Source organism: Elephas maximus, chromosome 4, assembly GCF_024166365.1.
Source record: "Elephas maximus indicus isolate mEleMax1 chromosome 4, mEleMax1 primary haplotype, whole genome shotgun sequence".
Lineage (NCBI taxonomy): Eukaryota > Metazoa > Chordata > Mammalia > Proboscidea > Elephantidae > Elephas > Elephas maximus.
The window spans coordinates 131,632,844-131,742,112 of NC_064822.1; the positions used below are offsets into that span (position 1 = coordinate 131,632,844).

Below are 109,269 nucleotides of genomic sequence, written 5' to 3' on the forward strand. Positions count from 1 at the left end.
TTCAGACTGAAAATTTGTCATCTCAGGTTAAGCTGCTTCAACTATTAAACTCTCCTTTCAGGTAATGTAATCACAATTGTGGTTATGCCAACAGAAAAGGAAGAAAATAATGTAATTCTTAGGTAAAGAAAGAAGGAAATCTGTCTCCAAATTTGAAAGGTATTAAATGTACAAAGTGTCTTCCTGATTTGGAAGTTTTCCAAACCCTGCATTTTCTGAATTTATTCAGGAAAACACTTGGTGTGTGTTTTCCTGTAATTAAGCTTGATTTCCCGACTCCTTGGAAATGTTACCTATCACAAAAGGGAATGTAGTACTCAAAGTAAAAGAACTGCAGTTGAAAGGTACTCAGTACCGATTAGGTAATAGTTTAAGTCCAGGAAAGAGAAGTCTAGAATCCTATGATTTGGTGTTTCCATATTCACTGGAAACAGCTAGAAATCTTTTTCTGTTGGTTATGCCAACAGAAAAGGGAGAAAATAATGTAATTCCTAGGTAAAGAAAGAAGGAAAACGATCTCAAAATTTGAAAGATACAAAAGTACAAAGTATCTTCCTCATTTGGAAGCTTTCCAAATCCTGCATCTTCTTAACTTATTCAGAAAAACACTTGTGTGTGTTTTCAAACCAAGAAAAAGAGATTTATATTTTGCAAACAAGTAAACGTTCTGATTTTATTCTTCAAAATGTAGCTCGAAATAGTTTTCAAGTTCGATTTTAGATGAAAGTGTGTGATTTGAAAAAAATGATCATCTTGAGCTTTAAAAAGGAAAAAATAGAGGCTTAAGTTGTGCACGGGCGGAGTGAGGGTGGAGAAAGCAAAGGGAAGAAAAGATCAGAGCGTGGTTCTAGAAACAGTTCCTGTCCAAAAGTGGGTCTGCACACCGCTGTCGCCTTGCACAGGGCTTCTTGAAAGCTCATCTGCAGACAGAACAGAAATGATTCTGTTCTCGGGCTCCCTGCAACGAGAGGTCAGACCTGATACAAAAAGCGGTGCCTCCTCCTAAGGCTGCAAGCCTCCATCGACACCTGTTTCCTTAGATCCCTACTTAGGCCCTAGCCTTAGGGCAAATGAAGTAGGGGTCCACCCGACTACTGGAGACCTAAGTGGCCGCGAGATCCACCCAAGACTCAGGCAGCAAGTTTCCTTCGTCTTGCAGGCTTCCCTCACCACGCGCGTTGCCTCTACATCAAACTCGGCCTGACAGCCTATTTCACAGCAACCCTGGAGCCCTGGGGGCCGGGCCAGGACTAGAAGGAGCGTGCCTGGCCCGAGGTGGTTGGGAGGGCAGGGACCCGGCGGCAGGACAGTTACCACGCTCTCTGCTGCTGGGGCGGGGAGGGGTCACGCCTCCTGCCTACCTCGCTCCCACTCGCAGCGTTGGAACCTGCCGTAGGAGCCCACGTTGGGCGCGCCCTAGCGCACGCCCCTCGCCCCAGGGCTTGCACCCCAGTGCTATGTGCTCCCTCACGGCCACCGGTGCCCGCTGCCCGGGAAGCGCCTGCAGTTTGCCCGTGGCTCGCTCCCTTGCTCGCTGAAAAATCCCCGTTTGGAGTTCAAGATCACCGCTGCTCCACTTGCACTCCTCCTTCCGCCTCCCAACCCCCCACCCGTTTTATTTGTTTGTTTTGTTTTGTTTTTTTTTTTAACTTTCACTCTGAGTAAGCTGTATTGAGCCTAAGCTTTCATCACGGACCTCTTCCAGGAGGATTTAACCAGGATCCTGAGCGCAGGACGTCGCAGCCTCGGGTGCTTGCCCGCCGCTCGCCGACGAGAGACGCCCCCGGGCGGGGCCGGCCAGGCGAGCCGGGGTCGTCGCCGGGTGGGGGCGGGCGGAGCCTAGCAGCGCCTGCTCTCGGGGCGGCCGGCCCGCCAGCCGGTGAAGGAGCGCTGGGCAGGTGATGGAGACAAGGAGGCACCCGGCGAAAGGAGGCGGGGTAGGGAAGGCGGGGAGAGCGCGGGGGCGGAGGCTGGCAGGGGGCGCTGGAGGCTGGAGCAGCCCGTGCGCGCCTCGCGCCCGGGGGTGCCGGAGGCTCTGAAGCGGCGGCTGCACCGCGAGCCTCCGGGGCCCGGGCGGCGGCTGGGGGCGAGGTGGGGGGCCGGCAGCCGCCGCCGGGGGTGTCGCCGGCCTCGGCCCCTTTGTTCTCGCGCGCTCCCCCTCGCCGCCCACTCCCCTGCTGCCGCGCGGCGGCGGCGGCTGCTCCTCCCGCCCGAGGCAGTCGGGCTCGGCGCCGGGGGCGGGAGGGGGCGGGGGGGAGCGCGCCAGCCGCCGGGAGTGGGGGGCGATGGCGAAGCTTCGGGTGGCTTACGAGTACACGGAAGCCGAGGACAAGAGCATCCGGCTCGGTTTGTTTCTCATCATCTCCGGCGTCGTGTCGCTCTTCATCTTTGGCTTCTGCTGGCTCAGTCCCGCTCTGCAGGATTTGCAAGCTACGGCGGCCAACTGCACGGTGCTGTCGGTGCAGCAAATCGGCGAGGTGTTCGAGTGCACCTTCACCTGTGGCGCCGACTGCAGGGGCACCTCGCAGTACCCCTGCGTCCAGGTGTACGTAAATAACTCCGAGTCCAACTCCAGGGCGCTGCTGCACAGCGACGAGCACCAGCTCCTGACCAACCCCAAGGTAAGAACGCCCGGCGCACGGTGGGGCTTCCCGCGGAGGATGCGAGCCGATTTTCCCTCACTTCTGCTGAAGTCTTAAGGTTGGAGGGCAACATCAGTGTTAGACCCCGCGCGGGGTGTGCTTGGGGTGTGCTTGCGTTGCTGGCAGGTGACAAGGAGGAAGTACACCGAGAAACCCCAGGGCTCCGTTCTGCAGGTCGGGTTTGTGTGCGGCGACCCGGTGGTGCCCAGAGGCTTTTTTTACACGCCTGTCTTGTCCTGCCAGGTTTTAGATTCTGAGGCCACGGCCCAGCCCAGGTCCGGCGCCTTCAGGACAGGGTTTGGTGAAATGTGTGGAGCCGAAAGTTAACTTTTCTTCGGATTAAGCCTGTGGGTAGCCAGGACGCGCTTACTCCGGCGGTCAGGGTCCGAATTTGAACTGGCTGGGTCAAGAACTCGGATGGAAAGACCTTTCTTAGGAGCGGAGGGGCCTTTTTAGCTCCTTAAAAGGCGCTAGGAAATTCCTTACCCTTTAGCTCTAGACCCACGGTTTAACTTCGGGCCCAGAGATGAGCTTTGGGAAGTCGACGGATAGCCTGGAAACCAAATGCGATGTTCTGTGTAGGTTGGTTTTTTTTTTTGAGGACAGAGGGCTCCTGGTTTTCATGAAATAGATTCGCAGAAAGTGTAAAGGGAGACTAGTGACTTCCTGCCTGCCCAGGGACAGTCCGGAGCGGTTTGGAGAACTAGACCTTACTAAAATTAGAAAACCTCTGTGAAATTTACGAAATATTCCTTTCCTGAAAACTTTTTCTCACAAGCAAAAACAAACAAACAAACAAACCTGGTTAGGACTCACGGGATGGAGGGCAGACAGAAGGAGACTCGGAAAACTGTTCCCAGCAAAGAAAAACACTTAGAAAAAGCAGTGTCCATAGTCTGTGAACTGAGCTTTTTAGTGCGCCTCGTTCCGCGAGGAATTGCTTTTTTTCTTCTCTTGGTCTTTCTTATTATCTTTGTTGCTTAACTGTCAAAGTAAAGGTCTGTATTTTCTTTAAACTTACTAACGTTTTCCCTCACTCCTAGTGAGGGTTGTGCTTGAAGATCAAGCTGGAAAACAGTCCAAAAGGGCATGAATCTTGTGTACACAGGAGAACTTTGTATTAAATGTAACAGGCTACACTTATGCCAGTTTAAAAGAAAAAAATTCTGTATATATTTCTTTAAGTTTTAAAAACCAGCTTCCAATGGCTGTGCAGAAAATTGATGGTTTTGTCACCTAAACAGTACATTTTTGAATTTGGGAAAATACAAAATCAGGAATTCTTTTAAGTATTATTTCTGTCTCCCAAAAAGATGTCCCTATGGACAAGTGAATATTTCAGTTACCTTTAAAAAATGAAGGTAATACATAAGCAGTAAGTATAGGAATAAAAATTAAGAGCTACAGAATTTAGATCTTGGAAAAAAACTTAGTGAGGATAGAGTACAATATTTTAAGCTCCTGAGGAAGCAATAATGCCTTACAGACAAATGTTGGAAATTAATTTGCTTGATGCTCAGGAATTTTAAAAGAAATCTCAGTATTTTAGAATTTTTTTTTCAGGAGTAAATTAATATCAAAGAAAAGTACCCACACTAATAATGATTTAGAAATCATATTGTAGTTCATCATATAGGAGGCATAGTTGTAGTTGGTGGGACATTGCTAATTATTTTAAGTTAGTGATTCAGACAGTAATAAATTATATGCACATACACCAGTGGATTTCTAATACAAAATCTAATAATGTAATGTCTAATCGTTGATGAATTAGAATTTAGTACAAAAAGGCAGCTTTACAGTTTCCAGGTGGTGTTGAAGGACCTGGCAGAAAAAGTAAATTGGAATAATTAGGACATAGATTTTTAAATAGCTTAGGAGCAGTCCCAATCCTTTATATAATACTAAAATTTTCTCTCTCTCTCTTTTTAAATAATCTGTTTGTGTTTTGTTTTGTTTTTCCAGTGCCAGTTCAGATCCTGGCAACAGTTGTTTTGAAGAATTACCTGAACAAAATACCATTTTATCAAGTAAAAGTCCTCAGGAGAAAGATTTATTTATGCTACAGAAAATGTTGAACAACATACCAGCCAGTTTATTTGAAGTTTCCTCAACTAAACTATTGTGTATTTCTTTATCCAGATTATGATTATGTTGTAGCACTAACGGAACATAAGTTTGTTCTTTAGCAGTCACCTTTCTACTTCTGGTCAATAAAAGCTCAATTTAGAAATTCTCGTAGGCAATTACTAGTGGAAAAATTTGACATAAGCAACGTATTGTGCCAGAGTTAAGTGCATAAGCTGAATGTTTCAATAGTGTCATTGCAATTAGACAATACCCAGTGCCCATTCCTGTTGCATCTTGCCTGCCTAAATCAGTTCTTTGACTTACTGTATCTCTTCATTAAAGGCCTGCGTTCCTCACCCATTCCCTTCGTAGAATGTCTAGATTCTCTGCAGTGTCATGGATCCTAACCACCTTCAACTTCTCTTCTTCATCTCCCACAACAAGAAACCATTTAAGAGATTACTTCTTAGAGAAATAGAACAAGGACTCTCCCTCTACCTTGAGTTTGCTGCATTAATTACAGGAAAAGATAGCGAAGGGGAAAGAATGTTACAAAACATATAACTTCTTAAGCCATAAATTACTAACAAACATATTGTGAATAAATTTGACCTTTGACTAATAATTTCTTTAAAATATATTTAAGTCCTAATTAATTAATTTATTTATGTTTTGAATCATATCTGTCTTAATTATTTAGTGCTGCTGTAACACAAGTACCGCAATCAGATGGCTTTAATGAAGAAAAGTTTAGGAGGCTAGTAAGTCCGAATTTAGGGGGCCAGCTCCAGGGAAGGCTTTCTCTCTCCATTGGCTCTGGGGGAAGGTCCTAGTCATCAGTCTTCCCCTGATCTAGGAGCTTCTTAATGCGGGGACCCCGGATCCAAAGGACACGCTCTGCTCCTGGCACTTCTTTCTTGGTGATATGAGTTCCCTCTCCTCTCTGCTGGCTTCTCTCTTTCGTATCTCAAAGGAAATTGGCTCAAGATACAACCTAATCCTGTAGATTGTGTCCTGTCCTATTAACATAACTGCCTGTAAACTTGCCTCATTAACATCATAGAGATTAGGATTTACAACACATAGGTAATTACATCGGATCACAAAATGGAGGACGGCCACACAACTGGAAGTCATGGCCTAGCCAAGTTGACACACATTATTGGGGGACACAATTCAATCCATAACAGTGCCTTTATTGTCTAAAACAATTACTGTATCCAGTTATGCAATATAGTATCCAAGGCAACTCATTATCCACAGGGAAATGATCGGCTCTGTGGACGAACCTTAGCAAAACTTCAGTTTCAGGTCAGCTTCTTCTTGCTCTTATTCCCATCACTGCATTATTTCTTTGTGAGTCACAGTTTCGTATGCTAGGAGCACTGGTTCTCAGCTCTGAATTGCACACTAGAATCACCTAGGAGCCCTGGTGGTACTGTGGTTGAGACCTCGGCTGCTAAGTAAAAGACTGGCAGTTCAAATCCACCAGCCACTCCTTTGAAATACTATAGGACAGTTCTGCTCTGTCCTGTAGGTTTGCTATGAGTCAGAATCAGCAAGATGACAACGGGCTATGGGGGTAACTTAAAAAAATTTAAAAAATTCGGCCTCTCTCCATCCCTCAGAGATTCTGATTTAGTCTTGGGTGAGGCCTGGGAATTGGTGTATTTTTTATAAGTTTGTTATTTTTTTGTTTATTCCGTTGTGTAGAGAATATACACAACAAAGCATATACCAATTCCATCAGTTTCTACATGTACAATTCAATGACATTGATTACATTTTTTGAGTCATTCTCACCCCCCTTTTCTGACTTGTTCCTGCCCAATTAATGTAAACTCACTGCCCCCTAAGGTTCCTATTCTTTCAAGTTGCTGTTGTCAGTTTGATTCCATATAGTTGTTAAAAGAGCATAATGCTCAAGGCAGACATTTTTTTACTAGTTTAGTTAAACTATTGTTTGGTCTTAAGAAGACTTCAGGGGATATCTTTAGTTAAAGTTTTAAAGATTATCTCAGGGCAATTGTTTTGGGGGTTCATTCAACTTTCATGGCTCCAAAAAGTCTGGAGTCCATGGAAAATTTGAAATTCTGTTCTGTATATTCCCCCTTTTGATCAAGATTCTCCTGTAGATCAAAATTCTTCTGTAGAATCTTTGATCAAAATGTTCAGTAATGGTAGCCAGGCACCATCCCGTTCTTCTGGTCTCATGACAAAAGTTGCAGTTGTTCACGGAGGCAATTAGCCACACATTCCATATCTTCCTCCTATTCCTGACTTCCCTTCTTTCTCTCTTGCTTCAGGTGAATAGAGACCAACTGTTGTGCCCTGGGTGGCTGCTTGCAAGCTTTTACAGGCACTACTCAGTGAACTAGGAGGTAGAACAAAGCACTAAACATACTATTAGGCCACTTAACTGGGGTGTTCCATGAAACCATGAGGTATTTTTTAAAAGTTTTGCAAGTGGTTTTCATGTGTAGACAGAGTCAGAGCCACTGGCTTGGTAAAGGTATTCGTTGATTGTGTAAGAAAAGCAAAATTAGAATCAGAATTCATTATGATTAATATTGTGTTTTTCAGTTAAAAAAGTGTTATCAATGCTACTGAATATAGGGATTTGGTATAAAAGGAGGGACTCAAGGAAATTCTGAAGGAGAAGAAGCTAATCATTTAAAATTAGTTTGGGAATGATGATTTAAAATTGGTTGGCTTAAATTAAATGAATTTACACTATTTCAGGCATTTACTTTTGCATCGATATATACATTGGATGGCAAGGAAAAGATGAATTTTAAATACTTCCCTCTTGTATGTGGGACAAGGGAGAGTGGGTGATTTAAAACTATGTACATATGTTTTTAGGAGCCGTGGTGGCACAGTGGTTAAGCGTTCGGCTGCTAACCAAAAAGTTGGCAGTTCGGACCCACCAGCCACTCCTTGGAAGCCCTGTGGGTCAATTCTACCTTTTTGTATAGGGTAGCTATGAGTTGGAATTGACTTGATGGCAGTGAGTTTGGTTTTGGTTTTGTGGTTATATATTTTTAATAATATTTTATTGTGTTGAAGGTGAAAGTTTGCACAGCAAATTAGGTTCCCATTTAACAATTTCTACACAAATTATTTAGTGATTTTTTTACATTTTTCACAGTGTGTCATCATTTTCATTCATTCTGTTTTGGTCGTACTACTTCTAGTACTTTAGTTTCCCTGCTCCCTTACCTTCTCATCTTTGCTTGAGAGTAATTTTTGACCACTTGGTCTCACATAGATGATTAACCTGTTGCCATCGAGTTGATTCCAACTCATAGCGACCCTACAGGACAGAGTAGAACTGCCCCATAGAGTTTCCAAGGAGTACCTGGTGGGTTTGAACTGCCGGTCTTTTGGTTAGCAGACGTAGCTCTTAACCACTATGCTACCAGGGTTTCCGTAGATGATTAGGAGACTATAAAATTATTTTTGTTTTGAAATATTTTTCTTCTTGTTGTATTAAAAACCTAGAAACAAAGGAAAAAATCTGTTTCTAAGAAGCCAGTACTATAAAAGTGAGGGAAATGCATCAAGGAGGAGGAAAACTTGAAACTTTAAGAGGCTTTAGCTATATACTGGTTATACCGTACTATAGGGCATCATGGCTTAAGTCACTTTCTTGGTGGTATTCTTCACACCTACACTGTTTATAAAAACCCGATCCCCCAATCCCTGTACACTTATCACTACACCTACCAACATACTCTCTATATAGATGGTGCTGACTTTTGGGGGTTGTTCGATGGATGAAACTCCATCCTTAAATGTTCAGTTTGTTATACTTTGCTCTTTTCAGTTGCTTCATATGCATATGAAAGTTGAAAAATGGCAAGCAAGGCAGAAGAAGAATTGACGCATTCACACTGTGGTATTGGTGAAGAATATTGAATATACCATGGACTGCCAAAAGAACAACAAACCAGTCTTAGAAGAAATACAACCAGAAGGCTCCTTAGAAGCAAGAGTGGCAAAAACTTCAGCTCACTTACTTTGGACACATCATTAGGAAAGACCAATCACTAGAAAAGGACATTATGCTTGGCGAAGTAGCAGGCCAACAAAACCAAGGAAATCCTCACTGAGGTGGACTGACACAGTAGCTACTGCAATGGAGTCTAATATACCAACAATCATGAAGATGATGCAGGACCAGGCAACATTTAGTTTTGTTACACATGAAGTTGCCATGAGTAGGAGCCAACTTCATGGCGACTGACAATAACAGGGAGGTCAGAACTAAGAAAGAAAAAGACCAAGCTGAGTTATGACAACTTCTCAACAATTTTTATTTCTCCATGAAAAAGTGGCTACCTTGGTCGTTTTTCCCCTTACATAATTTTATGTACCTGAAATAATTCAGCAAATATATCTTCAGAATCCCTTCTGACCAAAGAACCGGACAAGAAACAGCAGGAAATATAAAGAGGAGTTCATTCATTCGTTTAACAAATATTCATGTTCTGAGACTAGAATAGAGATCAAAACAGTTACTGCCCTCATAGAACTTAAAAGGTAAAGGTATAGACATTGACCGAAGGAATAATGGGATATTCTTTTAGGTAGGTTGGTTAGGGAAGGCACGTCTGATGAAGCGACATTTACTCAGAGACCCAAAGAACTTGAGGAAATGAACAGGGGCTTAATGGGCATAAGGGATGCATCATATGGCTATCTGGAGAATGTGTTCAACAGGCAGAGAGAGTAGCAAAGCCCCTGAGGCAAGTGGGTGCCAGGCATATGTGAGGAAATAGCAAGGATAACAAGGAGGTTGGACTACAGTAAGCAGGACAGAGAACAGCAGGGAATGAGGTTAGAGCCCTATAGAATATGATAAGGACTTTGAGTTTTATTCTAAGCACGATGGTATGCAATTGGACATTTTAAACAGCGGTGAGACCCAGTCAGGCTGTACTTAAAAAATATAACCAAACACTCTGGCTTCTGAGTTGAAAATAGAATTTGTGTATGTGTGTGTACCTGCACACAATGAGGAGTGCAGAAGGCAAAATTGGAAGTGGGGATTCCAATAGAACAGGCAAGAGATGATGGTGATTCAGACCAGTGATGAACTGGATGTGAGAAATGAGGGAAAAAGGAGTGAAGGATGATTCCAAGAATGGTGACTAGCACAGCTGGGTGAATGGAGGTGCCTTTACCAGATGAGGAAAACTAAAGGAGAAATAGGTTTGGAGGAGTACGGATGAAAAGCAAGAGTTTAGTTTTGGATATGCCTAGCAGGCATGCAAGTGGGATGAGTCCAGGAGTCTCTGATTTCAAGGAGATTATAATTTAGCAGAGGAGTTAAGAACACAAATGACTCTCAGAAAAGGCCACATGTCAGATTCTGCAGAGAGGTATAAACAATGTTATAGGCACCTAGAGGGGAAAGGCTAGGAAAAAGCTTCATGGAAGAAACGTTTACCATGAAACTTTAAGAATAAATTTTCATCTTGGTGGTGAAGAAAGGTGGAGAGGAATGAAGAGAACATCAAGGAAGAGGAAATGCCAGGAGTAAAGTTATGGAGTTGAGCAAGTATGGAATATCAGCAGCTAATTGGTACACTGGTATGGCTGGAGCACAGGGCATTTAGAAAGAAGTCTTGGGAGTAAAGCAAGAGAGTGAGTTGGGTCAGTGATATAGAGGTCCTTGATAGCCGGGATAGGTTTGGGGGCATTGGGAAACTGTGGTAGGCAGAATAATGACCTCCAAAGATGTCCACGGAAACCCTGGTGGCGTAGTGGTTAAGTGCTATGGCTGCTAACCAAAGGGTCAGCAGTTCAAATCCACCAGATGCTTCTTGGAAACTCTATGGGGCAGTTCTACTCTGTCCTATAGGGTCGCTATGAGCCGGCATTGACTCGACAGCACTGGGTTTAGTTTGGTTTTGGAAAGGTGTCCACTTCCTAATCCCAGAACCTGTGGATATGTTATTTTACATGGCCAAGGGAAATTAAGGTTGTAGGTGGATTTAAGGGCTCAGCTACTAACTGAAAGGTCGTCAGTTCGAACTCGCCAGCTGCTCTGCGGGAGAAAAATGTGGCAGCCTGCTTCCATAAAGATTTATAACCTTGGAAATCCTATGGGGAAGTTTTATGCTTTCCTGTAGGATCACTATGAGTTGGAATTGACTTGACGGAAACAGTTTGGTTTTATTTTTTTTTTTAATCAACTGACCCTAAAATAGGGAAGTTATTCTGGATTATCTGAATGGGTCCAGTATAATCACAAGTGTTTTTAAATGTGGAGGCAGAAGAGGGAGGCAGAAGAGGAGGTCAGAGTGATGTGACCTGAGAAAGACTGGACCAGCCATTCCTAGCTTTCATATGGAAGGGGGCCAACAACCTCTAAAAGCTGGAAAAGGCAAGAAAAGGGATCTTCCCCCAGAGTTTCCAGAAAGGAATGCAGCCCTGCTGACACTGTGATTTTAGCCCAGCAAGACCTATTGTGGACTTTGATCTTCAGAACTGTAAGATAATAAATTTGTGTTGTTTTAAACTGCTGAAATTTTGTTACTGCAGCAGTAGAAAACTTATACAGAAGCCAAGGAAGGTTTTTGAATAGGTTACTAATATGATTAGATATTTAAAGATCCAGTTAGATCTTTGTTAATAGTGTTCCTATCTATACAGTTCTTTGGAAACAATCTTATCTCCAGGCTGCTAGGAACTACATGTCTGAGATTACTTATGATGATCTATCAATGGAGGTAAGCTCCATTGATGAAGATCTCAATTATTCATAAGAGCCCCCCAAATTATATCAAGAAAACTAATCAGGAACTAATTTTTGTTTTATGATCTGATGTCTCCTAATATCATTCTCAGGATTACAGTGTAACATAAATGAAGCTTTCTCTCAGTCCTTTAAGAAGCAGTGGTGGTAGAATTCTCCCCTTCCGTGCAGGAGACCCAGGTTTGATTCCTGGCCAGTGTGCTTCATACACAGCCACCACCCATCTGCCAGTAGAAGCTTATGGGGTTGTTATGATGCTGAACAGGTTTCAGTGGAGCTTCCACACTAAGACAGACTAGGAAGAAAGTCCTGGTGACCAACTTCTGAATATCAGCTAATGAAAACCCTACAGATCACAATGGTCCAATGCATAGGGCCTGGCAGCGTTCAGTTCCACTGTGTATGGGGCTGACTTAATGGAGCTAACAACAACAGTCCTTTAATAAAAAGAAATTCATACATAATCATGAAGTATAAACACCATGTAGGTGTCAAAATAGATTTGTTATATTACAGTATACTTTGGTTAGAGTTTTGGATAAATAATACATTTATTTTATCTCAGATTTCCATCAAAGAGTTGTAGAGCTTTTTATTGGTTGTCGACACATTTTGTTTGTTTAAAATGTTTTGGCATTTGTAGTAGGTTGAATTGTATTCCCCCTAAAATATGTTCAAGTCCTAATCCTTAGAAGGTGTGAATGTGACCTCGTTTGGAAATAGAATCTTTGTAAATGTAATTAATTAAAGATGAGGTCATACTGGATTAGGGTGAGCCATAAATCCAATGATTGGTGTCCTTATAAGAAGAGGGAAATTTGAACACAGGACAGCTGACACACACACAAAAAGAAGATGATCATGTGCAGATGGAGGCAGAGGCATTGGAATGATGCAAGCCGAGGAACACCAAGTATTGCCAGCAACCACCAGAAGCTTGGAAGAGGCAAGGAAGGATTCTCTCCTAGAGCCTTCAGATGGAGCATAGCCCTGCTAACACCTCGATTTCAGGCTTTCTAGTCTCTAGAACTGTGAGAGAATAAATTTCTGTTGTCTGTAGATCTAAAGAACTGAAAACACAATAAAACAGTTTAGTAAAGAACTAAGTTCTCAGGCTGATGTCGCTGCTCCATTGACTATCTTGGGAACCACTGATTTGGAGGAAGAAATGGATTAGGTGTAAGAAGATGAGCAAAGAGATACTGAAATTAAAGTAAAGAGATATTGTAATAATAAATGTAAAAGATGATAATTGCCTTGACTAGGGCAGTGGCAATAAAAATCCAAAAAAATTATCAGTACCAGAGAATGGTGGTAACATTGACAGAAACAAAGAAAAATCCATATTAAAAGCGGAAGAAGAAACATTTTCAAATTCTACATCATACTTTATAATAATTATAACTGTAGACTGCTTAAATGAAGAGTAACACAATAGGCAAGTAATCAGATATGTTTTGGGCTGATAGGCTCATGTGTATTTAAACAAACCAGGCCAGTTGCCATCGTGTCCATTCAGACTTATAGCGACCCTATATGTTTACTTAAGAGAAATGAAAGCTGGCTTCCTGAACATGAAAAGTTGAGAACTCGGGCTGTCCAAGTTTAGTGTATAAATTGATCATATACTAGATCACATCCTAATATCAATAAATAAAGAATATCAGGCAGACAACATTTTTTACAACAATGCAATTAGTGTGCCGTCAATTAAAAAAATGATAAGCAATTTGCCTTCTCATACATTTGCATTTAAGAACACACTTCTAAGTGATTCATAAAGTCATAAAAACAGAAATCATAATAGTATTTGGAATGGATCTAATTAATACCGAGCTACAGTTAAAGCTGTACTTAGAGGAGAAGTTATAGCTTTAAATGTTTATTTTAGTAAAGAAGACTGAATGTTAATTAACTTCATTTGAAATTAAGTTATAAAGTGAAAACAAAATTTATCTAAAAAAAAATAGAAGGAATGAAACAAAGACCAGAGCAGAAATCAATAAATTGTGATTGAAAACATGAGAAAGTTTTGTTAAAACTTGAAAAGACTGATAAAATAGAAAAACCTCTGGAAAGACTGATCAAGAATAAAGAGAAAACACAAATAACATGAGGATTCAAAAACAGGGTCTAATTATAGACATGGAAGGGATTTTTTTTAAGTAAGAAAATACTACGAACAACTTTATGCCAATGAATTTGAAAAAGTAGATAAAGTGAACAATTTTCTCGAAAAATATAACTTATCAAAACTGAATAAAGAAAAGGAAAAGAACTTTGGTGAAGGGCAAGACAGTTCACAATACTGGGGAAGTTAACACAGCTTGACCAGGGCAACGTCATGGAATCCTCATAGACACATCCAAACTCCCTAAGGACTAAAGGACCACAACTACCACAGCCTCCACCAGACTGAGTCTAGCACAACTAGATGATGTGCAGCTACCACCACCAACTGCTCTGACAGAGATCACAATAGAGGGTCCCTAACAAAGCTGGATAAAAATGTAGAACAAAATTCTAACTAAAAAAAAAAAAAAAATCAAACTTACTGATCTGACAGAGACTGGAGAAACCCTGAGAGTATGGCCCACGGAAACCCCTTGAACTCAGTACTGAAGTCGCTCCTGAGGTTCACTCTTTAGCCAAAGATTAGACAGGCCCATAAAAACAATAATACCTGTAGCTCAACCAGGTATGTGAGACTAAATGGTCACACCAGCCCATGGGCAAGGACAAGAAGGCAGGCCAAACCAAAACCAAAAAAAGAAGGCAGGAAGGGACAGGAAAGCTGGATGAATGGAAATGGCAAACCCAAGGTCAAGAAGGGAAGAATGTTGACATGTTGCCGGGTTGGCAGCCAATGTCATGAAACAATATATGCATTAATTGTTTAATGAGAAAGTAATTTGCTCTGTAAACCTTCATGTAACGCATGATAAAAAAATAAAAAAGGGAAAAAGAAAGCTGGAATATGTTTATAATTGTAAAATGAATTAATTTAGTAGATTAAAACTGGTCACAAAAATATGATAGATACCCTAGACATTTTTACACATGATTTACATAAAAACTTCAAGTAATAAAAAATCTCTATACAGACTGTCATTGAAAATAGGAAACTAGAACTGCCTGATTCATTTTATGAGGCTAATATAACCAAACAATGGCAACCTGACAGTATGAGAAAAAATAAGTTATAGGTTTGTGGTGGGCAGAATAATGACTCCCAAAGATGTCCTCATCCTAAATTCAGGAATCTGTGAATATGTTATGTTGCGTGACAAAGGGGAATTAAGGTGGCAGACGGATTTAAAGTAGTGAATCAATTGACATGAAAACAGTGAGATTATCCTGGATTATCTGGGTGAGCCCAGTGTAATCACAAAGGTCTTAAAAGGTGCAAGAGGGCGGCAGAAGAGTAAGTCAAAAAAGGAGATGTAACAATGGAAGTAGAAGTCAGAATAATTCGAGGTGAGAAGGACTCAACCTGCCTTTGCTGGCTTTGAAGATTGAAGGGGACCACGAGCCAAGGAATGTAGGCAACCTCTAAACCAAAACCAAACCCATTGCCATAAAGTCAGTTCTGATTTATAGTGATCATATAGGACAGAGTACAACTGCCTCATAAGGTTTCCAAGGCTGTAATCTTTTATTTATTTAATTATTTTAAAAAAATTGTACTTTAGATGAAGGTTTACAGAACAAAGTAGTTTCTTATTAAACAGTACAGAAACCCTGTCTGCTTCTATTCAATGTTAGACTGGAGATCTTATCCAACACAATAAGACAAAGAATAGAAATAAAATTTATAATGATTGGAAAGGAAGAAGCATCTGAAATTGTTCTTAGATGATCCGATTGTCTACAGAGATAATCTAAGACAGTCTAAACAAACTAGTTTATTTTGATTTACTGTATACGCGATCAATGTAAAAATCAATAATATATTCCTTTACATAACATTTGAAAATGTTATTTTTAAAAAGATAAAAGTTGAAAATTGTGCTTTGCTAAGTGGACTGGGTACTTTGGACAAATCCTCTCATTGAGAACAAATAGGAAAAATGAACAAAATACTTTTTAAATTATGTTTGAAGATATCAGAATGTCAAAAAGGATGTGAAAAATTATAGGGCTAAGCTTCAGGAAAAGAAGGAAATCCAGAGGTGTGAGCCTGACATTTTGGATTTTTCTCGTTAGAGGAAAGAGTTGGCTGAGAAGCTGAGCAGAGCTTTTAGGAGACTCTTGGAGCTGTTGTTGTTGTTAGGTGCCATGGAGTAGGTTCTGACTTATAGCGACCTTATGTACAACAGAGCTAAATGTTGGCCTGTCCTGTGTCATCCCCACAATTGTTGCTATGTTCGAGCCCATCATCGCAGCCTCTGTGTCAGTCCATCTCGTTAAGGGTCTTCCTCTTTTTTGCTGACCCTCTACCAAGTATGATGTCCTTTTCCAGGGACTGGTCCCTTCCAATAACATGTCCAAAGTAAGTGAGACAAAGTCTCGCCATCCTCGCTTCTAAGGGGTACTTCTTCCAAGACAGATTTGTTCACTCTTCTGGCAGTCCATGGTATATTCAATATTCTTCACCACCACCATAATTTAAGGGCATCAGTTCTTATTCGATCTTCCTTATTCACCGTTCAGCTTTCGCATGCATATGAGGCTGTTGAAAATACCATGGCTTGGGTCAGGGACACTTTAACCCTCAAGGTGATGTCTTTGCTTTTTAACACTTTAAAGAGGTCTTTTGCAGCAGATTTGCCCAATTCTTTGATTTCTTGACTGTGGCTTCCATGGACATTGATTGTGGATCCAAGTAAAATGAAATCCTTGAGAACTTCAGTATTTTCTCTGTTCATCATGATGTTTCTTGTTCGTCCAGTTGTGAAGAATTTTGTTTTCTTTATGTTGAGGTATAATCCATACTGAAGGCTGTAGCCTTTGATCTGTGAGTAAGTGCTTCAAGTCCTCTTCCCTTTCAGCAGGCAAGGTTGTGTCATCTGCATATTGCAGGTTGTTAATGAGTTTTCTTCCAAACCTGATGCTACATTCTTTTTCATATAGTCTAGCTTCTCAGAGTAGAGCAGTGACCCCTTGTTCTGTTCGAATGACTACCTCTTGATCTATGTACAGGTTCCGCATAAGCAAAATAAAGCGTTCTGGAATTCCCATTCTTTGCAATGTTATCCATAATTTAATATGATTGTGGAGCTAGGAAGACAAAAATTGGACTTCACAGTCTATCAGGCCTAAGATCGGGACTCTGAGTGGCTGTGCTATGGGAATGAGGGAGAAGTGGAATAGATCATTTCTTGCAAGGAGTAAAGCTCTGGTTGGAAGTTTTCAACCCCTCATTGGATGGAGTAATAAGATTCTAGCTGCCTGCCTAACTCAAACTTAAATCTTCTCTGAGGAGGATAACATTAAACCTGCCCCCCATCCCCCCCCAAAAAACCCAAACCCATTGCTGTTGAGTCAGCTTAGACTTATGGCAACCCCATGTGTCACAGAGTAGAACTGTTTCTTAGAATTTTCCAGGATGTAATATTTATGGAAGCAAATTACCAGGTCTTTCTTCTGTGGTGTTGCCAGGTAGATTCAAACCACCAACCTTTAGGTTAGTAAAAAAAAAAAAAAAAAACCCGTTTGCAAATCACTTGCACCACCCAGGGAAATTTATATGAAGATTTTTATTGCAGCACTATTTGTATTAGTGAAAAAATGCAAACAGTCTTAACCAAATGAATTAGGATATTGGTTGAAGTACTTTAACAGAACCTGATAAGAGTGACTTAAACAAAGCAGATACTAATTTTTTTTTTCTTTTTTTCTTGTGTAAATGTCTGTGCTTGTAGGTGGCCCATGGGGCTATGTCACTCTGATCTGAAAGGTGACTCAGTTTTGTACTATTTTATTGCTCTATGGCACTGGGTTACTGTCCCTTAACCTGTTTTTCCTAACTTGCACTATGTCTGCCTTCAAGGCAGTAGGAATTCTATACCAGTGCTAATTGACTCAACAGCACCCAAACAACAACAGCAATTATCCAAGAGTATTCTCTAGGATACTATTCTCTAGATAATGTAACCAAACCCACTGCCGTCCAGTGGATTCCAACTCATAGTGACCCTATAGGACAGAGTAGAACTGTCCCATAGAGTTTCCAAGGAGTGCCTGGCAGATTTCAACTGCCGACCTGTTGATTAGTAGCCGTAGCATTTAACCACTATTATCTAGGGTTTCCCTGGATACTTCCAAAATATAACAACCTAATAGAGACTTGGAGCGCTGGTGGCGCAGTGGTTAAGAGCTTGGCTTGTTAACCAAAAAGTTGGCAGTTCGAATCCACCAGCCACTCCGTGAAACCCTGTGGAGCAGTTCTATTCTGTCTTATAGGGTCGCTATGAGTCAGAATCGACTTGATGGCAACAGGTTAGTTTTTTTTTTAGTAGAGACCTAAAACATATGTTATATCCCAATTACCATAGAGGAAATTGAGGAAGTTCTCCAAGAACTACAGCTCTCAGTGTTGCCAGGTCAATTCTAGAAAAACATAACTTCTATCCTATTTTAAACTATTTTTAGGTTGTTTTCAGCACAGTGGTTAAGCACTTCACTGCTAGCCGAAAGGTTAGCAGTTCAGACCCACCTGCTGCTCCTCAGGAGGAAGATGTGGCAGTCTGCTTCCGTAAAGATTACAACCTTGGAAACCCTTTGGTTTGGGGTTTTGGTTTGGTTTCTAAATAATAGGCTTTTACGGCTGTCTCTGATGTATACATTTTAGATACTGTCACTTGACTGCCTATATTGGAAGGTAAGGCTGTAGCTTTCTTATACCACCCATTCCACCTTATTTTTCTTCCCCTCATCCTCTGAATATGGTTATGTCCTAATTTTTTGGCTAAACTAATATTGAATGCTTAACTTATTTTGACTTTGTAAAACACTATTCATTCCTATATTTATTATACTATGTGTATAGACCACAGCCTCCAGTATGGATAACATCTAAACATAAAACAAAAATCCTCACAACTGGACTAATAAGCAGCATCATAATAAACGGACAAAAGATTGAGGTTGTCAATCATTTCATTTTGCTTGGATCCACAATCAGTGCCTACAGAAGCAGCAGTGAAGAAATTAAACAGTGTATTTGATTGGGCAAATCTGCTGCAAAAGACCTCTTTCAGGAGTTAAAAAAGCAAAGATGACATTTTGAGGACTAAGGTGTGCCTGACCCAAGCCACGGTATCTTCAGTAGACTTGTGTGCATGAGAAAGCTGAATAATGAATAAAGGAGACTGAAAAAGAATTGATGCCTTTGGATTATGATGTTGGTGAAGAATATTAAATATAGTATGGACTGCCAGAAGATTGAACAAATTTGTTTTGGAAGAAATACAGCAAGAATGCTCCCTATGTTATAAGCAAGGATGGCGAGACTTCATCTCACATACTTTGGACATGCCATCAGGAGTGACCAGTCCCTAGAGAAGAACATCATGCTTGGTAAAAGAGATCCAATGAGATGGATTGACACAGTGGCTGCAACAGTTGGCTTAAACATAGCAAAGATTGTGAGGATGACACGGGACTGGACAGTGTTCCGTTTTGTTGTACACAGGGTCCCTATGAGTCAGAGGCACCTAACACCAACAACGTAGTTAGTGTACTCTGATTACATTTTCTTTCTTGTGAACTTTTTTATTTTCTGTGAGCTAGGAATCATTCCCTCTCATGAGTTCCTTATTTACCTAAGTACCTTTCTTTTACTCTTCCAAAATTCTCCAAGAGAATTGTAAAACCCCTTTTATACTATTTTTCCATATTGTTATTCACAAGAGGTAACCATTTAGGTTACTTTTTTTCTTTTTTTGAATTTCTTGGCATACCATACCATTTCTGGATCCCTTCAGTCTACTGCCTCACAGTGAACTGGGTATAGCCAAATTTAATAAATGCATTCTCCCACAAGTAGGAAGCACCAGATTTTTATTACCCTCTGTCTCTCAATCCAGAAACCCTGGTGCCATAAGTGGTACGGCTGCTAACCAAAGTGTCGACAGTTCGAATCTACCAGGCGCTCCTTGGAAACTCTATGGGGCAGTTCTACTCTGTCCTATAGGGTTGCTATGAGTCGGAATCGACTCGACAGCACTGGGTTTTTGGTCTCTCAATCCATCAGTCTTGAATCTAAGGGGACTTCTTATGGACAGGATTTATTAGCCCCTTCATACAGAAATGATAATTCTAATATTTCATTAAATATATATACATTGATAAACATTGAATACGTGCACCCCGTAGCACAGAATGCTGTACACAAGTAACGCCAGTGATGAGGACTATCTGGACGTGTGCATGAGATTTTAAGAAAGTTTTATTTCATTTCAGTGTTTTAGGTGGTCATGAGAGGTTTGACTGTCTCCTTAAGGATTTTAAATTATAATCATAATCCATTGAACAATTTTTTAAAATGTTTTTTTGGTTTTTATCATGCTTGTTATAAGTAATAACTATCGAGCTTCTTCCAGATTAAAATTTCTTGTTTTGGTCTGACATCTTTTTAGATTTGACCTCTATTTTTGACAAAGCAAGCATGTTTTTATTTTCTAACTTGAAAGTGGGATGAACTCTTTTCTTTTTTCTTTTATCAGTTTTAATAAAATCACCAACTTTAGCAATGTGCCTGAATCTAGAAGTTAAATGAATGTTGTTAAATTATAAAAATGCAGATGTAGTATCAATACATGATAGTAAATTCTAACTAAAGTAGCTGTTCATTGGTGGATGGGTGGGGAATATTCTGGGGAGGTAGTGAACGACTTTCCACTGAAGCACTTAAGTGGAGAGGAGCAATTTTTCATTGAGTAGTAGGTCAGATCATTTGGGCATTTTCCAACACCATCTCCAAGGCCCGCTATCCTCCATTAGATGACTCAGTGTTTCTAGAACATCCATACACAGTCTTTGCACAATCCATTTACTCTTCTTGGAATGTCACCCTCCCAACTCATCAGAGAATGACAAGCAAATTCCTGTTCTTCCATAAAGACACAAATCAGAAGTCATCTCTTTTGTGAAGTCTTCCCTCACACTTCCAAGGCCCCCAAATTCACTTCCTCTCTTGTGATCACAAGGTACTTGTGAATATGCCACTATTACTAAACTGCATGCCCCTGGGGAAGGGGGAAGGAGAGAGAAGAGGAGTAATATCTAAGCTTTGTGTCCCATCCAGTACACAGCAGTCAGGAGTCCTTTGTTGCATAAATGGTCCAACTCTAAAAATCTGTCATTCCAAGGTAGGAGAGGTGTTAAAATGCAGACTCCTAGTCTTAACTGAATCAGACTCTCAGCAGAGTGGCTGTGTTTGATGAGCTTTCCAGGTGATTCCGACACAGGAGGTTTGTGGCACATACTTTGGCAAACACTGTTCTAGGCGGTCTACCAGTCTCTTCCTGCCTAGCACTGCTCTTTCCAAGAGCTTGTTTTTGCTTCTCCTGTTTTTACTTAACCTTGCTCTCACATTCACTAAGCCATTTACTTGACCTCAAATTCCTTGTAATTATTTTCATTTAGATTTCAGATATGGATATACATTCTGGAACCACCTGGCCCAGAATTATTTGTTTAGCTGACTCATAATTTCATGTGTGTTTGTTCCGTTAACCTACATTCCCAAGGAAGTTGTGTGTGTGTGTGCGTGTGTGCGTGTGTGTGCGCACACGCCCGTGCACTTAATGAAGTTTTAAGGCATGTGAAGCATTGTGAAGCTTATAAATGGCTTAGTTATACTTTTTATTCCACAATGCTTTTCTGTTTTTATGTTTATATTGTCAAAGTGCCATTAAAGTTACAAACCGTATAGCAACCACCAAGTTTCCTATAGAAACCACCAGGATTTCAGAAAATAGGGGATTATGGTATAACATAAAATTAAACCTGTGTTCCAGTAGATGATATTTTAAAAAATTATTTTGTATCCAAAATGCTTTGGAAATTATTTGATTAGATAAACCCATCCTAGTATTATGTCTTTCAGTACTATCCTCCCTAATCAAGTGAAGCCAAGAAAGAAACTGGAGGGAAAAAAGTTTTTCCTATTTTTTTTTCCTTAGATAATGCCTAACATAGAACCCAGTCCCCAGTGTTTAGTTCAATATGCTACGAGTTTTGTACAAAGATATTTTAAATGACTCAGTAAAGGAAGAAAATGAATTCTGCCTACTCTGCCTACATGATTGAAATGCAGTCTTCAAGACATTATCATAAAGAGCCCACTCAAGAACGGTTCTGTTAAGATACAAACCCATTGTGATAGGCTGGAAAAGAGTGCTGTTATAAATCTTGATAAACCCTAAAATAAGATCAAGGAAGAATAAGTATAATAAGTACGTAATCAGACATTCCACGTCAAGTGATGATAGTTAATAAATTCACCAGAGGCCTTTACGTTAATATACTCAGAATAGCCCCCTCAGTTCAGTCAGCTTTGTTCATGAATGCAAAACTCATTTTTTTCTTCTTCTAAGCGGTTTTTTTTTTTTTTTTTTTAGCGGTAGGCATTTAATGAGTATATTTTAGCACATGTCCCTTTTTCTCCTGACTTTTTAAAGAAAGTGATTTCATCCAAGTTCGGGAAATACAGACTCTAGTGAAGGCTATTTGGGCAGTAATGATATTAGGAGTTGGGAAATGCGTCTTTGCAAATGAAAAATAAAAAGGTCAGAACTAGCCAAAGAACACTCATCATCTTCCATGACCAAAGGCAGTGTGCTCATCAGTTCACCTGAGTGCCATTCCATCCATGGCACCAGAAACCAGCTCTGGAGCCAAATAGAGACAGTAGGGCAAGCAAAGACGAACAACACATTTCTGTGGAAATGTGCCACGAAAATGAAGGACTCCAATAGACTGCCTGGGCCCGTCAGTCCTCAGGAGGTCTACCCCAATTCCATTCCAGCAGAAACAGTACACTGGTTCTGCAAAAGAGGGATGCAGAGGGCAGGGCGTCTCCCTTACCCTCTAATCAGGAAGCTCCAAAGAGAGAAAAGTAGAAAGTCCTGAAGAGAGAGACATGGCAGGCAGTGTGGAATAGTGGTTAAGAACACTGTGATTTCAATCCTAGCATTACTGTTTGTCAGCATGACCTTGGGAAGGTTTTCTTAAGTCTCTGCTCCTCGGTTGCCTCATCTGTTGAACGAGATGATCATATTTGCTTCTTTGGATTAAATGAGATAAAACAGTGGTTGGCACATATTCCACATAGTCAATTAATGTTAGCCATGATGATGATGATGATAGGGTATAGATTATTATTTGTGACTCCCAAAGGAGAGATATTCATGGTGGAGCTATTAAGAAACATGGAAAACCATCACACTTGAACACATTTTAAAGGAAAGAAGTATTTTTGACTGAATTTCCTAGTTTTTTTTCTAGATGCTGGCGTTGAATTTTCATTCCTAACTTATTTTAAAATTTTAATCAACTACCCAAACCCACTGCCATCAAGTCCATTCCGACTGATAGCTACTCTATAGGACAGAGTAAAACTGCCCCCATAAGGTTTTCAAGGCTGTGAATCTTTACAGAAGCAGACTGCTACATTTTTCTCCCACAGAGCGTCTAGGGGTTTTGACCACCCACCTTTCGGTTAACAGCCAAGTGCTTTAACCACTGCACAACCAAGGTTTCTTTAATCATCTATACTGATCCACTAAGTATATTTAAGGAGGCCTCTGGGGAGGATCTGAGTTAGCTCCATGGAAATTTTAAAGACAAATTAATTGGAGAATCAAGATTTAAGAAAATGAGCAGTAATGATTTTTAAGAACATAAAGTTGAACCTTTAAAAAAATTTCCTTCAAAGGCTATATTAACTTTAAAAAGTTGCTAGAGTATTATAAGCTCATTATTTGATCTGTGATACTCTTTGGAAAGAATGCAGAATATGAAAAGAATACTTGGATTTTGATCTCGAGTTATTTTCCCCAAAATAAAATAGTACTTTTTTTCCAAAATCCATCCACACTAGCTCAAAGTTTTCTAAAGGCAAAAAAATAATCTCTAATTCCACAGGAAGCCTCAATGTATCTAATACAGAACTTTACACAAGTATACCCGTTGTAAAAAGGGTTTCACATCTCACTGCTTCTGCCTCCAAATCAAAATTTCTCCTTCCTAGAAAGAGCAGCAAAAATTGATCATAATACAGAAAAAAATGTCTTAATAGAAGGAAAGGAAATGACTAACTAGTTAGGTTAAGCAATAGGAAAGCCATGGCAAACCGAAGTCCCTTTTTGAACATTTTCCTAATGCAGAATATAGACCCCAAGGAAGGACTTAACCACACTCGTTTTTGCTTGCTGGAATGGTGCTCAGTTAGGGTTCCCAGCCATCTCCCCAGTGGACAAGATCTCTCCTGGGAAAATACTGCAACAGGATTTGTAGTCTTGCCTTCTGCTGGGTCCTTTCTTTGATAGAATGATAGAACTGTAGAACTCTAAATTATTTTAGAGATTTTACACATAAGATTAGTAGATTACATTAGTCCGGAAAAGGGTAGATCAGTCCAGAAAAGGGAAGTAATTTAGGTAAGCCGTCTTCCAAAAAAACACAAAAAAACAGTTGCTGTGTGGTCAATTCCAACTCACAGTGAACCCATGTGTTGCAGAGTAGAACCATGCTCCATAGGGTTTTCAGTGACTGCATTTTCAGAATTACATCACCAGGACGTTCTTCTGAGGTGCCTCTGGGTAGACTTAAACCTCCAACCTTTTGGTTAGCAGCTGCGCGTTAACTGGTTATACCACCCAGGGACTAACTAAGCCCAAACACCTAACGAATACTATAGGAATAGAGCTGTAATGGTCTCCACTTGCTTCTAAGCTCCACTGCTGCTTTGGAAGAATTTGTGATTTCACTGTTACTTCCTAGCATTATATTACCATTATTAATAGAAGTGGAACTATATGTGCAGAGGATAAAGTATTCCATGGTTCGGTCATTGAAGTAGTATTTAATCACAGGTTGTGAATTTGTTTTACATAACAGAAAATAACCAAATTTACTAAAACTTAGAAGTATGTTTATATTGTTTATACTCTTTAAGTCTTAAGCTGCTCCACAAATAGCATCATCATTTTGAATAAAAATGTGTCTGAGTGTGTTATTATTCACTAATTCAACCAGCCAACCTACCATCCCACCAATATTTTTGAAACTTCACCATTACCAGGCATAGTATAAGTGTGAAGATAAAGAAAGAAAAAAATGATTAAATAAATAACAGTCCTTGTTCTCAAGGAATTTGCCAGGCAGTGGGGTGGGGGGAGGGGACGCTGACATGAAACCACCAAGTATGATCCTGTATAATACATGCTATGATAGCACAGGGTGCGGTCCCTGGGGCAGCACCAATTAGGGGCATTTAACTGAGTAAGAAAGAGAAGGCGCCCCGGAGCAGGTAGCATTAGAAGTGAATCTTAAAAGAAGGGCATTAAGGAAAAGAGGCATCAAAAGAGGAGAGATGTGCTAGACAGGCAAGCACAAAAGCACAGGGCAGATTTAGGGAGCTAGTGCTTCTGTAGGGCTTCGTACCAGGATTCACTGAGGGCAATGGCAGACAGGGACCAGCCAGATCATAAACAGCTTTGTACATAGGACTAAGAAGTTTGGGTTTTACCCGTAAAGTAAGGGAAAGGTGCTGAAAGAATATGTTTTAAAAGTTTATGTGCTTTGAAACTATGTGACTCAAACTATAGTATAATAGTTCTGGGTTGTTTGTTTTTTTTTTTTTTTTTCCCTGTTCCTTAATATTGGATACCTCGGTCAAACATTTGATTGAGAGTAGACAGTGAGAAAATCACCAGTTGTAGACTGACAAAAACCTCATTCTTCATCTGTAAAGTGGAGATCTTTCATACTTAAGGTTAAGCATTTATTGCAGTGTCTGAAATATTGTAGATAGTCAGTAAATACAAGTTGGCATCATCACCGTGATGATCATCATTGTAAAAGATTGAATTGGAGAAATGGATTCAAATGCTAAGAGTTAATTTTAACATCTAGAGTTAAGGTCAGTTTTCTGATTCTCCTTAAAGTAATTTTGAGTCCCTTCAGAGAGAACTATTTTTTCAGAGAACTATTTTTTCATGGCTAGGAAAAGGCATTGGTTAGCCAAACACATCAATTGTGTACTTCTGCTAGTTTGGTTGTCCAAGATAACAGAAAAAAAAAATTGGGATTTCAGTGGTTGATAGCAGTATCCTGAGAAGAGCTAGATGATTGATTAGTTGATTAAAGGTGGAAGAGAAAAATATCAAGGTCTGTAGATAAAAACTAGGGATAAAAATTAACTTTTTTTTTTTGCCACTCTGTTGACTGGCAGGCCTTCAGAAAGAGAGCTAAATGCTTTTAACTTGATGTTAAACTATTTATAAAAGCCCTTTATACTCTAAGGACTGTAGGTGATTTTTTGATGTGTTTTTGTAGTTAGAATATTTTCTGTAGTTTTGCCCATATGAAAATTTGAAATCTAGTTTAGCAGTTTCAGTTTGATTGTATTAAAAATTAGGTAGGTCAAAATCAGACTTGCTGTCTGCATGATGCCACCTCTTTTAAAAAAAAAAAAGTAGACTGTATTTCAATATTCTATAGAATAATAGGTTTACTTTCTGTGTTCAATTTTGTTAGTGCTCCTATATCCCTCCCTGTGAGAGAGAAAATCAGAAGAACTTGGAAAGTGTCATGACTTGGCAACAGTACTGGAAGGAAGAGATTGGTTCCCAGCCATTTACTTGCTATTTTAATCAATATCAAAGGTAAGTCCGTATTTACATGTTCGTATTAAAATTGTTTGCAGCCTCTGTAATTTATTACACTAATAAGTCATAGATTGTACCCACTTGACAAAATATACAACATGGAGTTAGTCTTAACCCTTTCTTGTGTGTAGTTAGCAATGCCCTCCTTGCTCTAGAGGATGGGGAAGCATATAAAGAATCTGCAGGAAAAAAAAAAAAAAGAGATAATTTGTAACATAGAGCTGACCCTCTGACTACACCAAGAAATGACAGTGCCTTTAGGTAGGCACGTTGTATACTAATAGTGTCCCCTGAGCATTATAGATTTATACATAAGGTAAACAATGTGCAGATTTGTCAGCATTTGGGCTGCATCAAGTCTTATCTATTTTGATGAAGTATCAATGAAATGATATACCAGTAAAGCTTCTTTTGACTTAGAGAGCACTAAAGTTATCAGGAGTCCCCGGGTGACAGCAATGGTTAAGCTTTCAGCTTCTCAGGAAGGTTGGCCATTTAAACCCTCCCGGAGGTACATTGGAAGAAAGGCCTGGCTATCTGTTTCCTAAAAGTCATAGCCATGAAAATGCTTTGAAGGACAATTGTACTCTGAAACACAAGGCATTGTCATGAATTGGAATCAGTTCAACAGCAACTGGTGAAGTGATACCATATAACAACGGTTCCTTGGACTAGAGCACTTCAGTAGCCATCCAGATTAGTCATAGTAATTTATTCATCCAACGTTTATTAAGTATTCACAGCTCCCTGCTCAACATTGCATGATGTACATTTCACTTGTATTTTCTACACATGCCTCAAACCTTCACTTCCTCCCACATTTCCTGTCTTAGTGAATGGTACTATTGTCTACTCATTTATCTAATCTAGAAACCTTTGAGTAATTCTTAGTTCGTTTTTCTCCTTTACATTTGATAGCCTGAATTAACCATCATGTTGGTTTTTTCTCTAAATGACTCTCGAATCCATTAGTTTCTCTGCCTTCTTGCTGCCACTGTCTTAGCTTAGATTCACGTTATTTCTCAGCTATGTTAGTGCAATAGTCTTCTGACAAGTTTTTCCATCTTTTCCCTGCTTCTACTCCAAGCTATTCTCCAAGGTGCAGCCAAAGTGATCTTTCTAAAGCATGAATCTAATCAGGTCACTCCTGATAGCTTTCAGAATAAACTCCAAATACTTGTGTATCAGTCTCCCTAAATCTAGCATCTTACTATAACAATGATTTATATTATTTCTTATGATTGTATGGTTAGCTAGGAGATTCTTCTCATGGTCTCTCCTGGGCTCATGTGCAGTCAGACAATGGCTGGAATAGCTGTATGGTCCAAGATGGCCTCCTTCACATGTCTGACAGTTGGTGATGGCTGTTGGCTGGGGTGTCTCAATTCTCTCATCCTCTAGTAGGCTGGATCACCTGCCTTTACAACATGGCAGCCTTAGGGCAGCATTTCAAGAGAGCCAGGCCTCCGCTCTGGAACCATGTAACATTACTTCTGACATACTCTTTCGGTCAAATTAAATCACAAAACCAGTCAGATTCAATGAGTGTTGAAATAGACTCCACCTCTTGATGAGAAAAGCTGCAAAGGATTTGTGGCCATATTTGGTCTACCGCAGCATACCAGGTTTCTCAAGATCTCACCTTAGACTGCTACCTCTCCAGCCTCATCTTTCTTCCTCATACTCCTTGCAGTAGCCATACTGAACTGTGCGCAGTTTTCAGAGTATCCTATACTTCTATATCCATGCCTTTTTATTTGTTCCTCCTGCTTTGTGAATGCCTTTCTGAAGACTCTCCTCAGATGTCACCTCCTCTGGGATGCTTTCCTTGATCCCCAAATTAGATTTAATTGTATACGAGTTAGTATACCATCTGCTGCAGATAAACAGAAAACTCTGGCTTGAAGTAGCATAAACAGGAAATATATTATTCCACGCATCAAGAAAAATGCACAGGTTAACCTGACATCAGGGTTGTTTGATGCAGTGGCATAACAGTGTCATCAAGAACCCAGGTCCTCTCCACATCTCACCTCTACTTCAGGGTAGCTTCCCTCATAGTTACAAGATGGTTGCTGCAGTTCCAGATGTCACATCCAGATACAGCAGTGTCCACAGGCAGAAAGAGCCTGTCTCTCCTGGTATATCTTTCTTGGGATAAGGAAACTTCTTTCCAAACTCTCACAGCAGACCTTCTCTTGAGTATCCTTGTCCAGAATGAGTTCCTTTGCCTACTCCTAAACCAGTCACGGGGAAGAACAATGAGAATCTACCCCTAAGTTCAGAATAAGGCAGTGTCTTCAAAGTCACATGAAGGAGGGGTGTTTACCTCAATAGATTTGAGAAGAAAGAAGAAAGAGGGACAGGATATTGTGGAACGACCAAAAGCGCCAGGTACAAGGTGTGTCTACCATGTCTCATAGCCTTGTGTGTACAGCTCTATTCCAGAGGTTTTCAACCTTCACTTTACATAAGTATGCCAGAGGAGCTTTTAAAAAATGTACCCCGGGCCAATCAAATTATGTCTGGTGGTTGAACCGAAGCATTAGCATTTAAAAAAAATCTGCCCCAGAGATTCTAATGTACAACCCGGTTCGAGAACCACTGCTCTAACTTCTCACCTATCATCCTGTACTGTAGTTCTTTATATGTCCATCTACCCAACTACACTGGACATTTCTGAAGGACAGGGCTATACCTCTGTCTTTGTATACCTAGCACAGTGCTTGCTTCTCAGCTAATATGTTTGGTAAACAAATGAATAAATGAATGCAAGACGCCAAATTAATCAGGAGGGTTCTTTGCTTCCAAAGCATAAGAATGTATTGGTGGAAGCAGACACATATGCAAATATAAACATGACTGTCTTAGTTATCTAGTGCTGCTGTAACAGAAATAGCACAAGTGGATGGCTTTAACAAAGAGAAGTTTATTCTCTCACAGTCCGGTAGGCTAGAAGTTTGAATTTAGGGCACCAGCTCCAGGGGAAGGCTTTCTCTCTCTGTCGGCTCTGGAGGAAGGTCACTGTCATCAGTCTTCCCTTGGTCTGGGAGCATCTCAGCGCAGGAACCTCAAGTCCAGAGGATGTGCTTTGCTCCTGGTGCTGCTTTCTTGGTGGTATGAGTTTCCCCCTCTCAGCTAGCTTCCCTTTCCTTTTATCTCTTGAGAGATAAAAGGTGGTACAGCCAACATCCCAGGGAAATGCCCTTTACATTGGATCAGGGATGTGACCTGGTTAGGGTGTTACAATCTCACCCTAATCCTTTTTAATGTAAAATTACAATCACAAAATGAAGGACAACCATAGAATACTGGGAATCATGGCCTAACCAAGTTAATACACACATATTTGGGGAGACATAAGTCAATCCATGACAATGACTTCATCGGCTAGAAATAAAAAGGGGAAGAACTTGAAGATGGAGTGGCTGCAGTGAAAAAATGGAGGCTTGACAATGTAAGGTATATTAGGTATATGGGTTATATAGTAAGGAATGATGACTTTGTAAGCTGGAAAGGTAGCTTAGTGTTAGATTTCTAAAGGGTCATAAATGCCATGCTAAGGAGACGGTCTTTGTCATATGGGTAATGAAAATTCATGAACAGTTTTTTTTTAACTGAAGACTGACATGAGTGGACCTTCGTTTTAGAAAGTAGCTGGTGTGAGTTTTGAATATGTATTGGAGGGGAAAGATGGGCTAATGGCAGAGAGTTCTATCTCAATGATAGGGGAAGGAAAGAGAGCCCTGAATGAAAAAAAAATTTTTTTTGAATGGCTACCATGTGCCAGCCATTGTGAATAACATTTTGTGTAAATCACCAAATATCTTAAAATAGTTCTATGTACTATCCTCCTTTAACAGATGCAGAAACTGAGTCCTAAAGAAGTTAAATAACATGCCCAAGGCACACAGCTTGTAAGTTACAAAACTTGAATCCAGTTAATCTGATTCCCAAAGCTCCTTTTATTAACGATCTGCTGGTCCTGATCTCAGGAAGTCCTCATGGCATAGTGGTTAAGAGCCACAGCTCCTAACTGAAAGGTTGGCAGTTCAAATCCACCAGGCGCTCCTTGGAAACTCTAAGGGGCAGTTCTACTCAGTTCTGTAGGGTCGCTATGAGTCGGAATTGACCCAATGGCAATGGTGTTTTTTTTTTTTTTTTTTTTGGTTCTGATCAGGGATTTTGAACTAGAGTAGTGACAGTAAAAGTAGCTAACGGGGCTATATCAGAAAGACATTTAAAGTTAGAATCCACAGAAGTTAGCAAAAGAAAGGTTGTCAAATTTGACTGGGTATAGTAATAGTGTGGCTTTGCCTCTGTTGAGTTTGAGGTACTCATAAGATGTCCAGAAGATTGTTGATCAAGTTGGAAACATAGAACTTTTAGTTCAGGAGCAAGAGGCGAGGGCCACTGTCCTACAGATTGGGAATCATTGGCACACAGGCTACATTTGAAGCAAAGGGAAAGAATATTTAGTGGGAGCATGGAGAGTGAGAGGAGAAATGTGGGTGGAATCTCGGGATTATGTACATTTTAGTTATAGGCAGAAGACTGAGGAAAAGTGGACAGCTGGTGAGAGGAAAGGCAAAAGAGAACAGCATCTCAGAAGGGAGAGTGTTTTGAAGAGAAGAGGGGTAATGGAGCAGAACTACTGAGAAGTCTTTGGTTTTGGCAATTAGACGTCTGTTAGTGATCTCAGTTAAAACAGTTTAGGGATTGTGTTCTATACAGTCTTAGGGTATAGAGTTAGAAGTCATCTTTTATTAGGCTAATATAATTATCTTTTATTAGCCCATCTTCCGCCTCCAATACATATTCAACGCTCACACCAGTTATTTTCCTAAACAAAGACCTACTCATGTCAGTCTTCAAAAAAAAAAACTTTTCATGAATTTTCATTACCCACATGGCAAAGACCATCTCCTTAGCCTGACATTAATGACCCTTTAGAAATCGAACACTAAGTTACCTTTCCATCTTACAAAGTCACTATTCCTTACTATGTAACCCATACAGTTAATGAGAATATGAAGGCATTAAGTGCAGACTACTCTTTCAAGAAATTTGCCATAATTGGAAAAAGAGTTTGGGGAGGAGTTGAATAATTGAAGGAAGCAGGGTTGGATAAAGAGACAGGAGCCTTCTACAGACTAAAACTGCTGAGGACAAGAGAAAATTTGAATGTATATAGTAAATAAGGTAAAAATGGAACAGACCCTGAAGAAAATGAAGTACAATGGAACAAAAAGGTTAAGAAGTCGGGATTTTTTTTTTTTCTGTGAAGAGGGAGGCCTGCAAAAAAAGACCTAGTAACAGGTAATGGGCACCAGCAGTACGATGGATACTGAACTCACCACTGCCTGAGTCAGGTGTTTCCTTTAAGCTTGAGCCAGAAATTGGTTTCAGAATGTGTGTGAGTCTGAGTCTGTGGATGGAGGCAAACAGGGTCATCTCCTCCCACTCGCTGTTCTGACTTGCTGATGATCACTTTAATAAACTTCCCTCACTCCCCACTCAACTTTATAAAATTCACCAAGTTTTGTAAATTCTGCCACTACTCCCAAACAAGGGTGTCTCCTGTTAGGGCATGAATTCTAACTATCCTCAGTACGCAATTAAGAAGAAGCCCTGGTAGTGGTTAATAGCTATGGCTGCTAACCAAAAGGTTAACAGTTTGAATCCACCAAGTGCTCCTTGGAAACTCTGTGGAGAAGTTCCACCCTGTCCTATAGGGTTGCTGTGAGCTGGAATCAACTCCATGGCAATGAATTTTTTTATTTAATTTCTCCAGAACGGTTGGCAGTTTGAACCCACCCAGCAGCATCATGGAAGAAAGACCTGGTAAGCTGCTCTCGTAAAGATTACAGCCTAGAAAACCCTATGGATCAATTCTGTTCTGTCACATGGGGTCACTATGATTCAAAATTGACCAACAACAACATCAACTTTAGTAACAGTAAATTTAAGCCCATTCTACCTCCCTCAGAGTTGATAGGCATTCATTACCCTGAGTGTCCTAGTCTCAAACTACTGAGGGTATGAATAGAAGTCGGGACGGTGTATCACAGCAGAGCAACACTCAAGACATGTTCTTCAAGCGACTTGGGGAAATGAGTTTGGAGTTTGGCTCTTATACTATGACATATGCAAGAGGAAACAAGAGTGCTGGTTGGAGGTGTGAAAATAGTAGCTCCCTGATGCAATCTACTCTTGGTACACATTTCACCACTGCTAAATATGAAATAAAAATAGACTTACTGTATAGACTCCCAGATGCTCTTGGTAAGGTGAACTTTATATTTAAAGTAACCTTTAGATTTCACTCAAATTCAGGAAATTAGGGAGAATGGTTACCAAGAAGTCTCCATTTTTCAAGAAAAGGATGTTATTTAAAAAGTCTTAGACAAATATTATATGAGTCTCAACTGTCTACTTTGTAAGCCTTATTTCAGTGAGCCGTACTCAGGAGCTTGGAGCCTTGGTGATGCAGTAGATAAGCACTTGGCTGCTAACTGAAAGGTTGGTGGTTCGAATCCACCAGCCACTCTGCAGGAGAAAGATTACAGCCTTGGAAACCCTACGGGGGCAGGCCTACTCTGTCCTATAGGATCACTATGAGTTGGAATCAGCTCAACAGCAATGGGTTTTTTATGCTCAGTTGTGGAATCTGCAGCAGCCAAAGCAGCCACAGTCAGTCCCCATCCAGTTATCCCTTCTCCCACGGCCAGGGAGGACTCCACAGAGGTGCTACGGTGACTTCGCACTGAGTGCTTGGTGGAGCCCTCTCATTGGTGGCTTCCATTCATGATCTTCCTGTATAACCCTTTGGCTTTCTGCCTCCATCAATATTGGGACTCACATTCATCTTACAATGTATAAATTTCTTTGGTCACTCTTACCCTCCCTAAACCATTTTCTCCCCTTAGCCTTTCCTTGGCTTATCTTTTTTCAGTTAAACCCTCTTATACCCCTTACCAGGTATGCTTTGAAATCCTCATTCTTTTGCCAGTAAACTTCCTTGTATTCACAATGTTTTCATAAAATTCTTCTTTATCTTTGCCTTAACTGACTTTCCCTTGAAGAAGGCACTTCCTTGAAAACAGTCATCCTTAATTCCCTTTGGGTCTAAGGGCCAGGAGTGTTTTGTTTTTTAAAACTTTTCCTATTATAGAAAGCATAGTGTTTTTCTATACAAATTTACTTTTTTAATACTTGGTTTTACCCACCCACCAAAAAAAAAAAAAAAAACCAAACCCCTTGCTGTTGAATTGATTCCAACTTATAGCAACCCTATAGGGCAGAGTAGAACTGTCCCATAGAGTTTCCAAGGAACAGCCGGTGGATTCAAACTGCCAATGTTTTGGTTAGCAGCTGAGCTCTTAACCACTGCGCCACCAAGGGTCTTCATCCATCAAAGCGGATAGAAATTCACAGAGCATCCACAGCAGGCTTATACACACACACAGTTGTCAAATGAACAAATCTAGCCACACCACCTGTGAAGACTCCTGAATTCATCCCATGGCCATGGTTCAGGCCCTTTCCATTTCTCTTCTAGATTGTTGAAGTGATCCTCAGCTGGTCTTTCAGCCTTGGCTTTTCTCTCTTGTCCATCACCCACACTACACTAGGTTTGATTGATTGTTTTTAAGCCTCAACTTTATTTTTTCACATTCCCTTGTTACATTTTTTATAGCTTCCTATCATCCATAAGGGGCCCTGGTGACAGTGGTTAAGTGTTTGCTGGCCAGCCAAAAGGTTAGCAGTTCGAATCCAGGAGGCACTCCTTGGAAACCTACTGGGTCAGTTGTACTCTCTGTCCTGTAGGCCCTCTGTGAGTCAGAATTGACTCAACAGCAACAGGTTTTTTTTTATTGTCCATAAGATAAAGACCATGCTCTTCCAATTTCAGCTTCAAGTTCTGCTGTGCAGTCATGTGCTAGTCATGGAGAAACAAAAGCAAAATGGCAGCAGCAACAAAAAACAAAATAAAAAAACAGATAGCCCCTGTCTTCATGGAACTTATAGTCTATAGTCACACCATTAGATATAATTACAAAGTAGGGTAAATGCTAAGAGGAAAAGCCGAGGGCTCTGCTATGAGAGATTATAACAGGGCGGGGAATTTTGAAGACCTGTCTGAGTAATTCATACTTTGGTTGAGCCCAGAGGGCTGTTCAAGAGTTAGCTAGGCAAAATGAGGGGAAGAACATTTCAGAATGAGGCACTACCATATATACACAGGTTCTTTGGTTAGAGAGAGCTTAGTGAGTTTCAGAAAATGCAAGAAGGCCAAGTGGCAGGAGAGCAGTGAGTGAGAGGGAGAGCGTTGAGGCTGGAGAAGAGAAGTCTTCAGGGCCTGTAAGGCAGAGTCTGGGCTTGGATTTCTATGAAGTATAATGAGTAGCCAATAATAGGTTTTAAATAGGGAAGTGGTGACATGATCTGCTTGTAATGTTTTAACTCTTACTGTGGCTGCTCCAGTCACCATGATTACTGTGTTCGCCATGCACGTTGGCATCTTTCTGTCTGTGCTTCTACCCCTCTCCTCTTCCTTCTCCTGGGGACACCTTAACCTACTTCACATATAAGAATCAGCACAGTAGCATGGTTGTAGTAGGGACTGTGGAACCAGCTACTTTCAAGTGGTGTGATATTGGATGTGTTACTTTAACCCATCATGTCTCAGATCCCTCTGTAGAAACCAAGTAGCTATGGAGTTGTCTCTGATTCAGGTGACCCTGTGTGTGTCAGAGTAGAACTGTGCTCCATAGGGTATTCAGTGGCTGATTTTGGGGGGTAAATTTCCATGCCTTTCTTCCAAGGTGCCTCTGGGTAGATTCGAACTTCCAGCCTTATAGTTAGCAACCAAATGTGTTAACCATTTGTACCACCCCAGGACTTTCCTCTGTAGAAAGAGTGAATAATAAGCTTATTGTGAGGTTATCAATGAGATGCTATATGTCTAACCCATAGTAATGCCTATCAAAGTGTTTGCTATTGTTATTTTAGTTACTATTATGAAGATTCGCCTAAAAGTCACGTTTGTATAACCTCTCATCTTTTCAGGTACAATTAATTCTTTTTCTGTGTGCCCACACTGCCACTGTTGCTTTTCTTATACAGTTGTAGAGTTGACTGATTGTGTCCTTTTCTCCTCCATTAGATTATGAATTCTTTAAGGGCAGTAACCATGTGAACCCAGGCATCTGGTTTACACTTTCCCTCTCCCACTCATTAACTGTATGATCTTGGGGAAATTGCATTATTTCTCTGTCTTGGTTTTCTCATCTAGAAAATGAGGGCAACAGTATCTATCTTAAGGGTTTTTTTATAAGAATCGCATCTGCCCAATAGTTCCCCTTCCCTTACTCTGTAAATTTCTAACAACTGGGGACGGCATTGGGTTTTGCACTGGGTTAGGGTAGAAATAGCTAATCAGTGAATAGCCTGGTTATTCACTGATTGGAGGCTCAGATGTTGAATGAATAAATAATAGGAGCTTTTTTGAGTAAAGCAATAGAACACAAAAAGAAAAAAAGAAAAGATTCTGTAATAAAATAAAACAAATATATTCTAATACTGAGCAGATCTGTCCTAGTTTTTAAGCTTGTTTAAAGTGTGTTTATCCTGTAGTATATATTTTTAAATCAAACTGATCCTTGGCATGTTTAGCAAAAGATGAATGTAATAGCCTGAGCTCAAATTAAGTAGAGTGCTGTGTAGAACACAGTTTGAAAGCCATTAAAATAGAAGATTGAAAGCAGGTAATTAGAAAAGACTGCTCACTTACTTAGGACTTAGTGTTCTTATCTATAAAATTTGATAGAGAGGTAGATTAAATGATCTGTAAGATTCCTTTAAGCTCTCAAGTTCTACGGTTTTATCATTCTCTGACTCTGAAGGCTTGTACAGTTGCAGCAGCCAAGGATGATAGCTAAAACCCCAGTGGTGGGAGAGAGAGAATTAGCAAAGAATTAAATGGTTAACTGTCTGGAGCCATTTCCATGGAGGAGCAGACCGTCCCTCCTACCTCAATAATAATCGAGTTTCATAACGATGACATTGAGTCATCAAAAAAGGTTAAATTTGGTTCAACATACTAGCCTTAAAAGGCAGGGAAATGTGTAATGCATTTTTAGAAAGATTTTTTTACCAATAATATTTTAACATTTTTATTAGTTTTTAGTCAATGTGAAAGGTTAAGCTTTAGTTATCTGGAAAATTCACTTGTGTGAATACTTACATACTCACTAAAAAATAAGCAGTTCCATTTTATGGGCTACAGAGATTGTCCTGCCAGAAAATAGCTTATCACATCATGGTGTGACCCTCTTCAGTGTCCTAGATTTCATCTCATGAAACTGCCACCATTTCAGTCGTTTTCCCTTTCATTTATTCAACAAGCATTTATAAATCACCTGCTATGTACCAGGCTCCTCTGCCAATTTGTCGTACTGTGGTGGCTTGCACATTGCTGTGATACAGGAAGCTATACCACCAGTATTTCACATACCAGCAGGGTCACCCATGGTGGACAGGTTTTAGCGGAGCTTCCAGACTAAAACAGACTATGAAGAAAGACCTGGCAATCTACTTCCAAAAACTTAGCCAATGAGGACCTTATGGATTGTAACAGAATATTGTCTGACTCACTTGCTTTTGACACATTATCATGAGGGATGGATCAGTAGAGGAGGACATCATCTTTAGTGAAGTAAAGGGCCAGCGAGGGCAAAGGAGACCCTTGGTGAGATGGATTGGTACAATAGCTGCAGTGCCAGAGTCTAAAATGCCAGCAATAATGAGGATGATGCAGGACCAGGCATTGTTTTGTTTTGTTGTCCGTAAGGTTACCCGGAGTCAGAATCAACTTGATGGTAGCTATCCATCTCTGTCTGTCCATCCATCCGTCCGTCCATCCATCCGTCCATACACCCGTCCATCTGTCCGTCTGTCCTTCCATCCATCCATCCATCTGTCCATGTACCAGGCAGCAGTGGTCATGAATAAGGCAGCTTTGTTCTGTCCTCAAGGAACTCACTGCTTAGTATGAAGTACAAGCATATAAATAATTAATTGGAATACAGTGTAGGCACAGGACCAGGCAGTGTTTCCTTCTGTTGTATGTAGGGTTGCTATGAGTCAGAACTTGGCTCAACGGCATCTAACAACAAAAACAACGAGGGCCCTAATAATAGAGGTATATGCAGAGTACAGAGCCTGAGCCTACTTGAATAGAAATAAGGAATGGAAAGAGAAAAAAATCTTCCCAGAGGAAAAGTTGGAGGTGAATTTCAAAGAATGAGCAGGAATTCTTAAGATAAATGAAGGCTAGGGAATGGGGTCTTAGGGAAAGTGATAGCAGGTTGAAAGACATAAAGACCTGGAATATCATGGAAAAACTGTAAGGAGCTTCATGTGCCTGGAGAGTGTGTCTAAGAGAAAAATAGATGAACCTTCAGAGATTGAATCAGACAGTCTTGTGTCTTTATGCCATGCCTCAGATTTTAGACTTTATCCTGTGTACAATGGATGAGAGACAGCCACATTTGATTTTAGAAAGGTCACTCTGGTGGCTGCATGGAGGATAGACTGGGTATAGGCCAAAGATGGAGGAAGGGTGAACAATTTGAAGATTATTGCCTCAGCAAAGGCAGAACTAGTAGAGGAAGGAATGCAGGGAATAGACATGGGACTTTAAGGAAATGGAATTCACAGACTTTGAGATACACATGCTGCTGATGAGGGACAAGGTTAAGAGGAGGACAAAATGGAATGACTTCTGGCTTTCTGTCCTGGGTAAGTGTACTAGATGCAACATCAGCTGGGACAGGTGGCACTACTGGTTGCCTCACCCACTTTTATATGTCACCCGCCCCCCTCCTCCCAAGCCATTTTTCAACCATGTGACAAAGTCTCAGCTAGTGAAGTATAAGGGGGGTTCTGGGAACACTCTTGCTTTCCTGGCAGAAGTAGCACTGCCCTGTTTCCACCACCTTTGTCTTGGCAGAAGAGTGGAGAGATGTAGCCTGATGGCAGGAGGGCAAAAGCTATTGTGCAGCTTTGAGGGGAAAGCCTGAGGATGGACTTAAGAGTAGGGCAAAAAAACACAAAGAGCCAGCTTCCCAACACCATTGTTGAGTAGCTGCCCTTGCCCTGCCAGCTGCCTCTGGGTTTCTTGTTATATGGAATGAATAACAGTTACATGCTTACATTGCTTGGATCTGAATGCATATATAAACAATACAGTGAAAGGTCAATTGCAGTTTATTTTTGTAATGCCTTTGCCTTGGTTTCTTTTTTTCTTTCTTTTTGGTAAATATATATGCAATAAAACATTAACTACTTCAACATTCTTCACGTTCAGTGACATTGCATTCATCTTGTTGTACAACTATCACCATTATCCATTTTCAGTTTTCTTCATCACCTTTAATAGAAGTTCAGTGTCCCTTAAGCAATGAGTGCCCCATTCCCCCTTCCCACCTGCCCCTGGTATCGCTAATAAACTTAGGTTTGTACATACTTGTTTATTCTAGATATATAAGTGGAATCGCACAATATTTGTCCTTTTGTGACTGACTTATTTCATTCAGCATGATATTTTCAAAGTTCACCCGTGTTGTAGCATGTACAAGACTTCATCTCTCTGTAGGGCTGAGTCATAGACCATTGTATATATGTACTGCATTTTTTTAAATCCATTCATCTGTTGGTGGACATTTCAGTTGTTTCCATCTTTTGTGTGCCTTATTTTTTTTTACTTACGTGAAGCTCAAAACAAATAAAAAAAAATCAAAAGATTTACTATATGTATATGTTGAATTTAATTATACCATTGGCTCCTAAGTTTTCCCTTTTTTAGAGGAAAAATTACTAAAGCAAAACAACAAAAAAAATGCCTTGTCTTTACTAGCAGGTTTTCTTAGGATACAAATACAAAAATATGTATATATAAAGATGGGAAGTAAAATTTTGAATAAATTTTGTTGATCTGTTAGTGAGTTACTGAATACTAAACTTGGCATTTGGTAAAAATTTAATTTTTAATACAGCTTTTTATTTTTGTAAATTATTTTATTTTTGTAAATATTTCCTCTGAAAAATATTTTTTGCAAGTTATAGTACTTTTAACATTATGGAAAATGTCTATCACTAAAGAATAGACTGGCTGTATGGTTAAATGTTAAAGGCACATTTTGGTTTTCTCTTTAGTCACTATGACATATTGAGTCCAGTGTTATATCTGTAGTCTCAAAAAGCAAAACAGTGGATCTGGAATCTTACCCAAGTTGAGTCTTTCCCATATACATTTGTCTCTGGTTCCATAGTAAGAGAGATTATTTCAGAATTGAAGGCTAACTTTGGTCCGAAATTCTAGGGGCTTATCCTATGTGCTGTTTAATTCCACTGTTCTTCCACAGTCTGACATTCAAAATGGCCCCATGTGACTTAGGCTGTAAATGTGAGGATCTGCTTTCCGATGGTGAATCAAAGTGTTTTTTATCCTCGCGAATTCATCTTTTAATGGTTTTTATCATCGTGGCAAGTAACTTAGGAATTTGACATCATTATTTGATTACTGATTTGATGATTATTAAATCACTTCTCATTTAAGATGCTTTAATGCAGCCATTGAAGCCTGAGGGAATGGAAGGAAAACTACAAGAACTGTGGGACAAATAGGTCAGCAAGCGGAGCATCGTCAAGAGTGGAATGCAGGGCAGGGCGTGCGTCAGGAGACTTGAGGTCTATCCATAGCTCTCGGCGTGACTCACTGATGACCTTGGGCTAGTTACCAAGAGCTCTCACCTCAGTTTCATCTTAGATGAAATGGGGCCAGAACCAGCCTCTAACACACATAGAAGGTGTTGTGGCATTGATGGACTTTCAAATCTGGGGACGCCTTTCAATCATTTACTCCACTTCAAAGTGCATCTCCACAACAACATTTTTCACTGCTTACGTGAACAGCTCTGGTGAAAATGGACATTGCCTCCTCCTGAAGCCCATTCCAGTTTCAAACATTTCTAGTTATCTAAGAAGATCATCTATATGGGATCAAATTGACAACAGCGACTCGAAAGATTAGATAGGAAACTTAGGGAGCAGTGAGTTTATGTTAACAGGGAAAGGACCATTTGGAAAAGGAGGATAAAAATGGTTGCACGACTTGAAGAATGTAATCAATGTCACTGAGTTGTACATGTAGAAATGGCTGAATTGGTATATGTTCTGCTGTGTATATTCTCAACAGTGACGACAAAAAATAAAATAAATTCTATTTAAAAAATATAAATAGGAAGAATTATGATTCTTCCACTAAACAAACTGAATTTCAATTGAATGTGATACTAAAAGGTGAAGTCATAATAAAAATGAACAAGAATTAAAAAAAAAATCATCTTCCTTAGAGCAAGAGTCTCACAATGAAGATCAGCCATGTTATTCGAGTTTTACAGAAGAGGAAACAGTCTTGAAGGTTACATAGCCAGTGAGGAGCAGGGTAAGGGTCTGAACCCAAGTCCTTGACCCTCAGAGGATGGTCATCCTAAGTCCACATCGCCATCACTGTTGTATTGCTCTTCTTAGCTGGTCTGTGCAAGAGAGGGCAGCGCATTATTGCCACCATTATGTAATCTCGGGACTAAAACTCAGTTTTTTAGGCCTAACATGGAACTAGCTTTTTTGGCAGCCACAACACACTGTTGATTCATGCTGAGCTTATAATGAATTAAACTTACTCCCCCAGGTCTGTTTTATACATACTTTTTTTTTTTTCACTCTTGAAGAAGATTTCCCCCATTCCAAAATTTGTGAAATTGTTTTTTCTGCATTTATATGCAAGGATTTTACATTTCTGTCTTTATAATTGCATATTGTTGCTGTTGGCTTATTGCTCCAGTGTCTTATGATTATTTTGAATCTTGATTCTATCACCCATCATATTTGTTTGTTCTTTCCAAGTCATTGATAAAAATGCTGACAAGGACTGAGGTACAGACAGAGACCTGACTGTTTCACGGGCGATCTTCCTAGTCTGACCTAACAAACAAAAACAAAAACAGTTGCTGTGGAGTCTGTTCTGACTCATGTGACCCCACATTGTCAGAGTAGAACTGTGTTCCACAGGGTTTTCAATGCCTGGTTATTTGGAAGAAGATCACCAAGCCTTTCTTTGAGACGCTTCTGGTTGAACTCGAACCTCTAAACTTTCTGTTAGCAGCAGAATGTGTTTACTAGTGTTATGGATTGAATCGTGTCCCCCAAAAATATATGTCAACTTGACTAGGCCGTGATTCCCAATATTATGTAGTTGTCCACCATTTTGTGATCTGATGTGATTTCCCTGTGTGTTGTAAATCCTACCTCTATGATGTTAATAAGGCAGAATTAGAGGCAGTTATGTTGATGAGGCAGGACTCAATCTACAGGGTTAGGTTGTATGTTGAGTCAGTCTCTTTTGAGATATAAAAGAATCAAGCAGAGAGGATGGGGACCTCCTACCACAAAGAATGAAGAACCAGCTGGGAAGCATGTCCTTTGGAGGTGTGTCAATCCACCTTGTTGAGGGTCTTCCTCCTTTCCACTGACCCTGTACTTTGCCAAGCATGATGTCCTTCTCCAGGAACTGGTCCCTCCTGATGGCATGTCCAAAGTATGTGAGATGAAATCTTGCCATCCTTGCTTCTAAGGAGCATTCTGGTTGTACTTCTTCCAAGACAGATTTGTTTGTTCTTCTGGCTGTCAGTATTCTTCGTTGATACCACAATTCAAAAGTGTCAATTCTTATTCGGTCTTCCTTATTCATTGTCCAGCTTTCACATACATATGATGCAAATGAAAATACCAAGGCTTGGTTCAGGTGCACCTTAGTCTTCAAGGTGACATCTTTGCTCTTCAACACTTTAAAGAGGTCCTTTACAGCAGATTTACCCAATGCAATGTGTCTTTTGATTTCTTGACTGCTGCTTCCATGGCTGTTGATTGTGGATCCAAGTAAAATGAAATCCTTGACAACTTCAATCTTTTCTCCGTTTATCATGATGTTGCTCATTGGTCCAGTTGTGAGGATTTTTTTCAGCTACCATCTTTAAATAATGCCTACCCTGTACCAGAAACTGTTTAAGCTCTTTTTATACATTGATTCACTGAATTGCACAGTACCCCTACAGGCAATATTACCATGATCCTCGTTTTGTAGAGGAGACAACTGAAGCCCAGAGAGGTTAGGCAACTTACCCAGGATCACATAGCTGGCAAGTGACTGAGTCAGGATTCAAACCCAGGAGCCTGTGCTTTTAACCACTCTGCGGTTCTGCCTCTAACATCAGCCAGGATTCTAGCCCATATCGTGCTCAAGGATAACATGAGGGATTCTATTAAATCTAATCAATGAGATTGGTACTATAACATTTATTAGAGTATCGGTGGCAGCAAAAGATCTGAAATGCCAAACCACAGCACTATGCCTTTGTATGTGCTGTATCTTCCTCCAAGAAACTCTTTGCCCGTTTGTTCACCAGACTCTCAACTCCTGTCCTTCTTTCATGTCTGCCCAAAAGATATTTCCTTTTTATTTTCCCAGGCTAACTTAAATACTCATTCTATTTTATTACCTCTGCACTTGGCAGAAATGCATTTTGAAACATGTTTCAATAAGCAAACATTTATAGAGTACTTGCACTGTGCTAGGCATTGTGCTGGGTAATGGGAACATAAACATGAGAAGACACTGTTCCTGCCCTCAAATTTTTCGCCAACTCCGGAGATCCAACACACAAGCAGAGCACTAATGCCTGTCACATCGTAGGTGTTCTGCAAACATTGCTGAGTGGCTGTGAATGGAAGAGAACTGACTACAAAGACAAACAATCCCCAGTTGCCATCCAGTCGACCCTGAATCGGATCTGTCAGAGCAGAACTGTGCTCCAAGGGGTTTTCAATGGCTGATTTTTAGGAAGTAGATTACCAAGCCCTTTTTGTGTGTGTGTGTGTGTTTTAGGTTCAAGTTTACAAATCAAGTTAGTCTCTCATACAAAAAGCCAAACACACCCTGCCATACACTCCCAGCTGCTCTCCCGTTAGTGAGACAGCACTTTCCTCCTCTCCTTACTATATTCCCCGTGTCCATTTAACCAGCTCCTGTCCCCCTCTTCCTTCTCGTTTTGCCACCAGACAGGAGTCACCCACATAGTTTCATGTGTCTGCTTGAGCCATGAAGTTCACTCCTTACCAACATCATTGTCTGTTTTATACGCCAAGTCAATCCCTGTCTTTAGAGTTGGTTTCGAGAATGGTTCCAATCTTGGGCTATCAAAGAGTCCAGGGACCATGACCATCAGGGTCCCTCCAGTCTCAGTCAGACCATTAAGCCTGGTTTTGTTATGAGAATTTAAGATCTGCATCCCACTGTTCTCCTGCTCCATCAGGCATTCTCTGGTGTGTTCCCTGTCAGGGCAGTGATCGGTGGTAGCCGGGGACCATCTAATTCTCCCAGTCTTAGGCTATTGGAGTCTCTGGTTTATGTGGCCTTTTCTGTCTCTTGGGCTCATATTTTCCTTGTGTCTTTGGTGTTCTTCATTCTCCTTTGCTCCAGGTGGGTTGAGACCGATTTATGCATCTTAGATGGCTGCTTGCTAGCGTTTAAGACCCCAGACGACCAGGCCTTTCTTCCAAGGCTCCTCTGGTTGGACTCAGACCTCCAACCTTTTGGTTAGTAGCCAGACACATTAACCATTTGTGCGAGGGCATTCCAGGTACACAGATAACCTTTTAAAACGCCCACATGTGAGTCTTTAAACTGATTTCGCTCTGTAGATTAAGAGAGAATGAATTTTGATCATCATGCCTGTTAGTGAAATTGTAGAATCCACAGTCCATACCTGTGTATCAATCAGCTTAGGCTACATAATGTAATGGTGATAACCAACTTGAAAATCTCAATAGCTTATAGCAAAAAAAGTTGATTTCCTGCTTATAGCCCATTTGTCTTGTATCATGTGCAGCTTTGCTCCAGCATGATCACTACAAGACCCCACCTGGAGTGGCCTCTTTCTGGGACATTAATGCTATTCTATGGCAGAGGTAAAAGAAAACAAATGTCCCTAGGATGACCCATGCCTGTACTTTTTAGCAATTTTTAAACTCTTTTTATGTTTAGTCCACTAAGCTGATGGCTAAAAACCAAACCAAACCCTTTGCCACTGAGTCGATTCTGACTTATAGCGACCCTGTAGGACAGAGTAGAACTGCCCCATAGGGTTTCCAAGGAGCGCCTGGTGGATTCAAACTGCTGACCTTTTGTATAGCAGCTGTAGCTCTTAACCACTATGCCGCCATGGTTTGCATCTGATGGCTATTTACCTATATTTTCTTGAATTTTGAATATCACATGGCACCAGGATAGAGTTAAACTACCAGCACATGTGAGAGAAATTTGTAAGATTGACCGATAGGGTCTTTTCTTAATTATTCAGGTTTTAAAATTGTACAGTAACTCATCACTTTAAGTGTTATGCATATTTCTTCTGTAAACTTTTGTTCTCCAAACATATAAGCAATTTATCATTTAGAAAAAAGCCCCCAAATTAAATTAGTTAACTTTACTGAGCAGAAGTATTTCAGTATCTGTTTAATGCATGTTTACCAAGAGATGTAACTGTTCAGCAGACTAACTGAAGGCAAAGCTATTATTCATGTACTCTTTTGTTTTGTTTTTTTTTACCATATAATTTAAGGGTTAGGATGAATCATTCATTGCTATCCTTGAAGGCTGTTTCTATCTTCCCACATGCAGTAGCAAAGTGTATATACTCTGCTAATCATTTAATAAAAAATAATAATAATAACTGTTTGGTGCGTAATACATTTTAGTAAAATGGGTGTTTACCATTTGGGACATTTCTAGAATGACACTAATAACAGAAGTTATCCTTGTTTCCATTGAGCTTTCATAATAAACAAAAAGACTGCAACTCACGTTTCCCCCACCTAGGATACATTTTTCAGATCGTTTCTCCAGTGCTGCCAAAATAATGGTGCAACACTGATCTAAGAGGCGTACAAAAGAAAATAAATCGTGGCAACTGGCTTATTTTTCTTGATTGAGGATCTAGTTACAGGGAGTTGGGCTTAAACTATTCAGACATTAAGGGTAATTTCCTGAGAGTAAATTGTGGAATGAATTACTGGGGAATGAGGTACAGGATCTTTTTTCAGAAGTATGGAAAAAATGGAATGGCTGTCCACCTACTTGCACTCATTTGGTGTTGGATTAACTGGGTGCTGGCAGCAACTCCCAGTATGCTAGGTCTGATACAGATGTGCGTAGGAGTAGCAGTATCGGAAGGCTCTTCAGGTTGGGGAATGCACCTAAGCCAGGGGTCAGGCAGGTGAGTTGAAGAAACAGGAGTCACTAGTGTCAGTATTTATGGATGGTGGGTTTGGCTAGGCTTAGTGTTATTAGTTGCCATCAAGTTGGCTCAGACTCGTGGTGACCATATGTATAACAGAATGAAACTTTGCCCAGTCCTGTACCATCTTCATCTGTATGTTTGAGTCCATTGTCGTGGCTGTTGTGTCAGTGCATCTCATTGAGGGTTTTACGTGTTTTTGCTGACCCTCTACTTCACCAAACATGATGTCCTTTTCTAGTCATTAGTCTTTCCTGATAACATGTCCAAAGTAATCAAGTTGAAGTCTCACCATCTGTTTGTATTTCTTCTAAGGCTGATTTGTTTGTTTTTCTTCACCAACACCACAGTGTGAATACATCATTTCTTCTGCCTTCCGTTTTCATTGTTCTTTTGGCTGGGCTGTTGTTGTTGTTAGGTGCTGTTGAGTTGGTTCTGACTCATAGCAACCCCGTATACAACGGAACGAAACACTGTCTGGTCTTGCACTGCTCTCACAATCGTTATGCTTGACCCTGTTGTTGTAGCCACTGTGTCAATCCATCTCCTTGAGGGACTTCCTCTTTTTCCCTGACCCTCCACTTTACCAAGCATGATGTCCTTCTCCAGGGACTGGTCCCTCTTGATAACATGTCCAAAGTACGTGAGGTGAAGTCTTGCCATCTCTGCTTCTAAGGAGCACTCTGACTGTACTTCTAAGACAGATTTGTTTGTTCTTCTGGCAGTCCGTGGTATATTCAATATTCTTTGCCAACACCATAATTCAAAGACATCAATTCTTCAGTCTTCCTCATTCATTGTTCAACTTTCACATGCATATGAGGTGATTGAAAATACCATGGCTTGTATCAGGCACGCCTTAGTCCTCAAAGTGACATCTTTGCTTCTTAACACTTCAGAGAGGTCTTTCGCAGCAGATTTGTCCAATGCAATGTATTGTTTGATTTCTTGACTGCTGCTTCCATGGGTGTTGATTGTAGATCTAAGTAAAATGAAATCCTTGACAACTTCAATATTTTCTCTGTTTATCATGATGTTGCTTATTGGTCCAGTTGTGAGATTTTTTTTTTTTTATGTTGAGGTATAATCCATGCTGAAGGCTGTAGTTCTTGACCTTCATGAGTAAGTGCCTCAAGTCCTCTTCCCTTTCAGCAAGCAAGATTGTGTCATCTGCATATCGCAGGTTGTTAATGAGTCCTCCTCTAATCCTTATGCTGCTTTCTTCTTCATATAGTCCAGCTTCTCAGATTATTTGCTTAGCATACAGATTGAATAAGTATGGTGAAAGGATACAACCCTGATACACACCTTTCCTGACTTGGAACCACACAGTATTGCCTTGTTCTGTTTGCACATCTGCCTCTTGGTCTATGTACAGGTTCCTCATGCGCACAGTTAAGCACTCTGGAATTCCTATTCTTTACAGTATTATCCATAATTTGTTATGATCCACACAGCCGAGTACCTTTGCATAGTCAATAAAATACTGGTAAATATCTCTCTGTATTCTCTGCTTTCAGCCAAGATTCCTCTGACATTAGCGATGATATCCCTCATTCCATGTCCTCTTCAGAATCTGGCTTCAATTTCTGCCAGTTCTCTTTTGATGTACTGCTACAACTATTTTTTAATGATCTTTAGCAAAATTTTACTTGTGGGTCATATTAATGGTATTGTTCAATAATTTCTGCGTTCTGTTGGATCACCTTTCTTTGGAATGTGTATAAATATGGATCTCTTCCAGTTGTTTGGCCAGGTACTTGCCTTCCAAATTTCTTGGCATAGATGAGTGAGGACCTCTAGTGCTGCATCCGTTTGCTAAAGCATCTCAATTGGTATTCTGTCAATTCCTGGAGCCTTGATTTTCGCCATTTGGCTGGGCTACAGCTATTTAGAAAAACATTAAGCAAGGAGAAAAACAGTAATGACAAAAAAAAAGTAAATATGATCGCTGTCTCCTGAAAATAGTTGGCACTGTCTGTAAAAACACAAGCACGTACACATGACTGTTTATGCAAATACATCCATGGTATTCCACAATTTCAGACAAATACTTGTGGCCTTTGAAAAAATTCCCACATGCCTAAGATCCTGCTTTTTATTTTATTTTTTCCCCAAATTTTCTTAGCCAAGATTGTGTTACCTTGGGTTTTCACTTCCTTCTCTGAAGGCTTTTCATATTACACTAACATTTACTGAGCTCTCACTTCAAGCTTAGCATGATGCTGTACCCTTCTAGGTGCTGGAAACACTGCAAAGAATCCCGACTTGCTGAGACCAGTGTCTTTTGTGGGGGCATTTGTGCTTAAGCTGTGGGTGAGTCAGTGAGACCGTGTTGCTATGTCCCCACTTCAGTTTTACTATTTAAGGAACCACTGCCGTCTTGATTTTATATCAAAACTCATGGAGAAAATGTTCCTCAGCCTCTTTTAAATGCCATGTTGTAACTGTGCACAATATGCCCAGTATTGTTCAGATGGTAAGAAGATACACTGACATTTGAGGGGATTCCTTACCCACCTCATTTCCTTGAGAATCAAATCCTGAAGCTGTTGCAGGCCTTGTAAACACCCAATGGATTCCCTGCTAATATGCATATTTTGGGCACATCAGTATGTTTGTCATTTTCTCCCTGGAAACGGTTTCTCACACCCACGTTCTAAGTGTGTGATCAGTGATTATATCTCCTGTTAGTTTTCTGGGTTCTCTTTGCCTGGAGTGAAGGCTGGGAGCATGATTCAGTTTAGGGAAATGATACAAAACGTGGTTGTTAAAATTATCTTTCCAAAGGGTCGTTTTGTATGTGTGCGGTTACTATACTTGGTGCAACCTATGACCTCCTTCACCTAAAATAATGAAGCAGATTTAAGCACTACCGGTACCGGTTGCTGTCAAGTTAATTCTGACTCATGACAACCCAGAGTAGTACTGTGCTCCATAGGGTTTTCAGTAGCTGCTTTTTTGGAATTAGATAGCCAGATCTTTCTTCCAAGGTGCTTCTGGGTAGACTTAAACTTCTGACCTTTTGGTTAGCAGTCAAGCATGTTGACCATTTACACCACTCAGGGACTCCAGTTTGAACACTAGGATCTTAGAATCTTAGTATTGGAGAGAGCCTAGGAGACACCTGCTCAAAATCTAGGCCCTTGGAGATCATTTATCTTAGTTTAAAAGAGGAGTCTCTGCCCTCTTTTCTTCCCCAAATTTGCTATTTTTGAAGCTGTCAAGAGACAGGCACCTAATAACTTTGCTCAGGGATCGATCCTTTCAGTGTTTGCAGCCTTTTCTATAAGGACATCATCTTCCTCCACTTTGGCATTTGACTTCATGAAGCAAGTAAGGGGCCAGTGAAACTTGTTGGCTGGTATTCTTTCTAGGGCATTCGACAGCTTGGTGGTGGGGAGGGAGTTGTTTTGTTTTGTCTTGACCAGTGCAAGGAATATGAGGATGTCCTGGTTTAGTTAGTACTATTTGTTTTTTTTTGTTTCGTTTTTATTGTGCTTTAGGTGAAGGTTTACAGACAAATTAGTTTCTCGTTAAACAATTAATACACATATTGTTTTTGTGAAATTGATTGCCAGGCCCGCGACTTGTCAACACTCTCCCCCTCTCAACCTTGGGTTCCCCATTTCCACTCGTCCAGCTTTCCAGTCCTCTCCTGCCTTCTTATCCTTCCCCTTGGGCTTGTATGCCCAGTTAGTCTCTTATATATGTATTATTGTTTGTTTTGTGGGCCTGTCTAATCTTTGGTTGAAAGGTGAACCTCAGGAGTGACTGCAGTACTGAGTTAAAAGGGTGTCTGTGGGCCATACTCAGGGTTTCTCCAGTCTCCATCAAACCAGTAAGCCTGGTCTTTTTTTTTTTTTTTTGAGTTTGAATTTTATTTTACATTTTTCTCCAATTCTGCCTAGGACCCTGTATTGTTGTGATCCCTATCAGGACAGTTGGTGGTGGTAGCCAGGCACCATCTAGTTGTGCTAGACTCAGTCTGGTGGAGGCTGTGGTAGTTATGGTCCATTAGTCCTTTGGACTAATCTTTCCCTTGTGTCTTTGATTTTCTTCATTCTTTCTTGCTTTCGACAGGGTGGGACCAGAGGAGTGTCTTAGATGGCTGCTCACAAGCCTTTCAGACCTGAGATGCTACTCACCGATGTAGGCTGTAGAACATTTTTCTTATAAACTGTGTTATACCAATTGAATTAGCACTGTTTTTGAGTTCTTTCCAGCTCTTAACTGGTTTGGAGAGTCCCTTTGCACCACTGTATTCTCAGGCATGCTAGACCACACAAGCATCTTTTTTTTTTTTTTAATTGTGGTGAAAGTATACACAGCAGAACATACACCAATTTAACAGTTTTTTATGTGTATAATTCATGACATTGATTACATTCTTTAAGTTGTACAATCATTCTTGCTATCCTTTTGCAAATTATTTCATCACCACTGACGTACACTCAATGCCTCTAAGCAAAAACTCCCTCTTTCCCTTTCCCTCCCTCTCCTGGTAACCACTAATAATTTTTGGTTTCTATATATTTGCTTATTTCATATAAGCAATAGCAACAATATTTGTCCTTTCGTGACTGACTTTGCTCTGCATAATGTTTTCTAGGTTCATCCATGTATTGCATGCATCAAGACTTCATTCCTATTTATGGCTGAGTAATATTCCACTGTAGGCATATACCACATTTTATTTATTCATTCATCAGTTGATAGACTTTTTTAAAAACTTTTTTTGTGTGTGCTTTAGACGACGTTCTACAGAGCAAATTAGTTTCTCGTTAAAGAATTAATACACATGTTGTTTTGTGTCATTGGTTGCCAACCCTGTGATGTGTCAACACTCCCCCCTTCTCAACCTTGGGTTCCCCATTTCCATTCATCCAGCTTTCCGGTCCTCTCCTGCCTTCTCATCCTTGCCCCTGGGCTGGTGTGCCCAGTTAGTCTCCTATAGATGTATTATTGTTTGTTTTATGGGCCTGTCTAATCTTTGGTTGAAGGGTGAACCTCAGAAGTGTCTTCAGTACTGAGTCAAAAGGGTGTCCATAGACCATACTTTCAGGGTTTCTCTAGTCTCTGTCAGACCAGTAAATCTGGTCTTCTTTTTTTGTGAGTCTGAATTTTGTTCTACATTTTTCTCCAACTCTGTCCAGGATCCTATATTGTGATCCCTGTTAGGACAGTTGGTGGTGGTAGCCAGGCACCATCTAGTTGTGTTGGACCCAGTCAGGTGGAGGCTGTGGTACTTGTGGTCTGTTAGTCTTTGGGATTAATCTTTCCCTTATGTCTTTGTTTTTCTTAATTCTCTCTTGCTGCAGACAGGGTGGGACCAGCGGAGTGACTTAGATGGCTGCTCACAAGCTTTAAGACCCCAGGTGCTACTCACTAAAGTAGGATGTAGAACATTTTCTTTATAAACTATGTTATGCCAATTGAGCTAGATATTCTCCAAGACCATGGTCCCCAGCCCTCAGCCCAGTAATTCATTCCTTCAGGGAGTTTGGAAGTTTCTATGAAGCTTCTATGACTTTGCCTTGATCTAGTTGTGCTGACTTTCCTAGTATTGTGTACAGTCTTACCGTTCACCATTGTTACCACTTATCTATTATCTTGTTACAGCTTTTCCCTCCCCACCCCTGCCCTTCCTTGAATCATCAAAGATTGTTTCTTTCTGTTTGTAAACCTTATCATGAGTTTTTATAATAGTGGTTTCATATAGTATTTTTCCTTTTGTTATTGATGTATTTCACTTAGCATAATGCCCTCCAGATTCATCCATGTTGTGAGATGTTTCATAAACTCATCATTTTTCTTTTTTTTAATTTTCATTTTTATTGTGCTTTAAGTGAAAGTTTACAGATCAAGTCAGTCTCTCATACAAAGCCTTATATACACCTTGCTGTATACTCCTGGTTGCTCTCCCTCCAATGAGACAGCACACTCCTCTCTCCACTCTGCATTTCTGTGTCTATTTATCTAGCTCCTGTCCCCCTCAGCCTTCACATCTCCCCTCCAGACAGAAACTGCACACATAGTCTCATGTGTCTACTTGATCCAAGAAGCCCACTCCTCACCAGTATCATTTTCTATCCTATAGTCCAGCCCAATCCCTGTCTGAACGGTTGGCTTTGGGATGGTTGCTGTTTTGGGCCCACAGAAGGTCTGGGGACCATGATCTCTGGGGTCCCTCCAGTCTCAGTCAGACCATTAAGTCTGGTCTTTTTACGGGAATTTGAGGTCTGCATCCCACTGGTCTCCTGCTCCTTCAGGAATTCTCTGTTGTGTTCCCTATCATGGCAGTCATCGGTTGTAGCCGGGCACCATCTAGTTCTTCTGGTCTCAAGCTGATGTAGTCTCTGATTTATGTGGCCCATTCTGACTCTTGGGCCCATACTTACCTTGTGTCTTTGGTATTCTTCAATATCCCTTGCTCCATGTGGGTTGAGACCAGTTGTTGCATCTTAGGTGGCCACTTGCTAGTGTTTAAGACATCAGACGCCACTCTCCACAATAGGATGCAGAATGTTTTCTTAATAGATGTTATTATGCCAGTTGACCTAGATGTCCCCTGAAACCATGGTCCCCAAACCCCTGCCACGCTGGCCTCTGAAGCATTCAGTTTATTCAGGAAACTTCTTTGCTTTTGGTTTAGTCCAGTTGTGTTGACCTCTCCTGTATTGCATGTTGTCCTTCCTTCACCTAAATTAGTTTTGTCTACTATCTAATAAGTGAATCCCCCTCTCCCTCTCTTCCTCTGTCCCCCCCGTCTCATAACCATCAAAGAATATTTTCTTCTCTGTTTAAATTATTTGTTGAGTTCTTAGAATAATGGTCTCATACAATGTTTGTCCTTTTGCAACTGGCTAATTGCACTCAGCATAATGCTTTCCAGATTCCTCCATGTTATGAAATGTTTCACAGATTAATCGTTCTTTATCGATGTATAGTATTCCATTGTGCGAATATACCATAATTTATCCATTCGTCCGTTGATGGGCACCTTGCTTCCATCTTTTTGCTATTGTAAACAGTGCTTCAGTGAACATGTGTGTGCATATATCTGTTTGTATAAAGGCTCTTACTTCTCTAGGATATATTCCAAGGAGTGGGATTACAGGATTCTATGGTAGTTCTATTTCTAGCTTTTTAAGGAAGCGGCAAATCAATTTCCAAAGTTGTTGCACCATTTCACATTCCCACCAGCAGTGTGTAAGTGTTCCAGTCTCTCCACAACCTCTCCTAGATTTATTATTTTGTGTTTTTTGGATTAGTGCCAGCCTCATTGGAGTGAGATGGAATCTCAATGCAGTTTTGATTTGCATTTCTCTAATGGCTGATGGAAACCCTGGTGGCGGAGTGGTTAAGTGCTATGGCTGCTAACCGAAAAGCCAGCAGTTCGAATCCTCCAGGTGCTCCTTGGAAACTCTGTGGGACAGTTTTACTCTGTCCTGTGGGGTCTCTATGAGTCAGAATTGACTCGACGGCAGTGGGTTTGTTTCTTTTTGATTTGAATGGCTGATGATCATGAGCGTTTTCTCATGTATCTCTTAGCTACCTGAATGTCTTCTTTAGTGAAGTGCCTGTTCATATCCTTTGCCCATTTTTTAATTGGGTTATTTGTCTTTTTGTGGTTGAGTTTTTGCAGTAACACGTAGATTTTAGAGATCAGAAGCTGATCAGAAATGTCATAGCTAAAAACTTTTTCCCAATCTGCAGGTAATCTTTTTACTCTTTTGGTGAAGCCTTTGGATGAGCATAGGTGTTTGACTTTTAGGAGCTCCCAGTTATCTAGTTTCTCTTTGGCTGTTTATACAGTTCTAGTAATGTTTTATATACTGTTTATGCCATGTATTAGGGCTCCTAGCATTGCTCCTGTTTTTTCTTCCATGATCTTTATCATTTTAGATTTTATATTTAAGCCTTTGATCCATTTTGAGTTGGTTTTTGTGTATGGTGTGTTCTTTTTCGTAGTTGAATTTGTTTTTGCTGAGTCTTTATGTTTGCTTGTTTTTTATTTTGAAGTGTAGGATTGTTAGTCTTCTTTGTGGTTACCTTAATATTTACCCCTATTTTTCTAAGTTTAAACCTAACTTATATCTCCCTATATCCCCTTGATTTCCTGTCCATATGGAAGATTTATGCCTACTTCATTTAGTCCATTTTTATTGATTTAATGTTATCTTTTACATAATGACATCACTGATTCCCTGTTTTGAGCATTTTTTGATCTTGATTTATTTTTGTGATTTCCCTATCTGAGTTGATATCTGGTTGATCTGTTCTGTGTTCCAGTTTTGGGTTGATATCTAATGTTACTGATTTTCTAACCAGAGAATTCCCTTTAGTATTTCTTGTAGTTTTAGTTTGGTTTTTGCAAAGCTTGTGTTTATCTGTAAATGACTTAATTTCGCCTTCCATTTATATGAGAAACAGTTTTGCTGGATATATGATTCTTGGCTGGCAATTTTTCTCCTTCAATGCTTTATATATGTCATTCCATTGCCTTCTTGCCTGCATGGTTTTGGCCGAGTAGTCTGAACTTACTGATTCTCTTTTGCAGGCGACTTTTTGCTTATCCCTGGCCACTCTTAAAATTTTCTCTTCATCTTTGGTTTTGGCAAGTTTAGTTATAATATGTTTTGGTGACTTTCTTTTGGGATCTACCTTGTATGGGGTTCGATGAGCATCTTGGATAGGTATCCTTTCATCTTTCATGATGTCAGGGAAGTTTTCTGTCAAGAAATCTTCAACAATTCTCTCTGTATTTTCTGTTATCCCTCCCTGTTCTGGTATTCCAATCACTCACAAGTTATTCTTCTTGATATAATCCCACATGATTCTTAGGGTTTCTTCATTTTTAAAAATTCTTTTATCAGGCTTTTCTTTGAATATATTGTTGCCAAATGTTTTATCTTCAGTCTCAATAATTCTGCATTCCACTTCCTCAGTTATGCTCCTCTCACTTTCTGTTGAGTCATCTAATTCTGTAATTTTATTGTTAATCTTCTGAATTTCCAATTGCTGTCTCTTTATAGATTCTTGAGGTTTATTAAATTTTTCATTATGTTCTTGAATCATCTTTTCAATTTCTTCAACTGCTTTATCTCTGTGTTCCTTGGGTTTTTCTGCGTGTTGCTTGATCTCATTCCTGATTCTTGAAGAGTTCTGTTTGTATTCTACATCTGGTAATTCTGGGAATATGTCTCCATCCAGGAGAGTCCTTGATTCTTTGTTTTGGGAATTTGTTGAAACAATCATGGTCTGCTTTTTTGTGTGATTTGATACCGACTCTTGTCTCTGAGCCATCTATAATTATTGTATTCATTTATTTTATGTTTGCTCTCTGTGTCCTAGTTTCTTGCTTTGTTTTGTTTTGATATACCCAAATAGGCTAGTAGAATGAGCTTACTTGATTATTGGAGCCTTTGAAGCACTAATGTTCTGTTACCAAATGGCTATATCTGTTACCAGGTATATGAGCCTAGGAGTCCATTCACTATTCTTGTATAGATTCAGCTTAGGTGTCCTGATAGTCAGTCACTTAGTGTGTGGTGTAGGCTCTCACCTACTGTCTTAGAGGAGCAGTGGTGATGAGTGTATGCACAGGTTTCTGGTGGCAGCAGGGGGTCACACTCTGAGGAAGGCAGGGAACTGACAGCCTTCTCCCAAGTGTCAGTGAGGAAGGAGCATTCCTGTTCTCTGGAGCACTCTGGTAGATGTGCTCTGAAGCTGTACCTTAGGCTTCCAATGCTTATACCTGTAAGGACTGGTAGGCACCACTAACCTTGGTCCCCTTTTGCAGGTGGCTAGATGGTGTGGATGGAGCCTCCAGTCCTCAGGCCCCCGCAGTGGGTAGGTGAAGGCCCTGTTTAATAGAGAGAACAGGTACCGAACCTCCAAAACCTGCCTCTCCACTGTGCAGCTGAAATAGTTACAGTCAGGCCTCAAACACATTCGCTCTTGCAATATAATAGCCACCTGGATCCATGCAGGGGTAAAAGACAAAGTCTGTGGATCACTTGTGCCTAGACTGGAGCTGCTTCTGCTCTGAGCTTCCAGATTAGGGGAGTCGGCAGAGTATTTTTCCCCTGTTTGTTAATCTGTTCCTTCTCCAAAACCAGGAAAATGGCTCAGGGAGCACAGCAGGGCCTATCTCAGGCTTAGGGAAATCAACTGTTAATAAAGCTGACAGGGTCAGAGGAAGGAGGGGTCAGATCGATAGGAGAGAGTTCTTTCAAAAGAAGGAACCATTAGATCTGGAAAGGGTAAATTAGACAAAATTACTTATCTTGTGCCGAGAGGCTGTTTTATATCAGATTCCAGAGACGTGTGTAGCCTTTGCTCACTGGCTGGGTCCCCGCCGAGATCTCCCCAGGGGATTAGGGCTGCGTCCTATGCTTGCCTTCTTTCACTGAAGCGGCTGTGTCCTAAACTCCACCACCAGTACCGCAGCTGTCACATCAGGGGGTTCGGGTGTCTGAACTTCAGTTGCCTTCTTCGCTGAAGCAGCTGCTTCCTAAACACCATGGCCAGCCCCACTCTAGACACACTACGGGATCAGGGGTGCACCACTCTCCTTGCCTTCTTTCGCTGAAGCTGCCTTGTCCCAGGAAACTACCGTCAGCCGCACCGCAGTCATGCCAAGGAAAGCGCCAAGGAATCAGAGCTGAGGCACTGCCACGGTCTCAGAAACTTCTTGCTGCTTCTGCACCATCTCTCCCTCCCCTGACACTCAGTCTGATTCCTTAACTTTGCCTTTGATGCTCAGGGTTCCTAGTTTGTCATATTTAATCGATTCACTTGTCTTTACAGGTCTTTGTTGTAAGAGGTATCGCCGGAAGCGTCCGACTACTTCACCATCTTGGCCCTGCCTCTCATCATTTTTCTTTATCATTGCGTAATGTTTCATTGTGTGTATGTACCAAGTTGATGGATATTTTGATTGCTTCCACCTTTTGACTATTTTGAATAGTGCTGCAATTAACACTGGTTTAATTGCACTGGTTTAATGTTCACGTCATTGCTTTCAGGTCTTTTGAGTATACACCTAAGAGTAAAATTGCTAGGTCATATGGTAGTTCTGTGCTCAACTTTTTTAACTGTTTTCCACATTGCCTGTACCATTTTACATTCTTAACAGCAATGGATGAGGATTCTTATTTCTCCACAACCTCACCAACACCTAATGTTTTCTGGGGTTTTTTGTCCATTGCCATTCTAATGGGGGGAGGAATGAGATGGTACCTCACTGTGGTTTTTATTTTCATCTCCCTAATGGCTAACGGAAACCCTAGTGGCAAAGTGGTTAAGTGCTACAGCTACTAACCAAAAGATTGGCAGTTCAAATCCACCAGGCGCTCCTTGGAAACTCTGTGGGGCAGTAAAACTCTATTTTACTCTGTTCTATAGGGTTGCTGTGAGTTGGACCGGGATTTGGGTTAATGGCTAATGACTTTGAGCATCTTTCCATGCGCTTGTTGGCCATTTGAATATCTTCTTTATTTAAATGTGTTCAAGTCCTTTGCTCATTTTTTAATTGATTGTTTGCCTTTTTGTGTTATGTTGTAGAGGTACTTTATATATTTTTGATATTAGATTCTTATTGAATATATGGTTCCCCCAAATTTTTTCTGAGTCTGTAGGCTGTCTTTTCACTTTTTTGATAAAGTCCTTTGATACACAAAAGTAATTTTTATGAGGTCCTGTTTATCCATTTTGTCTTTTGCTGCTTGTGCTTTTTTTGTTGTTACACCCGATAGCCCATCACTAAAAGCTATGTCCTTCAGCTTTGTGCCTACATTTTCCTCTAAGAATTTTATGGTTTTTGTGTTCACATTTAGGCTCTTGAACCATTTTGAATTGTTTTTTTGTATATGCTGTGAGGGTTGGATCCTGATTCATTCTTCTACATATAGAAATTCTATTTTCCCAGCAGTATTTATTAAAGAGACTCTTCTTTCCCCATTGGCTGGACTTAGTACCCTTGTTGAAAATCAGTTAACCATAGAAGTTTGGATTTATTTCTGGATTCTCAATTCTATTCTGTTTGGTCTATTGTCTATTATTATACCAGTACCAGGCTGTTTTAGAGTCCCTGGGTGGCACAAATAGTTAAGCACTAGACTATTAGCTGAAAGGTTGGTGGTTCAAACCCATCCAGAGGCACCTCAGAAGAGAAGCCTGGAAATTTGCTTTCGGAGAGTCACAGCCATGAAAACCCTATGGAGTAGTTCTACTCTGCACATATGGGGCTTCTATGAGTCTGAATTGACTTGATGGCACCTAACAACAACAAAGGCTTTTTTTTTTTTAATTTTTTTTTTGCTGTTGAGAATATGTATAGCAAAACATACACCAATTCAACCATTTCTACATGTATAATTCAGTGATGTTGATTGCATTCTTCAAGTTGTGTAACCTGTCTCACTTTCCTTTTCTGACTTGTCCTTCCCATATGAACATAAACTCCCTGCCCGGTAAGGTTCCTATCTAATTTTTTGAGTTACTATTGTCACTTCGATCACGTATAGATAGTTCTTAAAAGAACGTAATGCTCAATGCAGGCATATTTTACTAGTTAAGCTGTTGTTTGTTTTTAAGAAAACTCAGGGGAATATTTTTGGTTTAAGGTTTAAAGATTATCTCAGGACAATAGTTTCAGGGGTTTATCTAGCCCCCACGGCTCCAGAAAGTCTGAAGCCTATGAGAATTTGAAATTCTGGTCTGTATTTTCCCCCTTTTTGTCAGGATTCTTCTATAGAGTCTTTGATCAAAATGTTCAGTAATGGTAGCCAGCAATATCCAGTTCTTCTGGTCTCATAGCAAAGGAGGCAATTGTTCATGGTGGCCAACAAAGGCTGTTTCAATTACTGTGACCTATTAATATGTTTTGGAGTCAGGATGTGAGTTCTCCTACTCACTCGTCTTCTTCAGGATTGCTTTAGCTATTTCAGGTCCCTTGCTCTTCCATATAAATTTTAGGATTGACTTTTGCATTTCTGTAAAGAAGGCTGTTGGAATTTTGATGGGAACAAGCATCTTTTGATGTTTAAGAATTAATTCCTCTAAGTAAGGAATTGAAAAACAGAAGGACTCTTCAAGCATCAGCACCATAAATCAACATTCCATTTTCTAAGGATGTTTCCTCTGAGAATAGGCACTGCTGAGATGGGAAATGAGTTCTTGGAGACTTTGGGAACATAACAGCACACTCTTAAACTTACTAATTTCTGGCTAAAACAATATGAGAGACTGACCAAACTATATAGTTAAGATCTCTGAATTTCCCTGTTTGTAAATTATACTTCAGCTTAAAAATTCAGAATTAAAAAAGGAATATTTGGAGAATATTTAATGGAGAAAAAGTTCAGGAAAGTCAAACATATGATGTGACATAGGATTTTCAATAGACTGTGGCACAGCGGTTAGGAGCTATGGCTGCGAATCAAAAGGTCAGCAGTTTGAGCGCACCAGCCACTCCGTGGAAACCCTATGGGGCAGTTCTACTCTGTCCTATAGGGTTGCTATGAGTTAGAATCAACTTGACGGCACCGGGTTTGGGTTTTTGTGTGTGTGTGTGTGTGTGTGTGTGTGTGTGGTTAAAATGAAAACAGAGCTTAGAATTACTGGTAATACATTGTATCATGACAGATCTGAGTAAAGAAGAAGCTAGGATCTTTGGACACATGTGATAAGGAATGACATTGGAAAAGAAATTACAAAGATGTCTTACAAAGGCAAAAAGGAAATCCTATAGAAAATAGGGAGGCAATTCCTTAGGGAGGATTAGAATGGAGGATTGTATTAAAACTTGCAAAGTTCCATTAATGATATAGTCAGGAACAGCATGCAGTCGTGGAAGCCGGGGAGCTCTAAGTAGGTGAAGACACAACGTAGGAAAATAGTGTGGGTAAAGTAAGAAGTGTTTCTATGTGTGTTAATTTTTATTCTGGTGTCCTTTGCATGTAAACATCTTTGTCATAATAAGGCTGTCTTAGTCATCTAGTGCTGTTGTAACAGAAATACCACAAGTGAATGGTCTTAACAAAGAGGAATTTATTCCCTCACAGTCTCCAAGTCCAAATTCAGGGTATCAGCTCCAGGGGGAGGCATTCTGTCTGTGTAGGCTCTGGAGGAAGGCCCTTGTCATCAATCTTACCCTGGTCTATGAGCTTCTCTGCACAGGAACCCTGGGTCCAAAGAACGCACTCTGCTCTTGGCACTGATTTTTTGGTGGTGTGAGGTCACCCACTGTCTGTTTGCTTCCCTTTCCCTTTGTCTCTTGCAGGATAAAAGGTGGTACAGGCCACACCCCAGGGAAAGTCCCTTTACTTTGCATCAGGGATGTGACGATAGTAGGGGTGTTACAATCCCACCCTAATCCTCTTTAACATAAAATTACAATCACAAAATGGAGGACAGCCACATAGTACTGGAAATCATGGCCTAACCAAGTTGACACATATTTCTGGGGGACACAATTCAATCCATGATGAAGGCAAACATTGAAAAAGGAATGAAAAAAGGTAAATAATTTTAAAAATCAGGTGGGATAAGAGAAAAGAGTTTTCTCCCTAGTTTTTTAGATGACTCTGGTAATGAAGGGCTAACTGGGGAAAGGGGACAATGGTGGTTCAGTGGTAGAAGTCTCACCTTCCATGAAGAAGACCCGGGTTTAGTTCCTGGCCATGTACCTCATGCACAGAAACCACCCAACTGACATTGGAGGCTTAGGTGTTGCTATGATGCTGAACAGGTTCCACACAGTTTTCAGACCAAGACAGACTAGGAAGAAAGGACTAGTGATTTACTTTTGAAAATCAGCCAATGAAAACCCTATGGATCATAATGGTGGATCACAGCTGTCCAGTCCCACTGTTCATGGGGTTGCCATCAGAGGTCTCTATGAGTTGGGGCTCAATTCAAAGGCAGTTTACAGCAACAGTTGGGGAAAGGAATAGAAAACATATGTTACTGAGGAACTGATTGTGATATAGAAAAGCAATATGTAGTAGTGTGGTTGTTTGAATAATGGCTCCCAAAGTTGTCTACGTCCTAATCCACAGAACCTGTGAGTATGTTGTAAAAGTGACTTTGCAGATGTGATTAAGTAAAGGATCATCAGATAGGAAAATTATACTGGATTATCTGGGTGGGCCCAGTGTAATCACAGGGTTCTTATAAAAGAGAGACAGGAGATCAAAAAGAGTAGTAGGGGATGTAACAACAGAAGTAAGAGGTCAGAGTAGTACAAGGAAGGTGCTACAAGCCAAGGAATGCTGGTGGCCTCTAGAAGCTGGAAAAGGCAAGGAAATGGATTCTCCTCTAGAGCCTCCAAAGGAACCCGTGAAACTGATTTCAGACACTTGATCTCCAGAACTGTAAGAGAATAAATTCGTGTTCATTTTAAGTCACTAAGTTTGTAGTATTGGAAAACTAATACAAATAGTAGCTCTAAGTGTAAGTGACGTTTACAATGAATGTCTGTAAATCAACTCTGAGCTTTGAAAATTGCACACATTTTAAAAGACTCTGGCTCTGCGTTATATTCTGTTGGTCAACAAATTACTTTCTTCAAAGTTGAGCAACTTAGATACAGACTACATTTGAGGTCATCCATTCATGATTTCTGGTTTTTTTAGAAAAACACCACATAATCACATTTGATCTTCCTCATGATGGTTTAGTTCCCATTTTACAAATGAAAAAACTGAGCCTTGTTGAGATTAACTGATCTGCCCAAGGTCACACCGCCAATTAGTGGAGAGACAGTATTCCCATTCCTCTCTTACAAAGATCCAGGGTTCTTTCTGGGGCCCACAGTTTGACCTCCGAATCTATATCTAGGACCTCTTGTGTTGAGAAAGCACCTCTTGCAGAGAAAATTTTGCTCATTATCATTGCTTACTAGTGGGAATATCTCTGAAGGGTAAAGTCATAGGAGTGTAATGGCTGGGTTGAAAGTTATACACAGTAAAAAATTTTAATAGATAACTGACAGACAGCAATTCGAAAAGTACCAACTTACCTCAAAGTTCTTGTTTCTACACACACAACACTATTATCAATCTTTTTAATTTTTTTGCCAATTTGATAGGTGAAAATGGTACCCTTTTTTATTTATTTTCTTTTATTAATGAATAAAGTTAAGCATCCTTTCATATGAGTAGTAGCTATTTGTTTTTGCTTATGGGTTTTTGTGGTTTTTTTTTTTTTAGGGTGGAGTTATACAGAAATGTTTACTTTTCTGTAATTGAATCATCCATCATTTTTTTAATGGTTTCTGGGTTTACTTAGGTTTGCCAAATTAGCAAATTAAAATACAGAATACCCAGTTAATTTCTGATAAAACATGAATAAGTTTTTAGTGTAAGTGTGTCCCATGCCGTATTTGGAATAAACTTATACTAAAAACACCCACGGTTGTTGTCGTTAGATGCTGTTGAGTTGGCTCTGACTCAGTGACCTCATGCATAACGGAACTAAATGCTGCTTGGTCCTGCACCATCCTCAGAATCATTGCTGTGTTGGAGCCCATTGTTGTAGCCACTCTGTCAATCCATCTCTCTGAGGGTATTCCTCTTTTTTGCTGACCTTCTACTTTGCCAAGCATTATGTCCTTCCCTAGGGACGGGTCCCTCCTGATAACATGTCACAAAGTATGTGAGACAAAGTTTTGCCATCCTCCTAAAGAGCATTCTAGCTGTACTTCTTCTAAGACAGATTTGTTCATTCTTTTGACAGTCAATACTCAATATTCTTCACCAACACCATAATTTAGAGGCATCAAGTTCTTCAGTCTTCCTTATTCATTGTCCAACTTTCGCATGCATGTAAGGCTATTGAAAATACCATGGCTTGGGTCAAGTGCACTTTAGTCCTCAAGGTGACATCTTTGCTTTTTAACACTTGAAAAGTCTTTTGCAGCAGATTTGCCCAATGTATTATGTTGTTTGATTTCTTGACTGCTGCTTCCATGGGCATCGATTGTGGATCCAATTAAAATGAAATCCTTGATAAGTTCAATCTTTCCTCCCTTTATCATGATGTCGCTTATGGTCCAGTTGTGAACATTTTATTTTCTTTATGTTAGATGTAATGCCTACCGAAGGCTTCAATCTTGATCAGTTAAGTGCTTTGAGTCCTTTTCACTTTCAGCAAGCAAGGTTGTGTCATCGGCATAACGCAGGTTATTAATGAGTTTTCCTCTAATCCTAATGCCATATTCTTCTTCATACAGTCCAGCTTCTCAGATTATGTGCTCAGCATACAGATTGAATAAATATGGTGAAAGGAGACAACCCTAATGCACACCTTTTCTGATTTTAAACCATGTAGTGTTCCCTTGTTCTATTCAAACAACTGTCTCTTGGCCTATGCACAGGTTCTGCATGAGCACACCTGAGTGTTCTGGAATTCCCATTCTTCGTAATGTTATCCATAATTTGTTAGGATCCACACAGTTGCATGCCTTTCCATAGTCAATAAAATACAAGTAAACCAAACCTCTGGGACACAGCAAAAGCAGTGCTCAGAGGCCAATTTATATCGATAAATGCACACATACAAAAACAAGAAAGAGCCAAAATCAGAGAACTGTCCCTACAACTTGAACAAATAGAAAGTGAGCAACAAAAGAATCCATCAGGCACCAGAAGAAAACAAATAATAAAAATTAGAGCTGAACTAAATGAATTAGAGAACAGAAAAACAATTGAAAGAATTAACAAAGCCAAAAGCTGGTTCTTTGAAAAAATTAACAAAATTGATAAACCATTGGCTAGACTGACTAAAGAAATATAGGAAAGGAAACAAATAACCCGAATAAGAAATGAGATGGGCCACATCACAACAGACCCAACTGAAATTAAAAGAATCATATCAGATTATTACGAAAAATTGTACTCTAACAAATTTGCAAACCTAGAAGAAATGGATGAATTCCTGGAAAAACACTACCTACCTAAACTAACACATTCAGAAGTAGAACAACTAAATAGACCCATAACAAAAAAAGAGATTGAAACGGTAATCAAAAAACTCCCAACAAAAAAAAGCCCTGGCCCGGACGGCTTCACTACAGAGTTCTACCAAGCTTTCAGAGAAGAGTTAACACCACTACTACTAAAGGTATTTCAAAGCATAGAAAATGACGGAATACTACCCAACTCATTCTATGAAGCCACCATCTCCCTGATACCAAAACCAGGTAAAGACACTACAAAAAAAGAAAATTACAGACCTATATCCCTCATGAACATAGATGCAAAAATCCTCAACAAAATTCTAGCCAATAGAATTCAACAACATATCAAAAAAATAATTCATCACGACCAAGTGGGATTTATACCAGGTATGCAAGGCTGGTTTAATATTAGAAAAACCATTAATGTAATCCACCACATAAATAAAACAAAAGACAAAAACCACATGATCTTATCGATTGATGCAGAAAAGGCATTTGACAAAGTCCAACACCCATTTATGATAAAAACTCTCACCAAAATAGGAATTGAAGGAAAATTCCTCAACATAATAAAGGGCATCTATGCAAAGCCAACAGCCAACATCACTCTAAATGGAGAGAACCTGAAAGCATTTCCCTTGAGAACGGGAAGCAGACAAGGATGCCCTTTATCACCACTCTTATTCCACACTGTGCTAGAAGTCCTAGCCAGAGCAATTAGGCTAGACAAAGAAATAAAGGGCATCCGGATTGGCAAAGAGGAAGTAAAATTATCTCTATTTGCAGATGACATGATCTTATACACAGAAAACCCCAATGAATCCACCAGAAAACTACTGAAACTAATAGAAGAGTTTGGCAGAGTCTCAGGTTATAAGATAAACATACAAAAATCACTTGGATTCCTCTACATCAACAAAAAGAACATTGAAGAGGAAATAACCAAATCAATACCATTCACAGTAGCCCCCAAGAAGATAAAATACTTAGGAATAAATCTTACCAAGGATGTAAAAGACCTATACAAAGAAAACTACAAAGCTGTACTACAAGAAATTAAAAAGGACATACTTAAGTGGAAAAACATACCTTGCTCATGGATGGGAAGACTTAACATAGTAAAAATGTCTATTCTACCAAAAGCCATCTATACATACAATGCACTTCCAATCCAAATTCCAATGTCATTTTTTAAGGTGATAGAGAAACAAATCACCAACTTCATATGGAAGGGAAAGAAGCCTCGGATAAGCAAAGCATTACTGAAAAAGAAGAAGAAAGTGGGAGGCCTCACTCTACCTGATTTCAGAAGCTATTATACAGACACAGTGGTCAAAACAACCTGGTACTGGTACAACAACAGGCACATAGACCAATGGAACAGAATTGAGAACCCAGATATAAATCCATCCACATACGAGCAGCTGATATTTGACAAAGGCTCAGAGTCAGTTAATTGGGGAAAAGATAGTCTTTTTAACAAATGGTGCTGGCATAACTGGATATCCATCTGCAAAAAAATGAAACAGGACCCATACCTCACACCATGCACAAAAACTAACTCCAAGTGGATCAAAGACCTAAACATAAAGACTAAAACGATAAAGATCATGGAAGAAAAAATAGGGACAACCCTAGGAGCCCTAATACAAGGCATAAACAGAATACAAAACATTACCAAAAATGACGAAGAGAAACCAGATAACTGGGAGCTCCTAAAAATCAAACACCTATGCTCATCTAAAGACTTCATCAAAAGAGTAAAAAGACCACCTACAGATTGGGAAAGAATTTTCAGCTATGACATCTCCGACCAGCGCCTGATCTCTAAAATCTACATGATTCTGTCAAAACTCAACCACAAAAAGACAAACAACCCAATCAAGAAGTGGGCAAAGGATATGAACACACACTTCACTAAAGAAGATATTCAGGCAGCTAACAGATACATGAGAAAATGCTCTCGATCATTAGCCATTAGAGAAATGCAAATTAAAACCACGATGAGATTCCATCTCACTCCAACAAGGCTGGCATTAATCCAAAAAACACAAAATAATAAATGTTGGAGAGGCTGCAGAGAGATTGGAACTCTTATACATTGCTGGTGGGAATGTAAAATGGTACAACCACTTTGGAAATCTATCTGGCGATATCTTAAACAGTTAGAAATAGAACTACCATACAACCCAGAAATCCCACTCCTCGGAATATACCCTAGAGAAACAAGAGCCTTCACACAAACAGATATATGCACACTCATGTTTATTGCAGCTCTGTTTACAATAGCAAAAAGCTGGAAGCAACCAAGGTGTCCATCAACGGATGTATGGCTAAATAAAGTGTGGTATATTCACACAATGGAATACTGCGCATCGATAAAGAACAGTGACGAATCTATGAAACATTTCATAACATGGAGGAACCTGGAAGGCATTATGCTGAGCGAAATTAGAGGCAAAAGGACAAATATTGTATAAGACCACTATTATAAGATCTTGAGAAATAGTATAAACTGAGAAGAACACATACTTCTGTGATTACGAGGGGGGGAGGGAGGGAGGGTGGGAGAGGGTTTTTTACTGATTAAGTAGTAGATAAGAACTGCTTTAGGTGAAGGGAAGGACAATACTCAATACATGGAAGGTCAGCTCAACTGGACTGGACCAAAAGCTAAGAAGTTTCCGGGATAAAATGAATGCTTCAAAGGTCAGCGGAGCAAGGGCGGGGGTTTGGGAACCATGGTTTAAGGGGACTTCTAAGTCAATTGGCAAAATAATTCTAGTATGAAAAGATTCTGCATCCCACTTTGAAATGTGGCGTCTCGGGTCTTAAATGCTAACAAGCGGCCATCTAAGATGCATCAATTGGTCTCAACCCACCTGGATCAAAGGATAATGAAGAACACCAAGGTCACACGACAACTAAGAGCCCAAGAGACACAAAGGGCCACATGAACCAGAGACCTACATCATCCTGAGACCAGAAGAACTAGATGGTGCCCGGCCACAATCGATGACTGCCCTGACAGGGAGCACAACAGAGAATCCCTGAGGGAGCAGGAGATCAGTGGGATGCAGACCCCAAATTCTCATAAAAAGACCAGACTTAATGGTCTGACTGTGACTAGAGGAATCCTGGTGGTCATGGTCCCCAAACCTTCTGTTGGCACAGGACAGGAACCATCCCCGAAGACAACTCATCAGACATGAAAGGGACTGGACAGTGGGTAGGCGAGAGATGCTGATGAAGAGTGAGCTAATTATATCAGGTGGACACTTGAGACTGTGTTGGCATCTCCTGTCTGGAGGGGGGATGGGAGGATAGAAAGAGTTGGAAGCTGGCAAAATTGTCACGAAAGGAGAGACTGGAAGGGCTGACTCATTGGGGGAGAGCAAGTGGGAGAACGGAGTAAGGTGTATATAAACTTATATGTGACAGTCTGACTTGATTTGTAAATGTTCACTTGAAGCTCAATAAAAGTTAAAAAAAAAAAAATACAAGTAAACCTCTTTCTAGTATTCACTGCTTTCAGCCAAGATCCAACTGACATCAGCAGTCATTCCACAACCTCTTCTGAATCTAGCTTAAATTTCTGAGGGTTCCTTGTTGATGTATTACTGCAGCTGTTTTGGATTATCTTCAGAATAATTTTACTTGTGTGTGATATCAATGATATTGTTTGATAACTTGCACATTCTATTGAATTACCTTTCTTTGGAATGGGCATGAATGTGGAACTCTTCCAGGCAGTTGACCAGGTAGTTGTCTTCCAAATTTCTTGGCATAGATAAGTGTGCACTTCAAGCATTGCAACTGTTCATTGAAACATTTCAGTTGGTATTACATCTATTCCTGGACCCTTGTTTTTCGACAATGCCTCCAGGGCAGCTTGTACTTCTTCCTTCAGTATCATCGGTTCTTGATCATATACTACCTCCTGAAATGGTTGAAGACTGACCAGTTCTTTTTGGTACAGTACTCTGTGTATCCCTTCTGTCTTCTTTTGATGCTTCCTGCGTCATTTAATTTTTTGCCCATAGAATCCTTCAGTATTGCAATTCAAAGCTTCAATTTTTTCTTTAGGTCTTTCAGCTTGAGAAATCCCAAGCTTGTTCTTCTCTTCTGGTTTTCTTTCTCCAGGTCTTTGTACATTTCATTATAATACTTTACTTTGTCTTGTGTAGCTGCTCTTTGAAATCTTCTGTTCAGCTCTTTTATTTCAACATTTCTCCCTTTCACTTTAGCTAGTCTATGTTTAAGAGCAAGTTTCAACATCTCTTCTGATATCCACTTCGGTGTTTTCTTTCTTCGGTGTCTTTTTTTTTTTTATTATTAAGCTTCAAGTGAACATTTACCATTCCAATCAGTCTGTCACATGTAGGTTTACATACATCTTACTCCCTTCTCCCACTTGCTCTCCCCCTATTGAGTCAGCCCTTACAGTCTCTCGTTTCGTGCCAATTTTACCATCTTCCCTCTCTCTCTATCTTCCCATCCCCCCTCCAGTCAAGAGTTGCCAACACACTCTCCCGTGTCCACCTGATTTAATTAGCTCACTCTTCATCAGTATCTCTCTCCCCTCCACTGACCAGTCCTTTTCATGCCTGATGATTTGTCTTCGGGGATGGTTCCTGTCCTGTGCCATCAGAAGTTCTGGGGAGCATTGTCTCTGGGATTCCTCTAGTCGCAATGATACCATTAGGTGTGGTCTTTTAATGAGAATTTGGGGTCTGCATCCCATTGGTCTCCTGCTCCCTCAGGAGTTGTCTGTTGTGTTCCCTGACAGGGCAGACATCGATTGTGGCTGGGCACCAACTAGTTCTTCTGGTCTCAGGATAATGTAGGTCTCTGGTTCAAGTGGCCCTTTTTGTCTCTTGGGTTTTTAGTTGTCGTGTGACCTTGGTGTTCTTCCTTTGCCTTTGCTCCTGGTGGGTTGAGACCAATTAATGTATTTTAGATGGCTGCTTGTTGGCATTTAGGACCCCAGGTGCCACAATTCAAAGTGGGATGCAGAGTGTTTTCATAATAGAATTGTTTTCCCCATTGACTTAGAAGTCCCCTCAAACCAAGTTCCCCAGACCCCAGCCCCTGCTTCGCTGACCTTTGAAGCTTTCATTTTATCTCGGAAACCTCTTTACTTTTAATCCAGTCCAATTAGGCTGACCTTCCTTGTTTTGAGTGTTGTCTTTCCCTTCACCCAAAGCAGTTCCCATCTACGGATTGATCAATAAAAAGCCCTCTCCCTCCCTCCCTCCCTCCCTCCCTCCCTCCCTCCCTCCCCTCTTTGTAACCACAAAAGTATGTGTTCTTTTCCGTTTTTTCTATTTCTCAAGATCTTATAATAGTGGTCTTATACAATATTTGTCCTTTTGCAACTGACTCATTTCGCTCAGCATAATGCCTTCCAGCTTCCTCCATGTTATGAAATGTTTCAGAGATTCGTCACTGTTCTTTATCGATGCGTAGTATTCCATTGTGTGAATATACCACAATTTATTTACCCATTCGTCCGTTGATGGACATCTTGGTTGCTTCCAGCTTTTTGCTATTGTAAACAGAGCTGCAATAAACATGGGTGTGCATATATCTGTTTGTGTGAAGGCTCTTGTATCTTTAGGGTATATTCCGAGGAGTGGGATTTCTGGGTTGTATGGTAGTTCTATTTCTAACTGTTTAAGATAACGCCAGATGGATTTCCAAAGTGGTTGTACCATTTTACAATCCCACCAGCAGTGTATGAGAGTTCCAGTCTCTCCGCAGCCTCTCCAACATTTATTATTTTGTGTTTTTTGAATTAATGCCAGTCTAGTTGGTGTCAGATGGAATCTCATCGTAGTTTTAATTTGCATTTCTCTAATGGCTAATGATCGAGAGCATTTTCTCATGTATCTGTTGGCTGCCTGAATATCTTCCTTAGTGAAATGTGTGTTCATATCCTTTGCCCACTTCTTGATTGGGTTGTTTGTCTTTTTGTGGTTGAGTTTTGACAGAATCATGTAGATTTTAGAGATCAGGCGCTGGTCTGAGATGTCATAGCTGAATATTCTTTCCCAGTCTGTAGGTGGTCTTTTTACTCTTTTGGTGAAGTCTTTAGATGAGCATAGGTGTTTGATTTTTCGGAGCTCCCAGTTATCTGGTTTCTCTTCATCATTTTTGGTAATGTTTTGTATTCTGTTTATGCCCTGTATTAGGGCTCCTAGGGTAGATCCTATTTTTTCTTCCATGATTTTTATCGTTTTAGTCTTTATGTTTAGGTCTTTGATCCACTTGGAGTTAGTTTTTGTGCATGGTGTGAGGTATGGGTCCTGTTTCATTCTTTTGCAAATGGATATCCAGGTATGCCAGCACCATTTGTTAAAAAGACTATTATTTCCCCAATTGACTGACACTGGTCCTTTGTCAAATATCAGCTGCTCATAAATAGATGGATTTATATCTGGATTCTCAATTCTGTTCCATTGGTCTATGTGCCTGTTGTTGTACCAGTACCAGGCTGTTTTGACTACTGTAGCTATATAATAGGTTCTGAAATCAGGTAGAGTGAGGCCTCCCACTTTCTTCTTCTTTTTCAGTAATGTTTTGCTTATCCAGGGGTTCTTTCCCTTCCATATGAAATTAGTGATTTGTTTCTCTATCCCCTTAAAGTATGACATTGGTATTTGGATTGGAAGTGCGTTGTATGTATAAATGGCTTTTGGTAGAATAGACATTTTTACTATGTTAAGTCTTCCTATCCATGAGCAGGGTATGTTTTTCCATTTAAGTGTGTCCTTTTGAATTTCTTGTAGCAGAGTTTTATAGTTTTCTTTGTATAGGTCTTTTACATCCTTGGTAAGATTTATTCCTAAGTATTTTATCTTCTTGGGGGCTACTGTGAATGGTATTGATTTGTTTATTTCCTCTTCGGTGTTCTTTTTGTTGATGTAGAGGAATCCAAGTGATTTTTGTATGTTTATTTTATATCCTGAGACTCTTCCAAACTCTTCTATTAGTTTCAGTAGTTTTCTGGAGGATTTCTTAGGGTTTTCCATGTATACGATCATGTCATCTGCAAATAGTGATAGCTTTACTTCCTCCTTACCAATCTGGATACCCTTTATTTCTTTGTCTAGCCTAATTGCCCTGGCTAGGACTTCAAGTACGATGTTGAATAAGAGCGGTGATAAAGGGCATCCTTGTCTGGTTCCCGTTCTCAAGGGAAATGCTTTCAGGTTCTCTCCATTTAGAGTGATGTTGGCCGTTGGCTTTGCATATATGCCCTTTATTATGTTGAGGAATTTTCCTTCAATTCCTATTTTGGTAAGAGTTTTTATCATAAATGGGTGTTGAACTTTGTCAAATGCCTTTTCTGCATCTATTGATAAGATCATGTGGTTTTTATCTTTTGTTTTATTTATGTGATGGATTACATTAATGGTTTTTCTGATATTAAACCAGCCTTGCATACCTGGTATAAATCCCACTTGATCAGGGTGTATTATTTTTTGATGTGTTGTTGGATTCTATTGGCTAGAATTTTGTTAAGGATTTTTGCATCTATGTTCATGAGGGATATAGGTCTAAAATTTTCTTTTTTTGTAATGTCTTTACCTGGTTTTGGTATCAGGGAGATGGTGGCTTCATAGAATGAGTTGGGTAGTATTCCGTCTTTTTCTATACTTTGAAATACCTTCAATAGTAATGGTGTTAAGTCTTCTCTGAAGGTTTGGTAGAACTCTGCAGTGAAGCCATCTGGGCCAGGACTTTTTTTTGATGGGAGTTTTTTGATTACCGTTTCAATCTCTTTTTTTGTTATGGGTCTATTTAGTTGTTCTACTTCTGAATGTGTTAGTTTAGGTAAGTAGTATTGTTCTAAGAATTTATCCATTTCTTCTAGGTTTTCAAATTTGTTAGAGTACAATTTTATGTAGTAATCTGATATGATTCTTTTGATTTCATTTGGTTCTGTTGTGATGTGGTCCTTCTCGTTTCTTATTCGGGTGATTAGTTTCCTTTCCTGTATTTCTTTAGTCAGTCTAGCCAATGGTTTATCAATTTTGTTAATTTTTTCAAAGAACCAGCTTTTGGCTTTGTTAATTCTTTCAATTGTTTTTCTGTTCTCTAATTCATTTAGTTCAGCTCTAATTTTTATTATTTGTTTTCTTCGGGTGCCTGATGGATTCTTTTGTTGCTCACTTTCTATTTGTTCAAGTTGTAGGGACAGTTCTCTGATTTTGGCTCTTTCTTGTTTTTGTATGTGTGCATTTATCGATATAAATTGGCCTCTGAGCACTGCTTTTGCTGTGTCCCAGAGGTTTTGATAGGAAGTATTTTCATTCTCGTTGCTTTCTAAGAATTTCCTTGTTCCCTCCTTGATGTCTTCTATAACCCAGTCTTTTTTCAGGAGGGTATTGTTCATTTTCCAAGTATTTGATTTCTTTTCCCTAGTTTTTCTGTTATTGATTTCTAGCTTCATTGCCTTGTGGTCTGAGAAGATGCTTTGTAATATTTCGATGTTTTGGATTCTGGAAAGATTTGTTTTATGCCCTAATATGTGGTCTATTCTAGAGAATGTTCCATGTGCGCTAGAAAAAAAAGTATATTTTGCAGCAGTTGGGTGGAGAGTTCTGTATAAGTCAATGAGGTCAAGTTGGTTGATTGTTGTAAGTAGGTCTTCCGTGTCTCTATTGAGCTTCTTACTGGATGTCCTGTCCTTCTCCGAAAGTGGTGTGTTGAAGTCTCCTACTATATATGTGGAGGTGTCTATCTCACTTTTCAATTCTGTTAAAATTTGATTTATGTATCTTGCAGCCCTGTCATTAGGTGCGTAAATATTTAATATGGTTATGTCTTCCTGATCAATTGTCCCTTTTATCATTATATAGTGTCCTTCTTTATCCTTTGTGGCGGATTTAAGTCTAAAGTCTATTTTGTCAGAAATTAATATTGCTACTCCTCTTCTTTTTTGCTTATTGTTTGCTTGATATATTTTTTTCCATCCTTTGAGTTTTAGTTTGTTTGTGTCTCTAAGTCTAAGGTGTGTCTCTTGTAGGCAGCATATAGATGGATCGTGTTTTTTTATCCAGTCCGTGACTCTCTGTCTCTTTATTGGTGCATTTAGTCCATTTACATTCAGCGTAATTATAGATAAGTAAGTTTTTAGTGCTGTCATTTTGATGCCTTTTCATGTGTGTTGTTGGCCATTTCATTTTTCCACATGCTTTTTTGTGCTGAGACGTTTTTCTTAGTAGCTTGTGAGATCCTCATTTTCATAATGTTTAACTTTGTGTTTATTGAGTCGTTACGTTTTTCTTGGCTTTTTTCTTGAGTTATGGAATTGATATTCCTTTTTGTGGTTACCTTTTTATTTACCCCTATTTTTCTAAGTAAAAACCTAACTTGTATCCTTCTATTTCGCCTTGTATCACTCTCCATCTGGCAGTTCAATGCCTCCTATATTTAGTCCCTCTTTTTGATTATTTTGATCGTTTATCTATTGATTTCCATGATTTCCTGTTGTGTGTATTATTTTGTTTATTTATTTATTTTTTAGAATTAGTCTTAATTTGTTTGTTTTTGTGCTTTCCCTGTTTGAGTTGCGTTGATATCAGGACGTTCTGTTTTGTGACCTTGTATTGTGCTGGTACCTGATATTATTGGTCATCCGGCCAAACAATCTCCTTTAGCATTTCTTGCAGTCTTGGTTTAGTTTTTGCAAATTCTCTAAACTTGTGTTTATCTGTAAATATCTTATTTTCTCCTTCATATTTCAGAGAGAGTTTTGCTGGATATATGATCCTTGGTTGGCAGTTTTTCTCGTTCAGTGCTCTGTATATGTCGTCCCATTCCCTTCTTGCCTGCATGGTTTCTGCTGAGTAGTCTGAACTTATTCTTATTGATTCTCCCTTGAAGGAAACCTTTCTTTTCTCCCTGGCTGCTTTTAAAATTTTCTGTTTGTCTTTGGTTTTGGCAAGTTTGATGATGATATGTCTTGGTGTTTTTCTTTTTGGATCAATCTTAAATGGGGTTCGATGAGCATCTTGGATAGATATCCTTTCGTCTTTCATGATGTCAGGGAAGTTTTGTGTCAGGAGTTCTTCAACTATTTTCTCTGTGTTTTCTGTCCCCCCTCCCTGTTCTGGGACTCCAATCACTCGCAAGTTATCCTTCTTGATAGAGTCCCACATGATTCTTAGGGTTTCTTCATTTTTTTTAATTCTTTTATCTGATTTTTTTTCAGCTATGTTGGTGTTGTTTCCCTGGTCCTCCAGAAGTCCCAGTCTACATTCTAATTGCTCGAGTCTGCTCCTCTGACTTTCTATTGCGTTGTCAAATTCTGTAATTTTATTGTTAATCTTTTGGATTTCTACATGCTGTCTCTCTATGGATTCTTGCAACTTGTTAATTTTTCCACTATGTTCTTGAATAATCTTTTTGAGTTCTTCAACAGTTTTATCAGTGTGTTCCTTGGCTTTTTCTGCATTTATCCTAATTTCATTTGTGATATCTTTAAGCATTCTGTAAATTAGTTTTTTATATTCTGTATCTGATAATTCCAGGATTGTATCTTCATTTGGGAAAGATTTTGATTCTTTTGTTTGGGGGGTTGGAGAAGCTGTCATGGTCTGTTTTTTTATGTGGTTTGATATGGACTGCTGTCTCCGAGCCATCACTGGGAAACTAGATTTTCCAAGTAGTCAGCTGGTGCGCTGGCTCCTAGTTCTGAAAACAGTCGCTGTCTGCCCGTATTTGTTCGTTTTCCGTCTCTAATTCTGTGCTTGTTGTTCAGAGTTCGTAGATTGTTATGTGTGTGATCGATTCCCTTGTTTTTCCGAGTCTTTGTTGCAAGAGGGATCCGCGGTAGCGTCCACCTAGTCCGCCATCTTGGCCCCGGATCCTTCGGTGTCTTTTTAATGACCTTTTGCTTTCTTCATGTGTGATGTCCTTGATGTCATCCCATAACTCATCTGGCCTTCCATCATTAGTGTTCAATGCATCAAATTTATGCTTGAGAACGTCTATAAATTCAGATGAGACACACTGGAGGTTGTACTTTGGCTGTTGTGGAATAGTTCTAATTTTCTTCAGTTTCAACTTGAACTTGCATACAAACAGTTGATGGTCTGTTTGGCAGTTGACCCCTGGCCTTGTTCTGACTGATGATATTGAGCTTCTCTGTCATCTCTTTCTACAGATATAGTTGATTTGATTTCTGTATAGACCATCCGGCGAGGTCTACATGTATATTTGCCACTTATGTTGTTGAGAAACGTATTTACAATGAATAAGTTGTTGGTCAGGCAAAATTCTGTCATTGATCTGCAGCATTGTTTCTATCACCAAGGCCTTATTTTCCAACTACCGAACCTTATTTTTTGTTTCCAACTCCCCCATTCCAATCGCTGGTAATTATCAGTATATCTTGATTTCATGTTTGGTCAATTTTAGACTACAGAATTTGGTAAAAATCTTCAGTTTCTTCATCTTTGGCATTAGTGGTTGGTGCATAAATTTCAATAATAGTTGTATCCGTTGGTCTCCCTGTATCACTGACAGTGCCGTCCTTCAGAATAGATCCTGAAATGTTCTTTTTGACATGTGATGCCATTCCTCTTCAATTTGTCATTCCCAGTCTAGTAGATCTAATGATTGTGCAATTCAGAGTGGCCAGTACCAGTCAATTTTAGCTTTTTTTAATGCCTAAGATATCAGTCTTTATGGGTTCCATTTCATTTCTGACAACTGCTAATTTCCCTTGATTCATACTTGGTACATACCACGTCCCAATTAATAATGGATGTTTGTCGGTGTTTCTTCTCATTTTAAGTTATACCACATCAGCAAATGAAAGGCCTTTCTAATGGGTCTTTTGTTTGGGGGTTGGGGAGACTCATTAGGAAGTCATCTTTTTTGATCACTTCAAGATTATTTGAAAAAATTCATGTGTTTTTTTAGAGCACTCGTGGTTTGCTTTACATAGTTAAATATGAATTTCTTTTCTTTTGTTATGAAGACTAATATGTGGAGCCACATTCTCCAAGTGGCCAGTGTTGTCCCAAACATCATTCCTCTGTTGATTTAAAATGGCATTGGATTTTTATTGTAAAATTGAAACTACAAAGTAAGTACACAAGGTGACAACTGTTATGAGAACAATGTAAGTCTCAAGTAGAAGAATGTAGTTTTTTCCCCCCCTCTAGTTTACTTCTGCTTAAACCTTAAGTTTTAACACTTTTGCCAGAAAATACTTATAGTCCTCTGTGAAAATAGTAACTTACTTGGTAACTCAGAGAAACCGTAGACCAAATTATCCTGAAAAACAGGAATACTCTTAAGAAAAGCTCACAGAAATTGCTGGAGGAAAGCTGTTATCTGGTTTATAAAACCTGCACCTCTATAATGAAATCAGCAAACTGAAAGTCACGTTCTTCAGGATGCATAGTAACCGATATAGGTTATGCTTCCTTAGCTGCTCAAAGAGGGGAGTGCGGGGATGGAAAAAAAAAAAAAAAAGGGATTTAATGTGGATTTTTAAGTCTGACCTTACACAGTATCTAAAACCTAAAAATGAAACCCATTGCTGCTGAGTCAATTCTGACTCACAGCGACCCTATAGGACAGAGTAGAACTGCCCCACGGGGTTTTCTGCGCTGTAATCTTTATGGGAGCAGATTGCCACAACTTGCTCCCATGGAGTGTGCTGGTAGATTTGAACTGCTGGCCTTTCAGTTAGTAGTTGAGCACTTGACCATTGTGCCACCAGGGCGAGAAGTTGTCTAGCTAAAAATTCTCTTTCCATTTTTTTTTTTTTCCAATGAAGGAACAACAAAGGATTTATAATTAATACAATCTATCTGTGCCAAGCTGATTCTGGGATAAAATGGATTCATTGATTTGTTTCAAGACAGAAAGTCATAAGCACACTCCTAGTTTGCAGGTCTTCACAGTCACCCACCAACCCCCCCCCGCCCCACTTCTTTTTTTCTTGAAAACTCAGGAGACGTTTTCTCTGGCTGCTCTTATCCCTAACAGTTAACCTCAGGGTTCTCAAAATTAGGTGCGGAAAACAGACAGATATGTAAAAAATAATGACTACACGGTGTGAATAAAACCTTAAAGAAGTGATATTACTCTGGAAGCACAGGGCTGCAGTGATTTCCCTTGGCCTCTACTTGGAGAGCTAGGTTGAGACAATAGGAAAACATTTTGCACAGCCCAACTACGATAATAATTTATTGCGTTTAAAGAACGGTCTGTGGGATAATTTAGGAGTAATTTCTTCCCAGTCCCTGGGTGATGCAAATGGTTAACATGCGACTACTAACTGAAAGGTTGAAGGTTTAAGTACACTCAGAGGCCCCTCAGAAGAAAGTCCTGGCAAGCCACTTCTGAAAAATCAGCCATTGCAAAACCCTGTGGAACACAGTTCTACTATGATGTACATGGGGCCACCATGAGTTGGAATCAACTTGATGACAATGGTTTTTAATTTCTATTCATGTTCCTAATCAGGGGACCAGTGTTATTGGATTATGGATATTTTTTCTTACTTATCTCAATCTGGGATATATTAGAATTTAAAGTAATCATTTGCTTGTAAAACCTAACCATTGCTGCCTTTAAGCCTACCTGACAGGACTGGAATGCTGACTACCAGGGTAAAGGACACTAAAATGAATGAGGACATCTATATCAAAAGAAATTTTAATTTGGTCAGAGAAATTTCTAGTGACTCCATCCTGACAGTCTCAGGTTGAAGAAGATATTTGGAAAGACATTTTGCTGCCAATGTTTTAAAAACTTTTTTTTTTTGGCTGGGTATTATCTTAACAACAATTTTAATGATTGTTTTCTGAGTTGTGAGGCCCAAATTCTTAATGATTATCATTATCATCACCACCTTTTATTGTATACTCACTATTAGGCAGCTGTCAGGCTAAGAACTTTGCCTACATTATCTCATTTACTCCTCAGGGCAGCTCCTTAAGCTAGATGTTATTATCCCCATTTTATAGATGAGGAAATTAAGACTGATGGATTTTCTCAAGATCATAAAGCTAGCCCGTTGTAAAGCCCATATTCAAACCTAGGTTTGTTTAACTCAAGTTTATGTTGAAATACTGCCCTATACTTGCAAGAGGGGTCACTGGGTAATAAAAATAGTTAAGTGCTCAACTACTGGACAGAATGTTGGTGGTTCAAATGCACCCAGAGAATTGATAAACCACTGGCCAAACTGACAAAAGAAAATCAGCAGAGGAAGCAAATAACTCGAATAAGAAATGAGATGGGTGATATCACAACAGACCCAACTGAAATTAAAAAAATCATATCAGATTACTACAAAAAACTGTACTCTAACAAATTTGAAAATCCAGAAGAAATGGATGAATTTCTAGAAATGCATTACCTACCTAAACTAACACAAACAGAGGTAGAACAACTAAATAAACCCATAACAAAAGAAGAGATTGAAAAGGTAAGTAAAAAAACTCCCAACAAAAAAAAGTCCTGGCCTGGATGGCCTCACTGGAGAGTTCTACCAAACTTCCAGACAAGAGTTAACACCACTACTACTAAAGGTATTTCAGAGCATAGAAAAGGATGGAATACTGCCAAACTCATTCTATGAAGCCAGCATATCCCTGATACCAAAACAAGGTAAAGACACCACAAAAAAAGAAAATTACAGACCTATATCCCTCATGAACTTAACTGCAAAAATCCTTAACAAAATTCTAGCCAATAGAATTCAAGAACATATAAAAAAAAAAAATTCACCATTATCAAATGGGATTTGATATGCAGGGATGGTTCAACATTAGAAAAACAATCAATATAGTCCATCATATAAATAAAACAAAAGACAAGAACCACATGATCTTATCAATTGATGCAGAAAAGGCATTTGACAAAGTCCAATACCCATTCATGATAAAAATTCTCAGCAAAATAGGAATAGAAGAAAAATTCCTCAACATAATAAAGGGCATTTGTACAAAGCCAACATCCAATGTCATCCTAAATGGAGACAGTCTGAAAGCATTCTACTTGAGAACAGGAACCAGACAAGGATGCCATTTATCACCACTCTTATTCAACATTGTGCTGGAGGTCCTAGCCAGAAAAATCAGGCTAGATAAAGAAATGAAGGGCATTCAGATTGGTAAGGAAGAAGTGAAAGTATCCCTTTTTTAGATGACATGATCTTATACACAGAAAACCCTAAAGAACCCTCAAGAAAACTACTGAAACTAAGAGTTCAACCGAGTATCAGAATACGAGATAAACATACAAAAATCAGTTGGATTCCTCTATTACACCAACAAAAAGAACATCAAGGAGGAAATCACCAAATCAATACCATTTATAGTAGCCCCCAAGAAGATAAAATATTTCGGAATAAACCTAACCAGAAATGTAAAAGACCTGTACAAAGAAAACTACAAGATACTACTGCAAGAAACCAAAAGAGACCTACGTAAGTGGAAAAGCATACCTTGCTCATGGATAGGAAGACTCAACATTGTAAAAATGTCTATTCTTCCAAAAGCGATCTATAGATACAATGCAACCCTGATCCAATTTCCAATGACATTTTTTAATGAGCTGGTGAAACAAATTACCAACTTCATATGGAAGGGAATGATGCCTGGGATAAGTAAAGCATTACTGAAAAAGAAGAACAAAGTGGGAGACCTCACAGTACCTGATTTTAGAACCTGTTATACTGCCATGGTAGTCAGAACAGCCTGGTATTGGTACAACAATAGATTCAAAGACCCATGGAAAACAATTGAGAATCCAGATATAAATCCATCCACACCTGAGCAGCTGATATTTGACTAAGGCCCGAAGTCTGTTAAATGGGGAAAAGACAGCCTCTTTAACAAATGATGCTAGCATAACTGGATATCCATCTGCAAAGAAATGAAATAAGACCCATACCTCACACAATGCACAAAAACCAACTCAAAATGGATCAAAGACCTAAATATAAAATCTAAAACGATAGAGATCATGGAAAAAAAAATAGGGACAACACTAGGAGCCCTAATACATGGCATAAACAGAATACAAAACATAACAATGCACAAACACCAGAAGAGAAACTAGATAACTGGGAGCACCTAAAAATCAAACACCTATGCTCATCTTTTTATTTATATGCTCATCCAAAGTCTTCACCAAAAGAGTAAAAAAATTACCTACAGATTGGGAAAAAGTTTTTATCTATGACATTTCCAGTCAGTGTCTCATCTCTAAAATCTGCATCATGCTCCAAAAACTCAACTACAAAAAGACAAATAACCCAATTAAAAAATGTGCAAAGGATATGAACAGGCACTTCACTAAAGAAGGCATTCAGGTACCTAACAGATATATGAGAAAATGCTCACAATCATTAGTCATTAGAGAAATGCAACTCAAAACTACAGTGAGATTCCATCTCACTCCAGCAAGGCTGACATTAACCCATAAAACACAAAATAATAAATGTTGGAGAGTTTGTGGAGAGACTGGAACACTTACACACTACTGGTGGGAATGTAAAATGGAAACAATCACTTTGGAAATCGATTTGGCCCTTCCTTAAACTAGAAATAGAACTACCATACGATCCAGTAATCCCACTCCTTGGAATATATCCTAGAGAAATAAGAGCCTTTACACAAACAGATATGTGCACACCCATGTTCATTGCAGTACTGTCTACAATCGCAAAAAGATGGAAGCAACCAAGGTGCCCATCAGTGGATGAGTGGATAAATAAATTATGATGTATTCACACAATGGAATACTATGCATTGAAAGAACAGTGATGAATCTGTGAAATATTTCTTAACGTGGAGGAACCTGGAAGGCATTATGCTGAGTGAAATTAGTCATTTGCAAAAGGACAAATATTGTATGAGACCTCTATTATAAGAACTCAAGAAATAGTTTAAACAGAGAAGAAAATATTCTTTGATGGTTACGAGAGTGGGGAGGGAGAGAGGGAGAGAGGTATTCACTAATTAAATAGTAGAAAAAAACTGTTCTAGGTGAAGGGAAAGACACAGAGTACAGGAGAGGTCAGCACAACTGGACTAAACAAAAAGCAAAGAAGTTTCCTGAATAAACTGAGTGCTTCGAAAGCCAGAGTAGCAGGGGTGGGAGTCTGGGGACCATGGTTTCAGGGGACATCTAAGTCAATTGGCATAATAAAATCTATTAAGAAACCATTCTGCATCCTACTTTGGTGAGTGGCGTCTGGGGTCTTAAACACTGGCGGGCAACCATCTAAGATGCATCAATTGGTCTCAACCCACCTGGAGCAAAGGAGAATGAAGAACGCCAAAGACACAAGGTAATTATGAACTCAAGAGGCAGAAAGGGTCACATAAATCAGAGACTACATCAGCCTGAGACCAGAAGGACTAGATGGTGCCTGGCTACAACAAATGACTGCCCTGACAGGGAATATAACAGAATCCCTGATGGAGCAGGAGAGCAGTGGGATGCAGACCTCAGATTCTCCTAAAAAGACCAGACTTAATGGTCTGACTGAGACTATAAGGACCCAGGAGATCAGGTCCTCAGACCTTCTGTTAGCCCAAAACTGGAACTATTTCCAAATCCAACTGTTCAGACAGGGTTTGGACTGGACTATAAGAAAATGATACTGGTGAGGAGCGAGCTTCTTGGCTCAAGTAGACACATGAGACTATGTAGGCAGCTCCTGTCTGGAGGGGAGCTGGTTGAATGGACACAGGAATACAGGGTGGAGAATAGGAGTATCCTGTTTCATTAGGGGGAGAGCAACTAGAAATATATAGCAAGATGTATATAAATTTTTGTATGAGAGACTGACTTGATTTGTAAACTTTCACTCAAAGCACAATAAAAATTAAAAAAAAAAATGCACCCAGAGGCAACTTGGAAGACAGGTCTGACAATCTGCTTCTAAAAAGTTACAGTCTTGAAAACCCTATGGAGCAGTTCTACACTGGGTCTCCATGAGTCAGAATTAACTTGACGGCAACTAACAACGACAGCAACATACTTGAGCAAGGCTATTTACTTCTTTGGGTCTTTCCATCAGGGTGGACTTAAAGTATATTCACCCCTATTTATAATTAATTCAACCCTTTATCACTCCAAAATAACACACCTGCCTGTTCGCTGGATACTCTGCCAAAGCTGAGTTCATATTTTTCTCGCCAGAAACTGCAGGTTTGGGCTGTATTTAATTTTCTACAAGTATAATAAGCAAGCTTGAGGAGAAACTCATCTACGATTAACCATTACTACTTACTCTAGAGTTCCCCTAATTGGAGAAAACAGTTAAGGAAACTGTTAGGATGTTTATAACATTTATAGATCTATTATCAGCCTTTTATCCACAGACAGGAACCATCTGTGGAGTAAACCCAAGATCTTGACAAAATACCTTCCAAGCTTTTAAAAGCCCTTCTCACAATATCATTGCTAAACCCAACCTGACTGGGCAAAAAATGGGCTTGTGATAGAACTAATGATCATAAAGGATACTGTAAAGGATCACTGTGTTTGGTCCCTGAATTCCCACCAAAATTTATCACATAATTTGATGTTGCCTCTACATTGGCTGTTCAAGAACATTGGAAGACAAGCGTGCTTTTTTCTGCACTTGGCGATATCTTATGATTGCCTCAAACAGCATCTAAACACATTGGCAAATTACTCAGTAAGGACAGCTCAATCATGCTAAAACCAAATTCATCATTTTAATGTCTTTCATCTCTTCATCTTGAAGCAGTAGCAGTCTCTTCAACAGACCAATCTTCGACATCCTTTGGTAGAAAAAATCTTTAACCAGTAGATTGAATCAGGTGTTTACATGGGGTGCATTTTAATTCACTCTCCTTCTGACAAGCCCATAGCATGGAATCCTGACAAGGATTAAAAGATTTATAATACCCTGTGGGATAAAGAATTTAATTTTACCCAAAGAATTTGGCCTTTGTCCCTGGTTCCTGAGAGACAACCTCTAAAACCTTGAAATTTTCCCAGTGATTGAAATGTCTATGATGAGGCTTCTAGACCACACTTGAAGGTTTATGCTAATAAAGTACCTCTTGGGTACGGGCTGGCCAGGCCAGAAAGACTACCTCTTGATTATCAGCCCTACTGAAGGTTGAGTTTAATCAATCATGACTATGTAATGAGGCCCAGATAAAAGCTCTGGACATGGAAGCTCCATGGGCTTCTAGGTTGGTGAAAGATATTAGTGCATATGGGAGGGTGGTATATTGCTTTCTGAGACATGGTAGCTCCATGTTGGAAACCCTCCCAGACCTCACCCTATGTGTCTCTTCATTTGTATCCTTTTTGCTACAGTCATAAATATAGCACTTCTGTGAGCTCTGTGAGTCTTTTAGAGAATTATTAAACCCAAAGGAGTAGTGGGAGCCTGCAGGACAGAAGTGGGGGGTGACATGAGCTTAGGGCTGACATCCCTAGTAGTGAAACCACCTCTCCCCAAATTTGTAGCCAACAGGCCCAAACTTGCAGCTGGCATCAAGTCTTGAACAGACTGGACAGTCTGGAAGCCTGGACCCTTAACTCGTGAGGTTGACCTAGCTGTGGGTGGTTAGGGTCAGAGGAAGAAGTATTACATGTCCAGTTGAAAGTGGAACAGAACTGAATTGAATAGACTTTAATTGGAATTGAATTCCTTCAATTTAGTTGGTATCAGAGAAGTGGGATTTGATTTCCTAAAAAACCTACATCAAGTTTTTCTAGAGTAGATCTCAATGATCAGTAATTTCTGCCTGTAAAAATCTTCCATGCCGTGATCATCTCTTTCACCTCTGGCATTTCAATTGAATGCTTGTTTAGAAAACTTTCTGAGCCTTCTTGAAACGCAGCTCAAAGCAGACAAATTTATCTGGGAAAGAATACATGTCAGGCTCTTTAGTTTTCATTATAAAATATTATTTTGTCACCTCCATGTTGGGAATCTAACCTGACAGAGGCTCCTTCCAACCAGCAACACTGAACACATGCACTTCAGTGATGTTAGTCTTGAATGATTTGCTCTTCAGCTATTGTCAAAAACCAGGCCGATACATTTGATATTTAAAAAGCATAATTTAAGTCAGTTGCTCTCAGATGTAATTATCAACATAGCCTGGAAAGCCATTTAAAACTTGACAGTCTGATTCATAAGATCTGGGACTTTGGAATCAAAAACTTCTCAAAAGAGCCATCACATGAATAGGCATAGACACACCCATGTTCGTTGCAGCATTATTCACAATAGCAAAAAGGTGGAAACAGCCTAGATGCCCATCAACAGATAATGGATAAACAAACTATGGTACATACACACAATGAAATACTATGCAATGATAAAGAACAATGATGAACCTATGAAGCATCTCACAACATGGATGAATCTGGAGGGCACTTTGCTAAGTGAAATATGTCAAACACAAAAGGACAAATATTGTATGAGAACACTACTCTAAAAACTCATGAAAAGATTTACACACAAAAAGAAACAATCTTTGTTGGTTACGAGGGAGGGGTGGGTGGGGAGGGAAAAACACTAAATAGACAGTAGATAAATGGTAACTTTGGTGAAGGGTAAGACAGTACACAATAGTGGGGAAGCCAGCACAACCTGACCAAAGCAAGGTCATGAAGCTCCACAGACACATCCAAACTCCCTGAGGGACCAAATTCCTGGGCTGAGGGCTGTGGGGACCATGGCCTTGAGTAACATCTAGCTCCATTGGCATAACACAGTTTATAAAGGAAATGTTCTACATTCTACTTTGGAGAATAGAGTCTGGGGTCTTAAAAGCTTGTGAGCAGCCATCTAAGATACTCTACTGGTGTCACCCCATCTGGAGCAAGGAGAATGAAACCAAAGACACAAGGGAAAGATTAGTCCAAAGGACTAATGGACAACAACTACCACATCCTCCACCAGACTGAGTATAGCACAACTAGATGGTGCCCAGCTGCCACCACCAACTGCCTAGACAGGAATCACAACAGAGGATTCTGGACAGAGCCAGAGAAAAATGTAGAACAAAATTCTAACTCAAAAAAAAAAAAAAAAGACCAAACTTACTGGTCTGCCAAACTGGAGGAACCCCAAGAGTATGGCCCCCGGAGACTCTTTTAGCTCAGTAATGAAGTGTTATGGATTGAATTACGTCCCCCCCAAAATGTGCCTGTCAGTTTGGCTGGGCCATGATTTCCAGTATTGTGTGGTTGTCCTCCATTTTGTGATTGTAATTTTATGTTAAAAAGGGTTATGGTAGGATTATAACACCCTTATCAAGGTCACGTTCCTGATTCAGTGTAAAGGAAGTTTCCCTGGGGTGTGATGTGCACTACCTTTTATCTCTCAAAAGATAAAAAGGGGAGCAAGCAGGGAATTGGGGGCCTAATACCACAAAGAAAGTAGTGCCAGAAGCAGAGCAAGTCCTTTGGACCTGGCATCCGTGTGCAGAGAAGCTCCTGGTCTGGGGGAAGATTGATGAGAAGGCCAACAGAGAGAGAAAGCCTTCCCCCGGAGCTGACACCCTGAGTTTGGACTTTACTGTGAGAAAATAAACTTCTCTTTGTTAAAGCCATCCACTTGTGGTATTTCTGTTATAGCAGCACTAGATAACTAAGACAGGAAGTCACTCCTGAGGTTCACCCTTCAGCCAAAGATTAGACACGTGCATAAAATAAAAGGAGACTAAATGGGCACACCAGCCCAGGGGCAAGGATGAGAAAGTTGGAGGGGTTAGGAAAGCTGGTAATGGGGAACCTAAGGTCAAGAAGGGGACAGTGTTGACATGTCATGGGGTTGGCAACCTGGCAACCAATGTGACAAAACAATATGTGTATTATGTGTTTAATGAAAAGTTAGTTTGCTCTGTAAACCTTCATCTAAAGTACAATTTAAAAAAATGATTTGATTATTAGCCAGCTTATGTGTGTTGTATAGATTATGTAAAAATACACACAAAATAATTTCTCTTCAAGTTTCATAAAAAGCTTATTCTGAAGAATTGGCTTGTCTTATATAATGGCAGCTATGTAATTTATCCCAGCTCTTTTTTCTTTGGGTGCCAGCATGCTCAGAGATAAAATTTACTTATGCTTAAGGCAGTAGCTTTCTTAGCCTGGGTTTTCCATTTTTTTAATCTATCTTATTACATTGCAGTTGGTCTTTACTGTTAGTTTAAGGATTTTATTGTACTTATATCTTTAGTTCTTATTGTTATCTATTTCAGATTCCTTTTTAAAATAGGTCATCTTATAAATAATAGACAAGATTTAGAGCAGGAGTACAGAGCACCTATCCAAAAAGGTTTGGAGGATGAAATAACTTCATTTGTGGTGCCCTTTTTTTTTTTTTTTGGCTATGGTTCTCTCCCAGAGGCCTGGCAAGTTGGTTTGACATTATGCCTGTAGAATTAATTGATGATGATAATGATGAAGCATTTATGAGCTTTTAAAATAAAATTTCATCAAAATACAGAAATGCTAATTCCTGTAATAATGTAATATTATTTCTCAGAAATATGGGTAAAGCTCGACAACCAAAGTTTCCATGGTTCATTGGATACCTGATATGTAAATGTAGATATTTGCTCTATGCCTATTCTTAGATGAGTTTAATGATCCTCTAAAGATTAACAGATTTGGCAAGACAAAATAAATTAGAAATATGTGAAGAAAAAGCAAGGCATTAAGAGTCAAGTTGGCACAAGGAAGTTATAGAGTCTTCCTGGAAGTGGGCCAAAAATTTAACTTGCTAGCAACCTACATGAAAAGGGAAATTCTCTGCTCAGCTAAGCCAGAACTATTTGTGATAACTGTAAATCTAGAAAGTTGTCTATTTGCCTATAGGACCTCGTGGAGAAAGCACTTTGGAGCGCGTTGTCTTGTCTCTAAGTTGCCATCCTGCAATATTAAACCAAATCAAACCAAACCTCTTGCCATCAAGTCGATTCTGACTCATAGTGACCCAGTAGAACAGAGTAGAACTGCCTCAATAGGGTTTCTAAGGAGCTGCCGACTTTTTGGTTAGCAACTGTAGCTCTTAACCAGTGCAATACTAGTAAATCATAATGCAGTCCAAATTTCTGCATGGACTGGTTCAGATGAGTTTTTTAAATTTCCCATCCCATTTCAAAAAGCGGGGAAGGGGGTGTCACAATTTTCTCCCCCTCTTAGCCAACACAACAAGTGCTTTAAATTGGAAGATATCTCGGTTGGTGAAACAAAGCCAAAGGAAATGTATTTTCTGTATTGAGGCAGATAAACCCAAATCGTTGTCTCTTTATCTGGTTTGACCAGGACCACTGCTAGCATGTGGGGTGCCTCTCTATGGATTAGAAAAAGGGAGCCCTTCTGGGTAAATGTAGCATTACAGGCTGGATTTCCAGCCCTGCCCCGCCCCACCGCCCCCCCTTACCCTCAGTACCAACCTCCTGCTCTCCTCTTACCAGTGTACGTGCTGCGCAAAGCTACGTGTAGGTCGTGAAAATGACCGTAAGGATCGAGTCAGGCAATTTCGAAATTAGCCATCTAAGTAGCTTCAGGTTTCATACTACTTTTTAAAATGTATTAAAACTTTGCGTAGAGGCTCTAAAAATTTAGTATGTATGAAAATCACCTGGGGAGCTTCTCAAAAAATCAGGGGTTGGAACCCAGGAAGCTACGTTTTAACAAGCACTCTAGGTGATGGTGTAATTTGGGAACAGATAGGGTGATGGTTGGACATCATGATGAACCTAATAAATGTCATGGAACTGTACATGTGGACATTGTTGAAATGCCAAATGTTTTGTTACGTATATATTTACTGCAACAAAATTTTTTAAAAATTAAAAAAAAATCCCAACAAGCACCCTAAAAAAAATAACAAGCACCCTAGATGAGTCAAATTTGAGACAAGTTGGCTCAGGGATAAATAGTACAGGCTTAGAAATCATATTGATGTGGTTTCAACTCATTGTATAATTGTTTTAAGTTATGTAATCTTGCCCTGTAGGGTCGCTATGAGTTGGGTTAACGGGTTTGGTTTGGTTAGTCTTGGACCAACTAACTAACCTTTCTTCAGTGGTAAAATGGAAATAAAAACTCCTCCAGCAAAGGGTTATTTTAAGGAACGAATGAGATTAAATGTCCTAGCATAGCACCTGGCATGTAGTAAGCACTTAATAAATGCTGTTTTTTTGTTTTTTTTTTTAAATTACTACTACAATGTATTTTCAAAGCTTGACTCAGGATAGGACCACCCCTTAGGAAAACATTTTTAGGGGTATTCTCAGCTCTTACTCTTCTTTTATGAAATTCTTATTTCCTCCTCAGGGTTTAAAAGTGCTTGCCATTAGTATTCCTACACCCCCAAAAGAAACTCCCTGCTTCCTTTTTTGAAGCCCTTTAGTGCAGGGTGATCATCTTTTTTGCTTGTCATCCACATCCTTGTCACTATCCTGATTTCACTGCATCACATTCAGAAATCTAGATCATGCCATTATTCAGTTTGCCAAATGTGGGAAACAGTGACTTTAAATGAAATTTTTCTTCAGTTCCCACCATATAATTATGGAAAACTGAATTCCAAGTCCAGCCCCCTTTGCACATAATTTTTGATGAAACAGCCTGAAAGCTGCCTGATAGAATTGGGGAAAACTGAGACAGGTGATTGCCTTCAATTTAGGCACTTAAGGCCCAGTTTGAATGAGCCATTTTTTTTTTTTTTTTTTAATTCAGCAGTTACATTTTCACACATAGAAATTCCATTTGGTTACTTTTTTTTTGTGTGTGTGCTTTAGATGAAGGTTTACAGAACAAACTAGCTTCTCATTAAACAGAGTACATATTGTTTTATGACATTGGTTAATAGCCCCATGACATGTCAACACTCTCCTTTCTTGACCTTGGGTTCCCTATTACCAGCTTTCCTGTCCCCTCCTGCCTTCTAGTCCTTGCCCCTAGGCTGGTGTGCCCCTTTAGTCTCATTTTGCTTTATGGGCCTGTCCAATCTTTAGATGAAGGGTAAACCTCAGGAATGACTTCATTATGAGCTTAAAGGGTGCCATACTCTCGGAGTTTCTCCAGTTTCTGTCAGACGGGTAAGTTTGTTTTTTTTTTTTAAGTTAGAATTTTGTTCTACATCTTTCTCCAGCTCTGCCCAGGATCCTCTATTATGATCCTTGTCAGAGCAGTCAGTGGTGGTACCTGGGCATCATCTAGTTGTGCTGGACTCAGCCTGGTGGAGGCTGTAGTAGTTGTGGTCCATTAGTCCTTCTATATTTAGTTTTCTTCATTCTCCCTTTCTCCCAAAGGGATGAAACCAGTGGATTATCTTAGATGGCCGCTCACAAATACTCCAGATGTGAATGAGTCAAACTTTTAATTTACACAAGGAACAATTTAGATATACTCTCAATGAATCGTATAACTAAATGATGAACTTCAGTATTACTGTGCAGAGAAATAAGTTTTTCCTGTGGAAAGAGACGTTGGGGTATCTTAGAACTGTATGAAATGAAAACAGACATGAATTATTTCTAAAGAAATGGGTGCACATATATATATACCTGTACCTCAAAGAAAGCTTTTGCATCAATTACACACTGAACATGGCTAACTGAAAATTTAAAAGTCCTCGTGGTGCAGTGGTTAAGCATTCAACTGTTAATCAAAAGGTTGGCAGTTGGAACCTACCCAAGAGCTCTGTGGGAGAAAGACCTGGCCATCTGCTTCTGTAAATTGCAGCTTCGAAAATCCTATGGGGCAGTTCTCCTCTGTCACATGGGGCTACTACAAGTCAAAAATCAGCTAGATTGGCACCTAACAACAGCTCATAGTTAACAACCTCATCTTTGTTATTTGAAACATTAAAATAAAGCTTTCACTCTTTGATGGGGCGAGGGGGAAGTGGCAAGAGTTTCTATATAAAACAAATTTCTGGGTCCAGCATTTTTCATTTATTCTCTCCTCCTCTCCTTTTCAATCACATTCTTTTTTAGTAAGTATTCTTTAAACTGGCTTTCAGAACATGTGTATAATGGTTTCATCCACTCTCACCTCTGGCTGTTTTCCTGGCTCAGTTGTAGAATTTTGTGGTAGAGAATCCAACATCAACAATAGTGACTAGAGAAGGAATACAAAAAAAAATCCAAACTGGAGATTTTTACTAGAAAATTTGTTGCAGAAGAACTCATTACTTATGGAAATCACATGCAAATTTATTAGTGTTTTTAAAATTCCAAACTCCCCCCCCCCTTCTTGATGATGAATCCGAGACTCATTTGTGTGCCAATAAATTATGGAAGAGTAAAGCAGTCCTTCACAGAAAAAAGATCATCCTGAGACAACTGGTTACCTTCCCCCTTGCACACTTAGGCAGCAGCATCTAACAGTTGTGAACACGAGTAGCCGGGAAATGTGGCAATAACTGGGTATCAAAATTTTAAAGACTGTATATTGTGATTATGACTATCCTATGTCTTATTTATGGACATTGGCTTATGTTTTTTTAGACTCAAGGCATGAAGTTTCTGGAAATTTTGCATGGCTAAGAATTGAGGCTGGAACAGGGGCAGTTTCCCCATCACTGTCAATAGCAAGTAGTTATCTATCAACAACTGTGTGTAGAATCCACCACCTATCTGTCAAGTTTGTCATTCTGTAGTGATTTGTGTGTTGCTGCAATCCTGGAGGGGCCCTGGTCACTCAGTGGTTAAGAGCTCGGCTGCTAACCAAAAGGTCAGCAGTTTGAATCCTCCAGCCATTCCTTGGAAACGCTATGGGGCAGTTCTACGCTGTTTTAGAGGGTCGCTATGAGTCAGAATCAACTTGACAGCAACAGTTTTGTTTTTTTTTGTTGTTGTTGTCATTGTTATGATCTTGGAAGCTATACTGCCAGTATTTCAAATACCAACAGGGTCACCATGGTGGGCCCAGGTTTCAGTGGAGCTTCCAGACTAAGACAGACTAGGAAGAAAGACCTGGTGATCTACTTCTGAAAACTAGGCGATGAAAACTGTAGGAATCAAAGAAATTGTCCAAGACCTCGACTCACTTACTTTGGATGTGGCATCAGGAGGGACCAATCACTGGGAAAAAAATAATCATGTTTGGTAAAGTGAAGAGTTGCTATGAGTTGGAATCAACTCAATAGCAGTGGATATAAAGTGGAGGGCCGGTGACGGCAAGGCAAAGCCTCAGTGAGATGGATTGACATAATGACTGCAACAGTGGACTCAAGCATACCAGTGATCATAACGGTGGTACAGGTCCAGGCAATGTTTTGTTCTTTATACATGGAGTCACCAACTCAACATTAACAACAACAACATGTGGAATAACAGGCAATGACAATGTCACAGCCTTTGAGGGCCCTTAAGGGAAAAAAGGATATGTATATTAGTATATACATATATATTAATGGCAATACAAGCCTTGAAGACTGTGTTGCTACGGGGACTCAGAAAAAGGAGTGATCTTTGCAAGCTGGGATGACTTGCTTAACCATTACAGTGACTGCATTCATTTAGTACAAATTTTAGTTGTAATAATGGAATTAAATCTCAATGCAAAATCCTTTATGTGCAAAAATTTAAATATTATGCAAAAAAGCAAAACAAAAGCACAAAAGGCAGGGATTATATAATTTCAAAGCTAGTCTGCAGAAACTGTTTTTGTTCATGTCACATAATGGCTCCACGATAGGTAGAGGAAAAATACCCAACATCCTTTGTCAGTCTTCTGGGAAAATAGGTCCTGAGTTATGACAGCTATAACTAAAGAGAGCTTCTCGGGAAAGGGCCTGTCTGTTAAAGGCACTGATTGCCCTGGTATTCCAAAGCTGTTGATGTTCTTGAGGGCAATTGGAGTAATTATTTTCTTCCTTTTCTAGAGGAAGCACTGCTGCACTAGTAACAGAACAAACCTCCCAGTGGGTGAAGTGGAAATATCTTGCAAGATGTAAACCGACTGATTAAAAACTAAATTCTTGGGCTCTCTTTTTGATGACTAAAGATGAGAATACTGTGGCTTGTGGAGTGCATCTTATCTTCACTTTCTATGAATGAGACCAATGCTGAAATTGGAAAATAAAACCAGTGGTTGTTGAGTTGAATCAACTCATGGGAGCCCCATGTGCATCAAAGTAGACCTGTGCTCCATAAGGCTTTCAATGGCTGATTTTTCAGAAGTAGATTGCCAGGCCTTTCTACTTAGGTGCCTCGTGTGGATTAGAACTTCCAACCTTTCCATTAACAGCTGAACACATAAACCATTTGCACACCCAGGAACTCCAAATTGAAAAATAGAGGCCCACATTGATAAGATAAAACTGTGTTGCTAAGACTTTGCAAGGTTTATCAAGAAAGGGGTCTGTTTGATTTTTCTTTTAGAATGATTAACCCAGAAGCTTGGAAGAATGTATTAAATTCACCCATTCACTTGTCTGCTTATTATTTTTTTTTTAATAATTGACATGGTGAAGCTAACCTGAGGGTTACACTGTCTTTCTACGGCTAAATTCAAAGGGTACATTTACTTTTTTTCTGAATTAAGATCATTTGGACACCACCTAAGTGCTGAGGTTTAGGTTGAGTTTGCTTGAGAATGCTTGCCCATCAGTAATTTTTAGACTGCTTGAACCAGTGTTGGCTAGTGGACATTAAAGAATGAGTGAGAAAGTAGACTATGTCAAGAGCCTTAGAATGAAGGGAATCAATAGCATAAGACATCACTACGTGTTTGACAGGAGCCCTGGTGGTTCAGTGGTTAGGCACTCTGCTGCTAACTGAAAGGCTGGCGGTTCAAACCCACCAGCAGCTCTGTGGGAGAAAAAACCTGGTGATCTTCCCCTGTAAAGATTATAGACTAGAAAACCTTATGGGGCATAGGGTTGCTATGAGTTGGAATCGACTCAGTAGCATGCAACAACAACAAAACGTTTGACATTTTGAAGCATGTAAATTACATTATAAATAAATGCAAATTTGCGCCATTACTTGATTCAAAGCTCAAAACATTTTGTGATGGGTTTAAAGCACAGATTACTGTATTTACAGTCAGAGTGAGGTCTTCACTTGGAGGTGAATTTCTGGGATGATATCCCCTTTGGGCTGAAAAGCAAATCTGATCCCAGGTCTTAACGAGTCGTCGATGCCATGCCAAGGCGATTGACCTTTCTTTCATCTTTTTCACTGTCTTGCAGACCAGATGACGTGCTCCTGCATCGCACGCATGATGAGATTGTCCTCCTGCATTGCTTCCTTTGGCCCCTGGTGACATTTGTGGTGGGCGTTCTCATTGTGGTCCTGACCATCTGTGCCAAGAGCCTGGCAGTCAAGGCGGAAGCCATGAAGAAGCGCAAGTTCTCTTAAAGGGGAGTAGGCTTTTGGAAAGCAAGACACAGAAGCAGCCCTCATCGGCGCACGGCCACCTGCGGAGCCTGTGTTTCCAGCGCAGGAGATGGAAGGGTCCGTGAGAGGTTTCCGGGAGGCTCCTCCCTCAATGGCAGCAGAAACAGGCACAGCTGGAAGACTTGTAACCTCTTGGATTGTAATCTGTATGTGGTATTGGTAGCTAATTGGTCAAGCTTTTAGCTGTACGAAGTAACCATTTCAGGAAACCCTATACGAAGTTAATTTTCTTTGGAAAAGTACAGTATATTATTTGTACAGTGTAGCATACAAACCGTTATGATTTATGTTACTTACAAACATTAAAATAGAATGGTCTGTGTTCTTTTTTAATTTCCTTTTTTAATGCTTAGAATACCAGAGTAAAAAAGAACCCTCCAAGTTTCATTTGATTCTGCTACATCAAAGTTTTTCTTGGAGATGAGGATTCCTGCAGAAGTCTGGGCCTCACTGTATAAACCTCAGTTTCCATCATTAAAGAGTACCTTTGGGCACTCCTGTTTGAAAAAGGAATTCACACTGTTAACTTGGTTTCCAGTCACTTCTGCGACTCTTCATCAAGGGACCCTCCGAGACTGGAAAAACATAACCTCCCATCCTTGCCTTTGCCTATCCATTATTTCTCAGCAGGTTATTTCTTAACAGAGGGAGATGATTCTGACAAGGCCTGTCCTAGCTCCTTTACTCATCTGTTCATGTTATTGTTGATGGGTCCTATCTCTGTGCAACAGAATGTCTGTGAGAAGGACGCTCTTCAGCTTAGTTAAGTTGATGCTTTATTTATTTATCAGGTCAGAAAAGCATATTCAAAATCAGTTCAAGCATTCTGCTTTTATTTTCTTTGTCCTTGCTTTGATGTTATCCGTATGAAAACAGGAAGGTTGCTGCAGTTGTTCCGTTTGCTTAGACCTCCCTGGCAGTGCAGCCCAGCTCCACACTGTGGTTGCAGACGCTTTCTGTGCCTTTATCCAAAAGTTGGTTAATGGAGCCATACTTTTTTGCGTCTCTTCACAAAACCAAATTCCAGATATCAGTCACAGGTTTCAGTGAATGTTCAGCATATCGTTTTTACTTACTAGGTAGAATCAAATGTTTTTTAAATGAAAGATAAATTTCTAGTGGAGGAACAACAGACAACTTAATTTCTTTTTACTTTTTTCTGATATCCTCTAGACCTGCTTCTATTAAAGGAAAATTGGAATTTAAGGATAAGCTCCCTCTGTTAGTTCTACAAGATTCTAAAAAAGATACACACTCGTTAAATGATGGCTTCCTTTTAGTCCACATACCAGTGTTGTCATGATTTTAAAATGCAAGTAATTGAGAAAGTCATAGACTTCTTTGGAAGGATGTTGAGTGAATACAGTCCATTTTTTTTCTAACTCAAGTGCTTCAGATGCCACTGTGAAAAGGCCTTGAACACACTATTTATGACATCCTTTGAGGCAGCTAGAGTGCCTTAACTTCAATCCCAGTTTTCTGTTGCAGCATCCCAGTTGTCTTAGCAACATCAGAACCAACCATTCTGAAGCACACAGTAACACAAAACTGAAAATCAGAGAAAATCATCATCTTTGCATCACCTTCTTTTGGAAAAAATATGATCAAATGATTATAGAGACCAGATAAAACTTAATGGTGTATGGACATACATAAAAAAAAAATACGTATGTGTTAGAAAATAGGGTAGTTGATATGTATTGATCTGAGTTTTCATTTGTTAGTTTGAATTGCGTACAATTACATTAAGTAATCCTTCCATTTAGGCCCAAGGAGTACACACCCTTGTATTCTGTAGATTGATTCTTGGAAAAGAGGAGAAGCACACTGAATTCATATGGTTACATGCAGTTTTGAGTCTTACTTGCTCACAGCCAGTTAAATTTGAGGCTCCTTACTCATGCTTGGATAAAGGTAAAGCCTAAAAGGAACAGAAGAGGAGCCTTACAAGGCCATAATAGTAAAGAAGCTGAAGTTCTTAGCATTTTAATTTTCTCCTGGATCAGTTACAAAATGGGCTAACAAAGGGACCCCCAAAATATGATTCAAGTAAGCTAGAAGTTTATTTCTTCCTCATGTAGCAATCCACAGGTAGTTGAGAAGTCTCGAGCACTAGGTAATCAAGAGGCCTAGAATTTGTCTACCTTGTTCTCTCATTACTGAGGGTGTTGTTTGTCTCCATGATTGAAGGTGACTCAAAGAAGCACATCCCCTTTCTGGCCCATGAAAAGAAGAAGTTGGGAACGAACAATTTCCTTTTAAGAAAGTTTCACCCGTCACTTCTGCTCGTATTCCACTTATGAGTACTTACTACATATCTATGCCTAGCTTCAAGGAAGGCTGGGATGTGTCTCTAGCTTGATGGATGTGCCCTACTAAAACTCTGGGGGGAGAGGTTCTATTACTAAAAGGAGAAAGGGAGACTGAATACTAGGGTAGGTAACAAGAATGAGGAACATCAGTCAGTGGTGCACGCCATGGTGACAGTCTGCTGAGCAGGATAGCAAAGATCCCCTGTCCTGGCAGGAAATAAGGTCTTCGGCTAAACTTTGAGTCTGCTCTCTGGGGGAAACTTCCTTGTCTGTTGTCCTTTGTAACCCCTCATTTGACCTCTAGGAAATTCTCTCTTGCCCATTATCCTCCAGGGCTGCATCTGAAACTTCTTGGGGGCATGACAGCTTTTGCAGCCCTCTCCCTGCTGGTGCAGCTTTGTAAATCTAGAAATTGCCTTAGGGACTGAACAAATATAAGCTTTTATAGGCCAAGATTGTAGTTTATTTGGCTGTAATGAAGAATTTGACTCCGTTTTTGATGTTTGACTGCTGACAGCTTACAAGCCTCACCACTCCCCTTTCCCTTAAGCCCTGTATCTGGGCAAGCTAAAAAGAAAGCCTGATGCCGTCTCCCGTGGCCCCATGGGAAGTTCAAACTGTGCAAGCACAGACCTGTATGCAGGAACCCTCACCGCAGCCCCACTCCCAACCACAATAAAAGCCAAGCTGGTCAAGCCATTTTTGGACCTGCTTGGGAGCTTGCTCTGCTGTCTCCAGGAAATCTCATAAATTATGTCAGTAATAAATCATTTTCATACCCTCTTGGTGTGTGTGTGGCATTATCAACCTTGCCATCTGAACCAAATTTTTGGTAGGGAGCCCATTCTGCCTCTAGGAGGTGACTACAACATTGGAGATATAAATTCCTCAAAAGCATAATAGGTGGTTCTGGTCTCTTTGCTTTCAGCCAACGAGCTGCTCTGGCTATAGTTGTTAAGCCAGCAATCTTATTTATCAGTCTCTATTAAATTTTTTTTTTTTTTTTTATGGTTGGCCCCTGGGTGGTACAAATATTTTGTGATCAACTGCTAGCCTAAACGTTGGCAGCTCAAATCCACCCAGCAGCACCACAAAAGAAAGTCCTGGAAATCTGCTTCTATAAGGATTAGAGCCAAGAAAACACTACAGAGCAGTTCTACTCTCTAACATGGGGTCGCAGGGTCACCATGAGTAGGAATCAACTTGACAGCAACAGGTTTGGCTTGGTTTTGGTTTATGGCTGTCTATACCTCTATCCCTCAATTCAGTGGCTGCTACCTTGAAGCCTTCTGAAACGATGGGTATAAATGTAAATACCAAAAAACCCAAGCCATTTGCCATTGACTCCATTCTGACTTATAGAGACCCCATGTGTTTCAGAGCAGGACTGTTTCATATGGTTTTCTTGGCTGTAGTCTTTATGGAACCAGATCACCAGGCCTTTCTTCTGTGGCACCATTGGGTGGGATCAAACCACCAACCTTTTGGTTAGTAGCCCAGCATTTAACTCTCTGCACCACCCAAGGACTCTTTTAAATGGGAATGTTGTTATTGTTAGGTGCCCTCGAGTCAGTTCCTACTCATAGTGACTCTGTATACAACAGAGTAAAACACTGCCTGCTCCTGCACATCCTCATAGTCATTGCTATGTTGGAGCCCATTGTTGCAGCCACTGTATCAATCCATCTCCTTGAGGGTCTTCCTCTTTTTTGCGGATCCTCTTCCAAGCGTGATGTATTTCCTCAGGGACTGATCCCTGCTGATAACATGTCCAAAGTACGTAAGACAAAATCTCGCCATTCTCACTTCTACGGAACATGTTGGCTTTATTTATTCCAAGACAGATTTGTTTGTTCTTCTGGCAGTCCCTGGTATATTCGATATTCTTCACCAACACCACGATACAAATGCATCAGTTCTTCATTTTCCTTGTTCAGTGTCCAGCTTTCACATGCATATTAGGCAATTGAAAATACCATGGCTTGGGTCAGGTGCACCTTAGTCCTTAAGATGATATCTTTGTTTTTTTTTTTTTAACACTTTAACGAGGTCTTTTGCAGCAAATTTGCCCAATGCAATATGCCATTTGATTTCTTGACTGCCGCTTCCATGGGCTTTGACTGTGGGTCCAAGTAAAATGAAATCCTTGACAGCTTCTGTTTATTATGATGTTGCTGATTAGTCCAGTTGTGAGAATTTTTGTTTTCTTTATGTTGAGGTGTAATCCATTCTAAAGATTGTGGCCTTTGATTTTCATCAGTAAGTGCTTCAAGTCCTCGTCGCTTTGAGCAAGCAAGTGGGAAAAGGGAAAGAAAAGACGTGAAAGACAAGTATAAACATTTTAAGAAAATGAAGCAGAAGTTACACATACCAATTCTACGCATATTCTTGTGGTGAGAAGTTAGCTGCAAAGGCGCCTCTTGCTGGGAAGTGATAAAAAAATACCTTCTAAAATTTGTGGGCATGAGTTATGTAATTACAATGAGGAGGGGAAGAATGAACATGGAGGAAAATTATCCCTTTCTTACTACATTGTCTCGTGTACAATGTACATATTGACATTAACTCTGTTGACTGTGAGAAAAAGATTGGGTCTGAAAAGAATTATTATTTTCTAGAATTTAGGCAATTCTTTCCATTACTTCATTTCCTTAAAAGTAAATTTAATAATTAAATTAATTTTCTGATCAATAATGAAGTTAATCAGAATTATCCTAAAAACTGTGAGAAAAAAAAAGTCTTGTTCTGGAGAAAGAGGAAGGTATTTCAGGAAGGAAAAGGCTACCTTAGACAGGTTAGGTGTAAAAGTAGGGCTTAGGGACAGCCAGTAGTTTGCAATACAGGCAGTCTCCGGGTTATTAAGGAGATCCATTCCTAACTGTGCCTTTAAGTTGAATTTGTAGATGAGTCAGAACAGGTGCTTATGGGTTCTTATTTAGCTTTACTTAGTGCAAGAAAAGCAGGGCTTCCAACCAGTTCATTCTGGTTCAAATCCCTGCTGAGAATTTGCATTTCTAACAAGTTCCCAGACAATGCTAATGCTGCTAGTAGAGCAGTGGTTCTCAAAATTTATTATATGTAAGAATCACCGGGGAATTTGTTACAATGCAGATTCTGATTCAGTATATCTGGGGTGGAAATGCAAATTCTCAGCAGGGGTTTGAATCAAAACGAACCAGTTCAAAGCCCTGAAGAAATGTTTTAAAATTAGCACATGCAGTAAGTGAAGGTGATTGTGATGAATTTGTTACAAGTAGGGCTTGGTTCAGTTGTTTCACAATAAGGTGAATTTACACAACAGTGAAGGTCAAGCGCGAGTTGTCTGTGAGGATATTAGGATGTTTCTAACCCTGGCAACTGCCTGTACTTAAAGGAGGTATACAAATCAATCTGTAGCTTTTATTTAGAATTTCCATTTCTCTGAATGCATTCCAGTTGCACTGAGTTTTCCTAGAATGCGGAAGATTTAAAAAATGGAGGACATAGTATTCAGAAGGGTGCACAGGGTGTCAGAAAAGGGAACAGGCTTTTTATGTAGCTTGTTAGAGTGAATTCAGCTTCTCAGAAGGAGTTGCCTAACAAAGAGAGGCATGGCATAGGGACTTTGGAGCCAAACAGCCTGAGCTTGAATCCTGATGCTCTGTCTTGTTAGCTATGTGATCTTGGGCAAGCTACCTAACTCCAAGCTTCAGTTAACTCATCTGTAATATTAGGCTGATATTGATAAGATATCACTGGGGAGGATTAAATGAGACAATGCAAGGGGATGTGTTTAGCACAGTGCCTGGTCCATATATCTTAGCAATGATGATGATGGTGATTATGATCATGGTGATGGTATAGTATTAGTTCAGTAAAAATGGAAAATATTCTCAAAACTAAATTTTCCTCAAAATCTATGCTTTTACCAGGCTTAATGGTCTGACTGAGACTAGAGGGACCCTGGAGGTCATGGTCCCCATATCCTTTGTTAGCCCAAGACTGGAACCATTCCCGAAGCCAACTCTCCAGGGAGGGACTGGACTGGACAATAAAATGATACTGGTGAGGAATGAGCTTCTTGGCTCAAGTAGACACATGAGACTATGTGGGCAACTCCTGTCTGGAGACGAGATGAGAAGGAAGAGGGAGACAGGAGCTGGCTGAATGGACACGGGGAACACGGGGTGGAGAGGAGGAGGGTGCTAACTCATCAGGGGGAGAACATCTAGGAGTACTTAGCAAGGTGTGTATAAGTTTTTGTATGTCAGACTGACTTGTAAACTTCCACTTAAAGCACAATAAATAAATTAATTTTAAAAAATCTATGCTTTTATTTCTCAAATACTTTGCTAGCCCTTACCAGTCAAAGACTAGCTTAAGACTGGGATTTTCGTTTATGAAATTCTCTTATTAATTCCCTACTGGCTTAGGTGCTTTTATTTTCAGAATTCCAAATTGAAAGAAATCACCTCTGAAGTCAGTGTCTATTTAATTGAAGTCCAGAGTCTTCTGAGTTCTCCGTTTTATTTATTTATTAATATGCTGCTTTCTTGAAAGATTCTGCTTCATCATGCTTACCAGTTTCCAGCGTTATTAAAAGATGTGTCTTCTCTTTGATGTGGAGCAATTACTGGAATTCTTTCTTAGAGATGAAATCTAAAGAGCATGATCCTCTTTACCTGGTATCTCTGTACAGCCTTGAAAATGACTGAGGTGCTTTTTATTATTAATGCATCCTGCTAGAAAGATGATTGGAAATGATGTAACATTTCTATGTCTAAAACGTTTGGAACATACAAAATGTATTCTGTGTCTCCTTAGCAAGTCTCTGACCCACAGTAACTTTTATAAAGGGTCTTTCCTCTGTGCTCCCAGAAGCACAACTCATGAGGTTGATGAATGTTGTCACACAAGTGCCACTTATCTGGCAGGTGGGAAAAGATCCAATTAGTGTTTGAACTTCCAAATAACATCTAGAAGCAATGAGGAATTCAAACAAGACCCACCTGAAGCTATGGGGGAATTGATGGTGTTTGATGTTTGGGAGAAATCCTTTTATTTTTGTGAAAGTCAGTGATGTTAAAGTGCTACTACCTCCAAGAGTTCTAGCTTTCAGGGCAGTGGAGATGTAGTGAGTTAATGGGATAAAATCAGGAAAAGAGAAATATATGTTGAGATTGCAGAGTGTGCCTGCTTAAATGTCAGTTCTTGTTCACAGCAAGTAGAGGTGTCCAGTCTTTTGGAGTGACTGCTAAAGACATTATAAAGTGTTTTCTCTTTGCCCAATCTACAAATGTCTATAATTCACAGAACAAGAACAATGCAGGGTTGATTTTGTTCATTTGGCTCTCTTGCCAGACAGCAGTTATTGAACTTGTATCTCTGCTTAGGAAGGCTGGGTGGAAGCAGCCACTGTTGGAGGTAGCGTATATCCCATTAAGAAAGTAGCATGAGGAAGACTCCTGGTGGAAGCATATCAGTGACTTCTGAGCTGGAGCGGCCAGAGCTCAGTTAGGATCTCAGTTCCTACCCTGACCCACCCAGCTGATTGTGCCCAACAACAACATATCTGTTTACTCTTCTATGAAAGATCAATGCCTGAAATCTAGCTTGATTGGCCATGGAGGTAGGATGGGAGGAGACTTAGAACAGATCATTGGAAAGTGAAAAAGAAGTCTCCATTTGGGATGATGTTGATGGGTTCTCCAAGATGTCTTTCTGCAGATCCATAGCTCTCTGCTGTTATCACTATGGGCTAAAGAGAATGCCCCATGGTGGGGTGCATGATACAATACTAAATAGAATATTACCCAATTAATATTAAATGTATTTCCTCATTATAAACTTTCTCTGATTATACTCATCCACTCCCTGGTTTTAGCTGTGATCTTAGATGGTGATTCCCAGATCTATTTTCTCTCACCTTCACCTGTTCTGAGCTCTGGGTGAATACTGCAAGAGTGCCAATGCATTCTTAGGTCCTTGTCTCAAGTAATGGACAGACAATGCAATGACAGAATAAAGAATGGAACAAAATAATATCAGACAATATGGACAGATAGAAAACAAACCCAGACTTTGATAGATGAGGCTTTATTCAGAAAGAGAAGGGGGAAAGGGAGAGAGACTATTGTAATAGTGGGAGAAGGAGACTACTACAAAAGGGAGAATACTCTGACCATAAGCTCTGCAAGTGTATCAAAGAGTTAGGAAAAATGTGTTTTCTTTTAACAAGGCTAGGGAAGAAAAAAAAAAAAAAAAACCCAGGGTTGGGGAAGTGGGATGAAACAATGACCTCATGGATTGCAAACCAGCCTACTCTCCAGGGACAGGACATTAAAGAGGGGTATTATGCTGGCTCAGACTGAGGGTAGATCCAAGTTCAGGGACTTGAGAGGAGGAGAGAAGCTTCACCAAAGTTTGGTTAAGAAGCAGTTTGTTTCTGATTGATCAGTGGCAAGGGCGGATTATCCAATAGGCAAGGTAAGCATGGTGCTTACCTTGCTTACCAGGTCATCTGTAGTTGTTACCAATTGCCAATCTGACACAAAGGGTCCTTGTGTTTTCCCGAGTAAGAATACACAAGAAAGACAAACTATCTTCAGCAAGCTTTATTTTGCTTGAGTCAAGCAAAAGGAGTTAGTGGGGATCTAAGCCTCTCCAAAAGACTGACTCAAAAAGGGAAGCAAGGCCACGGCTTACATGGGTTCAGTGGAGACAATAAGTAATGAATATTTAGTGGGCTTCTTTCAAGGAGTGAGTACTTCTCAGAATGGCGGTGCATGTTAATTAGGTTGCCCGCACATCTGGAATCCAAGATGTAACTGGCTGATATTCAAGATGGGGTCTTCTCGGCAGCCCTTGGCATCACTTATTATGGGATACAGTGCAAACGCGCTGATCTTTGGTACTACATCACCATCTTCAGAGGGCTAAGGAAGGTCAAACAGTGGTCACACTTTGTTCTTCTGCGCATGCAGGAGCCTGTAAAGGAGAAAGGGACTAGAAAAACACTAAGGAGGAGAAAGTAATTCAGGGGTTGTTTCAGCCTTATCTCATGTTGACAGGGTGTGGTTCTTGTTTACCCAACTTCTAGACGGTGATCTTTTAACAGCTCTTCTGTTCCGCCAGCGTAGTTAACCCTATCTGTCTCATAGTGACACATTTTTTTCACCACATCACAGCTTCTTCTTACAGTTATGGCTGTCATCTGCCTGTCTTCCAACCCCACAGCACCTTCCTACAGAATCAAAGCCTCATTTCAAATTTGCAATCCCTTACAAGGGTGAATGACCCAGTAAGCACAGTAAGCATAGTGAACAATTTCACATGGGTTTCACCACTTCAAAGACCTGCCTTAAACCACTTGAATCCAGTTTCTACCTGGATCCAAAACCCTATAAATGCCCTTCCCTGACTTTGACTTTCCGAGCCACTATCAAGACTTTGTCAAAGTAGGCTCCTTTACTATGGTAAATTTAAAAACTCAGCTTTGTTTGATCGACAACTTTTTCTAGGATTTCTGTGGTGAAATTCAGCAACAAAATCTGTCTTGTGAGAGGCATGAAGCAGTATTTCTTTTCTTGTAGGCTTATTTAACCAGATTGTCTTTTGTGAAAGGGTAGAAGATGCTTTGAGACGAGCATTTACTCTTCTGGGCCATTTAGTTAAGGTAATTAATTAGATAATGTATGGAAAAAGAATATATGCAAAAATGCTGTCTTAGTTTTCTAGTGCTGCTATAACAGAAATACCACAAGTGGGTGGCTTTGACAAACAGAAATTTATTTTCTCACAGTTTAGGAGGCTAGAAGTCCAAATTCAGGATGCTGGCTCTAGGGGAAGGCTCTTTCTCTGTCCATCTTGGGGGAAAGTCCTTGTCTCTTTTTAGCTTCTATTCCTACAGTCCTTGGTGGTCATGTGGCTTGTACCTTCTGCTCTGTTTGTGTTTGCTTGCTTAATCTGCTCTTTTACATCTCAAAAGAGATTGACTTAAGACACACTGTACACTAATGCTGCCTCATTAACATAATAAAGAAAACACATTCCCAAATAAGATTATAACCACTGGATAAACCAAAGCCAAGCCCATTGACTCGCAGTGACCCTATAGGACAGAGTAGAACTGCCCCATAGGGCTTCCAAGGAGTGAGTGGTGGATTCCAACTGCTAACCTTTGGTTAGCAGCCTGAGCTCTTAACCACTGTGCCACCAGGGCTTCAGGTTTACAACACTTATCTTTGGGGGACACAATTCAACCCATAATAGATACTTAATGCTAACATTCCTGGCTGAATGTTCACTATATTACAATGACCTAACTCCCCAGTCCTTCGTTACCTGAACCTCTGAGCAACCTGCAAGCTCCAGGTTAGTAGTCTCTGATTTAGAGTTCAGACTCATAGGTCACCACCGTTCAGTTATATTTGATTTTAACAAGGGAAAGTAAAAAATATTTTTGACCTTGACAATCGAATCTATCTCATTTTCTGCCACTTCCCCCTTCACCAAATAAGCTAACAGACCTAACAGTTTCTCAAAAGCATTTTGGATGGGGTTGTGGCTAAACAGGGAATTCTTAAGTTATAAGGTAAATAAAATCGAGAGTAGGGGAAATCTCAGTATATCTTTAATTGCAAGACTCGAGTACCAGGAACATAAAGGGTAATTTAGGAATAAGGATACCCCAGGAAGCTTCCTATGCTGTCTCCTACATCAGAGACCAAGAAACACCTTACCAAAAACACTACAATATCCACATTCATTCCTGAAGTTCTGCTTTCTGAGACAGCATTATTACAAAATCCAGATCTGCTCTGGAAACCCTGGTGGCATAGTAGTTAAGTGCTACAGCTGCTAACCAAGAGGTTGGCAGTTTGAATCCGCCAGGTTCTCCTTGGGAGCTCTGTGGGGCAGTTCTACTCTGTCCTATAGGGTCACTATGAGTCGGAATTGACTCGATGGCAGTGGGTTTGGTTTTGGTTTTAGATCTACTCTGAAATTTAAAGAGGGAATCAATGAAGTATAAATGTGTGAGTAAAATCTTCCAATCCAAAACAATGTCTAAAACAAAACAAAAACTCAAAAAAACACAACCCTACAGCAGCAATGCTTACTGTGCCCTTTATAATTATTGGATGGAATGATGAGGGTGATGACTTCACTCCTTGATGGGGATAAGTAGGGCACAGTGTTTGCGTGGGCTTGGGGGTAGTGGTGTGTTGGCAAATACTGGACACCTGGCTATGAGGGAGGGAGACCTGGTGGCACAGTGGTTAAAGCACTCAGCTGCTAACCAAAAGTTTGGCGGTTTGAATATACCAGCCTCTCCCACCTCTCCGTGGGAGAAAGATGTGACAGTCTGCTTCCATAAAGATTTACAGCCTTGGAAACCCTATGGGGCAGCTCAGCTCTGTCCTATGGGGTCACTATTGAGTAAGAATGGACTCCAGGGCAGTGGGTTTGGTTTTTGGCTATGGGGAAGGGATGAAGAATATACCCTGATTTATAGCGATGGCTGATTTCCGTGGTGTAAATACTCCCACTGTGGTTTTGTGGCTGGCTGAAAGCCACAAGTGGAACATCACTGGACTTGGACTTGGATTTGAGAAGAGATGTGCAAGTAGCACACCCTTATATAGTATTTTGACCATACAAATACAATAGTAAAGATAGCCTCAAGAGCAGACATAATAGTAAAATGTAGTAAAATAATTAGGAAAGGATGAGTTTTGAGAGTTTATTATCTTTGTTTAAAATAATTTATTGTTGTAAGTTTATATAATTTAATCGTTAATAATTGCTGTGTTTAACAACAGGCCCAGAAAATTTAACATATGGCTCTTGCGAGCTGATGCCAAAACACCATTTCAAGGGCTGAGGGTGTCCTAGCAGTTCTTATGTGGGTTATTTCAAAACTGAAGACTCAATCTCCCATCCACTTCTTCTTACAAAGCGTGTGGGTCTATTGGATATCAGCCTAAGGTGACAATTTATCTCTCTGGGTGTGCACTCTTCCAAAGGGGCAGTATTACCTCCCGGGTCTGGGAGTTAGGGAGGAAAGGCAAGAAGGAAGACTGAGCTATTAGTGTTACAGCTGAGGGTCGGGGCTTTTTTGAGATGATCTGTGCAGGGACAGAGCAATAGCATTTTTCTCAGAGTGATGCGGTCCCAGCTGCTCAAATAAATTAATGTTCCAACTCAAATGACTCATTTCGTAGGAACAGTAAGTTCACAGCCAATTTGTCAATATAAGAAAACTATCACCTCATTTTTTTTTAACTCAAAAAATATTGCTTAAATTTTGCAAGTTATAATTTCCATTTTGGCTAAAGACTGACTGAAATGCACAAAAGTGGTGTTGGAGTCATATTGGCCCTGTGTTCAGCTTAGGGGGGCATGTTTTCCAGGCTGATTGGGGAACCGGACACAGTGTCAGCTGAGGATTGGTCGAAAAAATGAATTATGTTTTACGTAGAGAAAACTAAAGGAGGACATGATATCTACTTACACATATTTGAAAGGCTATCATATGGAAGAAGGATTACAACTTGTTTTACAAATTATCATGTTGGCTAAAAATAGGGGCTCTGTGTTATTGTCGTGGGTTTGGGTCTTATTGTCCTAGGGTAAAATCACCACAAAGTTATAGTAAAGCAAGAAGAAAGATGTTATTCGGTATATGTTCCAAGGGGCAAAAGTGGGAAATAACAAGTATGCTGCCTGAGCTATGTCTGCCCGAGTCTGAAGAATGTTACAGAATCATCAGTATATATTGACATTACAAATGGGTAAAATCATGAAAAGTTTCACTTTTTCACAGATCGGCTAAAAACTGCTAATTCACCATGATTCTACATTTCGAACTGTGTTTCTTAATAATCATTGGTACAGGTTTCAGTAATGACAGTCAGAAGGGTCTTCACTGGTCCAAGAAATCTATTTACTAAACGCTAATAGAAAAAGACTCACAGCGACCCTATAGGGTCGCTGAGTTGGAATCGACTCGACGGCAGTGGGTTTGGGTTTTTTTTTGGTAATAGAAAAAGAGAAGAGTAGAAAATATGTGGGTCTTTTGTGCTCTAAGCATTTGCTTATGTGAAAGATTGCCTAAAAGATGTTTTCCAAGATTGTCCTAGCTATTGTTTTTATGCTTCCGGGTCCAGCTGATGTGTCCTTGTGCATCCTTGTCACTCCAGTGGGGTTACATTCTCTATACTCCAGGACAGGGACTATAAGTCATTATAAAGACCTGAGTCCCAGTTTTGGCCTCATCACTTACTAGTTTTGTGACCTGAGATCCCTAATCTGTAGTTTCTTGACCTATGATCCCTTATGTGTAAATGGGTTGTATTAGTTTCTTGTTGCTACTGTAATAAATTGTAATTGTTGTTGTTAGGTACTGTCTAGTTAGTTCCAACTCATGATCACCCATGTACAACAGTACTGAACGTTGCTCGGTCCTGCACCAACCTCACAATCATTGCAGCCACTGTGTCGATCCATCTCCTTAAGGGCCTTCCTCTTTTTTTGCTGACCCTCTACTTTACCAATCATTATGTCCTTCTCCAGGGACTGGTCCCTCCTGATAACTTGTCCAAAGTATGTGGGTTGAAGTCACGCCATCCTCACTTGTAAGGAACATGTTGCTTATACTTCTTCCAACACAGATGTATTCATTCTTTCGGCAGTCCATGGTATATTTAATATTCTTTGCCAACACCATAATTCAAAGGCATCAATTTTTTTTCCTGTCTTCCTTACTCATTGTCCAGCTTTCACATGCATATAAAACCCAAACCCCCTGCCACTGAGTCAATTCCAACTCATAATGACCCTATAGGACAGAGTAGAATTGCACCATAGAGTTTCCAAGGAGCACCTGGTGGATTCAAACTGCCAACCTCTAGGTTAGCAGCCATAGCGCTTAACCACTACGCCACCAGGGCTTCTGCATACATAAAAACACATATGAGGTGATTAAAAAAAGATCATGGCTTCAGTCAGGCACACCTTAGTCCTCAAAGTGACATCTTTGCTTTTTAACACTTGGAAGAGGTCTTTTGCAGCAGATTTGCCCAATGTAGTATGTCATTTGAGTTCTTAACTGGTGCCTGTATGGGCATTGATTTTGGAGGTGGATCTAATTAAAATGAAATGATTGACAACGTCAATATTTTCTCTGTTTATCATGATGTTGCTTATTGGTCCAGTTGTAAGGATTTTTGTTTTCTTTATGTTAATGTGTAATCCATACTGAAGGCTGTGGTCTTTGATCTTCATCAGTAAGTGCTTCAAGTCCTCTTCACTTTCAGCAAGCAAGGTTGTGTCATCTACATATCGCAGGTTGGTAATGAGCCTTCCTCCAATCCCAATACTGCGTTCTCCTTCATATAGTCCAGCTTCTTGGATTGTTTGCTCAGCCTACAGACTAAGTATGGTGAAATGATACAACCCTGATAAACACCTTTCCTAATTTTAAACCATGCAGAATCCTCTTGTTCTATTTGAATGACTGCCTCTTGGTCTATGTACAGATTCCACATGAGCACAATTACATGTTCTGGAATTTCTATTCTCCACAATGTTATCCATAATTTGTTCTGATTCACACAGTTGAATGTCTTTTCATAGTCAATAAAACACAGGTAAACATCTGTCTGATATTCTCTGCTTTCAGCTAAGATCCGTGTGACATCAGCAATGATATCCCTGGTTCCACGTCCTCTTCTGAATCTGGCTTGAATTTCTGGCAGTTCCCTTTGATGTACTTGCTGCAACTGTTTTGAATTATCTTCAGCATAATTTTACTTGCATGTGATATTAATGCTATTGTTCAATGATTTTCCCCCATTGCATTGGCTCATCTTTCTTTGGAATGTGTGTAAATGTGGATCTTATCAGTCGGTTGGCCAGGCCTCTGTCTTCCAAATTTCTTGGCATAGATGAGTAAGCACTTCCAAAGTTCACTGGAATATCTTAATTGGTATTCCATCAATTCCTGGAACCTTGGTGTTAGCTGATGCCTTCAGTGCAGCTTGGACTTCTTCCTTCTGTACCATTGGTTCTTAATCATATGCTATTCCGTGAAATGATTGAATGTCGACCAATTCTTTTTGGAACAGTGACTGTGTGTTCCATCTTCCTTTGATGCTTCCTGTGTCGTTTAGTATTTTCCCTGGAGAATCCTTCAGTATTGCAACTCGAGGCTTGAATTCTTTCTTCAGTTCTTTGAGCTTGAGAAATGCTGAGCATGTTCTTCCCTTTTGGTGTTCTAACGCCAGCTCTTTGCACATTTCATTATAATGCTTTACTTTGTCTTCTTGAGCCACCCTTTGAAACCTTCTCTTCAGTTCTTCATCATTTTTTTCTGTTCATTTTAGCTATCGTAAGTTCAAGAGCAAGCTTCAGAGTCTCTCCTAACATCCATTTTGGTCTTTTCTTTCTTTCTGTCTTTTCAATGATCTTTTGCTTTCTTCATGTACACTGTCCTTGATGTCATTCCCCAACTTGCCTGGTCTTTGGTCATTAGTGTTTAATGTGCCAAATATATTTTTGAAAATGTCTCTAAATTCAGATGGGATATACTCAAAGTCATACTTTGGCTATCATGGAATTGTATTAATTTTCTTCAGCTTCAACTTGAACTGCATGTGAGCAACTGGTGATCTGTTCTGAAGCTGGCCCCTGGCCTTGTTCTGACTGATGATATTGAGATTCTCTATCATCTCTTTCCACAGATGTAGTCTGTTTGATTCCTGTGTATTAAGTACTGTAAGGTCCACATGTACAGTCATCATTTACATTGTTGAAAAAAGGTATTTTCAATGAATAAGTCGTTGGTCTTGCAAAGTTCTG

General features: G+C 39.9%; 1 protein-coding gene across 1 annotated transcript; it reads left to right on the forward strand.

Annotated features, from left to right (window-relative positions):
• Window positions 1-2,208: 2,208 nt before the first annotated feature.
• KCNMB4 (potassium calcium-activated channel subfamily M regulatory beta subunit 4) lies at window positions 2,209-93,379 on the forward strand. Its single transcript, XM_049883884.1, has 3 exons — window positions 2,209-2,621; window positions 26,188-26,315; window positions 92,911-93,379. Exons 1-3 carry the CDS (start codon window positions 2,286-2,288, stop codon window positions 93,077-93,079), a joined length of 633 nt encoding a protein of 210 aa, XP_049739841.1. The 5' UTR covers window positions 2,209-2,285; the 3' UTR covers window positions 93,080-93,379.
• Window positions 93,380-109,269: the final 15,890 nt, after the last annotated feature.

Coding starts and splice junctions, on each gene's coding strand:
- KCNMB4 (XM_049883884.1), top strand. CDS start 2,286: ATGGCGAAGCTTCGGGTGGCTTACGAGTACACGGAAGCCGAGGACAAG. Junction 2,622..26,187: donor AGCTCCTGACCAACCCCAAG/GTAAGAACGCCC, acceptor CAATTTTGTTAG/TGCTCCTATATCCCTCCCTG. Junction 26,316..92,910: donor TATTTTAATCAATATCAAAG/GTAAGTCCGTAT, acceptor ACTGTCTTGCAG/ACCAGATGACGTGCTCCTGC.